Here is a 137641-nt window from a genome sequence, read left to right as displayed (position 1 = left end):
GGGGGAGAAGGAGAAAAAGAAGGAGCAGGAAGAGGAAGAGCAGGAGGAGGAAGAAGAAGAGCAGGACAAAGAGAAGGAGGAGGAAAAGGAAGGGGAGTGGGGGAAGGAGAGGAAGAAGGCGAAGGAGAAGGAGAAGAGGAAAAGAAAGAGAAGGAGGGGAGGGGGAAGAGGAAGGAGGAGGAGGAGGAGAAGGAAGGGGACTGGAAGGAGAGGATGATGTAGTAGGGGAAGACTGAGAAGGAGAAGATGAAGAAAACGTAGAAGGAGAGGGAGGGAAGGGGGCAGGGGGAGGAAGAAGAAGAAGAAGAAGAAAGAAGAAGAAGAAGAAGAAGAGCCAGCCGGGTGGGCGTAAGGTGCGAACAATCGCGGGGTGGAAGGCAGCGGGTGGAGTGGGGAGGGAAGGAGGGAGGGGGGGAGGGCAACGGTCCCGCCCTTCCCTTCCCTTCCCTTCCCTGGGACGGGGGGGGGAGAGGGAGGGCGATTTCCTGCGCAGGGAGGGAGGGAGGGAGGGAGGGAGACCGGCGCAACCGGGACAAAGCCAGGAGGGAGGGAGGGAGCGAGGGGGGAGGACAGGGAGGGAGGGGAAAGGGAGAGCGGGCCCTTTAAGGGGGCGGGGTGGGGAGGGGAGGGGAGGGGAGGGAGCCAGCGACACCGGCGGAGGCAGGAGCAGCAGCAGCAGCCTCGGGACAAAGGGGGGGAGGCTGGGGATCGGGACCATCCTCCCTCTTGCAAAGAAAGAAAGAAAGGAAGGAAGGAGAGAAAGGAAGAAAAGAGAAGAAAAGGGGGAGCTGGGGGGGATCTGCACGTGGGGGAGCGGAGCCGCGCCCTCCTCCAGAGCCGGCCGGGCTTTCCTCCTCTCCCCGGGCACGTGCGGCGGAACAAAAGCGGCTGCTCCGCTGGCGGATGGCGGCTCCGTGCAGCCCGGAGAGCGGCCCGCCGGGGGAGCGGCCCCGCGTCTACTTCCAGAGCCCGCCGGCGGGGAGCGGCCCGGGGGCGGCCGGCGGGGAGGCCGGCGAGGACGAGGAGGGCCCGGTGCGGCGCCAGGGACGCGTGACGGTGAAATACGACCGCAAGGAGCTGCGGAAGCGGCTGCACTTGGAGGAGTGGATCCTCGAACAGCTCACCGTCCTCTACGACTGCCAGGTGGGCGCCGGAGGGAAGGAAGGAAAAGAGGGAAGGAGAAAGAAAGAGGAAGGGAGGGAGAGAGAGAGAGAGAGAAGGAAGGAAGGAAAAGAGAGAGGGGAGGAGAAAGAAAGGGAAAGGAAGGAAGGAAAAGAGGGAAGGAGAAAGAAAGAGAGGGAAGGAAGGAAAAGAGAGAGAAGGAAGGAAGGAAAAGAGAGAGAAGGAAGGAAGGAAAGAGAAGGAAGGAAAAGAGAGGGAAGGGAGGAAGGAAGGAAGGAAAAGAGAAAGAGAGAAGGAAGGAAGGACGGAAAAGAAAGCGGGAAGGAGAAAGAAAGGGAAGGAAGGAAGGGAGAGGGAAGGAAGGAAAAGAGGGAAGGAGAAAGAAAGAGGAAGGGAGGGAGGAAGAGAGAGAGAGAGAAGGAAGGAAGGAAAAGAGAGAGGGGAGAGGAGAAAGAAAGGGAAAGGAAGGAAGGGAGCGGGAAGGAGAAAGGAAGAGAAAGGAAGGAAAGAAGAGAGGGAAGGAGAAAGAAAGAGGGAGGAAGGAAGGAAAAGAGAAAGAGAGAAGGAAGGAAGGAGGGAAAAGAGAGCGGGAAGGAGAAAGAAAGGGAAGGAAGGAAGGTGTGGATGAGAAAGGAAGGGAGAGGGAAGGAGAAAGAAAGAGAGGAAGGAAGAGAGGGAAAGAGAAAGAGGGAAGGTGTGGATGAGGAAGGAAGAGAGGGAGAGGGAAGGAAGGAAGATGTGGATGAGGAAGGAAGGAAGAGGGAAAGAGAAAGAGAAGGCGTGGATGAGGAAGGGAGGAAGGAAAAGAGGGAGACGGAAGGAGAAAGGGGAAGAAGGAAAAGAGAGAGAGCGGGAAGGTGTAGATGAGGAAGGAAGGAAGGAAAAGACAGGGAAGAAGAAAGAAGGAAGGAAGGTATAGATAAAGAAGGAAGGAAGGAAAAGAGAAGGAGAGGGAAGGAGAAAGAGGAAAAAGAGGGAAGGAAGGAAAAGAGAGAGAAGGAAGGTGTGGATGAGGAAGGAAGGAAGGAAAAGAGAGGAAGAGGGAAGGAGAAAGAGAGGGAAGGAAGGAAGGGGTGGGTGAGAAAGGAAGGAAGGAAAAGACCCTTCCCCAATCTAGGGTTTGCCAGCAAAGGGGGTGACTCAGAACTGGGCAGTCAGAGGAAGGAAGAAGGGCTGCCCCCCCCGCCCAGTTTTCCAGAGGTGAAGCCCCTATCACAGTCCACATCCTAAGGGAGCCCCTGACCTTTCCTCCCTTAAACTTCCTCCTTTAAGTATTCCCCCACCACCCCGTAAGGTGGGGCCAGCGGGCGCCCCCTTGACCCAGAGCCCAGCAAAGGGGGCATCTATGTCTGGCTATCTGCGGGGGAGGGGCTTCTCTGGAGCTCCGAAGGGTCCCGCAGGAGCTGGAAGCGGGCAATGAAACCGGTTGTGTCCCAATCCCAACTTGGGGTCTTGATGCTGGCTTCCTGGGGGGTTCGCACTGGTCCCCCTAAAAGAACCTGGAACCCCCCCCCAAAAAAGAGAACCTGGAAATATCCTGCCTCCCCCCCCCCCACTCCAAATCGGCTTGTTTTAAGCCAGGGATCTCTTCCCCATTGTGGTCACCCACCCACCCACTCTTCCCTGACCCAGAATCCTGGTGACCTCAGATCTGATGGGAAGGGGCAGCTCCCCCCTCCTACCGCCACCCACCAACCCTACTGAATGAGAACTGGGAATTCTGGGAGCTGTAGTCCCTGCATATGCGGAGGAGGCTTTCTCGGGTTGCTAAACCGGGTTAACCCAACCCTCCCACTGGTTGATTCCCACAGTGGATCGCCTCAAGGGCAGGAATCTCCCCATTCCTGAAAAGATAACTCAAGGGGGAAGGTCGTTTAAGGTCACTGGCATCCCAAGCCCTTCTGGGTGGCGTGGAAAAAAAAACTTTCGCGCGGGGTCTCGAACGTCGGAATAGGCTCTTTAAAAAAAACACAATTCCAGTTGTATAAAGTGTCACAAGTTGGGTTGAAGAGGGGGAGTGGGAGGGAGGGATGCCCCTAACTTTGCCCAACCTGGCAGCTGGCACGTGCCCCCCCCCTTCCCCTGAAATCCTGCAGCCTTCTGGGTGGCGTGGAAAAAACTTCTGCGCGGGGTCTCGAACGTCGGAATAGGACATTTAAAAAAAACACAACTCCGGTTGTATAAAGTGTCACGAGTTGGGTTGAAGGGGGGGGGGGAAAGAGAGGGATGCCCCTGACTTTGCCCAACCTGGCAGCTGGCACGTGCCCCCCCCCCTCTCCTGAAATCCTGCAGCCTTTCTCTTCAGGGGGAGGGGGTTGTCACGAGATTGGACAGGAGTTGGGTTTTTCTCCCATCTTGGCAACTTGGCACCCAGCTGGGCAGATCCCAAGATGGTATCCGTCTGTTCTCTCTCCCCCCCACTCCCCCCCCCCCAAGCAGCCTTCGAACCCGGCTTTCTCAATGTGGATGACAATAGCAGGATCGGCTTTCACGGCCTGCGGTCTTGTCTCGCGGGCACTTTGGCGACTGCTAAATGCCATCTGCTAACTAACCAGCTTCGGCGTGGTTTTTTTGGGAGAGTTGCGGGGAGGGGGGGGGGGAAAGGACCGAGAGAGGTCGGTGGGATGGGTGCAACCTAAGCGAGGAGCAAGTTAAGAGATGTGCTAGATTTTCCAGTTATGCAACTTCTGGTGGCAGGCTGTTCCGCTGGTTAATTATTCTCAATTGTTAGGAAATTTCTCTTTGAATTCCAGGTTGCTTCTCTCTCCTTGGGTGGTTTCCATCTGTTGCTTCTCGTCCTGCCTTCAGGGGCTTTGGAGAACAGTTTGATTCCCCACCCCTCTTCTTTGGGGCAGCCTCTCAAATATTGGAAGAGTGCCATCATGTCCCACTTGGTCCTTCTCTTCATTAAATTAATCTCTGCAACGATTCATGTTTTAGCCTCCAGGCCCCCTTAATCCTCTTCGTGGCTCTTCTCTGCATTTATTTATTTATTTTTTTTAATATCGTGGCAACCGAAACTGGGTGTGATATTCCGTGCGTGGCCTTGGCAAGGCGTTATAAAAGCGGTATTAACACTCCACGTGATCTTGATTCCATCCAACCTGCGTTCGGCCTTTTTTTGGGGGGCGGCAAACTCTTAGTTGAACATTAGCTTAAAAGAAGCCATAAAGGGCAACCTTGAAAAGGGGAGGCCAGGCCCAGTTTGGAAAAAAAAAAGCAATTTTGCACCCATGCAGGCTGCTCCCGAGTTTAATCTCACTTTTTTTTTCCCCTCCTTGTTTTTAACCAAGGTTGCATGTGTGAATGGGGGGAAAACAAAAATTACGGAAGAGGTGTTGTGTGGGTGGGTGGGTGGGTGGGTGGGTGGGCGAAGGCCGTTTCCCAAGGCGTGCAGAAGAGAGCGAAGTGTTTTAAGGTACAGGTAGTCCTCGACTTTACAACGTAGATTTAGCGACTGTTCGAAGTTACGACGGCACTGGGGAAAAAAAGCGACTTGGGATCGTGTTTTTCCCACACTTAACGACCGTTTCGGCATTCCCAGGGTCACGGGATCAAAAATTAAGACACTTGGCAATAGTTTCACACTTACGACCGCTGCGGCATTCCCAGGGTCACGGGATCAAAATTCAGACACTTGGCAGCAGTTTCACACTTACGACCGTTGTGGCATTCCCAGGGTCACGGGATCAAAAATTCAGCCGCTTGGCAGCGGTTTCACACTTACGACCGCTGCGGCATTCCCAGGGTCACGGGATCAAAAATTAAGACACTTGGCAACGGTTTCACACTTACGACCGCTGCGGCATTCCCAGAGTCACGGGATCAAAATTCAGACGCTTGGCAACGGTTTCACACTTATGACCGCTGCGGCATCCCCGGGGTCACAGGATCAAAAATTCAGCCGCTTGGCAGCGGTTTCACACTTATGACCGCTGCGGCATTCCCAGGGTCACGGGATCAAAAATTAAGACACTTGGCAACGGTTTCACACTTACGACCGCTGCGGCATTCCCAGGGTCACGGGATCAAAATTCAGACGCTTGGCAACGGTTTCACACTTATGACCGCTGCGGCATCCCCGGGGTCACAGGATCAAAAATTCAGCCGCTTGGCAACCGACTCATATTTATGATGGTTGCGGTCACGGGATCCCTGTTTTGTGACCTTCTGACGAGCAACGTCAAGGGGGTGGGGAAGCCGGATTCACTTAACAACCGTATGACTGACACAACAGCCGCAGCGATTCCCTTAACGACGACGGCAAGAAAGGTCGTAAAACGGGGCAAAACCCGCTGGACCAGCGTTTCACTCAGTGATGGAAATTTTGGGCTGTAAAGATCGTAAGTCGAGGACTACGCTGCGCCTATTTTAAAGACGGGGATAGGAGATCGGGCCTGCCTATGTTGGCGGGCAAACGAGCGATCTTTTGGGAAGGCTTTCAAAGAGAAGGGGGGGGGGGAAAAATAACCCAATATGAAGGTGAAAGCTTCTGTGCAATGAGGACAGGTATTAAAAAGCAATTTAACCATCAAAAAAGAAAGTTAACGGCCTAGCCTGGCTCTTGGAAAGACGATGTCCTTTTAAAGATCTATTTTTAATCAATCGGCCTGATTAATTTATAGGGTTAATGCTGGGTCTTAAGTGCAGGATCGGTGTCTTCTATAGGGGGGTGGAGAGGACAAGTTTCCATTATCCTTTTAACTGAGGATGATGGGAAATGTTCCCCTAAGTCACCTTCCTCTTAGGGAAAAGGGGTTTCTCAGCTTTTTAAGTTGGATGGACTTCAACTCCCAGAATTCCCCCCAGCTGGAGGAATTCTGGGAGTTGAAGTCCACAAGTCTTAAAGCTGCCAAGTTTGAAGAGCCCTCTCTTAGCTCCAAGCAACCTGTCCAGCAACCAGCATTCCTTAACTTTTAAGCCGGGTGGACTTCAACTCCCAGAATTCCCCCAGCTGGGAAGGGGGAGTTCTGGGAGTTGAAGTCCACCCGGCTTAAAAATTGAGAAACCAGCAGAGCTGGCTGGAGAATTCTGGGAGTTGAAGTCCACAAAGCTGCCAAGTTTGAAGACCTCTGAGCTAAGATGTTAAGAGGCCGGGTTTAAAAATAGGATTTGCCCTGCGTGCTTCCCTGCAAGGAGAGAGCTAGCTTATCAATAAAAAATTAAACCCTTTTCCACGAACTTCCGGGAAGGTTTAGAAATGGGCACAGAATTGATTCCATTTGGCACTTTCAATGGATCCTATTTCTGAAGAGATGGAAGGGAGGGAGGGAAGCTAGCAAGTTGGCAGAGATTTAACCCTAAAAATGGGTCTCCCTCTGATTGGGGGGGGGGCCAAGAATGAAAGTAACTTGCTCCTTCCTTCCTTCTTTTTCCTGACCTTCCTTTTCTCTTCCTTCCTTCCCTTCCTTCTCTCCAACTTTCCTTTCTGTTGTCCGTCTTTTCCTCCCTCTCTCCAATTTTCTTTCCTTCCTTCCTTCCAATTCTCTTTCCTTCCTTTCCTTGTTTTCACCCCTTCCTCCAAACTTCCCCCCTCTCTCCAATTTTCTTTCTTTCCTCTCCCATCACACCAATTTTTCCTTCCTGCCTTTCTCTTTTCCTTCCTTCCCTCCAATTCTTTCCTTCCTTTCCTTGTTTTCACCCCTTCCTCCAAACTTCCTCCCTCCCTCCAATTTTCCTTCCTTTCCTTTTCTCCTTTCTCCCTTTCCTTCCTTTTCTCTTTTCCTTCCTTCCCTTTCTCTTTTCCTCCTCTCCTCTTTTTTTTTCTCTTTCTCCCTTTCCTTCCTTTTCTCTCTGCCTTTCCTCCTTTCCTTTCCTTTCCTCTCTTCCTCCCTCCCATGGGATCTTTTGCAGGGCATCCCAACGGGACTCAAATAACGACTGGGCTCTTCTGCCAACGGGAAGATGCAGAGAATGATCCTCTATGCAAAATCCTCCAGTCTTTCTTGGGGGGAGGCGGGGTGGATTGACCCTGTACCCCTTCCTCAACAAGGGAAAAGTTTAAATTGCAAGGGGGAAGATTCTCCCAAGGTGCCAGACTCCAAAGTACAAACAGCAGCTGAAGTTTTCCTAGCTCAGCCCGGGATGGGAATCTGATTTTTGATCCAATGGCTTGGACCGCACATCTTTTGAATCTGGGCGATATTTTCCCACCGGCCAATATACGCCCTCCTGGTCTGTTTCCCCCCCCCTCCCCAATCTCTCCCAATTTATGGATCCCAGCAAGAGGAATAACTTGTAAAAACTTGGCCTTTCCCCCTCTAATCCTTTTTTCTTTGTAGGAAGAAGAAATCCCCGAATTAGAAATAGATGTGGATGAACTTTTGGATATGGAGAGCGACGAATCGCGGAGCGCCAGGGTGAAGGTAAAAAAAAAACAAGGAAGAAGAGAAAAGTGTCTCATTTGCACACGCAGCGGGGGTGGGGCACAGGTTATGGGGGGGGGGGGAAGGCTTGAGAAAGGATGTGCGTCCGTGTCTCGTTGCCTCTACACAACAGTTACAAAAAGGCCTTGTAAGGTGCACGTCTCATTGTAAGGTGCACGTCTCAGCCGCCCTGAGTCTCCGGAGAAAGGCGGCATATAAATTGAACTAATAAATAAATTGCGTCTACGCAAAAGTTACTTGAAGGGTGTGCAACATGTGCCTCGTCTACACACACACACACGTTTCAAGAGGGGCTTGAGAGAAAGTGTGCACGTACGTCTCATTGTGCGCACACAACAAGTTGCAAGAGGATCTTGGGAGAAGGTGTGCTTTTGTGCCTCATTCTCTCTACACAAAAGTTACAAGAAGGGCCTCGTGGTGGGGTGCGCGCGCACGAGTGTGTTTTGTTGTCACTAACACCAGGGCCGTAACACAAAAGGCCCAAACTTCTGGGTGGGGTCCTTGTAAGCAAACAGCCCAAAAGCAAGACGTAAGCCCCAGCTGGGATGTGCAACCTTAACCAAAAACAGTCGTTAATCCAAATAAAGAGAGATTTTAAAGAAATCACAACAAGGTTTGGCCAGAGATCAAAGATCTCTGCAAGCTTTTAAAATAAGCATGGAGTTTCTCTGGATTTTAATTTAATTTAATTTTATTTCTGTTGCAGGAACTTCTGGTTGATTGCTACAAGCCCACAGAGGTATGTCTTTATTTATTATTATTTTTTAAAAAAATAATATTTTTTTCTACAGCCAGCTTATTGGCAGTGGCCAGTTTCTCTTCCCCGTTTTCTCCCCCCCCCCCTTCTTAAAACTCTCCAGGGAGGATGCTAGTCCTTACTAGCTCTTACCCAGCAGCTGCAAAACAGCTGCTGCCTCCGTCTCTGTGGGTCTTGCCCCCACGCCCCCAGCACCTGTTAGAGGAGGAGGATTGGGGGGGGGTGTCGTCCCACCCCCACTTCCTTTTCTGGCCCCTTCTCCCAAGCTTGGTCTCCTGAAGCAGAGAAGGGTGGGGAGAATGGAACAGGTTCTAGGGAAAGCAGGAACAGCTTTCACTATGGTGCAAAAAAAGACACACAAACACCGCAATGAGCGAGAAGTAGGGGCCTGGTGGCTCAGCAGACTGAAAGCATTGTGATTTAACACCAGCTGCCTGCAATTACTGTAAGTTCGAATCTCACCAGGCTCAAGGTCGACTCAGCCTTCCATCCTTTCTAAGGTAGGTTAAATGAGGACCCAGATTGTGGGGGCAATAAGCTGACTTTGTATAAAATATACAAAAGTATGAAGGCTATTGCTTAACGCACTGTAAGCCACCCTGAGTCTCCGGAGAAGGGCGGCATATAAATCAATTTTTAAAAAAATAAAAAAAAATTAATCTGGCTGATGCCAGATGTGGGTTTCCCAGCGTTTTTAAGAGGGGTGGACTTCAACTCCCAGAATTCCCCCGCCAGCAACTGGAATGCAAGTCCACCCGTCTTTTAAAGCCTGCTGGGAGTTGAAGTCCGCCCATTTTAAAGCATGAGGAATTCTGGGATCTGAAGTCTAGACATCTTAAAACACGGTGCCTGGGGAATTCTGGGAGTTGAAGTCCATCCATCTTAAAGCCTGGGGGTTAGGGAATTTGGGAAGTCAAAGTCTACCCATCTTAAAAGCATGCTAGCTGGGGAATTCTGGGAGTTGAAGTCCACCCATCTTAAAGCATGAGGAATTCTGGGACCTGAAGTCCACCCATCATAAATCATGTCATCTTAAAACATGGTACCTGGGGAATTCTGGGAGTTGAAGTCCATCCATCTTAAAGCCTGCTGGTTAGGGAATTCTGGGAGAATGTCCACCCATCTTCAAGCATGCTGGCTGGGGAATTCTGGGAGTTGAGAGTCCACCCTTCTCAAAGTTGCCAGGATTGACAAACCCTGCTACGGACACTTCCCAGGGAAGTAAAGTTTTACTCTTAAGTTTTTTCTTTTCCTTTCCATTTCCAGGTTTTCGTAGCCGACTTGCTAGACAAGATCCGAGGGATGCAAAAACTAAGCACCCCGCAAAAGAAGTGACCTCCTGATTGTGAGCGGCTGTCCTGCGTGGCCCCGGCCATTCGTGGCCCGTTGTGTCGCTGAAATGTTGGCAGTGCTGGGGTTTCAGGGAATGGGGGGGTGGGGGGGGCGGCTTTCACAGGGCTGGGGAGAATCCATTAGTTTCCCCTCCCCTCAAGAACCACCACGAAAGAGGGAAGATTGGGGGGGATGCTCTGATAATCAGAATAATTTGATCGCCTTTTAGCAATATCTCTCCGCAGCTGCCTCCCCCCTCCGTCCCACCCCAAAATCTGTCCTGGCTCCACATCAGTGTGTCTTGTGTGTGCAAAGAGAAAGGGGGGGGGCATTTGTTCTCAAAGAAGGGGGTGGAGAGCAGAAAGTGTAGGATCTTAAAACAAGATTCGGACGGGGTGGAGGGGAGTATCTGGATTTGGGGAGGGCTGTTTTTTTGTTTTTTTTAATTATTGTGTTTTTATATAAATTTAATAAAGATGCTTTGAGAAGAGGCAGCCTGGTTTCTGCAATGGGGGGTGGGGGTGGGGAGAGAAGGGTGTGGATCAGTGGTGAAATCCTACCGGTTCGCACCAATTCGGGCGAACCTGTAGTGATAAAAGCTACCAGTTCGGGCGAATCTGTAGTGATAAAAGCTACCAGTTCGGGCGAACTTGTAGTGATAAAAGTACCAGTTCGAGCGAACCTGTAGTTATAAAAGCTACCAGTTCGAGCGAACCTGTAGTGATAAAAGCTACCAGTTCGGGCGAACCTGTAGTGATAAAAGCTCCTGTTTCATCTGAACCGGTATTTCCAACAAATACCGACCGGTATTTCAGCTGAGCTTTCTAGCAAATCTAAATCGCGCGTCACAGCTGTCCCCCCCCACCGGCTGTTCTACTTACCTTGTTAAGCGTCCTTTTTCCATGCAAAGCATGCATGTGTCCCACACTGCACATGCGTGTGCGCAGAGCATTTGCCGCACATGCGTGGGCAGCGAAGCGGTGGCAAACCACAGAGGATTTCACCAGTGGTGCGGATGAGAAAGTTTGTGGGGGGGGGGAGACGCACACAGAGGTCTCCCTCAACTTCACCGAAAACGTGTTATTTATTTTTTTTAAAAGCACTTTTAATCCTCTGTTTAGCGACCGTTTCAAGTTTAGAAGTCCACGAGTCTTTAAAAAAAAAAAAAAGTCACTACAGTTGGACGACACTGCTTTTGCACAATTGTCGACTGCGGTCTGCCTTTCGCAGACACGAGGAGGAGACTCAGAAGGCCGATGGGTGTTGGGTTAAGGACATCTGGCAGAAAATCCTGCTGTAGGAATACATGGCAAGTTTGCGTGGTTTTTCTGCCGCAAAATATATTTTTCTCGCTGGGGATTATTACGGGGGAAAGACCCGAGGATAGCTAGCTATTCCAGGGATCGCAGTTTAGCCACACTTCTCCCCCCTTTTAAGCAACCCTGGCTGGCTGTTTTTGCCTTGCAGAATAGGAGTGGGAAGGGACCTCGGAGGACTTTTAGTCCAACCCCCTGCTCAGGCAGGACACCCTGTACCATTCAGTCCAATCTCTTCTTATAAATCTCAGCTTCTTGGATCACTAGGGAGGTGTGGGGGAGGGGGGCAGGAGAAGAGGACCTCTGGTTAGCCCACCCTCCGCCCCCCCCCCCCCAACAAAAAAGGCACTTCCTTCCAAGCCGCTTCTAATTAGAGATGGGGGGGGTGGAGAAACAGAGACAGACGGCAGCAGCCGGCAGGCCCCTAGCGAGACGCCTTTGCCTCGATTGTCCCAACGGAGTTGTAAGACAACGTTGCCTGCCTTCCTTTCTCTCTCTCTTCTCTCTTCCCCCCCACCCAGCCTCGGTGGTAGCGGTTGAACTCAGCAAGGAAGGAATGCATTGCAGGGCCTGGAGCTAATCCCAGCATCGTCGTGTTTCCGGCCTTAAATCACCACCGGCCGAGCAAAATGCCTAATGCCTAAATACTTGATGCCTCCCCTCCCTCTCTCTCTCTCTCTCTCTCTCTCTCCCCCCCAGATCTGCTAGCTCGTCCACGTGGCGAACCGAGGAAGCAAGCCGGCTTTGGTGGGGGGGGGGGGAAAGGCCACTCCTGGAATAATTGTAATTTGGTCATCACGTTCTAGAGCAGATGTTGGGACGTCTGGAAAGAGTGCAGAGAAGAGCAACTAAGATGATATGGGGGGAGAAGGCTAGAAGCTAAAACATACGATGAACGGTTTGCAGGAATTGGGTCTGGTATACTGCTTGAGCAGGGGGCTGGACTAGAAGACCTCCAAGGCCCCTTCCAGCTGTCATTCTACTATTCCTTCCTTTCCTTTCCTTTCCCTTCCTTTCTTCTATCTTCCTTTCCTTCTCCTTTCTCTTCCTTTCCTTTCTTTTCCTTTCTTCTATCTTCCTTTCCTCTTTTCCTTTCTTCTATCTTCCTTTCCTTTCTTCTATCTTCCTTTCCCTTCCTTTCTTCTATCTTCCTTTCCTTTCTTCTATCTTCCTTTCCTTTCTTTTCTTCTATCTTCCTTTCCTCTTTTCCTTTCTTCTATCTTCCTTTCCCTTCCTTTCTTCTATCTTCCTTTCCTTTCTTCTATCTTCCTTTCCTTTCTTTTCTTCTATCTTCCTTTCCTTTCTTCTATCTTCCTTTCCTTTCTTCTATCTTCCTTTCCTTTCTTTTCTTCTATCTTCCTTTCCTCTTTTTCTTTCTTCTATCTTCCTTTCCTTTCTTCTATCTTCCTTTCTTTTCTTCTATCTTCCTTTTCCTTTCCTTTCCTTTCCTTTCCTTTCCTTTCCTTTCCTTTCCTCCTTTCCTTTTCCTTTTCCTTTCTTTCCTTCCTTCCTTCTCCATCACTGGAGGTTTTTAAGAAGAGACCGGACAGCCACTTGTCTGAAATGGTATACTGCTTGAGCAGGGGGCTGGACTAGAAGACCTCCAAGGCCCCTTCCAGCTGTCATTCTACTATTCCTTTCCTTTCCCTTCCTTTCTTCTATCTTCCTTTCCTTCTCCTTTCTCTTCCTTTCCTTTCTTTTCCTTTCTTCTATCTTCCTTTCCTTTCTTCTATCTTCCTTTCCTTTCTTCTATCTTCCTTTCCTTTCTTTTCTTCTATCTTCCTTTCCTCTTTTCCTTTCTTCTATCTTCCTTTCCTTTCTTTTCTTCTATCTTCCTTTTCCTTTCCTTTCCTTTCCTTTCCTTTCCTTTCCTTTCCTTTCCTTTCCTTTCCTCCTTTCCTTTTCCTTTTCCTTTCTTTCCTTCCTTCCTTCTCCATCACTGGAGGTTTTTAAGAAGAGACTGTACAGCCACTTGTCTGAAATGGTATACTGCTTGAGCAGGGGGCTGGACTAGAAGACCTCCAAGGCCCCTTCCCGCTCTTGTTATTCTGAAATACTGGGAATGTCCGCCAACAGGCTGGATAACCAAAGACTGAAGGATGGGAGGCCCAGAAGAGGTCCAGAGGCTGTTCCCGACGAGAAGAACCTTGTCTCCCGATTTGAAAGGAGCCGAGCACAAGCATATAGAGGAAGTCCTCAATTTACAATTTATTTAGCGACTGTAACAACGGCGCTGAAAAAGGTGATTTGCAGCCTTGGCCTCGCGCTTACGACCATCGCGGCCTCAAAAATTCGGATGTTTGGCACGCCTTTGCAATCTTCCCAGCCGGCTTCGGATGAGCAAAGTCGATGTGGAGAGCTGGCTTCACATTTAACGACCGTGTGACTCGCTCAACTCTAGTGATTTGCTTAATTGGGGGCAAAAAAGCGGTCGTTAAATCAGGCGCGACTCACTTAACCACAGCCCGTCTTCGCCAGTCGTTGTAAGCCGAGGACTACAGCTCTGCAAGACTCCCGAATTGATGACGCGCACCCAACCGCGGTCGTTAAGGGAGAAAGCCACAATCCCCCACCGCGTGTTTTTATTTAAAAAAAAAAAAAAAAAAAAAAGCAGCATAAGCGATGATTTTGAACCGTTCCCACTTAACATCGTGGAGTGGAGAAAATCGCTATTGTGCACCCAATTCCAATACGAAAACCTTCCGGAGGGACCCCACCTCCCCTTCCAGAAACACAAAACATACGGGGTTTGTTTTAACCACGAATGTCTGGGACGGGACGGTTTGCTGCGCGTCTTAAAAAGACAATGCTGGCAAAAATCCAGCACTTTTCGCACTCCCCGCCGGCCGCTCGGCAGCGCAAACCCATCCTGTTACCTCACTTTCTCGCCAGTTCCCTGCGGCAGGAACTTCCGTTCCTTTATTTATGGAGTCCCTGCTGTCCTTAAACAAACCTAAGGGGTTTTTTGTTTTTTTTTCCTCCTGCGGTGGGAGAAACGGGCCTTTTACTTTTCGGGGGGGGGGGGTTTGCAAACGCTTAGCAGGTGGTTTTGGGGGTATTCTCTGGACAGAGTCCCAGAATTCTATGGGGCAGCAAGGGAGAATTCTAGGATGCCTCTCCTCCGTCTAGGATGCATAGGGTTTAAGGCAGTCTTTCTCAATTTTGGCAGCTTGAGGATGGGGTGGGGGGGGGACTTCCATAATTCCCCAGCTAGCACGCTATGGGTTAATGGTGCAATGTGGGGTAAGTTTTACTCACAGCCAACTAGAGGGCCGGAGCAAGCCTTTTCTGAAGTCTTCACCAGTCTTGGATTTGAACCTCAAGCAACGTCCGAGAGGGATGGACTTTTTCAACTCCCAGAATTCCCAAGCCAGAATTCTGGAAATAGAAATCCATGCATTTTAAAGCAGGCTGGCTGGGGATTCTGGGAGTTGAAGTCCACCTCTCTTCAAGCATGCTAGCTGGGGAATTCTAGGAATTGGAGTCCACTCCTCTTAAAGCAGACTGGCTGGGGGATTCTGGGAGTTGAAGTCCACCCCTCTTAAAGCAGACTGGCTGGGGGATTCTGGGAGTTGAAGTCCACCCATCTTAAAGCAGGCTGGCTGGGGATTCTGGGAGTGGAAGTCCACCCATCTTAAAGCAGGCTGGCTGGGGATTCTGGGAGTGGAAGTCCACCCATCTTAAAGCAGGCTGGCTGGGGATTCTGGGAGTGGAAGTCCACCCATCTTAAAGCAGGCTGGCTGGGGATTCTGGGAGTGGAAGTCCACCTCTCTTCAAGCATGCTAGCTGGGGAATTCTAGGAATTGGAGTCCACTCCTCTTAAAGCAGACTGGCTGGGGGATTCTGGGAGTTGAAGTCCACCCCTCTTAAAGCAGACTGGCTGGGGGATTCTGGGAGTTGAAGTCCACCCATCTTAAAGCAGGCTGGCTGGGGATTCTGGGAGTGGAAGTCCACCCATCTTAAAGCAGGCTGGCTGGGGATTCTGGGAGTGGAAGTCCACCCATCTTAAAGCAGGCTGGCTGGGGATTCTGGGAGTGGAAGTCCACCCATCTTAAAGCAGGCTGGCTGGGGATTCTGGGAGTGGAAGTCCACCCATCTTAAAGCAGGCTGGCTGGGGATTCTGGGAGTGGAAGTCCACCCATCTTAAAGCAGGCTGGCTGGGGATTCTGGGAGTGGAAGTCCACCCATCTTAAAGCAGGCTGGCTGGGGATTCTGGGAGTTGAAGCCCACGCATCTTAAAGCAGGCTGGCTGGGGATTCTGGGAGTGGAAGTCCACCCATCTTAAAGCAGGCTGGCTGGGGATTCTGGGAGTGGAAGTCCATCCATCTTAAAGCAGGCTGGCTGGGGATTCTGGGAGTTGAAGTCCACCCATCTTAAAGCAGGTTGGCTGGGGATTCTGGGAGTTGAAGTCCACCCATCTTAAAGCAGGCTGGCCGGGGATTCTGGGAGTTGAAGTCCACCCATCTTAAAGCAGGCTGGCCGGGGGATTCTGGAGGTTGAAATCCACCCATCTCGAAGTTGCCAAGGTTGAAAAATAGTGGTCCTGACTGTTGGAACAGGCAGCCATTCCCGCTCAACTTAGGACCACGACTCAAAACCCATTCAGGCCTTTCTAACCCCTCCCTCCTACCCCTCCCCTTTTTTCCCCCTTCCTCCTTGTTTTTAAAATGCCCCAGGATGCTGGCAACCTTTTGAACACAAGGCAATGCTGTCTCCTGGACAATTTAACCCACCTCCCCCTCCAAGCTGAGCCTCTGACTAGCTTTAAAGGACTCGAGAGGGCAGGAGATCAGCCTGGCGAGCTGACTCTTCACGGAGGACTCTTGGGAGGCGAGTGCCAAAAATAGGATCCGTCCCCTCATCCCGTCCTCGGCTGGCCCACCCGCCCGCCCACGGACGACTTCCTTCCCGCCCCCCTTTCGCATTCATGGCGCAAAATCTGGTCTGTGCTTTTTTTTATTTATTTGGCCCATCGAGGAGCGACAAACCCTTTTCCCAGATCCTTCTCCGGCCTGTCCGTCCGTTTTTCCCGCGTGCGCGCCCCAACCCCGCGAGCCCCTCCTCCTTGGCAGAGACGCGCAGCTATAGTTCTTGGCGACGCTCAATCTTCAGCAGTTCGACTTCAAAGATGAGCGTGGCGCCGCCTGGGAACAGCGTGGGGAAAAAAAAATAAAAGAAGGGAAAGAGATTGAAGAATGGAGGGATGGAAGGGGTGGGAAGAAGTGAAATGTGGTAGTTTTTTTTCTTAATCCTCGCGGCTGGATAGGAATGAAGCCAAATCCATAAAAATGGAAAGATATTTTAATTCCCACCATGGACAAATGGCTGCAAAAGTTGATGGGAGTTAGCAGATAGGCTTTGATGAAAAGAACGCCAATTAATTTTGTTTCTAACGTGTTTTCCCGAAAATAAGCCCTTCCCCCCAAAAATAAGCCCTCCCCGAAAAGATTTAACCGCATGCATAGCCGGTGCCCGCCATTTCCTCTGGTTAGGGTTAATCCACCCCACCCGCTTCTGTGCACGAGCAAACCGGTAGCAAACTAAATTGAAACCCACGACTGCTCGCAGGGTTGTTGTTACGGGGGGAAAAAAAGGAGGAGGAAGATGTGTTGGAAATGTTCGCTGCCTTATTTGTAAAAATAATGAAGGCGAGATGCAAATAAATAATGAATAAATAAAACAAAGAAATAAAATACCTGGGATTTTGGGCGGCGCTCCCCGATCTCCGTAACCTGCGAGATAAGACCACAGAAGCCAAATCAGCCGGATATCAAATGATGCAAGGAAACACCTCTACTCAAGCTCCGGAAAAGTTACCGTATTTTTCGGAGTATAAGACGCACCGCAGTATAAGACGCACCTACCTCTTTTGGTGCGGGAAAGAAGAAAAAGAAATCTCCCTCTGCTTCTGAGCAACTTTGCCTTGTTTCAGCAAACAGCCTGCTTTACTTTCAGTTTCGTTTTCAGCATAGCTTGATTAGCACAAGGGGGAAAAAAAATCTGCTCCAGCAATTTACCTCTTTGCAGCAAGCAGCAGAGCCCTGCGCAAAACAGCTGAGAGTCAGGAGGCCGATCCCATCAACTTGTGCTAATTAGGCTGTGCTGAAGCTGAAAGGAGCTGTTTTTCCCTTGCTGTTTGCTTGCAAAGAGGTAAACTCCTGCGAGGCAGAGGCCAAAGGGTGGGGGCCAGTGGGCGGGCAGGGCTACATTTGGTGTTTAAGATGAACCTAAATTTTCATGCCCTTTTAGTGGGGAAAAAGGTGCGTCTTATACTCCGAAAAATGCGGTAAACGTTACAATATGCAGAGGGATAACGAACCAATGCCAGGGCATAGGTGCCACCTGAGTTTAGGAGAATGGGGACCACCCAGTGTTATTCCTGTACTGGTTTCAGCTCTCATTCCTTACCGAGCTCTGATGGGATGACTAACTTCCTTTTCTCGCCTTCGCACATCCTGAAACGGCAAAAGAAGGCATTGTCAGCGTTTACAAATCCCGAGGACTAGAATTTTAAGTCTCCACTCTTTTTAAACTCTGCCCTTCTAAACCCAGGCGGTCCAAACAATGAATTGTTTTTTAAAAAAACCACGTGAAGGCTACCAATGACTTCATTAAAAATAAATCACCTGGACGAAACAACACAGCCCCGCCTATTGTTCCCGCCTCGCTGCCGAAGATGCCTCTGATATTGCGGAGAAGGACCAAGGAACGGAATGCTCTGCACTTTATGGAAATATGCAAGCTAAAAGCTACCTCCTCAAGAGCCCCAGGAGGAAATGCGCAGGGCAAGCCCAATTAGTCTTGGAGAAACACAGCCAAAAGTTCTAGAATGGGATAGGATAAAATATATGATGCATATAAATATACTAAATATATACTCCTTGGTGGTCTCTGCCCTTGGTGGTTTTTTTTTTTTTTTTTTTTGTCAGACGTTTCGTGACCCAATTAGGTAACATCATCCATGCTAAAAGGGGCATTTGCAGCAAACCTCACATTCCCTTCTAGCACTGATGATGTTAACTAGTTGGGTCACGAAACGTCTGCAAGAAAACCACCCGGCTGAGAGAGCACCATGGACCCCTCATGTCTACCCTGAGCTACAAATAATTCCCTTCCATTCATAAAAGATTCGATTCTGCTCGCCCGTCATGGGCGCCCCCCCAAAAAAATCCATTCGAACCCCCTGTTCCTCGGAAGCTGGCTTTTTACCCGAGCAAGCCTTGTTCCCAGCCTTTGATGACTTGTCCGGTGCCCAAGGAGAAGATGAAGGGCTGATCGCGAGTTAAGCTGCTGTCAAACTCCGTCCCGTCTTCCAGTTTTCCCTGGGAAGGCGCAAAAGAGGAAAATTAAACGGATGGCGAGTGAATCTGACCGACAAGTTGGTTTCTTTTCAAATGGAAAATGAATTATTTGCTCGGAGATCTCGCTCTTTCCTGCTTCAAACCAGCGGCGGGTTTCATATTATGCTACTGCCAGTTCGCTGCGCACACGCTCGCTTCCCGCCTGCCTTCTGCGCACGGGCTCTGCTCGCTCGCGCAATTTTCCGTGCATGCACCCGGCCACAAAAATGTGCCTAAAAAGATGGCATAGAGCCAGGGCGAATGGGCGGGAACGGGCCCACCCACGATTTCCGCAACCGGTTCGGGCGAACCGATCCGAACCGGCTGAATTCCACCTCTGCTTCAAACCCTACAGCGAACTTAAAAGCTGAATCCACAGTTTTATGTGTCTTGTGTGTGTAAACTAGCTGTAGGACGTTGGCATAAGAATATTGTAAGAAAGCAAAACAGAAAGCTCAGAACTAGAGACCTAAATGACAGACGATCCTTGACTCATGACCCCCCCAGACTGAAGCTGGAATTTGCAAGGAAGTTGGGAAGAGGGGCGTGCCCCGGTTTGGCCACCGTTATTAAGCGAATCATGGCAGCTTTTAAGTGAGTCATTAAGGGAACCTGGCTTCCCCCACGAACTTTGCTTGTCGGAAGCCGGCTGGGAAGGCTGCAAATGGTGGATCACGTGACCCCCTACCCCCCCCCCCCGGGGATGCTGCCACCGTTGTAACTGCAGTCAAAAGTCACTTTTTTTCCCCCCAGTCCTGTTGGAACTTTGGTTGCTAAATGAATGGCTGCGAGTCGAGGACTAACCTAGGCCTCAAAAGCTGGGAGGGTTTGTTTTTTTCCAGCTGTAATAAAACAGCAGGAGACTGGCCTTTATGCCATCTCCGCTTCTTCTATATATTCATCTAAATCTCATGTTAAAGGTCATTTACGGTAACTATTATCCCTGGTGCCTTAAGGAAACTTAAGAATTTTTTTTTTCTCTGCCAGAAGATGAATTTCCTACAGGGCCCCAAATCTTTGTGAAATAGGGCAATGGGGTATATTTCATTTATTTATACGATCAATCAATAAACGGCCCTATTTTGTTGGGTGACTGCACCGCGATTACAAGAATGAGCAAAACATCCTTTTCATTGCATGCTGTGGCCACGTCACTATTCTGGTTTTTCCTGCTCCCAAAATCAGTTGTCAGTGGAAATTCTCAGTCATCCAGGTGAAGGTGTTTTTTTCAACAGGCAACTGGAATTTCGTGTTTTTCTTTGAAGACGTTTTGCTTCTCGTCCAAGAAGCTTCTTTAGTTCAATTATCTATATCTATATATCTATAGATATAGGTAAAGGGAGGTAAAGGTAAAGGGAGCCTTTACCTTGATAGATAGAGATAGATATCTATCTCTATTTATCAAGGTAAAGGCTCCTAGAATAGAATAGAATAGAATAGAATAGAATAGAATAGAATAGAATAGAATAGAATAGAATAGAATAGAATAGAATAGAATAGAATAGAATAGAACAGAACAGAACAGAATAATAACAGAGTTGGAAGGGACCTTGGAGGTCTTCTAGTTGAACCCCCTGTTTAGGCAGGAAACTCTACACCCCTTCAGACAAATATGCCTTGGTAGCACAGTGGTCTAAAGCACCCTGTTATTAACACAGCTGTCTGCAATTACTGCTGGTTCGAATCTCACCAGGCTCAAGGTTGACTCAGCCTTCCATCCTTTCTAAGGTAGGTTAAATGAGGACCCAGTTTGTGGGGGCAATAAGCTGACTTTGTATGAATATACAAAAGTATGAAGGCTATTGCTTAACGCATTGTAAGCCGCCCTGAGTCTCCGGAGAAGGGCGGCATATAAATCAAATTTAAAAAAAAAATGGTTATCCAACATCTTCTTAAAAACTTCCAGTGTTGGAGCATTCACAACTTCTGGTGGCAGGCTGTTCCACTCATTATTCTCACTGTCAGAAAATTTCTCCTTAGTTCTAAGATTCTTCTCTCCTTGGTTAGTTTCCACCCATTGCTTCTTCTCCTGCCCTCAGGGGCTTTGGAGAATAGCTTGACTCCCTCTTCTTTGGGGCAGCCCCTGAGATATTGGAAGGCTGCTATCATGTCCCCCCTAGTCCTTCTTCTCATCAGACTAGACATACCCAGTTCCTGCAACCGTTCTTCGTATGTTTTAGCCTCTGGTCCCCTAATATACATTCCCTTTATCGTATTTTTCTGGTATTATGCCTAACAAAAAGAACTCTGGCTTAAAATCTATATGCTGTCTTAACATTTTTTTCTAACCACAGATGCATTTTTGCCCATTGCCGTTTTTTTTTTTTTTTTTTTTTTTTTGCTTTTGGGCATGTGCACCACAGGTGATGGTATGTGCCCGGTTTTTTATTCAATTCTGAAGAACTGAACTACAGAGGTTTCTTGGGTGAGAAGCGAAACATCTTGGAGGAAAAACAAAGTTCAGTTGCCTCTTGAAAAAACTCCTTGGGGATAACCATGACCTGGATGACTGAGAATTTCCACTGACAGCTGATTTGGGAGCATGAAAGGAAAAATCGGGCGGGGGTGGAGAAAGGTGTGTCCAGAAGCCGAAGGTTTTATAGCACCTGAGTTCAAGGGGAAACTCTGAGAATGAAGAATCAGGTTTTGGCCACATCATTCTTTGTAACTTAGCGAGGGAGCCCACAAATTACACAGGAGTTTTCCACGGTCAGCAATTCATGCTCTGCTTAAAAGTTGCCATCGCCGAGCGTTGAAACAGGCGTTTGCGTGAGTCAGCGAGGGTGTGTGTAGCTGAAAGGCAGCTGAGGTGTTCAGTGCTCCGGGAGGTTGAGTCAGAATCAGGGCGGCAATAAAAGCCAATTTTCAAGTCGCTTCAGCCTCTAGGGAAGTGCCTAGTCAACTCTCCACAACCAGACTATTTCACAATTGGCCGGCCACCATATTCACACTGTCACACAAGCCCCTTGTTGAATCAAGCCATCCAGAATTACCCCAATGGACAGGGAAGGAAGGAAGGAAGGAAGGAAGGAAGGAAGGAAGGAAGGAAGGAAGGAAGGAAGGAAGGAAGGAAGGAAGGAAGGAAATAAATAAGAGGGAGGGAGGGAAGGAAGGAGGGGAGGGAAGGAAGATAGGAAGGAAGGAAGAAAGGAAGGAGGGAGGGAAGGAAGGAAGGAAAGAAAGGAGGAGGGAGGGAAGGAAGAAAGGAAAGAAAAAGATAGGAAGGAGGGAGAGAGGGAGGAAAGATAGAAAGAAAGAAAAAAGAAAGAAAGAAAGAAAGAAAGAGAAAGAAAGAAAGAGAAAGAGGGAAGGAGGGAAGAAAGGAAAGAAAGAAAAAGAGAAAGAGAAAGAAGGAGGGAGGGAGGGAGGGAGGGAGGGAGGGAGGGAAGGAAGGAAGGAAGGAAGGAAGGAAGGAAGGAAGGAAGGAAAGAAAGAAAGAAAGAAAGAAAGAAAGAAAGAAAGAAAGAAAGTCAGTCAGTCACTACAGTATTTTGTTTGTGGAGGGGGGGGGATCCCAGGACAATGAGACCGTCATAAATATGAGTCAGTTGCCAAGCAGCTGAATTTTCATCACGTGACCCTGGGGATATTGCAACAGGCATTAAGTGTGAAAAACGGTCTTAAGTCACTTTTTTCCCGTCTTGTAACTTCACCTTATCTGGTCCTCAAGCCAATAGGAACTGCTCACCCCAGGAGAAAACAAATTTTAAGAGGGGTGGACTTCCACTCCCAGAATTCCTCAGCCAGCACGCTTTGATGGGTGGACTTCAGCTCCCAGAATTCCTCAGCCAGCATGCTTTAAGGTGGATGGACTTCAATTCCCAGAATCCCCCATCCAGCATGCCTTAAGACGGGTGGACTTCAACTCTCAGAATCCCCCAGCCAGCCTGCTTGTTAAGTTGAAGTCCACATCTCTTAAAAGTTGCCAAATTTGAAAAACACTAAGTAAAACTCGTCCCATTACAGTGAAAGGCGATGCATCGTACGCACATACCTGGCTGGGGTGTCTATTTTGGCTATTGTTTACAAGGGTTTTTAAAACTTTGCTTTGGTTTCTAATACTCCTTCCCAACACGGTTTTGTCTCCTTCCGCCTCCCATTCCTAAATTCAGAAAGCTGTTAACTCTCTTCCACGTCGGCTTGGCCACACTCACCGTGTAATGCATGTGGAGCACGTCGCCTTTGCGGGATTTGATGGGACAGTTGTCCACTCGCTTTTTGACTCCAATCTGCAGCTTCCGTTTACCTTCCGTGCTCAGCCCAGGTGAGCAAAGCGCCCACAGGGCTAAGGCCAGCAGCGCCGTCCCCAGGTTCGTCTGCATCGCTGGAGCCCCTGCGGAGGAGACCCAGGCGGGTTAGCGGAGCGGCGCGCTCGGAAAATCACGACACGATTACGAGCGTGGCTGGTACGGCATGCAGCGAGAGGCGCCTCCGTAGGACGGGAAGAGCGTGAAACTGAGCCGTCTAGAAAAACCCGTCCTGGGAAACGGGGGAGTGTGGTTGTCCTTGGGGTTCTGAGTTTGGTAGCTTTCTCGCAGACGTTTCACGACCCAGCTGAGTAACATCGTCAGTACTGGAATAGAGTGGGTTTGGGTAGTGTGGAGGAGGAGGAGGAGAGGATGAAGGAGAAAATGGAAGAGGAGGATGAAGGAGGGATGTGGGGTCATGTTTAATTTAGTTTAGGTTTTAGTTTTAGTTTTAGTTTAATTTAGTTTAGTTTGTCATTGCACCTCGTACAACGAAATTCTTGTAGACATTTCAATGCCCAACTAGGGAATTTCATCAATGCTAGAGGGATGAGGTGCTTGCATGATGATGATGATGGAGGAGGAGGAGGAGGAGGAGGAGGAGGAGACGACTGGGAGGTCCTTGGTGTTCTCTGAGGTTGGTTGTTTTCTAAGTATCTCATGACCCAACTAGGGAATATCATCAATGCTAGAGGGATGAGGTGTTTGTATTATGATAGAGGAGGAGGAGGAGGAGGAGGAGGAGGAGGAGGAGGAGGAGGAGGAAACGACGATTGGGAGGTCCTTGGTGTTCTCTAAATTTGGTTGTTTTCTAAATATCTCATGACCCAACTAGGGAATAACATCAATGCTAGAGGGATGAGGTATTTGCATGATGGAGGAGGAGGAGGAGGAGGAGGGTTAGGATAATATCATCAGTGCTAGAAGGGGAGTAAGGTTTGCTCTCTGTTTATATACAGTGATCGCCTTATCAATGTTGAACTTTGAAGCAGTAAACAAGGAACTACCAGCTCAGACAGGGTAAACAACAGCGCGATCGAGGACATCCCCACTAACGCTAGCAGGCCAAGCCGTTATTATATAAACATATATAATATATAAACTGATAATGTTACCTAACTGAGTCATGAAACACCTGGGGAAAACACCTTTCGATCGACAAGCTCAGCCGCTTAGCCGCTGAGCCACCACGTCCCTTACGAGCTAGTCTTAGGCCAGCGTTTTTCAACCTTAAGATAGGTGGACTTCAACTCCCAGAATTCCCCAGCCAGGGGGAATTCTGGGAGTTGAAGTCCACCTATCTTAAAAGTTGCTAAGGTTGCAAAACGCTTAAGATAGGAGATTCATATTGGCGGCTGAAGCTTTTCTCCACCGTACCCATCAATGCCTCTTGTCGTTCATGCAGATTTTTAGCGCTCGAGGTGTGTTTGGAGTTGCATGCTCACCCCGACTTCAAACCTGGCATGCACCAGCAAGCAGCATCCCCCCCCCCCCACTTCTCCAGAGCCTCCGGACTTACCCGTGTGGCTAGTGGCGAGTCGGGCACTGCTCCCTCCCTGGCGCCACCGCCACCGTCCAGAGTCTTTCAAGGGTTTGCCACCCCAGAAGTTGGCACAGTTGTCTCTTGGCTCTGGCCACTCACCCCTTCCTGAAAGGATCTCCTCCCTACTTCTCTCTCTAACCCCCTTGGTTGCTTTCAGAAAAAAGGGGACTTCAATTCCCAGAATTCTTCAGCACAGATGGATGGACGGCTGGGGAATTCTGGGAATTGGAAGTCCCTTGAAACCTGTCAAGATTGAAGAAAAAAAAAAAAAAAAAAACGCTGCTCCGTTTCTCCCGAAAGGAGCCTAGTTTGTCCTCCCCACATGCCTCCCGGTCTGCAGTACAGGTAGTCCTCGACTTACAACGGTTCGTTTAGCGACCGACGTTACAACGGCACTGGGGGGGTGGGGGAGAAAAAAAAATGACTTCATGACCGTTTTTTTCACACTTTACGACCACGGCAGCATCCCCAGGGTTTACGGGATCGAAATTTCAGACACTTGACAACTGACTCATATTTATGACGGTTACAAATGTCCCGGGGGATGGTGGGAGTGGGGGTGGGGTCACGTGATCCCCTTTTTTGGCGACCTTCCGACAAAGCAAAGTCCCCGGGGAAGCGAGAGTCACTGAACGACCATGTTACTCACTTAACAACGGTTTAAACGAGAAACGGACCATGAAAAGCTCACTGAACGAACGTCTCACTTCGCGACGTAAAAAATCGGGGGCTCGGCTGAGGTCGTACGTCGAGGACTAACCTGTATCTCCCACCCACATCCCCACCCACCCACATCCCACCCCTGTTTCCCCCAGTCGGCTTCCCCACATGCTTCTTAGGAGACCCCGTACCCTCCCTCGCCTTCCCCCCCTTTCCTCGGACCCTCCTTCTGGAAGGTCCAAATGTTGGCTTCGTTCACCGCTTCCTCCTCGCTACAATTGGTCACCTTGGCCCAAACCCACATGATGCCGGTGCCCGAGGGGTTCCTCACTTTGTGGACCCAAACGTCCCCGGACCCCCCTCCTCCGGGCGGGGCCGGCTTCTCCCGGGGGATCCACACCTGGTTAAGCTCCGCTGCCCCGCTCTTCCGGGGGACGGCCCCTTCTTTCAGCCAAGGCAGCCCCCCCATCGTCCTCTCGGGGGCCCTGCCCGGTTTACGGGGGACCCAGACTTGCCCCGAACTCTCCGTGGGGTCCCGGGGCCACTCTTTTTGGAGCCAGCCCCCCGAGTCCCGTTTGGCCCCCGCGTGGCCCGGGAGACCCCCCGAGAGGCTGCGGCTGACCCCCAGGGCCAAGAGCCCCATGCTGTCCTCCAAGCGGTCCCGGGGGTCCCTGGACCCCAAATCCCAAGCTCTGTGGCTGTGCAAGCGGGGGGCCCCCCCCTTTTCTGGGCTGCACCCCTTCTTTGGGGGCCCCGCAGCCTTCGCAAAGGCCCCCCGGCCAAGAGGCCCTTTTGTCCTGCCCTGCTTTGCTCTGGCTGCCAGGGGCCACAGAGGCCGCCCCCCAAAGGGCTGGGCGGGCCCCCCACCTCCCAGGGGCCCCCCTGAGGTCCCCTGCCTTGGCCTGGAGGTCCTCCCCGGCCGTCCTAGAGCGGCCCTCCCCGCCCCCAGAGGCCCCGCCCCCAGGGGCCCAAGACACTTGGGTCCCCACGTCCCTCAGCTCCGACCTCTTGGGGTCCAAGCGCCTCCCGGGCTCTTCCCCTTGGGGGTCCCCCTCTTCTCCTCCCCCTCCGCCCTCCTTCGGCTGGCCCTTAAACCGCTGCCCGCCGCCCGGCTCCAGGCTCTTCGGCGCCCCGCGCCCGGGCCCCCCCCTTTCCTCAGGACCCCCCATGTCTCTCTCTCTCTCCCCACCCACCCCCACCACTCTCACCTCTCCTTGCCTCAACGGATACCACCCACCCCCTCCTGCGCATGCGCCTTCCTCCGCCCCGCCCCGCCCCTTCCCCCGGCGCTTCCGGAAGAAGCGGAAGAAGCCGACGCGGGAGCCGCCATGTTTACTTTTTTTCCCCCCCTCCTCCTTCTTCCCTCACCTGCGTCACGTGACCTCGCGGCCTTTCGGAAACAGCCGCATTTGAATTCAATTCAATTCAATTCAGTTGAGGGGTTGAGGTTTTTTTTTAAATCTGGGCGGAGCTTAGAATATGTGTGTGTCTGTATACACACACACACACACACATATACATATACATACATATACTTATACATATACATATACATATACACATATACATATACATACATATACACATACATATATATACATACATATACATATACATATACATATACATATACATATATACATACACATACATATATATACATACATACACATACACATACATATAAACATACATACACATATACATATATACACATACGTATACATACATATACATATACACATATACACATACATACATATACATATATACATATACATACATATACATATATATATATACATATACATATATATATATATACATTACATATATATATATATATATATATATATATATATACATATATACATACATATACACACACATATATACATATATATACTCACACACATATACACACATATATTAGGGATATATCCACAATTACACGGGAAGAAACCCGAAATATTAACTATACACACATACATACCCGTGAAAACTTACATAAACATATATATATATATATATATATATATATATATATATATATATATATATATATATATATATATATATAATTTAGTTCAAAAGCTTGGAGGGCTGGGCCCTTTCACGTGACGAGGCGTGACGTCACTTCCTTCCCCACGCTAGAGGCAACTTATATGATGCAAGTAACAAGAATCAGAATAAGTGTTGGGAGGGACTTTGGAGGTCTTCTAGTCCAACCCCACGCTCAAACTGGAGAACCTATACCATGTCCAATCTCTTCTTAAAAGCCTCCAGTGATGGAGCACCCACAACTTCTGGTGGCAAGTCGTTCCACTGGTTAATTGTCCCGTTAGGAAGTTTCTCCTCAATTCCAGGTTGCTTCTCTCCTTGATTAGTTTCCGTCCTTTGCTCCTTGTCCTGCCTTTGGGTGCTTTGGAGAACAACTTGACCCCCTCTTCTTCGTGGCAGCCCCTCAAATATTGGAGGACCTCTCTCCCCTGGTCCTTCTCTTCACTAGACTAGCCATGCCCAGTTCCTGCAACCCTTCTTCATATTATTTTAGCCTCCAGATTTTAGCAACTGGGGAAAAAATGAGGCTCTATCTCAAACGTCTGTTTGAACAGAAAACACATCCAGTAGCAGGGAGTTCCTCAGCTTAAATTGGGCAGAATATGAGTGAGGCAAACCTGGCCCTCTGGTAAATTTAACCCCAGCTTCAAAAGAGCTTTGTAGAAAGAGAGTTGACAGGGCCCTCCCCTCTGTTTCCCCTGTCCGAGAGACACTAGGGCCTTTCTAAATATTGACTTATCAAAGGTTAAAGCAGTTTTCCCCCCCCCTGAAAAAGCCACGGGGGGGATACACGGCTGTGTCCTTGGGCTTCCTGGTTTGGGAAGGAGTCCAATCTAGCTCGTAATTCCAGTAACTCCCTCCAGATCAGAAAATATCCCCAGCTCCTTGGGCTGAAAGATAGACTGCCTCTGAATAGGGAGGTGGAACGGACGAATCTGTCAGTATGGGTAGCCTTCGACTTAGTTCACTTAGTCAATGGGGAAGCCGGATTTACTTAACAACCGGGGTTACTAACTTATCACTTAACAAGTGATTGTTGGCAAGAAAGCTCGTCTGTCATCTGCACCTCTATCACTGTCCGGTTTGGCTCTGCAACCCAACAAGACAGACACAGACTTCGGAGGATCATTAGAACTGCAGAAAAAACAATGGCTACCAACCTGCCTTCCATGGAGGACCTGTATACTGCTCAAAAAGAGGGCTGGGAAAATATCGACAGACCCCTCACATCCTGGACATCAACTGTTTCAACTCCTACCCTCAAAACGACGCTATAGAGCACTGCACAACAGAACAACTAGGCACAAGGAGAGTTTTTTCCCCAAACGCCCTCACTCTGCTAAACAGATAATTCCCTCAACACTGTCAAACTATTCACTAAGTCTGCATTACTATTAATCTTCTCTTCCTTCCTAGTATCTGATCTCTTCCAACTTGTATGACTGTAACCTTGATGCTTGTATCTTTCAATTTATATTGTTTTTATTTGTTTCCTGGTACGATTTGATAGCTTATTAGTAACCTTGACTATCACTAATGCACCAAGACGAATTCCTTGTGTGTCCAATCACACTTGGCCAATAAAGAATTCTATTCTATTCTATTCTATTCTATTCTATTCTATTCTATTCTATTCTATTCTATTCTATTCAGTGTTGTATCTTTATTCTCAATCAATGTATTTTATTCTCCTTATGTACACTGAGAGCATATACACCAAAGACGAATTCCTTGTGCGTCCAATCACGCTTGGCCAATAAATAATTCTATTCTATTCTATTCTATTCTATTCTATTCTATTCTATTCTATTCTATTCTATTAAGTGTTGTATCTTTTTATTCTCAATGTATTTTATTCTCCTTATGTACACTGAGAGCATATACACCAAAGACGAATTCCTTGTGCGTCCAATCACGCTTGGCCAATAAAGAATTCTATTCTATTCTATTCTATTCTATTCTATTCTATTCTATTCTATTCTATTCTATTCTATTCTATTCAAGTGTTGTATCTTTTTATTCTCAATGTATTTTATTCTCCTTATGTACACTGAGAGCATATACACCAAAGACGAATTCCTTGTGTGTCCAATCACACTTGGCCAATAAAGAATTCTATTCTATTCTATTCTAATCAGTTTTTTTGGGGGGGGGGGTGTTTTGTATGTCACCCAAGCCCCAAAGAATCTGTTGTCCGCACAGGCGTGTCGTTAGGCAGAATCGCACTTTCAGACAAACACACAGAGAGGGAAAAACGGGTCGTCGTGTAAGCATCGTACGACGAAAAGCCACAAATAATGACAGACACTGAATGGATGTAAGACGGCAAGCCATGATTCGTCCAAGAAGCCACAAAGGGATGGGTTACTTTATACATGGGAGGTCTTCTGCTTTCATTTAGGAACCATTCAAAGTTACAACAGCACTGAAAAAAAGTTGGTTTATGGTCACCGGTCCTCGCATTATGACCATCGCAATATCCCCACGGTCACATGATTAAAATTCAAGTGCTTGTTTGACGACCGGTGTGTACTTACAATGACGGTAGCATCCCGGAGTACACCTGCTCGCCATTTGAGACCTTCCCAACAAGCAAAGTCAATGGCTGAGGGGTGGGTGGGAGGAGCTGGATTCATTTAACGACCATGTGATCCACTTAACGACCGCAGTAACTCGCTTAACCACGGTGGCGAAAAGGCCATCAAGTAAAGTGCGCCTCCCTTAACAACGGAAATTCTGATGCCAATTGTGCCAACACCTCCCAAAGTTAAACCTGGACCCAATTTTCTGCCCCCACCCAGCCAAACTAGTGAGCATGTAAAGATTCACTCCTAGCCGATCGACAGTCAATGCTCCGTTGGGCTCGCTTCTCGCCTAGGTTTAGTCTGCAATGTGGGTTTTACTCTTCTCCGCGTGATTCGTCCTCGGTGCTTTGCACATCTGGAAGGAGTAAAAAAGAAACAAAGCATGTTTTGATCGACTGGCTGGCTCCTATTTTGCTTCAAGGGGTTTTTGCAGGAAGAAAGAGGAGCTTCAGGGGTGCTCTCTCTCCTTCCCCAAAGAGGCACATTCAAACCCAACAAGCACCTGAATAACAAACCATGTTTGCAATGAAAACATGTATTTGCAATCGTCCGGTCTGGCCAAATTTTTCTGCTTAAAGGTCTATAGATATAGTTTTCTCTGAAAAAGGAAGTTTTTTTTTTCTCTCTTGAGTCTCGAATCATGAAAATAAAAGCTTCCTTTTTATAGCCCCAAAGAGGTTCTGGGGTGAATTAGAACTGCAGAAAAAACCACAGCTACCAACCTACCTTCTATTGAGGACTTGTATACTGCAGGAGTCAAAAAGAGGGCTGGGAAAATATCTACAGACCCCTCGCATCCTGGACATCAACTGTTTCAACTCCTACCCTCAAAACGACGCTATAGAGCACTGCACAACAGAACAACTAGACACAAGGACAGTTTTTTCCCGAACGCCATCACTCTGCTCAACAAATAATTCCCTCAACACTATCAAACTATTCACGAAGTCTGCATTACTATTAATCTTCTCATCGTTCCTAACACCCATCTCCTCCCACTTATGACTGTAACCTTGTTGCTGGTATCCTTAAGATTTATATTGACTGTTTCCCTATGACTATCATTAGGTGTTGTACCTTATGATTCTGGACGAATTTCTTTTATGTATACTGAGAGCGTATGCACCAAAGACAAATTCCTTGGGTGTCCAATCACACTTGGCCAATAAAGAATTCTATTCTATTGTGCAGCATCCTTAACCCGGTTATGAATTTGTTATTTTTTTAAAAAAATTGTTTCTTTTTCTCTATTTGCCGGACTTGCACCTTGTGTAAACTAAGTGCCATACTACGTATCCCAGAATCCTTTAGGACACTAATGTTTCTACAAAGGAAGTCCTTATTCATTAATGATTATTAGCCGCTTAGTGCCGTGAGGGCGAACTTATAGCACGCGTGCCACGCGTGGCATGTGGAGCCATATCGGTGGGCATGCGAACTCAGCTCTGGAGCGCATGCGCGCACTGGCCAGCCGATTTTTGGGTCGTTTGGGACCACCGGAAGTCGGGAAACAGGCTGTTTCCGGCCTCCAGAGGGCCTTGGGGTGGGGGGGAAGCTGTTTACGCCCTCCCCAGGCTCCTAGAAAGGGCCTGGAGCCTGGGGAGAGCGAAAAATGGGCCTTCTGGTCCCACCGGAAGTCGACAAGTGGGCTGTTTCCAGCCTCCGGAGGGCCTCTGGAGGGGTGGGGAAAGCTTCTGGAGCCTGGGGAGGGCGAAAAAACGGGCCTACTGGGCCCACTGTGCCATCGTGTGCCAAAATCAGGGAGAGAAAGCAACTGCAGAGAGAGGGCAAGAGATATAAAAGAGAAGATGATTTCACCTGCATGTCCTCTCGCTGAATTTCATCCCACGCCTCTCACAATGTCCAGATCGGTGGCGACACACACATTTGCACGTCTGTGGATCTGGGTGCTTTTTCCTGTCGCGACACGGTGCACAGGACTGACTAGATTAGAAGGAGAAGGAAACTACAGATGAAGCCCCTCAAATGTATTCAGGTACCAATGGGATCACAATTTGTTGTCATTGTTAACCCAAGAAGGACTGTATGTTTTTGCAAAGAAATTGGCCAAACCTAACTGTTCTGGAACTACCTCCAAGGTCTACCCACCAGGACTCATTCTGTATGTTGTGGAAATCAGGTTTATGGGGTCTGTTGGAAGGGAAGGGAAAGGGAAAAGGAGGGAGAGGGGATGGAGGGGAGGGAGGGAGGGAGGGGGAAAAGAGGGGAAGGAAGGGGGGAAGGAAGGGGGAAAGGAAGGAAGGAAGGAAGGAAGGAAGGAAGGAAGGAAGGAAGGAAGGAAGGGCTAGAAAAGAGAAGGAAGGAAGGAAGAAGAAAGAAGAAAAACTGGAGGGAGGGGGAAAGGGAAGGAAAAGAGAAGGAAAGGAAGGAAAATTGAAGAGAAAGGAAGGCAGAAAAGAGAAGGAAGGAAGGAAGGAAGGAAGGAAGGAAGGAAGGAAGGAAGGAAGGAAGGAAGGAAAATTGGAGGGAGGGAGAAAGGAAGGGAAAAGAGAGAAGGAAAGGAAGGAAGGGAGGGAGGGAGGAAGGAAGGGAGATTGGAGGGAGGGAGAAAGGGAAGGAAAAAAGAAGGAAAGGAAGGAAAATTTAAGAGAAAGGAAGGCAGAAAAGAGAAGGAAAGAAGGAAGGAAGGAAGGATGGAAGGAAGGAAGGAAAATTGGAGAGAGAATTGGGAAAGAGGAAGGAAGGAAGGAAGGAAGGAAGGAAGGAAGGAAGGAAGGAAGGAAGGAAGGAAGGAAGGAAGGAAAATTGGAGAGAGAATTGGAAAGGAAGGATGGAAGGAAGGAAGGAAAATTGGAGAGAGAATTGGGAAAGAGAGGAAGGAAGGAAGGAAGGAAGGAAGGAAGGAAGGAAGGAAGGAAGGAAGGAAGGAAAATTAGAGAGAGAATTGGGAAGGAAGGAAGGAAGGAAGGAAGGAAGGAAGGAAGGAAGGAAGGAAGGAAGGAAGGAAAATTGGAGAGAGAATTGGGAAAGAGAGGAAGGAAGGAAGGAAGGAAGGAAGGAAGGAAGGAATCTTTTACCTAATTGAATTAGATCTGAAAAGCATCGTTCTCGATCTGAAAAATACAAGACAACAACAACAAGATTTAGCGACCTGACTGCTGAAGGGAATATATATTCCTAGATTTAGGCGACCCATGCACAAACATTTATCATCGCTATCGATTTAAAACCCCATTTCCTCTCTTAAGAAAATCTCAGCCTCCCTCCTTCCGAAAGAAGTTAAACCTTCAGCCTCCTCCTCTTCCTCCTCCACCCAGATTTGCAATGGACCATTTCAAAATAAACTACAACATCCCCAAAAATTTTCGGCTGGGCAGAATTATGACAGCTACCAAGGATATGTGTAATAGGAAGGAGAGACGTGACTAATCTTCCAGTATATGAGCAGAATAATAAATAAACTCCAGGAGCGCCTGAATTTTTAACAACCCTCCTGGACCAACGGGCTAAGTTGTGCTGAATTTCTAAGCACACATCCTGAACTTAATCCTTTCCTTTTAAATGCCCGAAGCAATCGCTTCTTTTATAATGTAAATCCCAAACATTGTTGAGGATTTGAAAGGAGGCCTTTTGACATTTTTCATGGATTCCCCCTGGCTTACTTACATCAGAAGCCCATTCCTTGCTGTCCCCGGCAGACAAAACACTTTTAAAACGTTTTCTTTTATGAAGGCCACCATATAACAGGAAGAGCGTTCAAGCAGGCTTCTGCCCATTAATTCTGTAAGGATTCAGAATAATCCCCTTTTGCTGTTTTTAAAAGGGAGGCGATGGCTCGGCGGCTAAGACGCTGAGCTTGTCGATCGAAAGGGTCGGCAGCTCAGCGGTTCGAATCCCAGCACCGCGGAACGGGGTGAGCTCCCGTGACTTGTCCCAGCTTCTGCCAACCTAGCAGTTCGAAAGCAGGTAAAAAGAAATGCAAGTAGAAAAATAGGGACCCCCTTTGGTGGGAAGGGAACAGCGTTCCGTGCGCCTTTGGCGTTGAGTCATGCTGGCCACATGACCACGGAGACGTCTTCGGACAGCACTGGCTCTTCGGCTTTGAAACGGAGATGAGCACCGCCCCCTAGAGCCCTCAAAACGACGCTATAGGGCACTGCACACCAGAATAACTAGACACAAGGACAGTTTTTTCCGAATGCCATCACTCTGCTAAACAAATAATTCCCTCAACACTGTCAGACTATTCACACAGTCTGCATTACTATTACTATTAATCTTCCCATCGTTCCTATCCTCCCACTTATAACTGTATGACTGTAACTTGTTGCTGGTATCCTTACGATTTATATTGATATTGTTTCCTAGTATGACTTAATTGCTTATTTGTACCCTATCATTAAATGTTGTACCTTATGATTCTTGACAAATGTGTCTTGTCTTTTTATGTACACTGAGAGCGTATGCACCAAAGACAAATTCCTCGTGTGTCCAATCACACTTGGCCAACAAAGAATTCTATTCTATTCTATTCTATTCTATTCTATTCTATTCTATTCTATTCTATTATTCTATTCTATTCTATTCTTACTCTGCTTTACTCTACTCTACTCTACTCTTATTCTATTCTATTCTATTCTATTCTATTCTATTCTATTCTATTCTATTCTATTCTATTCTATTCTATTCTTACTCTACTCTACTTCTATTCTATTCTATTCTATTCTATTCTTCTATTCTATTCTATTCTATTCTATTCTATTCTATTCTATTCTATTCTATTCTATTGTATTCTATTCTATTCTATTCTATTCTTACCCTACTCTACTCTACTCTACTCTACTCTACTCTACTCTACTCTACTCCACTCCTATTCTATTCTGTTCTATTCTATTCTATTCTATTCTATTCTATTCACAAATGTTTCCCTTAACAACATAAATGTTGGGCTCAATTGCAGTTATAAGTCGAGGGCTACCTGTATTCTAAAGCCTTACCTGCAGGTGCATTCCAGGTGCTCTTCAAAGGTCAGCTGGGTTATATATCTGTTTGGAAAAAGACTAGCCATTACCTAGAAAACAGGAAGAGGAAGATCTTCACTCTATGCATCCAGGACTCAGTGCTAAATCCAAATATTGTTTGTTATCTCCAGTTGGAAATTGAAGTAGAATTTCAATTTCAATTCAGCGTATATTTCTGGCTGTTTTTTAACATCCCTAGGCATACAATGAACGGTTGCAGGAACTGGGCCTGGCTAGTCTAATGAAGAGAAGGACCAGGGGAGACAGGAGAGCAGTCTTCCAATATTTGAGGGGCTGCCCCAGAGAGGAGGAAGGGGGTCCAGCTATTCTCCAAAGCACCCAAAGGCCACACAAGGAACAATGGATGGAAACTGACCAAGGAGAGATTCAACCTGGAAATAAGGAGGAATTTTCTGACAATGAGAACAATCAACCCATGGAAGAGAAGATGCCTTCAGAAGTTGTGGGAGTTTCATCCCTGGAAGCTTTCAAGAAGAGACTGGACTGCCATCTGTCAGGAATGGTGTAGGGTCTCCTGCTTGGCAAGGGGCTGGACTAGATGACCCACAAGGTCCCTTCCAACTCTGTTCATCTGTAAACTCAGTCAATTTGTGTAACCTTTATGTAAATGGTATGTGTTAATGACCTTGAAATAATTATGCTAAGGGAACGGTCCGATTTAGAGACAGCTGAGCCCTCGGCTATATCCAAGTAATCCTTGACTTACAACAGTTTGTTTAGTGACCCTTCGAAGTGACGTGAAAAAAATGTGACTTCCTTGCGACGTTTGTCACACTTAACGACCATTGCAACAGCAGCCCCATGGGCATTGGGGTCCAAATTCAGACGCTTGGAAACCGATTCAAAAGTCACTTTACAACCGTCTCGCTTAGCAGCAGGAACTCCGTTGTGGGCCGTAAAGCAAGGACTACCCGTAGGCAAAATCAAGAATTCTCCTCTCACCAAGAGTGAGAGTAGAAGTCGTGAAAATCAGCAGCCAAGCTTGGAAGAAAATCAGAAGCCCAAACCCTTGGAGAAGTCGGGGGAAAATAAACGGTGCGTTGCAATTTTCTCACGCTAAGCCCGAGTGAGCAGGAATTCGAATCCGGAGCTGACTTTCTTCTTCCGACCTTCCTGGGTGCCCCCCCCCCACATCTGCCCTCCCCTTCCCCACCCCCCCATACCTCCAAGATGACTTCCCGGGAACGGTTGGGCACGCAATCCAAGGAGTCGTCCGAACAGCAGCCGGTACAGCGCCTGAGGGCCACGCAGGATGGGATCATGATGTGATTGTCCAGAGACGGATGTTCTGCCGTGACGGACACCATCATCTCCTTGGGCTGACAGACGCTGCGGTTGTAGACCTCCAAAAAATGGATCACTGCCAGGTGAGAGACACATCCGGGCTTTTAGCTGTCATCAGAGAAGGGCTGGCCCTACGGTTAGGTTCCAATCCTTCCTTCCTTCCTTCCTTCCTTCCTTCCTTCCTTCCTTCCTTCCTTCCTTCCTTCCTTCCTTCCTTTCCTCCCTCCCTCCTTCTTCCATTCCGTCTATCTGTCTATCTATCTATTATTTTTCTCTTCTCTTCTCTTCTCTTCTCTTCTCTTCTCTTCTCTTCTCTTCTCTTCTCTTCTCTCTCTCTCATCTATCTATCTACCGGTACCTATCTACCTATCTATTCTCTCTCTTATCTGTCTCCATCTATCATCTATCTCTTTCTATTTCTCTGTCTGTCTGTCTCTCTAACTATATCTATTATCTATATATCTATATATCTATCTATCCATCTATCTATCTATCTATCTATCTATGACCTGCCTACCTACCTACCTATTCTCTCTCTTATCCGTCTCTATCTATCATCTATCTTTTTCTGTCTGTCTATCTACCTATCAAACTACCTACCTACCTACCTATCTATCATCTCTCTCTCTACCTACCTATTATCTCTCTTATCTGCCTCTATCTATCATCTATTATCTATCTCTATTTGTGTCTCTGTCTGTCTGTCTATATCTATTATCTCTACCTACCTACCTACCTATTATCTCTCTATCTTTGTCTCTACCTACCTACCTCTCTCTTCTACCTATCTATCTATCTATCTACCTATCTATCTATCTATCTATCTATCCATCCATCCATCCATCCATCCATCCATCCATCCATCCATCCATCCATCCATCCCACCCACCCACCCACCTATCTATCTATCTATCGATCTATCGATCTATCGATCGATCTATCGATCGATCGATCGATCTATCTATCATCTATCCATCCATCCCACCCACCCATCTATCATCTATCTATCTATCTATCTATCTATCTATCTATCTATCTATCTATCATCTGCCTATCAATCATCTATTTTCTATCACCTGTCAACTATCAATCATCTCTTTATCAATCATTTATTTGTCAGTCTAAGTGTATTTATCTATCTCTATCTATCTATCTATCTATCTATCTATCTATCTATCTATCTATCTAATCTATCTAAGCAATCTACATTATCTATTCTATCGTTTATCTGTCATCCATCCATCCATCCATCCATCCATCCATCCATCCATCCATCTATCTTCCATCATGCCAATCTCTATGGTTGCCCAATTCACCCATAGGTGATTCAGGACAGTTTACAACATGAACAGTCCACACCACAGAACCCCATAAAACCCCACCCCATTTATTTCACCCACCCTACATTAGAGCAGGCATAAACACGGATGCACCCACCCCCCTCCCACTCCCTACCCAAAACATTCCCAGTTTTCAGCGTCTTTTAAGAGAGGGTTTGCTGCTACAATTTCTGCCTGTGGGGTTGAAGACGTTGGGCGTGTGAGCTAAACAAACCCATTGAAAACACTGGAGGGAGGCAAGTTTAATGGGTGGGAGGGGGGGCACCTCTTCTTCACACACCCCCAATCCCATCCTTACCTTCTGTAGTGGGCAGCATCTTCTCAAATTCAACCCCCTTCCTCTCAGAGGGGGGCATTGTCTGCCAATAGAAGAATGTGGGGGGGAAAAAACATCAGGATTTATTTCAATTGACCCAAACTGAGAATTGTAAGCGTGTTTTGGGTGGGCATCATTCAGCCAACAAAGGCTTCCTGGGAGGTGGATTTAGGGCAGGGGTCAGCAACCTGCAACTCTGGAGCTGCATGTGGCTCTTTCACCCCTCTGCTGTCACTCCCTGTCACTCAAAATATGCATCACAACCGCCAATGTACGACACCCGCCGGCACGCAATTTATTGAGCTTTTCAATCCCCGGTAGGCCAACCATCAATAAATCCAAGAAAATAAAAGTTTCAGAAGAAAACAGAATGTTTAATTCGACCAATATGCTAGTTTTGTGGCCACTCAGGAAAGTGGGAATGGGAAGGTTTTTGTGGCTCCCGCTGTTTTCTTTTCTGTGGGAAACGGGTCCAAATGGCTCTTTTGAGTGTTTAAGGTTGCAGACTTTGGGGGTCCCTTGGCCCCTGCCTCATTCTGTCTTTTGATGCTTTCAAAGCACACCCCAAAGGGCCCCCTATTCTGATTGAAAACCAACAAGACCAATGCAAAGGAATCGCGCCTCCCTCCTCATCCTCGCCCGCGCTTTCTCCAGGACGTCCTGAGGGGTGAAGGATGCCAGGAGCCACCGATTCAAGAGCGGAGAGATATTTGGCATCGGAAGAAGCTGCTCGGGGCATCCTCACCGGCATCTCTGCCAAAGGGGAGGAATTACGGCCATTGCACCCTGACCGACCCCCAAGGAAGCTGATCCAGCTGTGGGCAGCTGTGCCAGGGCTTGGCACCTTTGCCCAAACCTCTCTCGATCCCGGCACGCAATTTATGGAAAAAGTTAAGACGGGGAATACTACGCGGCTGCCCTCAAGACTGGGTCGAAACCCATCTCCCACGAGGTAGCTCTTCTTGCTGCCCCCTGCCCGGCTCCCCGATGCCCAATCTCATCCCCGGCACCGACCCCGGCATTTCGCACCGCCACCTACCGTCGGCGAGCAGGTTGGCAGCTGCCAAGCTGCCATCGTGAGAAGACAGAGGAACCCACGCAGCGTTTTCATGGCCAAGGGGACAAGGCAGGGAAGGGTAGCGGGGGCTTCGAAAAGTTTTTGCCCCCTCCCCTTCGCCCTGCGAGGGAGCAAGCTGGCTTCAGTCCAAGGCCAGGCTCGCTGCCAGGCAGCCTGAAAGAGAGGCAGCTTGCAATTCTCCTGCAATTCAAAATAATGCAGATTTTTGTTTTGTTGAAATGCCCAGGAAGCTGATATTTCAAGGGCACAGGAGACGAAGGAGCTGCCGTTGATTCTGGTTTTCCTCTTCCTCTTTCAAAGCCATGCCCTCCCCAGGTGAGGCAGCCACAGGTGCCAGGCGAAAGGCAGAGGCCCGCAGGTGCGCCAGGCTGCTGCTGACCTCCGGGCCGTCCAGACAGGGCAGCTGGGATGCTGGCCACCAGCCGCCCAGAAAGGAGGAGATTGGGAGCTGCTGGCCGAGCGGGCAGGCAGGGTGGCCGAGAGAGGGCGGTTCATGTGACTGCAGAGTGCCAGGCCTGGGGAGGGGAGGTGGGGAGGGAGGGAGAGGAGACGGGCAGCCGGCCAGAAATTCGGAGGGGAGGACTTTTGGTCCCCAAGGGAAGAAGGACGAAGGGTGGTGGATTGGCTGTTTTTATTTAGTCAGCGCTAGCCTTCAATTGTTATTTTGAGCAAATAACTCCAGGCAGGGAAGGTATCCAGCGTGCCTTCCTCTTCCGCGCGACAACCCTGCGAAGTGGGATGGTTGGAGAGAGAGAAAGGGATCGGCGCAGTCAGCCTGCCGGCTTCGGTGCCTGAGGGGGAAACTAGAACTCCGCGTCACCTGGCGAGTGGTCCAAAGTCACCCAGATGGCTCTCAGGCCTAAGATGGGACTAGAATTCACTGATTCCTGGTGATCGGCCCAAAGTCACCCAGCTGCCTCTCAGGCCTAAGATGGGACTAGAATTCATTGACTCCTGGTGATCGGCCCAAAGTCACCCAGCTGCCTCTCAGGCCTAAGATGGGATTAGAATTCATTGACTCCTGGTGATCGGCCCAAAGTCACCCAGCTGCCTCTCAGGCCTAAGATGGGACTAGAATTCACTGACTCCTGGTGATCGGCCCAAAGTCACCCAGCTGCCTCTCAGGCCTAAAATGGGACTAGAATTCACTGACTCCTGGTGATCGGCCCAAAGTCACCCAGCTGCCTCTCAGGCCTAAGATGGGACTAGAATTCACTGACTCCTGATGATCGGCCCAAAGTCACCCAGCTGCCTCTCAGGCCTAAGATGGGACTAGAATTCACTGACTCCTGGTGATCGGCCCAAAGTCACCCAGCTGCCTCTCAGGCCTAAGATGGGACTAGAATTCACTGACTCCTGGTGATCGGCCCAAAGACACCCAGCTGCCTCTCAGGCCTAAGATGGGACTAGAATTCACTGACTCCTGGTGATCGGCCCAAAGTCACCCAGCTGCCTCTCAGGCCTAAGATGGGACTAGAATTCACTGACTCCTGGTGATCGGCCCAAAGACACCCAGCTGCCTCTCAGGCCTAAGGCGGGACTAGAATTCACTGACTCCTGGTGATCGGCCCAAAGTCACCCAGCTGCCTCTCAGGCCTAAGATGGGACTAGAATTCACTGACTCCTGGTGATCGGCCCAAAGTCACCCAGCTGCCTCTCAGGCCTAAGATGGGACTAGAATTCACTGACTCCTGGTGATCGGCCCAAAGTCACCCAGCTGCCTCTCAGGCCTAAGATGGGACTAGAATTCACTGACTCCTGGTGATCGGCCCAAAGTCACCCAGCTGCCTCTCAGGCCTAAGATGGGACTAGAATTCACTGACTCCTGGTGATTGGCCCAAAGTCACCAAGCCGGCTTCTCCCCCAATCGGCTTCCATGCATAAGGCAGAACTAGAACTCCCCGTTTCCTGGTGATTGGCACAAATTCCCCCAATTGGCTTTCATGCGAAAGGAATGCTAGAACTCACTGTCTCCTGGCAATTGGCGCAGTCACCCAGCTGGCTTTCATATCTAAGGCGGGACTAGAACTCACCGTCTCCTGGTGATTGGCCCTATGTCACTCAGCCAGTTCTCATGGCTAAGGTGGAAATAGAACTCACCGTCTGGATTTGTGAGTGTCTTTAGGCATGTACAGAGTGCTTTTTCCATCCCACTGAGATTGTTATTGGCTGGCCCACAGCTCTAAAAAAAAGTGATTTCTTTCAGATCCAGCGGTGACCCCATTTCAGCCACTGATTTAATTGGGTTTGTTCCACTGAAACGGAGCAAATTTTATTTTAACTGGGTTTTTAAATTCAAGATCATCGGTTATTTGTCGCTTTCATGGGGCGTTTTATTCCATGCTGGTAAACCGATCGGAGTCGCCTTGGGTGAGATGGGTGGCATATAAATTGGATAAATAAATAAAATCTGAAAAATATATATCTTTTTTTTAGCTCTAGCACAGGAAACAAATCAAACCGTCTTGCCAACTCTTCATGGATGACCCTGTGGCATTTAAGCGACGTCTTCCAATCAGGTAAAGCCAGTGTGTCCGTCAAGCTGAACATTTCGGGGATGCCCGCACCAAGAAAGCTAGCAGCGCAGGGTTCGAGTTTCCTTGCGGGCTAGCTTTCTAAGATGCGAGGAAGGCGAAAAGGTGAACCCAGGGATCAACATTTTGAGAAGGGCTGTTTAATATCCGCTGACGTAGGAGTAGTCGGTGTGCAAACGCACGAAACCAGAACGAATCAAGGCGCACGTCGGCTTGCATGACACAACTCTCGTAGCTGTGGCATCGAATTCGAATCTGCCCCGGGGCTCTTTTTGTCCTTCCTCTGTGCTCCTGGCTTCCCAGCACTCTTTATTCCCCATCTACCCACCTCGATTAAACTCGATTAAAGTTGAAGTGATCTTCAGCGAAAGAAGCCCTTGGTGCGGAGTTCGCCAGGGGAACTCACCGCCACTGGATGTAGATGCAATCGCTCCTTTCGGATGGGACTTCGGAATGGGAAGAGCCGGATTTTGGAAGGAAAAGGCTAGCGGAGGGAACCGGGGGTGGGAGGGGAGGCTGTGCAAGGGACCCCGCGTGAAGGCTGTCATCTTTTGATCGCTTCCCCATGATGGGAAAAATAAAAAAAGATTGGGTTTAATAAGAATTGGATATTCTCCAGGGCCGTTCCCCCCCCCCCACTAATTTGGCAGTTGTGTGTTTTGTAGAAGAATTTCTGCTGACCTCCTTTTGTGTGTTCGCACCATGACAAACCCATCCCTTTTTTTTTTTTTTTTTTGCACCCTTGAGATTAAAACAGTATTTCACACTTACATCTCTCCACAATTGTGGTGCTGGCAGAAAACAAGACGGAAGGAACAATCGTGCCTCTGTAGGAAAAAGAGCCCAGGCTCTTTGTGTGTGTGTATTTTTGTGTGTTTTCATCCCACAGGTAGTCCATGATTTACGGCCATCATTGGGATTGGGACTTATATCGGCCCATTAAGAGCCTTGGTGGCGCAGCAGACTAAGTTGTTAAAGTGCTTTCAAGTAACACCAGCTGCCTGCAATTACTGCGAGTTCAAATCTCACCAGGCTCATGGTTGACTCAGCCTTCCATCCTTCCGAGGTAGGTAAAATGAGGACCCGGATTGTGGGGGCAATAAGCTGACTTTGTATAAAAAAAAGAACACCGCTTGGGGGGGCCCCAAAAGCCCTACTAAGCAGGTATATACAAAAGTATGAAGGCTGTTGCTTAACGCATTGTAAGCCGCCCTGAGTCTCCGGAGAAGGGCGGCATATAAATCGAACCAATAAATAAATAAATAAATAAAATGAGCCGCGCCCGATTTTTTTCCATCTTTCTGGGCCTGTGCTTGCAAAGTCTCAACCTCTTTTTTGTAACGTGGTGACCAAAACTGGTTGCAAGTGTTCCAGGTAGGGGGTCTTACTAGGGTTTTATAAAGCGGTACTAATACTTCAAGTGATCTTGATTCTATGCCTGTTTTTTTTTTTTTTTTTAATTTGATTTATATGCCGCCCTTCTCCGGAGACTCAGGGCGGCTTACAATGTGCTCAGCAATAGCCTTCATACTTTTTTATATTTATACAAATTCAGCTTATTGCCCCCACAAACTGGGTCTTCATTTTACCTACCTTAGAAAGGATGGAAGGCTGAGTCGACCTTGAGCCTGGCGAGATTTGAACTTGCAGTAATTGCAGGCAGCTGATGTTTATTGTATTGGATTGTATTAGCTGTTTTTCAGAGTTAAGAAGGAACATTTGCAAGTAATTTTCCTCCCCGATCCGTCCCCATCGTCTTCCTCAGCTTTGAATCTGGAGGACAGAAGGAAGAGTGTCTGAATCAGGATGCCGGGGTGTGTGTGTGTGTCCCATTTGGGCCTGTGGGTGGAGATTCTGCCCCTCCCACTGTTGTGGCCCACCAGCGGTCAGCGGAGCTGGCAGGAGATTCGGACAGTGAGGAGGTTGGGGAGGAACGTGGGCCAGTCCTGGAGTCTGGGGAAGGCTCTGCGTCGGAGGCAGAGAGGGGGCCAGGGCCGTCTGACAGTTGTCAGCTGCCTTCAGAGTCGGACATCAGTGGGGCAGAGGAACAGCTGGAGCCTGTTCCCAGTTGTGCACAAGCGCAGAGCTGCCAGGAGAAGGGAACAGCTAAAGAACAAGGGTCGACTCAGGAGTAAAGCCACAGGTGGACGGTGAATGGCCCCTCCCAGAGGGAATAAAAGAGGAGTGAAAGGGGAGGGGAGTTTGCAGGAGGCAATTAGTTCACCTAATTGGTTCCTGATTCTCCGAGACTCCTTGCCAAGTTTTGAAGATATCGGCCTGGCAGCTCTCCAAGCCAGATAAAGGTCTGTGACTGAAAATTCTCCCTTGAAAGACTTTGCTGGGTGTGAATGAGAAGAATTCACAGTCACTTCATAAAAAGGGTGTTTTTTTTGTCGGGACAAGGAGTCTGCTTCCTGCTCTTCTTGGGAAGCTTAGGTCAGAATGCCCACCCACTCCCCAAATCCCCTTCCCTGCTCTCGATCCAAATCCTGAGCGGACGAGACGCAGGACTTCCTTGGAAAATGAGGATCAAAGAGAGGAAGTGTAGTGAAGGGCTTCTATTGACAAGAATTAGGGGAGCAAGAGAAAGGGGTCCGAAGGGGGAGACGCTGAGGGTCTCGGCCAGCAGGCTGGAAAAGGGCCAGCTGCAACCGGATTACTTGGCAGTTGCGACGGGAGGAACCGCATCCTTTATGGAGTCCAAGATTTCCGAGTGTGGTTTAGAGGAGGTCGGGTCTTTCTCCAGAATTGGGGTGCCCTTCTGTCGTAGACGGTCTTCGTGCCTGGCTCTGTGGGGCAGAGGGGAAAGGAGGGTCAGAAACATTCCTCAAGGGCTCCCACTCGGTGGTCAAGAGCTGATGGCTTCTGGCGGGGCTGGCCTACAAGTCCCAGAATTCTCTGCCAGCGCGGCTGATGGAGGGTGGGGGTGGGTGGGATGATCAGCGCCCCTAGAGAGGCCCCTCCCCTGCAGGACCTCAGTCAAAGGTGCCCCCAATGAGGATGTAGTAGTCGGAAATCTGTCTATTGATTACGATGGGTTCAAATGCTGATATGGGTTTGTAACCAATGCAGAGGGGGCAGGGGAAGGGAAGGGAAGGGAAGGGAAGGGAAGGGAAGGGAAGGGAAGGGAAGGGAAGGGAAGGGAAGGAAGGAAGGAGGATGGAAGGAAGGAAGGAGATAAAGGGAAAGGAAGGAAGGAAGGAAGGAAGGAAGGAAGGAAGGAAGGAAGGAAGGAAGGAAGGAAGGAAGGCTGAGTCAACCTTGAGCCGATCAGGATCGAACTTCTGGCAGTGGGCAGAGTCAACCTGCAATGCTGCATTCTAACCACTGGGAGGGAAGGAAGGAAGGAAGGAAGGAAGGAAGGAAGGAAGGAAGGAAGGAAGGAAGGAAAAAACATGGAAAGGAAAGGAAAAGGTAAAAGAAAATGGAATTGAAGTGCCATCCTTTGCAACTGCAACAATTTTCTCAGCCCATGAAATCCATCTTTGTTTGTCTTGGTTAATTTTGGGGGGGGATTTTTTAATTGTTTGCATAAAATAAAAATTGAAAAATAGATAGATAGATAGATAGATAGATAGATAGATAGATAGATAGATAGAAAGATAGATAGATAGATAGAGATAGATAGATAGATAGAAAGATAGATAGATAGATAGAGATAGATAGATAGATAGATAGATAGATAGATAGATAGATAGATAGATAGATAGAAAGAAAGAAAGAAAGAAAGATAGATAGATAGATAGATAGATAGATAGATAGATAGATAGATAGATAGATAGATAGATATACCTGGCTTGCTCCTTTGCCTTAATAAGGGCCTGAGTGATCATGCGGTCCTTCTCGTCCATGAAGCTTGTGTGAAGTTTTGCGACCTGCCTGCACGAAAAATGGAAGACGTTCAGACTTCAGAGGGCAACACGAAACTGGAGAGACGGGGATATACAGCAGGGAGAAAGGCAGAATTCTCACCTTTGGGAATTTGAGACAGAGGGAGAGAGAGAGAGAGAGAGAGAGAATCTCCTGCTTTCCCTCCATCACCCATTGGAGAGCCATTTCTCTGAAACGGTGTAGGGTCTCCTGCTCAAGCAGGGTATTGGACTAGAAGACCTCCAGGGTCCCTTCCAGCTCTGTCCTTTCCTTCCTTCCTTCCTTCCTTCCTTCCTTCCTTCCTTCCTTCCTTCCTTCCTTCCTTCCTTCCCTCCCTCCCTCCCCCCTCCTTCCCTCCCTCTTCCCTCTTCCCTCCCTCCCTTCCTTCCTTCCCTCCTCCCTCCCTCCCTTTCTTTTCCTTCCCTTTCTTCTTAAAGGTTTTTAAGAAGAGATTGGACAGCCACTTGTCTGAAATGGCAGTGGTGAGTTACCCCCGGTTCAGACCGGTTCGCAAGAACCGGTAGTAAAACCGGCAGGAGGCCCCGCCCACTGCCCCGGATGTCGTCATCAGCAATCTGCGCATGCAGATCCCCAAAAATGCATCCCCCCAAAAAATGGCCTGAAAATGGCCTGAAAACAACTTGGAAAACAGCCTGAAAAGGGCCCCAAAGTGGACTGAAAACTGCCTGAAAATGGTCCAATAAACATCCTGAAAACATCCTGAAAATGGCCCCAAAAATGGCCTGAAAACAGTCCAGAAAAAAATGGCGCCAAAAATGGCCTGAAAACTGCCTGAAAATGGCCCAATAAACATCCTGAAAACATCCTGAAAATGGCCCCAAAAACGGCCTGAAAACAGTCCAGAAAAAAATGGCGCCAAAAATAGCCTGAAAACTGCCTGAAAATGGCCCCAAAAATGGCTGAAAACAGCCTGGAAAACAGCCTGAAAATGCCCCCAAAATGGCCTGAAAACAGCCCAGAAAACAGCTTGAAAACAGCCTGAAAATGGCCCCCAAAATGGCCTGAAAACAGTCCAGAAAAAAATGGCGCCAAACATGGCCTGAAAACGGCCCCAAAAATGGCCTGAAAACAGCCCAGAAAATGGCCTGAAAACAGCCTGGAAAACAGCCTGAAAATGGTCCCAAAAATGGCCTGAAAACTGCCTGAAAATGGCCCAATAAACAGCCTGAAAACAGCCTGAAAATGGCCCCCAAAACGGCCTGAAAACAGTCCAGAAAAAAATGGCGCCAAAAATAGCCTGAAAACTGCCTGAAAATGGCCCCAAAAAATGGCTGAAAACAGCCTGGAAAACAGCCTGAAAATGCCCCCAAAATGGCCTGAAAACAGCCCAGAAAACAGCTTGAAAACAGCCTGAAAATGGCCCCAAAAATGGCCTGAAAACAGTCCAGAAAAAAACGGCCCCAAAAATGGCCTGAAAACGGCCCCAAAAATGGCCTGAAAACAGCCTGGAAAACAGCCTGAAAATGGTCCCAAAAATGGCCTGAAAACAGCCTGAAAATGGCCCCCAAAACGGCCTGAAAACAGCCCCCAAAATGGCCTGGGTTTTGGCCATCTTCCGTCGCTCCAGCATCTGCGAAGACCAGCTGTCAGGCGCGCCAGAAACCAGAAAAGCAGTTGGCGACAGCGCGTGTGCCCACAGAGAGGGCTCTGCGTTGCCACCGCTGGCACACGTGCCATAGGTTTGCCATCACGGGGGTAGCGTCTCCTACTTGAGTAGTGGGTTGGGCTTGAAGACCTCTAAGGTCCCTTCCGACTCTGGGTTTTTTTTTTATTATTATTATTATTCTTTCCAGAGAAGGAGATGCTTTCTCCACCCTCCTTTCTGCTCTGGGCTCAGTGTTCTCTTATCAGATGGTTGTCCAGGCTACAATGTCTTCCTTCTTCCGTCTCCCAAGGTCATTCACACAAGTTAAGGCCAACAAAGGGATGCCGGATGCCAACAGATGGAAAAAGCCGGCTTGAGCGAGCACCGATTGCTGGTGTCAGGCAGACATTCACCCAGCTGTTGGGGGTGAGATTTACCATCATTTGCAATTTTCTTTTTCCAGCAGGGGGGAGGGGGGGGCATGTCGATGGGGCCGGTCTCCCCATCGTGCTGCTCACTGGCGTGCAAGATTTGATTCCATATGTTTCTTCCCAGCTCCCTTTTAAGCACTCATCGCTAGTTCAGGCTTAAGTGGAGTGTTTAATTGCCCGAGATTTGATTAGAGGCCGTTCCTGATTAATCTTTCCCTGGTCACAGCTGGCTAATGAGGCGAAGGATTAGAATAAAGAACCAGACGACGGGTAGAGATGGGTTGGCAAGCTGCCGTGCCCGGGGAGGAGGTTGGGCGGGGGCGGTCGGAGGAGAAGATGCTGGGTGGAACAAATGTTGACGGAGCCTATGAGATCTTCACGGGCCTTTAAAACAAGCGGATCTGTATCCTCAAAGCCATTTTCGTCCTAGATCGAGAAATCCCCAACCCTGGCAGTTTGAAGAGCTGTGGACTTCAACTCCCAGAATTCCCCAGCCAGCGTGTCACCTGTCGCCTTAATAATTCAGGGTAGGGGTGACCAACCTTGGCAGCTTTAAGACCTGTGGACTTTTAGTTGGAAGGGGCCTTGTAGGTCATCCAATCCAACCCCCCACTGAAGCAGGAGATCCCACACCATTTCTGATGGTCTCTTCTTGACAGCTTCCAGTGATGAAGCTCCCACAACTTCCGACAGCAACAAGGAAGGAAGGAAGGAAGGAAGGAAGGAAGGAAGGAAGGAAGGAAGGAAGGAAGGAAGGAAGGAAGGAAGGAAACAAAAAGGAAGGAAGGAAGGAAGGAACAAAACAAAAAGGAAGGAAGGAAGGAAGGAAGGAAGGAAGGAAGGAAGGAAGGAAGGAAGGAAACAAAAAGGAAGGAAGGAAGGAAGGAAGGAAGGAAGGAAGGAAGGAAGGAAGGAAGGAAACAAGGAAGGAAGGAAGGGAAAGAAGGAAACAAGAAGGAAGGAAGGAAAGAAGGAAACAAAAAGGAAGGAAGGAAGGAAGGAAGGAAGGAAACAAGAAGGAAGGAAGGAAGGGAATGAAGGAAGGAAACAAGAAGGAAGGAAGGAAACAAGAAGGAAGGAAGGAAACAAAAAGGAAGGAAGGAAGGAAGGAAACAAAAAGGAAGGAAGGAAGGAAACAAAAAGGAAGGAAGGAAGGAATGAAGGGAAGGAAGGAAGGAAGAAAGAAGGAAAGAAGGAAACAAGAAGGAAGGAAGGAAGGAAGGAAGGAAGGAAGGAAGGAAGGAAGGAAGGAAGGAAGGAAGGAAAGAAAAATAGCAATAGCACTTAGACTTATATACTGCTTCACAGTGCTTTACTGCCCTCTCTAAGCGGTTTACAGAGTCAGCCTCCTGCTCCCCAACAATCTGGGTCCTCATTTTACCGATCTCAGGAGGATGGAAGGTCTGAGTCAATCTTGAGCCGGTCAGGATTGAACTCCTGGCTGTGGGCAGTGAGTTCGGCTACAAAGAACCATACCTGTATGATACGAAGTGAACCAAGAGGCTTCCAGACATGATCAGCAAACAGTACATTACGATCCTCAGGTTGCGTTGGTTCCTCCTCCTGAACTCATGGTCTGCATACCACCCTGGTGGCGTTTTGTGGAATTCCTGCCAATACGCATCGTCCCAATATGGATCCCAACCTGGGTTTCTAGGGGGGGAAGGAAGAGGGAAAAGAATATCATGGATGAGAAGAAGGGGAGGGGGAAAAGGACCTGGAGGTCACGGGTAGGAGGTAGACACCCCCCCAAAAAAAAATATTTTAAAAATACTTTTTTTTTTAACCCCAATACAGGTAAGTCCTCGACTTAAGACCCACAAGCGAGTCCAAAATCGCTCTTGCTAAGCGAGACGCTGGTTGAGTTTTGCCCCATTTTATGACCTTCCTTGCCACGGTGGTTAAATGGATCGATGCAGTTGTTTGGAGTAGGTGACAGGCAGGGGTGGGCTTCAAAAATTTTAGCAAGGGGTTCTCTGCCCGGTTGCTGGGTGGGTGTGGTCATGGTGGGCGTGGCCTAGTCGGCCTCCTGCACCACGGTAGCAGGGGGGGGGCATTTTTGCCCTCCCTGGGCTCCGGAGGCTGACTCTATTCTTTCCTTCTTAATTCTGTTCTATTCTTTCCTTCTTAATTCTATTCTTTCCTTCTTAATTTTATTCTGTTTCTATTCTATGTCTATTCTATTTCTATTATCTCATTCTTATCTATTCTATCCTATCATTCTTAATTCTATTCTATTCTGTATTCTATTTCTATTGTCTCATTAATTCTATTCTATTCTATTCTATTCTATTCTTCTATTCTATTCTCTCTTCTCTTCTCTTTTCTTCTCTTCCATTTCATTCTATTCTACTCTATTATTCTATTCTATTCTATTCTATTCTATTCTATTCTATTCTATTCTATTCTATTCTATTCTATTCTATTCTATTCTATTCTACTCTACTCTACTCTACTCTATTTCTATTTCTATTCCATTCCATTCTACTTTATTATTCTCTTCTCTCTTCTCTTCTCTTCTCTTCTCTTCTCTTCTCTTCTCTTCTCTTCTCCTCTCCTCTCCTCTCCTCTCCTCTCCTCTTCCCTTCCCTTCCCTTCCCCTCTTCTCTTCTCTCCTCTCCTCTCCTCTCCGCTCCTCTCCTCTCCTCTCCTCTCCTCTCCTCTCCTCTCCTCTCCTTTTCATTTTACATATGAATGAGCCTTTAACCTCTATCCACTATCAAGTCCCTTTTTTTTCCAGGGCTGTTGTTGCAACTTCGAAGGGCCACTAAACGAATGGTTGTAAGTCCGAGACTCCCTGCCCTGCACTTACTACCTGCGTTTACTTACCGTCCCGTTTCTTGAAAGTGACCGGAATTAAAAGGGTCTTCAGACGAATGCCTGCGGGAACTTTGATGCTCCCGGGACTTCTGGTTCCTTGGCTGGCGATGGATGTGAAGATCGCCGAAGGGGTCTCGGGTCTTCTGAATGGTTTGCTGGGCATCGTAAACCCGGCGGCTTTTCTCTTTGCTCAAGGTGTTGTAGGCTTCGTTCAGCTTGACGAATTGGCTGTGCAGCTCGGGGTTAGTGGGGTTGCTGTCAGGATGGAGCTGCAAATGGAGAAAAAAAAAAGGGGGGGGGGAATCCTAAAACCATAGGTCTCTCCACCTAATGTCAGCACTCCAAGTAATGCACCCCATGGAAAGCAGAGCTCCGAGGCAGACGGATTCCTCAAAAAGCAGTTTATTGGATCATCAGTCACATTGTCCAATCGAGGTGCTGCGCCGGTTGCTTGGTTACTTTGCTCCTCCTCTCCTCAGCCACTTGTGGGAATGACCTTGGTTCCCACAAGAAAAACTTTTTGCTTTGACTGCAAAACCCCAGCTAACTAATATTTCCCCCCACCCCTCCCTGTCCCCTCTTCTGCCTTGTAGCGACCCTGAAGCCACAAAGACGGCCTCAGCCAGGTCTGCTTCAGGGTTGACAGCTTGGCAATGGGAAGATGGGTGGAACTTCAACTCCCAGAATTTGTCCAGGATGGTATATAAGGACTCTTGCTTGAGCGAAGGGTTGGATTAGAAGACCATGGGGGTGGGGGGAGAGGGGGGTGGCTGCAATGACCGGTCGTTAAGTGTGAAAAACAATTGTAAGTCCCCTTTTTAGTGCCGCGATAATTCGTCAGTGTGAAAAAAACGGTCACTAAATGGACTGCTGTAAGTCGAGGACTACCTGAAAGAAGAGATTGGGCCATCGAGAATGTGAGCTGCAATGGGGGAGGAGGGGGAGGGCTTATTCTTATACAATTTGGGGATATTTTTTTTTTTTTAAAAAAACCCTCTTATTTTATACTTTATAAACGTGCTTCATTTTGGACGAACGGATTGCGAAGCTTGGCTGAGTTTGCAGTAACGGCTGAATGGACTCGTTCGATTCCGGAGGGAGCTCTATTTACTTTTTAAAAGACTGGAACCCTTTGTAGATGCTTTTGCCAAGGATCGATAAACGCGAACGGCTGATTAAGGGATTCATTGATTAAAGGGGTCGGTTGATAGGAAGAAAGCAACTGTGACACGCAGCATGGGAGGGTAGAAACAGCAATGGAGAAGATTGCAAGTTGCTTTTTAGATATTTTTTTATGTTGTTTTTCTTATTCTTTACTGGTTTTTTTAACCCTTTTATAGTTTTTTTCTCTTTTGTTATTTCTTCTACGTTTCTGTAGTTTTAAAGTTAAGGTACCAAGCTAGAAAAAGGGAGACCGGGAATTCTAGTCCCCGGCAGAGATACGAAAGCCTGATAGGTGACTTTGCGTCAATCACCAGGAGATAGTGAGTTCTAGTCCTGCCTTAGGCATGAAAGCCGATTGGGAGAATTTGCACCAATCACCAGGAGACTGTGAGTTCTAGTCTTGCCTTAGGCATGAAAGTCAGCTGGGTGAATTTGCGTCAATCAGCAGGAGACGGAGAATTCTAGTCCTGCCTTAGGCATGAAAGCCGATTGGGAGAATTTGCACCAATCACCAGGAGACTGTGAGTTCTAGTCCCGCCCTAGACATAAAAGCCAGCTGGATGACTTTGCGTCAATCACCAGGAGATAGTGAGTTCTAGTCCTGCCTTAGTCATGAAAGCCGATTGGGAGAATTTTCACCAATCATCAGGAGACTGTGAGTTCTAGTCTTGCCTTAGGCATGAAAGTCAGCTGGGTGAATTTGCGTCAATCAGCAGGAGACGGGGAATTCTAGTCCTGCCTTAGGCATGAAAGCCGATTGGGAGAATTTGCACCAATCACCAGGAGATTGTGAGTTCTAGTCCCGCCCTAGACATAAAAGCCAGCTGGATGACTTTGCGTCAATCACCAGGAGATGGGGAGTTCTAATCCTGCATTAGGCATGAAAGTCGATTGGGAGAATTTGCACCAATCACCAGGAGACTGTGAGTTCTAGTCCCATCTTAGATATGAAAGCCAGCTGGGTGACATTGGCCAGTTCCTCTCTCTCTCAACCCAACCAGCCTCACAAGGTTGTTGTCGCTGGGAAAAGAGGAGGAGACGGGTGTGCTTGGATATGTTCACTGCCTTAAGTTATTTGAAGAAATACTATACAAGGTAAACGAACCATAGAGGTGCACTGACAGAACCTGTTAAACTAAACAAGTGAAAATGGAATCAACTTAATGCGCTTAATATGATCCCAGCAATGTGGTGAGTTTATGATTCAGTCTACTGTGCAAAAAGCACAATTGTGCGAAGCCAGGCGTTCTGCCGGGCTTGTCATTCAGCGTTCCTGTGCCAAGCGTGTTTTGTGAACCCAGCAGCTGTGGCGAGTTTGCGATGCGGTGTATATTGTGGAAGCGGAGAAAAAAAAGAGGATAAAACAGACAAAACCGTCCTTTGTGTCGTACGCAGACGCTAACACTGTGAGCTTGTTTCCCTGAGCTGTGCTATTGCATTGAGGCAGTGTGAAACTCACGGAACAGCCCCGTCGATTGTGCAATAGTTTTTAGCTCGTCCTTCCCCAGTGCCAACATTGTGCCTGACCCGAGAGAGAAATAATTCAGAATACGGGCAAGAGAGGGGACCTGAGGGGAACTAACTGTGGGCCTCTCCTTGATACTCTGGAATTAAAAATCAAATCGGAGAAGTGTGGAAGAGGAAGAGGAGAAGAGGAGAAGGAGGAGGATGGGAGGAGGAGGTGAGAAGAGAAGATGGAGAAGAGGAGAGGAGAAGGAGGAGGATTGGAGGAGGAAGCGAGAAGAGAAGATGGAGAAGAAGAGGAGGAGGAGGAGAGGAGAAAGAGAAGTATGGGTGGAGGAGGTGAGAAGAGATGATGCAGAAGAATAGGAGGAGGAGAGGAGAAGGTGAAGGATGGGAGGAGGAGGTGAGAAGAGAAGATGGAGGAGGAGGAGGAGAGGAGAAAGAGAAGGATGGGAGGAGGAGGCGAGACGATGGAGAAGAAGAGGAGAAGAGGAGGAAGATGGGAGGAGGAGGAGAAGAGGAGGAAGATGGGAGGAGGAGGAGGCGAGAAGAGGAGGAGGAGGAGGAGAGGAGGAAGAGAACAGAAAAAGAAGAGGAGAAGAGAAGACGAGGAGGAGAAGGGGAAGAAGAAGGGAAGAGGAAAAGAAGACATATTTACAAAGTGACTGGAGAAGTTTCATCACCAACCGTCTGATCCAGTTTATTGCCTAAGAAACGATGCTTGATGAACTCAAAATCTTTCTCCAAAGGGGCCAAAAGAGAGATTTGAGTGGGCAGACCTCCAAGGATGGGGATGGGTGGGTGGGTGGGTGGGAGGGCAAGGAAGCAGGGGAGAAGCTAGCTAAAGGCTGCCAACCCTTCTCGGGGAAGGCCTGGTGGCCCTTGGAGACCAGTGAATAAGCACCAAGAAATAGTGGCAAAGGTTTTGCTAGAAGAGATTCAACAAAAGGCCACAAGGAGCAAAAGCGGTTTATTCCGCCAAGCAACACCCATTGGTGCAGAGGTCAGCTTATTTTTTATTATTATTAAATTGATAAGCCAGCTATCTCACCCTTCGGGAGACGCTAAGCACCTTAGGTAAAGGTAAAGGTTCCCCTTGCATATACGTGCTAGCCGTTCCTGACTCTAGGGGGCGGTGCTCATCTCCGTTTCAAAGCCGAAGAGCCAGCGCTGTCCGAAGACGTCTCCATGGTCATGGTCGTGGCTGGCATGACTCAACGCCAAAGGCGCACAGAACGCTGTTCCCTTCCCACCAAAGGTGGTCCCTATTTTTCTACTTGCATTTTTTTTACCTGCTTTCGAATGGCTAGGTTGGCAGAAGTTGGGACAAGTCACAGGAGCTCACTCCGTTACGCGGCACAAGGGACTCGAACCGCTGAACGGCCGACCCTTTTGATCGACAAGCTCAGCGTCTTTGCCGCTGAGCCACCGCGTCCCCTTAGGCACCTTACCACAAGGTAAAAAAAAAAAAACAACTATATAAAACAAAATATTAAGATAGTAAACCGTAGTATAAGATAAGAAATTTTGAGAGAGAACAGTGAGAACAATTCATTCAAGAGATTGGCGTTTGTCCCGAATAGTATAGGGTTTCCTGCTTAAGGGGGTTGGACTAGAAGACCTCCAAGGTCCCTTCCAGCTGTATTCTGATTGATTGATCTGATGGATGAATTGACAGGGATACAGTGGAACTGCTTGCCTCTAGAAATTGTGGATGCTCCATCACTGGAGGTTTTCAAGAAGAGGCTGGACAACCATTGGACCGAAGTTGTATAAGGGCTTCTGCTTGAACAGAGGGTTGGACTAGAAGATCTCTAAGGTCCCTTCCAGCTGTGCTGTATGTTCAAACCAATCAATGCCTACAAGCCCAGATAGATCTTCCTCTAGGGAAGTCCACGGGGGTATTTGTGGTCCAAGGCTGCCCTCTTCAGGAAAAAGCCAAAAATTTGCAAACTGGCTTACACAGACTAGCTTTAACTAGGTTTTAAACTAGTTTAACAACCTTTCGAGTTCTAGCCGACGGCCCCTTGTTTTAGCCATGGCTGTCAAATCTGAGCTTTTGAAAGAACCCGAGAAGGTTTGAGGGACACATTTTTTAAAAAAATTTGATTTATATGCCGCCCTTCTCCAGAGACTCAGGTCGGCTTACAATGCGTTAAGCAATAGCCTTCATCCTTTTTGTATAGTTATACAAAGTGAGCTTATTGCCCCCACAATCTGGGTCCTCAATTTACCTACCTTAGAAAGGATGGAAGGCTGAGTCAAACCTTGAGCCTGGCGAGATTCGAACCTGCAGTAATTGCAGGCAGCTGGTCTTAATAACAGGGTGCTTTAGACCACTGTACTACCAAGGCATTTGACTCTGCATCGTAAGCTTTGTGGTTTCATCTGACATTTTCAACACAGAAGGAAAGCAGAAAGTGGGAAAAATGCTGATCAGCTTTCACACCCGTGCCCGGATATTTTGACACCATTATGGCCATAAATCAAGGACTACCTTATACAAGCTTCTGTTAATCTGGTCCTTTGGCCTTTAACTGGCTTCAAAACTAGGTAAAAAGATAAAGGTTCCCCTCACACATATGTGCTAGTCGTTCCCAACTCTAGGGGGCGGTGCTCATCTCTGTTTCAAAGCGGGAGAGCCAGTGCTGTCCGAAGACGTCTCCGTGGTCATGTGGCCACGTGACTCAACGCCAAAGGCGCACGGAAAATGCTGTTCCCTTCCCACCAAAGGTGGTCCCTATTTTTCTACTTGCATTTTTTACCTGCTTTCGAACTGCTAGGTTGGCAGAAGCTGGGACGAGTCACGGGAGCTCACCCCGTTACGCGGCACTCGGGATTTAAACCGCTGAACTGACAGCCTTTCGATCGACAAGCTCAGCGTCTTAGCCGCCGAGCCACCGCGTCCCTTCAAAACTATCTTGTATTTATTAATTCATGTATTATGAAATTTGGCTTTCCGCTAACTCCCATCAAATGGGCCCGGGATTATTTTTAAAACACCAATTTGATCAATACTGTCCCCAATTTAAACCCATCAAGCCAACCAACGCACGACAATAAAACCGTATAGAATCTTATCCCATGGGCATCATGCATAAATAATATCGAGTCCTTTTAAAAGGTTGCTCAACTTTCCTTTGAAAGCAGCCGGAGAGGCAAAAAAAAAAAAAAAAAATGTACGTTGTGCATTGTGTAAAGTCTGCTTTTGAGACCGCCTTAAATAGGCAACTGGTCACAACCAAAACTTATCCCAGTGTTTCAAAGGAGGGCCCTCTTCCTTCCCTGCCCTCACCGCACCCCAGAATGGAAGCTTACCTGTTTTGATTTCTTAAAAAAGGCTTGCTTGATCTCCTTTGAAGTAGCATCCTGTTTGATCCCCAGAACTTCGTAGTGGCTAATATGCCTAGCTGAAGACCTAGAAAAACGACACGGTTACTCTGCTGAAGATGACCTTGTAGAAACATTAGAGAAGGTCAATCTGGGCTTATTTCAAACAGGGTTTGAACCAAAATCAATTGTGATGTTGAAAAGTCTAGGAAGGTGGGGCCTTTACCTATTGTTGTATGGCTGTGGTATTATTATTATTATTATTATTATTATTATTATTATTATTATTATTATTATTATTATTATCCTTTACTACCCTCTCTTATTGGTATTATTACTATAACTGATTATTACTACTTGCTATTTTGCATGTACACTCAGAGCTTGGTGCACCGGAGACAAATTCCTTGTGTCTCTTTGGCAGTTCGATTCTCACCAGGCTCAAGGCTGACTCAGCTTTCCATCCTTCCGAGGTGGGTAAAATGAGGAGCCGGATTGTTGGGGGCAAGAGGCTGACTCTGTAAACCGCTTTGAGAGTCCTGTAAAGCACCGTGAAGCGGTATATAAGTCTAAATGCTATTGCTATTGCTAGTCCCTCTGACTTGAACATACAATCTTAACACTGAAATGGTTTTAAGTGTGAGAACTGGTTGTAAAAGTCACTTTTTTCCAGTACCGTTTTAACTTCAAACAATCATTACGCCGTGCTGCCACAGTGGTTAGAATGCACTATTGCAGGCTAACTCTGCCCACTGCCAGCGGTTCAATCCTGACCGGCTGAAGGTTGACTCAGCCTTCCGTCCTGTAAGTAAAATGAGGACCCAGATTGTTGGAGGCAAAAGGCTGAATCTGTAAACTGTTTAGAGAGGGCTGTAAAGGACTGTGAAGCGATATATAAGTGCTATTAAATGAGAGGTTTGTAAGTCGAGAACTACCTATATAGAAAAGATTTACAGATCAGTACTTACACCTCTTACAAGTACATTGTTTTTATTACTAGATTTTTATCACACATACACATACACACATATATAAATCATGTTTCCCTGAAAAGAAGACCCTGTCTTATATTTTTTGAATCCCAAAATAAGCGCTTGGCTTTATTTTCAGGGAGGTCTTATTATTTGGGGGCGCATGGAGCAAGACGGGGCTTCTCTTGCCGTCTTACCTGATTTCCAGCTCTGTCTCCCTAATCAGAGGAAATGGAGGGGACTGGCTGCACATGTAGTTAAATATTTTCGGGGAGGGCTTATTTTAAGGGGAGGGCTTATTTGGCGGGGCTTATTTTCGGGGAGGGCTTATTATCCGGGGAGGTCTTATTTTCCGGAAAACACAGTGTGTGTATCTATATCTATATCTATATCTATCTATAATTTATATTTCGCTGATAAAGAAATAAAGGGAGACTAGTATAGATCAATTTCAAGCTATTTAGCTCTCATCAGTTAGCAATACCCTTACTTGGATTCGAACTTGGGCTGCCTGTATGTTAGGCAGTTGTATTAACCTCTGAGCCACAAGTTTTCCTCCCTTCATCATCTTGAGCCAAGGGAGAGATTAAGTGTTTTTCTATCGAGACACCAGCATGTGGGAGGGAGCATACTGCATCTCTTTCGCCTTTCAATCCAGGAGCCTTCAAGCAGTCACATTCACGACAAGCCATTTTATACCAAATTTATACTTTATAAAGGTAGACTTGTATAGATCTATTTCAAGCTATTTAGCTCTCATCAGCTAGCCATACCCTTACTTGAATGCGACTGCTTGAGGGCTCCTGAATTGGAGCTGAAAGGCGAAAGGGATGCAATATGCTCCCTCCCACATGCTGGGGTAGACAGGTGTCTCGATAGAAAAACACTTTATATATATGTGTGTGTGTGTATGATAAGATAAAAATCTAGTAATAAAACTAATGTGTACTTGTAATAAGTGTAAGTGCTGATCTGTAAACCTCTTTTTGTAATCTCCACTTGTAATCAGTCTCATGTTACTGGCATCTGCGTAACCAACCTCTTCACTGCCTTTCCCCCACTTCCCCTCAATTTAAACCCATCAGTTGAGCCACTTCACTACCTCTGACGAAGTAGTTTACCAAAGCTTATACCTTTCAATATAATTTGTGTGTCGGAGAAGGTGCTTCCCCTCTTCCCACTCCAGAGTCTTATCAGTTCAAAGTGCCTGAATTCATTGCAAGAAAAAGACTCACCAGGAGTAGATTGCGGAAGTAAAAGCCCGATGTCGGGAATTTTGACAACGTTGGCAACAGCGACAAAGGAAACACAGATTAGTCAAGGCCATTTCTTGAAACCCCTTCTCCTGTTCTCATCCTGTCAAATGGAATGAGGAAAGACAGAGGGAGTCATTACAATGTAAGCAACTGGTCAAAGTTTATATATTTACAGTGCTTGTGGTTTTTGAGGGGGGTGGGACTACTCAAAGGTAGTCCTCGCAATTGCAAAGGAGCCCCAATTTTCTGTCAACTAAGCGAGACGGTCGATAAGCTTTGCCCCATTTTATGGCTTTCCTTGCTACAGCTATTGCCATTATTAAGTTGTTAAGTGAATCTTTGCTTGCAGAAGGTCGCAAAAGGGGGATGGCGTGATTCCGGGACACTGCAGCCGTCATAAGTGTGAGTCAGTTGCTTAGCATCCGGATTTTGATCAAGTGACCATGGGGGATGCTGCGACGGTCGTAAAGTGTGAAAAACGGTTGTAGAGCATGGAAAACGGTTGTAAAGTGTGAAAAATGGTTGTAAAGTGTGAAAAATGGTCATAAAGTGTGTGAAAAACGGTTGTAGAGTGAAAAATAGTCGTAAAGAGTGAAAAACGGTCATAAAGTGTGAAAAACGGTCGTAAAGTGTGAAAAAACGGTTATAGGTCATTTTTTTTTGGTGTTGTGACTTTGCACGGTCACTAAATGAATGGCTGTAAATCAAGGACTACCTCTAAAAAGGATACAAACAAGGACCCAGCTAAAGGAAGAAAGGCTCAAATTGCAAATTTTCTTAGCCATCAAAGCAAAATCAAGGGCACAATTTGCCCCCTTTGCAATTTGCCTTGCATTAAAGATGGATGAGTTTTTAGAGGACGAACTGAGTGACCTTTTTTTGACGGCAATAAACCTAGAGCCAATAAATAATTGGGATGGCAGTAAGCCGGGGGACTACAACTCCCATCGCTCGCCTGAAACAGCCGAGCCAAGAATCCTCCTTAAATGGGATATAAAAACATTAAGGGTTAACCATCGGAGGGGTGGAACCTTAAGAAGCCTGGCTGCTATTTCCGGGGGGGAAGAAATTATAGGAAGGACCCTTGCGGCAGAAAGCCACCTTGGGAACCCGGAAGTGCAGCGGAAGGAACGTTCCAAAACAATCCGAAGAGAAAACCGGAGAAACGGGTCAAGGGACTTTTTGATATCCGCTCGTCCTTTAAAAAAACAAAAACAAACAAACCCCAAACTGCAGCCATTCCCAACTGCCGGAGCAAACGCGGGAAGGTGACTGAGGTGGAGAGGGGGGCAGAAAAGAGGGACGGGCAATGACGGGGAGGGGGGAAACACGGCGGTTACCATAGAAACTCACCAACGGGTGCGTCGACTTCGGCGGCCATTTTGTTCTCCCTGCCGCGAGCCCCGAAGGGAGGGAGAGAGGGAAGGAGCGACATCCGGGTACTCTCGAAGGGTTCCCGCTCTTGCCTCCAAAGGGGCTGCGCCTACAAGTCCCAGAATTCCTTGCTGAAAATGCTGGGGGGAGGGGGGCGTAGATGTATCAGGTTGGGATGGAGGGATTATTATTATTATTATTATTATTATTATTATTATTATTATTATTATTATTATTATTATTATTATTATTATTATCTTTTTCTGAAGTTCTGATTAGGACCTTAGATACCAAAAAACAGGTGTATGTTTCCCTCATGGTTTGGTGTAAAGGTGGAGTTATGCACCCAAACAAATCATACAGGGTGTTCAATGAAAAGCTAGGCTGGTTTTTTTTTTTTTCTCGACCTTAGCAAGAATTCCCAGAATGCCCCAGCTGGCATGCTTTAAAAGGTGTGGACTACAACTCCCAGAATTCCCCAGCTGGCATGCTTTACGGGTTGTGGTACTATAAGTCCCAGAATTCCCCAGTTAGTGTGCTTTAAGGTGTGGACTACAACTCCCAGAATTCCCCAGCTGGCATGCTTTAAAAGGTGTGGACTACAAGTCCTAGGATTCCCCAGCAGGCATGCTTTACTGGTTGTGGACTATAAATCCCAGAATTCCCCAGTTAGTGTGCTTTAAGAGGTGTGGACTGTAACTCCCAGAATTCCCCAGCTGGCATGCTTTAAAAGGTGGAGTCTACAAGTCCCAGAATTCCCCAGTTAATGTGCTTTAAGAGATGTGGGCTTCAACTCCCAGAATTCCCCAGCCAGAAGTCCACACATCTGAAAGGTTGAGAAATACCTAAAGCAGGTCAAAAATTTTAAAATGTAGGTTATGTTTAAGTGAAACAGCCCAGCAATGTTCTGAGACGTGGTGGTCTTGGGACCCCTTTACATTCTTAAAAATGATGGAGCCCCTCCCAAAGAGCTTACATTTATATATACATATCAGTTCAGTTGATCAGTTTTTGCTGAGACATTTAAAAATATTTATTTATTTGACTTCATGGAACCCCTGAAAAGGTCTTGGGGTCACCTTGAGAATTACTGCATTAGACCATGTCAAGTTTTATACGTGCCTATATATCCACAAACCTATTTGTATGCATATAAATTGTATTTCAGGTGAAAGGTAGACCAAGTCTAGTTTAATATACAACCACATTCACACACATATTTTATATATTTTGATGTAATAGGCAAAAAACCTAAACAATGTCACATTTATGCACAATACACACACACAGTTGGTGAAATGCTAAACGATGAGATTTTACAGATGCACGCAAACATACCCATTTTAGACGAAAGATCAAATTTACACACACACACAACGTATGCTAGATTTAGATTGTCAGGTATTTTATATGTTTATCTATGGAGGGGTATATATTTGTGTGTGCCCGTGTACATGCTTAGCTCCTTTTCTTGCCTGCTTACAGATCCAAAAAGCCTGCGTGATTTTCGAAGATTGGGGGGCCAAGCGACAATGGGCAGCCGGGGGTCTATCAAATGCACAATTGTCCCCTTCCTCCAGACACTGAGCGGGGTCTCCCTTTTTAACAACAGCCAAAGATGCCCGAAGCCAAGTCCCGACTCGACTTGAATAGAGCCCCAGTGAATGAATCTTCGCTTTATGCAAAAGGGGTTTCCCCCACCCCCCCCCACACACAAAAAAACTAAATTGAAAGATGCCAATTCGAAAGGTTGAAAGGCAAGGAAACAGCTGGCTGTGGGATCTCTTGCCAGGCGTGTGGGTCTTGATTTGAGAAAGCTATTACAGATGCTTTTGTAAAGTTGCTGGGCAAAAGGGCTCATATTTGCTCAGCTGTGAAATATATGGGAAGGGTGCCAGCAGCCTTCCAGTGAAAATGTGCCAGGGACCCCAACCAACAAAACACACTTTTGTCATAGGTGCGACAGTGACGTCTATTTTTCACTGAATGGACTTTCTATTTTATTTTATTTCATTTTTGAATGGGTTGTGGTGGTGAGGGGGTTTCCTCTTACAAAGGGCCTAGTCAGGACAGTTTAGGAAAACTGGTGTCAAAAGGGAAGTATGTTGTTGCCAAAGAGAAATGCCAATTTTTTTCCATGGTATGAAAGAGAGGCAAAAGATTAAAAAAAACGCGGCGGAAATTAATGCTTCATGCTCCAGGCTCCAAGCTGAGAATGGCCTTAGATCAGGGGTTACCAACTTTTGCAGGATTTTGAACCCCTGGAAATGAGAAATCAGTTTGTTTAAAAAAAACAAAAAACCCCCCCACAAAATTACTTTATTGGCATCAGGATTGGTCAAGAAATAACCACGCTATTGACTTTTAAGGATTCCATTTTAATCCATATAACACAGGAGTTCTCAAATGTTTTGGTCTTCCAATGATCCATAGTGGCTTTGCGCAGGTAACGTGAGGAATGGACTTTAGGAGCCTTGCCAATTTTTTAAAGCAGAATTAAATCCTGCTTCGGTTTTATCTGGCTGAGTTCACAGCTGGTTTAAAGAGATAAAACAGAGAGCAAAAACAGAAGGTGTTTTCACCAGCTCTCGCCCTTTGCCTGTGCAAACCCAATTCAGTTTGTTTTTTAAATTTATTGTAACCCAATAAAGGAGAATATTTGTAGCTCAGGGTTGAAATGAGGACCCCTTGGTATTCGCTGAGCTTGGTTGTTTTCTTGCATAACCCATACTTGGTAATATCATCTGTGCTAGAAGGAGCATCTGGAGCAAACCCCTCTCCCTTCTAGCACTGATGATGTAACCTAGTTGGGTAACAAAACGTCTTCAAGAAAACCACCAAGCTCAGAGAGCACCAAGAACCCCTCAAATTGTTACCCCTCTCCAAGTTGACCTTTACGTCTGTCTGTCTTGTTTGTCTGTCTGACAACCCTTCCATAGCATCTGATTTTGACATTTTGTATGAAAAGTCGCACTCTTAAATCAGGGCTGTTTCTGTTAAGTCATAGGACTTTGGTGAATGCCCAGCCGTGCCAACCTTTGGAGCTGATCCGTTGTGGACTCATCCTGCAAATGGTCATATAAAGAACTGATAATTGAAGATACAAAGCTTTCTCTGATTGTTTTTGCAAGACGGATACGCCACAACGTGAGGATTTTCCTAATACTTAATAATTCATTATACATAGTATCTGGGTTGAGCATAGATAGTAAGTCAAAATCCCCAATCTTGTTGTGGCCCGCCAGCAGTTAGCAGAGCTGACAGCAGATTCGGACAGTGAGGAGGTTGGGGAGGAACCTTCCTTCCTTCCCTCCTTCCTTCCTTCCTTCCTTCCTTCCTTCCTTCCTTCCTTCCTTCCTTCCTCCTTCCTTCCTTCCTTCCTTCCTTCCTTCCTCCTTCCTTCCTTCCTTCCTTCCTTCCTTCCTTCCTCCTTCCTTCCTTCCTTCCTACCTTCCTTCCTTCCTTCCTTTTTTCCTTCCTTCCTTCCTCCTTCCTTCCTTCCTTCCTTCTTTCCTCCTTCCTTCCTTCCTTCCTTCCTTCCTCCTTCCTTCCTTCCTTCCTTCCTTCCTCCTTCCTTCCTTCCTTCCTACCTTCCTTCCTTCCTTCCTTCCTTTTTTCCTTCCTTCCTCCTTCCTTCCTGCCTTCCTTCCTTCCTTCCTTCCTTCCTACCTTCCTTCCTTCCTTCCTTCCTTCCTTCCTTCCTCCTTCCTTCCTTCCTTCCTTCCTTCCTCCTTCCTTCCTCCTTCCTTCCTTCCTTCCTTCCTTCCTTTTTTCCTTCCTTCCTCCTTCCTTCCTTCCTTCCTTCCTTCCTTCCTTCCTTCCTTCCTTCCTTTTTTCCTTTCTTCCTTCCCAGTGGGGAGCAAGAGGCTGACTCTGTAAACCGCTTAGAGAGGGCTGCAAAGCACTGTGAAGCGGTATAGAAGTCTAAGTGCTATTGCTATTTAAAAACAAAACCACAAAAATAAGCAGGAGAAACAAGAGATGATAGAAGTTGGTCTCTTTTTGCTTCCTCCAGTTCATATAAGCCCCCGCCCTCAAATCTTCCCACCGAGATTAACATGAATTAGTGCCCATTACAAATCAGATTATACACCTCCCGTGTTCACGTGTGTGGAAATCGCTCTTGAATGGGGCTATTGCCAGAGAGGCATATCAGGTGTTTGGTACCCCCTGGAGAAAAAAAACAACCCACGTGCATTTTCACACCTAAAAAATAGTCATAATCCCCTCTTAACTCCTGCATTTTAGGATTCCTGGCATTCGTTGCTAGGCCGACTCAATTTTAAGACCTCTTAATCTTGGAAGTCGTCCTCTTGAATCAGCAATGCAAGGGGGGAATTTAAGAAAAGTGATATTTAGATATTTAGTGCTTCTTGCAATTCTGGGAGTTGACATCCCTGCATCTTAAAGCTGTCAAGATTGAAAAAACACTGCTCTGTTTCTTCCGAAGGAGCCTAGTTTTCCCTTCCCGTCCCTTCCCGGTTTGCAGTAGAGGTAGTTCTCGACTTACAACGGTTCATTCAGCGACCGTTGGAAGTTACAACTGTATTTCTGACTTTAATAACTAGAGTGATTCACATAGCTGCTGTGGCAAGGAAAAAAGTGACTTACGACCATTTTTCACCCTTATGACCGTCGTGGCATTTGATCTGAATCAAAATTCAGATGCTGGGCAACCGGTTCATACTTACGACGGTTGCGTGCAATCCCCTTTCGCGACCTTCTAACCAGCAAAGTCAGCGGGGGGAGCCAGATTCACTTAAACAACTTAACAACCGAAGTGATTCATTTCACAAATGTGTCAAGACAGGTCGTAAAACGGGGCAAAAACCCACTTCACAAATGTCTCGCTTAGCCGCAGAGGTTTTGGGCGCCGATTGAGGTCATACGTCAAGGACTACCTATCATGACAAAAGGGGGGAAAAAAAGGAGAGGAATATTTATAGTATCATACAGAGCATAGAAAGGGAAAAAATATTTCATATTTCACATTATTTCATATGCGCTGCAATTAATAAAGCAGGACGAAAATTCCTCTAGGATTTTGCTGCAAAGAATCCCTTTCTTAATTGCTTTGGACATTTTCACCCGTCTTCTTTTTAGCAGCGTGGGACCTTCCCGGTTCAAATCCCAAATGTTTTTTTTTTATTTTAAATTTTATTTTTTAAACAAACATAAGAAACATCAATCCATCATCAGTCCCAAATACAGGGGGTGTGTCGGTTGGTTACAAATCTTTTGTGCATCTTCACCATATTCATAGCTTTATTATTTATCTAACTTCTCATGTTTTCAATCTAATACATATCTATACATTATTATTCTTATTAATCATTTATATTAACCATAACTTGTTTCTTCCCACATTTCATACAAATTATTTTCCTATTTAAATTAATTTTATATTGTAACATTCATTTCATCATCCTAGACCAGTCCAATAATAATGCATCTTTATATTATATTTTATATAAATGTTTTCAGCACCTTTTCTACGCTCTCTTTAAATGGTGACCTAACGTTGTCTTCCCCAGCTGTCTGGCTTCCGACTGCAGGTAGTCCTGGTTTTACGACGCTTCATTTAGTGACTGTTCAAAGTCACAACGGCGCTGAAAAATGGGACTTACGACCGTTTTTCGCCCTTAAGACCGTCGCAGCATCCCCATGCTCAAAATGGAGACCTCTGGCAGCTGATTCACATTTATGACGGCTGCAGAGCCCCTTTTGCGGCCTCACTCTGTTGCTAAGTGAGACATTGGTTAAGACATTGGACATTTTTTTCTTATCACGGTTGTTAAGTGAATCACAGCAGGGGTTACGCTTACGGTTGTTAAGCGAGTCTGCTTCTGCATTGCCCTTTGCTTAGGGACACTGCAACGGTCATAAATATGAGTCAGTTGCCAAGCATCTTTTTTTTAAAAAAAAAAATACCTAAATTTTGATCATGTGACCATGGGATTGCCGCCAACGGTCGTTAAGTGTGAAAAACGATCAAGTCGCTTTTTTCAGTGCCGTCACAACTTCGAACGGTCACTAAATGAACCTGTTGTAAATCGAGGACTACGGTTGCAGCTACGATGACGCCGGACTGTATTTTTGGGGGGGGAATGAGCATTTATTTTTTAAAAAAGATTTTAAATGTTTTTAAAAAATCTCGGGGGGTGGGGGGAAACATTAAAAAAGGATGAGTTATTCCACCAGCAATTCTTCAGCAGCAAAGCTGCAGTGAGGCGGATTTCTTTCCTCCCTCTGCAGAAAATGATTGCGATTAAACCGCAACGATGGCATTCTGGGTTTGTCGGAGCAGCGAAGGGGCCCCTCTTTCGCGCCGTAATTAAATTGAGGTTTTATAATCTCATCCATCTCCGCTCGAGGGCTTGACGTCCTGTCTGGATTTACAGCCTCTGCCATCGGGTCCAAAAAAGCTTAATATCAGACAGGGCGAGCGGAGGTGGTAGACGGAATGAAGAATTAGCATGAAGCCTCTGGTTTATTTATTTATTTATTTATTTATTTATTTATTTATTTATTTATTTATTTATTTATTTATCCTCCCTGTCAAATGTTCCTGCTATTTTCCCTCCTTCCCAAAAATTGTCTTTTTTTTTTTTCTTCTCACGTTCCAGCTGAGCGTTGCCAACTTCTTTCCAGCTCTACAGCTCATCCTTTAAACTGCAGATATACCCAGCCCTAACCTTGGTAAAATAAAAAAATAAGATTATTCTGTTGCGATTCAGCTGTCAGATTTTCAAATCCTTGCTCCGCTGAAGACTTTGCGTCTAACACAGGGGTCTGCAATCTTAAACACTCAAAAGAGCCATTTGCACCCGTTTCCCACAGAAAAGAAAACACCGGGAGCTACAAAACCCTTCCCATGCCTGACTATTTCTCGAGCGGCCACAAAACGAGCAAATGTAGTTGAATTAAACATTCTGTTTTCTTCTGAAACTTCTCTTTTCTTGGATTTATCCATAGTTGGCCTACCGGGGGTTGAAAAGCTCAATAAATTGCGTGTCGGCAGGTATTGCACATTGGCAGTTGATGCATATTTTAAGTGACAGGGAGCCACAGCAGAGGGGTGAAAGAGCCACATGCAGCTCCAGAGCTGCAGGTTGCTGACCCCTGATCTAACACAACTGATATAGAAGTCCTCCCTTGTTCTTTTATGTCTCTCCACCCCAATCGGAGAGAAGCAGACCGAGGTTTAATTTTTTTTTTGAACAGTCAGCAGCCCTGATCTAAATGTCTCCCTCTCCTAAACCTCTTCTTTGTGTTTTTCTTCTTCACATCAAAACCCATCCATGTGGCCCTTTCGGGATGCACTCCGAACACAATGCGCTCTGGCCAGCCGTGACGATGACTGCAATTTAACCGTGGATAGTTTGACAGGATGGGTATCCTCATGAGCAAAAGATGGAGTCTGCGTGCTTCAAACAAGGAGGCTAAATTCACGCTTGTTTGGGTAGCACATTTGCACGCTTGTTCGGGAGGAGCATATTTTATTTATTTTATTTTATTTTTATTTTATTTTATTGAATATTTGCACACCCACGGCTGCTAGGCTGATCTAGGGGGGGGAAAACCCATGAATAAAAGCAGTCAGGGTTGATCTCCTCTAGGACTGACCGGTTGGATGGCCTTGCAGTCCAAGGGACTCGCGGGAGTCTTCTCCAGCACCAAAGTTCAAAGGCCTCCATTCTTTGGCCTTCTCAGCCTTCCTTATGGCCCAACTTTCACAGCCATCCATTGCAACTGGGAAAACCATCGCCTTGACTAGACGCACTTTTGTTGGCAGGGTGATGTCTCTGCTTTTTAGCATGCTGTCTAGATTTGCCATAGCTTTCCTCCCCAGGAGCAAGCCTCTCTTGATTTCTTGGCTGCAGTCCCCATCTGCGGCGATCTCAGAGCCTCCGATACTCTTTGTAGTAATTCCATTACAAATTTGTAGTTTTGGGAAGCTGAAGAGCGATAAGCTGAAGTGTCTGGCTGGGGAATTCTGGGAGTTGAAGTCCACAGTTTTTAAAGTTGCTAAGTTTGAAAAAACGTTGCTGTAGATACATATTGGGAAACTGGACGTTTTCACCTTTCTCTTTTTTTCAGGTGAACCAAGCAGACAGAGGATGGACCCAGATATCTCCTTACTGTTCAAGTGCCCGGCTTTTGGGGGTATCCCTGAGTCTCACGTCCGAGTAGAACTTTCCCCCCTCTACGACCGGAACTCGCTGCCTGCAGATCAGGTCCAAATCGACAGCGTCTGGGCATCCCGTTGCCGGCAGAACCCGTGGCTTTTCGACGGGGCCAAATTTCGCCTCCACTCAGTCAAGCTGGACGGGAGCATTTTGACTTTCCACCTGGGGCTTACCAGCTATAAGGACTTCGTGGGTACCAACTTGGCAGAGACAGCCAGGCAGCTCCGGGAACAGGGGCACAAGGATTTTGGGAACAGCCAAGCCTATCTCGCCGAACCCCTGGGTGTGGGCGCCATGCTGCACACAGCAGACGACAATTTTGTCTTCCTGCGACGCAGCCTGTGTGTGGGAGAAGCCCCAGGAAAGATCGACGTTCCTGGAGGACACCCGGAGCCTCAGGTGGGTGTCTTTAATCCGGTTTGGGGCAGTGGAGGGAATTCCACCAATCTTATAAATACAGGCAGATAGTCCTTGAATTACAACCACCATGGAGGCCAGAATTTTGGTCGTCAGTCGTCGTAACTGAGGCACCACGTGGCCTGATTAAATTTGACAACCCTTTTTTTTAATGATATAAAGCAAGTCAGGATGGTCGTTCAGGGGATCATGTCATTGTTAAGCAAACCACCTGGTCGTTAAACGAATCCAGCATACCCAATGGACTTTTTTTCTGCTGGAAAACAGCAGAAAAGTCATGAATTATGACCGCAGGATACCATAAATGTTGCCAAGTGTGTGACATGGGATCACATGACTGCGGGGTGCTGTGCATGCGCAGGAATCATAACTTAGACGACAGGTGATAACATAACTTTTTTAAAGTCCATCATAACTCAGAATGGTTCTTAAGCGACCAGTCGTAAGTCAAGAACTCCCTGTATTATACATCTGCCGACGACCACAATTGAGCCCAAAATTTCCATTGTTAAGGGAGACATGGGTTAGACGGGTTTTACCCCATTTTACGACCTTTCTTGCCACAGTTGTTAAGCGAATCACTGCAGTTGATAAATGAATAACCCGGTTGTTAAGTGAATCTGGCTTCCCCATTGTCTTTGCTTGTCAGAAGGTCGCAAAAGCTGATCTCATGACTCATACAGTCATAGGTATGAGCCATTTGCCAAGCCTCTGATCATGGGGATGCTGCAAAGGTCGTAAGTGTGGGAAAACGGTCCTTTTTTCAGTGCCCTTGTAACTTTGAAAGGTCGCTAAATGAACTGTTGTAAGTCGAGGACTCCCTGTGTCTCCTTACCCCCTATTAAGATACATTGGGGTGTAATTCTTTTGGAAAATTACAGAAGCTCTGCGTGACCTTCTCTCCAATTTATTGACATGGCTGATGGATCCTGTTTGTAGCTCTTACTGCTCCTCTTGAGTAGGCCTACGTCAAGAGTTAATAGTTGTAAGCTGCTGAGAAGTTGTAAGCTGAGGCAACCGGAAGCTGATGCAATGAAATGAGGCAGCAGGGTTACTGCCACTTTAAGAAGCTGGGTAAGAAGCTACCTATATAAGGGAAGCCATTAGAGGGCATTTCCCTCTCCTCATGTATTATCTACTCTTGTTCTCTCGTCGTGTGTCAGTAGCTGTAAAGGTATTTAACCACGTATAAGTTTGTAAATATTTAACTCTAGTTAAAACCACTCTTATTTATCTAAATAACAGTGTTGTGCTGTGTGCTGTGTTTTGCTCCTGGGTTTATCTCATAATACTAGTTAAGCTGCCTAAACTCTGACAGCCTATTTGCCACTACTGCCTTTTCTTTGCAGGCTGTGTTAGGCAACGACGCTTCGGTGGGATCCTTGATTCGACATCAGGATCTCCCGGGGGATCTGGTGGTCAGGGAACTGTTCTCTTCTGTGCTTCGAGAGATCCAGGATGAGGTGAGAGCAGAGGTGGTATTCAGCCGGTTCGCACCGAACCCGTAGCGGCAATCGCAGGTGGGCTTGGCCACCCGCCCTAGCTCCAAGTCGTGCTATTTAGGCACATTTTCGAGGCCGGGTGCATGCGTGGACGGCGCGTGAGCGAGCAATGGGCTGCTTCCTGAATCACCTTTTTACCTGTTTCCAGGTGAACCTTCAGCCAGCCACTCTCAGCAGGCCCGTTTTGCTTGGCATCGTTCGGAATGAAACCACGGCGGGCCGGTGCAGCGCCGAATTCTACGTCAGGTAACCCTTGAGGAAGCCGGGAATTGCAGCAGGCAGTCCTCGACTTACAACCGCAACGGAGCCCCAGATTTCCATCACTAAATGAGACGTTTGTTAAGCGGGTTTTGCCCCACGTTACGACCTTTCTTGCCACCGTTGTTAAGGGAATCACCGCGGTTGTTAAGTTAGTCAAGTGAATCTGGCTTCTCGGTTGACACTGCTCGTCAGAAGGTCGTAAAACTCAGTTACATGACCCTGGCTGGGACTTAGAAACTTAGAATAACTTTATTGTCACTTTGAATGTACACTAATCGACATGTATTAAAATTAAATTTCATCGCATGCAGCTCTCAAAGGGTCTCCACCTCTAATATACACTACATAAACATGACAAAATAAACAAATAAATACAAAATTATGTATATATCCTCATATTTTATATTGGAGCCGAGTGTTTACTGGCCAGATGCCTTTCCTGTCACCAGGGCGGAGTTTTGTTCAGCAGATAATATTCTCATTGTGCCCAGAGAGAAAATTATCTGCCTCTACCTAGGATCGAACTCACAGCCTCCGGATTGTGAGGCCAGAGCTCCACCTCTAGGCCACCGCACCACTCATCTACATAACACGACACGGAGAAACAACACAGTCTCGTTCCGATGTACACACGTGTACGTGGCGAGAGAAGCAAATCTGTCATGACACGGCAGCCGTCATAAATACGAGTCAGCTGCTTGTTCATCCGGCCCGTTTTCAAACCTTGGGAGGCCGTCTCCGTCACAACTTGAGCTCTCCTCCTTTGCCGACGGTTGTCCTCTCCATTTTGCCCTTCAGGTGCAGCCTGACATCGGAGGAAGTGAAGCGGCGTTATGCTCTGGGAGGACCAGAAGCTCAAGAGTCCGTCAGCGTCACCTTTCTCAGCCGAGAGGTACGTTTTAAACCGCTGGAGGGCCTGGCCCAAATCACCCAGGCGGCTTTCATGCCTAAGGCAGGACTAGAACTCACCGTCTCCTGGTGATTGGCTCAAAGTCACCCAGCCGGCTTTCATGCCTAAAGGTGGGACTAGAACTCACCGTCTCCTGGTGATTGGCTCAAAGTCACCCAGCTGGCTTTCATGCCTAAAGGTGGGACTAGAACTCACCGTCTCCTGGTGATTGGCTCAAAGTCACCCAGCTGGCTCTCATGCCTAAGGCAGGACTAGAACTCACCGTCTCCTGGTGATTGGCTCAAAGTCACCCAGCTGGCTCTCATGCCTAGGGCGGGACTAGAACTCACCGTCTCCTGCTGCCTCAAATCACTAGACCAAGCCTGCTGACTTGATAGCCCCTGAGCCTCTCGCGCTCTTGGAGATGCACTAGAGTTGATTACGGCTTCATTATTCTGCCTTGAAAAGAGGTGGACCTACCTAAAGGGTAAACTTCAGCCAACCTCACCCCATCGAAACCTCTGCCCACGACAACCATCCTTGCCCTGTTGGACTTCATCCCGCTTCGGCATCTCTCTTAGTCATTCTCTCTCTCTCTCTCTCCCTTTCTTTCTCTCCCTCCCTCTCTCTCTCTCTCTTTCTCACTCCTTTCCCCCTCCCTCTCTCCCTCTCCCTCCCTTTCTCTCTCCCCGTCCCTCTCTTTCTCTCTCTCAATCTCTCTCCCTTCTCCCTCTCTCATTCTTTCTCCCTCTCTCTCCCTCTTTCTCTTTCTCTCTCTCCCCTCCCTCCCTCTCTTTCTCTCCCTCCCTCTCTCTCTTTCTCCTCCCTCTCTCTCTTTCTCCCTCCTTTCCCCCTCCCTCTCTATCTCCCTCTCTTTCTCTCCCTGCCTCTCTATCTCCCTCACTTTCTCTCCCTCCCTTTCTCTCTCCCCGTCCCTCTCTTTCTCTCTCTCAATCTCTCTCCCTTCTCCCTCTCTCCCCTCTCCCTCTCTCATTCTCTCTCTCTCTCTACCCTCCCCCTCTCTTTCTCTCCCTCCCCCTCTCCCTCCCCCTCTCTCATTCTCCCTCTCTCTCCCTCCCTCTCTCTTTCTCTCTCCCTCTCTTTCTCTCTCTCCCCCTCTCCCTCCCCCCTCTCCCTCCCCCTCTCTCATTCTCCCTCTCTCCCCCTCCCTCTCTCTCTCTCCCTCTCTTTCTCTCTCCCCGTCCCTCTCTTTCGCTCTCTCAATCTCTCTCCCCTCTCCCTCTCCCTCTCTCATTCTTTCTCCCTCTCTTTCCCTCTCTCTCTTTCTCTCTCCCCTCCCTCCCTCTTTCTCTCCCTCCCTCTTTCTCTCCCTCTCTCTTTCTCCCTCCTTTCCCGCTCCCTCTCTCTCTCGCTCTCTTTCTCTCCCTCCCTCTCCCACTTTCCCTCTCTTTCTCTCTCCCTGTCCCTCTCTTTCTCTCTCTCAATCTCTCTCCCCTCTCCCTCTCTCATTCTCTCTCCCTTCCCTCCCTCTCTTTCTCTCCCTCTCTCCCTTTCCCTCTCTCTCCCCCTCCCCCTCTCTCTTTCTCACTCCTCTCCCCCTCCCTCTCTCTCCCCCTTTCTCTCTCTCCATCCCTCTCTTTCTCCCCTCCCTCCCCCTCTCTTTCTCTCCCTCTCTTTCTCTCTCCCCCTCTCCCTCCCCCCTCTCATTCTCCCTCTCTTTCCCTCTCTCTCCCTCCCTCCCTCTCTCTCTCCCTCTCTCTTTCTCTCTCTCCCCCTCTCCCTCCCCCCTCTCATTCTCCCTCTCTTTCCCTCTCTCTCCCTCCCTCTCTCCCTCATTCTCTCTCTCTCCCTCTCTGTGCAGGATGTCCTGTCGATGGAGCAGCGGGGCGAGTGGTGGAGTGAACTGTGCCCATCAGCCAAAGGGGCCGTGAAGCTTTACACAGAGGTCCTGGGAGCGCATCAGTAAAAGCCCACCAACAGACACTCTCTCTCTCTCTCTCTCAAGGACTGCTCAGAACCTCTTTCCCAAAACATCAAATGCCACAAATTCAGTGGTTCCTGCTTTTCAACGTAGGAGGGCCGTTATGCCAAGACTCACACACACACACCCCCTCTCTCTTGAGAAAACAAAGTGGCAAGGACTTCCGGCTCCTAGAACTGTGCCTTTGGGGCTCCCTTTTTCAATAAAGGCAACAAAAAAAGAAGGATTCTCATTTCAGGTACAATTTCAGATATTAGGATAATGGGCGTGGCGCAGCGTGGTGGGTGTGGCTTGGTGGGCGTGGCAGGGGAAGGATACTGTAAAATCTCCATTCCCTCCCCAATCCAGGGGAAGGTTTACTGCAAAATCCCCATTTCCTCCCAATCAGCTGGGACTCGGGAGGCAGACAATAGATGGGGTCGGGGGCCGGTCAGAATTTTTACTGGTTCTCCGAACTACTCAAAATTTCCGCTGCCGGTTCTCCAGAACTGGGTCAGAACCTGCTGAAAAACCCACCTCTGGTGTGCAGCGACCATGTGCCAACCCCCTGAGTTGGCAAAATTTCCCGCCGGTGATGGACAAGCGGCGATGTCTGGATTGACAAAAACAACGTCTTAGGGAAAACGTCTGGCTGCTGCGGCGGGTGCGAATTACGACAAGGCAGGATTAAGACGACAGGCATGAAATGCTTCCTCTGTCCCTCGGCCCACTTGAGGCGCTCTAAATATTCTGACTGTTTCGGACCGAAGAACCAGGAAACCAGAGGAACGGAGTTGGTGGGGACATCAGCACTTCAGAGGATTTAGCAGATCCCCCTCGCCTAGTCCTGATTATCTGGATTACTGGCAGCTTGGAGGCAATTAAGGAACTACTATCTGGGTGTCCTCCCAATCCATCAACATCTTATCCACGGCCTGAGCAGCTTAGTGTCTGAGCTATGACCCATGTTGCTCAGCTGACGTATTTGTTTAACAGATTTCTGCTTTACTAGGTTAGAGAGGCAGGAAAGATCCTTACTGTGCTTACATCATGCTTAACTGGGTCAGTGGGAGACCAGGATTTGGGGGTCCAAGGGACACCAAACTGGGTTTGATTTACTCATATAATCAATCCCGAGTTACGTTTTGGCTGAAAAGAGATCCGGTCCTGCTAGATTTCAACTAATTCTCCCTATACCCAATACAGGGAGTTCTCGACTTACAATCATTCACCTACCTTAAAAGCAAGCTTCTTGAGGAATTCTGGGAGTTGAAGTCCACCCATCGTAAAGCATGTTGGCCAGGGAATCTTAGGAGTTGAGGTCCACCCATCTTAAAACATGCTGGCTGGGGGATTCTGGGCATTGAAGTCCACCCATCGTAAAGAATGCTGACTGGGGAATTCTGGGAGTTGAAGTCTACTCCTCTTAAAGCATGCTGGCTGGGGGATTCTGGGACTTGAGGTCCAGCAGTGTTAAAGCAGCTAAGCTGGGGAGTTCTGAGAGTTGAAATCCACCCATCGTAAAGAATGTTGACTGGGGAATTCTGGGAGTTGAAGTTCACCCCTCTTAAAGCATGCTGGATGGGGAATTCTGGGAGTTGAAGTCCAACATGTTAAAACATGCTGACTGGGGAATTCTGGGACTTGAGGTCCAGCAGTGTTAAAGCATGCTGGCTGGGGAATTCTGGGAGTTGAAGTCTACCCATGCTGACTAGGGAGTTCTGGGAACTGAAGTCCACCCACCTTAAAACTGCGAAGGTTGAGAAACCTTGTGCTACCCTGGGGGAAAAAAACTATTTGACTGGGTTAGTGGCTGATGCTCTTGGCTTCTTTTGCAAAGGGCACATTTTTTTATTCCCTGCAGCCTTGTTGACTAGCGTGACTCACACAGGTCCTGCATGCCTCACACTGCATCTTTTGGGTGGAATGTCAAATTTGTGAGAGGGGTCACCTTAGATTGCTTAGGACAACTGCAACCCACCCGGCTTGTCCAAAGGGACCAACGACCCCATTAAAAAATGGCCATCTTAAATCTATCTATCTATCTATATATCATACTTCAGTTTCTATCCGAATGTTCTTCTGCTGAGTAATTATTTTGAAACGCATCCTTTGTATCGCTTCATCATTGTCTGCTCTAAATACCGACAAACTGATTTGTCGTTCCAAAGTCTTTCCCCGTCCAGGCGCTGAAAACAAGAATGCAAAAAAAGCGAAAATCCCAGGAGGAGAAAAAATAAAAAAAAACTTTCCTTGGTGGGAAAGACTGGCGAGATGAAATCAAAAGACAAGACATTTGAAGGAACCCAAAAAAAGACAGAAATGGCAATTTTCGTTCATTGTTCCCATTTCAGCTGCCGCCTTGTGTGTGTGGTGTGTGTGGATTGGGGATACGGTGGTCTCTGGGAGTTTGGATAGTAGGTTTTTTTAAAAAAATCCCTGTTATATTCAGCTGTTTTTGTCCTTGAAATGACTTTTCCGGAGATTGGGAGGCAAGACACGTAGCTTTTAACCATACTAAGAAGGAGCAAAAGGAGGGCAAGAGTGACATCCAGTGGCTATCTGGGCGTAAGACTTCATTAAAAAAAAAAATAGTAGCCTAAAATATAGATGGTCCTCGGCTTACGACGGTTCATTTAGTGACCGTTCGGAGTTTTTCCAGCCGGACTGGAAAAAGTGACTCGTGGTCGTTTTTCAGACGATCGTTTTTTTGTTTTTTTTTAATTTGATTTATATGCCGCCCTTCTCCGGAGACTCAGGGCGGCTTACAATGCGCTAAGCAATAGCCTTCATCCTTTTGTATATTTATACAAAGTCAGCTTATTGCCCCCACAAACTGGGTCCTCAATTTACCTACCTTAGAAAGGATGGAAGGCTGAGTCAACCTTGAGCCTTGGCGAGATTCGAACCTGCAGTAATTGCAGGCAGCTGGTCTTAATAACAGGGTGCTTTAGACCACTGTACTACCAAGGCTCGTTGCAGCATTCGGTGCCACAGACCTGTGGTCAAAATTTGAATGTCACAGTAACAGAGTCGGAAAGGACCTTGGAGGTCTGCTCAGGTTAACCATTTCAGATAAATGGTTATCCAGTCTCTTCTTGAAAGCCTCCAATGTTGCAGCAGCCGCAACTTCCAGTGGCAAGCCGTTCCACTGATTAATTGTTCTCACTGTCAGGAAATTCCTCCTTATTTCTAGGTTGAATCTCTCCTTGTTCAGTTTCCATCCATTCTTCCTTGTCTGGCCTTCGGGTGCTTTTGAAAATAGCCTGACCACCTTCCTCCTCTCTGGGGCAGCCCCTCAAATATTGGAAGATGCTCTCCTGTCTCCCCTGATCCTCCTCTTCACTAGACCAGCCAGGCCCAGTTCCTGCAACCGTTCATCGTATGTTTTAGTCTCTAGGTCTTTGATCGTTTTAGATAGATTCAGATTAACCGAGTTGGAAGGGACCTTATAGGTCATCTAGTCCAACCCCCTGCCCAAAGACTGCTCTCATGTCTCCCCTGGTCCTTCTCTTCACTAGACCAGCCATGCTCAGTTTCTGCAACTGTTCATCGTATGCTTTGCTCAGTGGACGGTTGTAAGTCAGGGACTGCCTATGTTTCTGAAGGCTCAGAATTCGGCTCCCTTTCATGCAGCATTTCCAAGCCTGCTGGTCGGAATCCCCCCCCTGAATCCCCCCTTGGGAATGACAAGCACAGTAAGCCAACATAGCTGGAGAACATCTGGACGGCAGACTTAGTGAGAAGGACACAAGCAGCTATGGAGGAAATAAAAACTACAACTCCCAGAAGCCCATGCAGCCCTGGCAGATCAGCTGACTCCCAGTTTTGTTTTTTTTTCCTCTCCATTTATGGGGCATTGGAGAGGTTTTAAGCTGTTGGCACCAAACGAGCACAGCACCCCCCTCCCCTTCTTCCGGAAAGCGAGACCAGGACGAAGTCACAAAGGGCATGGTCTAGAAATTAAACACCCCCCCCTCATCATCAGGGAGAGAAAATAATAATAATAATTATTATTATTATTGCAGGGTCTACCCAGGAGGATTTTGCAGGCGTAAAAACTCATGGCTGCATCAGGATCAAACGTTGGCGAGGAAGTTTTGCAAAACTCTGGAAGAAGAGAGCGAAAGCGAAGAAGCCGGAGAAGATCCAGAGATCAGGTCAGCGAAATCCCCCTCCGATTCCTCCTTCCTTCCTTCCTTCCTTCCTTCCTTCCTTCCTTCCTTCCTTCCTTCCTTCCTTCCTTCCTTCCTTCCTCATCTAAGGAAGACTCTTATTTGGGGTTGGACTAGATGACCTACAAGGTCCCTTCCAACTCCACGAAAGATTTGTGTTGCAAACTTGCTCGCCAGTTTTACCTTGCAAGTCTTTCCGCTTAACGACCGCCAACGGAGCCCTGCATTTCTGTTGTTTAAGTGAGACTTTGGTTAAGTGAGTTTTTGCCCTCATTTTGCGACCTTTCTTGCCACGGGGTGTGGGTGTTAAGTGAATCTCTAAGCAAGTAATCCGGTTGTTAAGTGAATCCGGCTTCCTCCCCTGTTGGTCGCAAAAAGGGGGATCATGTGACCTTGGGACACACACAGCAACGGTCATAAGTGTGAGCCGGTTGCCCAGCGGTTGATCAAGGGACCATGCGGATGCTGCAATGGTCGTAAGTGTGAAAAACAGTCATAACTCACTTTTTTCCATGGTCGTAAGTGTGAAAAACAGTCATTAAGTCATTTTTCTCAATGGTCGTAAGTGTGAAAAATAGTCATAAGTCAATTTCTTCAATGGTCGTAAGTGTGGAAAACAGTCATAAGTCACTTTTTTCCATGGTCGTAAGTGTGGAAAACAGTCACAGGTCCCTTTTTTCAGCACCACTGTAACTTTGAATGGTCCCTAAATGAACCGTTGTAAGCTGAGGACTACCTATACATTCTGGTGTTTTGCTCATGGGAACGTGGGGAATGCCGCAACGTTTGTTAAGTGTGAGGACCAGTCGTAAGTCCCTTCTTTCAGGGCGTATTGTAATTTGGAATCGTCACTAAGTGAACGGTCCTTAACCGAGGACTATCTGCGAAAAGCATCTTGCAGCTCAGGTCTTCTCCTCCTCCTCCTCTTTCATCCCATTCTCCAGGATCTTTTGCCATTTTCCGTTCCTTCTCACCGTCCTGAGTTTCTCTCCAAATTTTCCATTCCAGGATCCAGATGTTCGCCTCTCCAAAGCTCTCTCCTATGCTCTGCGCCACGGAGCCGAAAATCTGGGCCTCCACATGTCGTCTGGTGAGTGTTTGCTGACGCTGCCCCTGTTAGTGGCCGGCGCATAAAATATTGCCCTTTTCTCCTCCTCCTCTTCATTCTCCTGCTCCTCCCTCTCCTCCTTCCGCCTCCTCCTCCCTCTCCTCCTCCTCCTCTTCCTTCTTCCTCCCCTCCTTCTGCCTCCTCCTCCTCCCTCTCCTCTGCCTCTTCTTCCTTCTTCCTCCTCTTCTTCCTCTTCCTTTCCCTCCTCCTCCTCTCTCCTCCTCCTCCTCTTCTTCTCCTTTCTCCTCCTCCTCTTCTTCATTCTCCTGCTCCTCTCTCTCCTCCTTCCGCCTCCTCCTCCCTCTCCTCCTCCTCTTCCTTCTTCCTCCTCCTCCTCTTCTTTTTCTTCCTCCTCCTCTTCTTCTCCTCCTTTCTCCTCTTCTTCATTCTCCTGCTCCTCTCTCTCCTCCTTCCGCCTCCTCCTCCCTCTCCTCCTCCTCCTCTTCCTTCTTCCTCCCCTCCTTCTGCCTCCTCCTCCTCCTCCCTCTCCTCCGCCTCCTCTTCTTCTCCTCCTTTCTCCTCTTCTTCATTCTCCTGCTCCTCTCTCTCCTCCTTCCGCCTCCTCCTCCCTCTCCTCCTCCTCCTCTTCCTTCTTCCTCCTCCTCCTCCTCTTCTTTTTCTTCCTCTTCCTCCCTCTCCTCCTATTCCTCCTCCTTCTTCCTCCCCTCCTTCCTCCTCCTCCCTCTCCTCCTCCTCTTCTTCTTCCTTCTTCCTCCTCCTCCTCTTCTTCTTCCTCTTCCTCCTCCTCCTCCTCCCTCTCCTCCTCCTCCTCTTCTTCTCCTCCTTTCTCCTCTTCTTCATTCTCCTGCTCCTCTCTCTCCTCCTTCCGCCTCCTCCTCCCTCTCCTCCTCCTCCTCTTCCTTCTTCCTCCTCCTCCTCCTCTTCTTTTTCTTCCTCTTCCTCCCTCTCCTCCTATTCCTCCTCCTTCTTCCTCCCCTCCTTCCGCCTCCTCCTCCTCCTCCCTCTCCTCCTCCTCTTCTTCTTCCTTCTTCCTCCTCCTCCTCTTCTTCTTCCTCTTCCTCCTCCTCCTCCTCCCTCTCCTCCTCCTCCTCTTCTTCTCCTCCTTTCTCCTCTTCTTCATTCTCCTGCTCCTCTCTCTCCTCCTTCCGCCTCCTCCTCCCTCTCCTCCTCCTCCTCTTCCTTCTTCCTCCCCTCCTTCTGCCTCCTCCTCCTCCTCCCTCTCCTCCGCCTCTTCTTCCTTCTTCCTCCTCCTCTTCTTCCTCTTCCTTTCCCTCCTCCTCCTCTCTCCTCCTCCTCCTCTTCTTCTCCTTTCTCCTCCTCCTCTTCTTCATTCTCCTGCTCCTCTCTCTCCTCCTCCCGCCTCCTCCTCCCTCTCCTCCTCCTCCTCTTCCTTCTTCCTCCTCCTCCTCCTCTTCTTTTTCTTCCTCTTCCTCCCTCTCCTCCTCTTCCTCCTCCTTCTTCTTCTTCCTCCCCTCCTTCCGCCTCCTCCTCCTCCTCCCTCTCCTCTTCTTCTTCCTTCTTCCTCCTCCTCCTCTTCTTCTTCCTCTTCCTCCTCCTCCTCCCTCTCCTCCTCCTCCTCTTCTTCTCCTCCTTTCTCCTCTTCTTCATTCTCCTGCTCCTCTCGCCTCCTTCCGCCTCCTCCTCCCTCTCCTCCTCCTCCTCTTCCTTCTTCCTCCTCCTCCTCCTCTTTTCTTCCTCTTCCTCCCTCTCCTCCTGCTTTTCTTCTTCTTCTTCCTCCCCTCCTTCCGTCTCCACCTCCTCCCTCTCCTCCTCCTCTTCTTCTTCCTCTTCCTCCTCCTCCTCTTCTTCTTCCTCTTCCTCCTCCTCCTCCCTCTCCTCCTCTTCTTCTTCTCCTTTCTCCTCCTCCTCCCTCTCCTCCTCTTCTTCTTCTCCTTTCTCCTCCTCCTCTTCTTCTCCTTTCTCCTCCTCCTCTTCTTCATCCTCCTGCTCCTCTCTCTCCTCCTTCCGCCTCCTCCTCCCTCTCCTCCTCCTCCTCTTCCTTCTTCCTCCTCCTCCTCTTCTTCTTCCTCTTCCTCCCACTCCTCCTCCTCTTCTTCTTCCTCCCCTCCTTCTGCCTCCTCCTCCTCCTCCCTCTCCTCCGCCTCCTCTTCTTCTTCCTTCTTCCTCCTCCTCTTCTTCTTCCTCTTCCTCCTCCTCCTCCCTCCTCCTCTTCTTCTTCTCCTTTCTCCTCCTCCTCTTCTTCATTCTCCTGCTCCTCTCTCTCCTCCTTCCGCCTCCTCCTCCCTCTCCTCCTCCTCCTCTTCCTTCTTCCTCCTCCTCCTCCTCTTCTTTTTCTTCCTCTTCCTCCCTCTCCTCCTCCTCCTCTTTTTTCTTCCTCTTCCTCCCTCTCCTCCTCCTCCTCGTCTTCTTCTTCTTCCTCCCCTCCTTCCGCCTCCTCCTCCTCCCTCTCCTCCTCTTCTTCCTTCTCCTCTTCCTCCCCCCCTGCAAACCCCACTCTCTTCTCACACCAATGATGTTAACCTATGAAATATCTGCAAGAAAATCACCCAGCTCAGAGAACATCAAGCTTAGCTGCTTCCCCCCACTTCCCCACCCTCATCCCAAGGAAGAAGGAAAAATCAAGCTTTGTGATTCATGCCGTGTTGTAACATGGCTTGTTTGGGGTGTTTTGTGTGTGTGGAGTCCTTGGTGCTCTCTGAATCTGGTTTTTTTCTTGGCAGACATTTCATTTACCCAGCTAGGGAACTTCATCAGCGTTAACGGTGTGTTGTGCGCAGATCTAGGCATCGTAATGCGTACATTCGGAATTCTGGCTTTGGGTCCTGGCGATTGTGGCTTTAGCCAAATGTGGCTTAGCCTACTCGAAGTCTTCTTTTCCTTTCGTTCCTGAATCTTAAGACGGCTTTGTCGACACGGGGGAGATTCTTCGCTTGCCCCAATTTAAGGCCTGGTCTGAGGAGGACATGAAGCGTGTCGTGGAGACCAATGAAAAACAGCGATTTGCTCTCTGCCGACATCCGTCCAGCGGACACCTCCAGATCCGTGCGAATCAAGGGCACTCGCTACAGGTAAGGAGTTCAGAGAATCTAATCCAGGGGTGGGCTGCTGGGGGTTCGCAAGGGTTTGGGAGAACCTGTAGTTAAGATTCTGTGCAGTTCGGAGAACCCCCAAATCCCACTCCTGGCTGGCCCTGCTCACCCAGCCCCGCCCAGGAGTCCCCACGCAGCCCGTTTTGGATGCAGGTAAGTGCAGGGTACACGCAGAGGCTCAGGGAGGGCGAAAAACGGGCCTACCGGAAGTTCGGAAGTTCCGAACTACTCAGGTCCGCCTGCCGCCCCGACCCCCCCCACCCCACTTTTAAAGCAAAGAAAACGTAGGAAAAGAGAGCGATTTCATTTCAGCCAAGTCCTTGACGGTAATTCTTGTCCTTTCAGGTTCCTGAGCTGGAATTAACTCCGCTGCAAACCCTACAGGACTTCCCAGAGACTGTGGCTCACGGCACACTTCTGCGCCACTGGCCAGCCATTCGTCAGCGTGGCCTGTCCCGGATGGGGAGGACACACATCCATTTAGCGCCTGGATTGCCAGGGGAGGGGGCCGTCCTAAGTGGTGAGTGCTCCACTTTGAGAAAGGGGTGGGGTGGGGTAGGGGGGCAAGGTTTCCTTGTGTTCGGTGGCATCGGAATCCTTGTCTAGTGGGAGTTTCAGAGAGCCCCTCCTTCCCAGTCGGTTTTAATCGCGGTTAGGCAGTAACCATCCAGGATTTTGGATTTATCGGAAAGACGCTCGGTACCAAGCGAAAGATTGCGCAGTAGGTAGAATGTGGTAGAATATCAGGCTGGCTCTGCCCACCGCTAGGAGTTCGATCCTGACTGGCTGAAGGTTGACTCAGCCTTCCGTCCTTCCAAGGTGGGTAAAATGAGGACCCAGATTGTTGGGGGCAAGAGGCTGACTCTGTAAGCCGCTTAGAGAGGGCTGTGAAGCACTGTGAAGCAGTATATAAGTCTAAGTGCTATTGCTCTTCCTTCCTTCCTTCCTTCCTTCCTTCCTTCCTTCCTTCCTTCCTTCCTTCCTTCCTTCCTTCCTTCCCAGTGATTAGAATGCAGTATTGCAGGCTAACTCTGCTCACTGCCAGCAGTTCAATCCTGACCAGCTCAAGGTCGGGCCAAATTGTTTAATTCCTTTCTAAATTGTTTTTATATTTTGTATTTGATGTTTTTTACTTCTGGCTGTTCACCGCCCTGAGTCCTTTGGGAGAAGGGCGGTATATAAATTTAAATATTAAATTAAATTAAATTAAATTAAATTAAATTAAATTAAATTAAATTAAATTAAATTAAATTAAATTAAATAATTAAATTAAATTAAATTAAATTAAATTAAATTAAATTAAATTAAATTAAATAATTAAATTAAATTAAATTAAATTAAATTAAATTAAATTAAATTAAATTAAATTAAATAATTAAATTAAATTAAATTAAATTAAATTAAATTAAATTAAATTAAATTAAATTAAATTAATTAAATTAAATTAAATTAAATTAAATTAAATTAAATTAAATTAAATTAAAGGTTGACTCAGCCTTCCATCCTTCTGAAGTCGGTAAAATGAGGACCCAGATTGGTGGGGGCAAGGAGGCTGATTCTGTAAACTGCTTAGAGAGGGCTGGAAAGCATTGTAAAGCCCTGGCCAAAAAAATAATATGAGAAAACATCTCAGAAAAGACCCTCCTTAGGGAGGGAGGGAGACACTCCTTCAGACTTGCAAGGTCCTGTTACTATACCTAGAATCAAGATCACTTGAAGTGTTCATACCGCTTTATAAGGCCTTGGTAAGGCCACACTTGGAATACGGCATCCAGTTTTGGTCGCCATGATGTAAAAAAGATGTGGAGACTCTAGAAAGAGTGCAGAGAAGAGCAACGAAGATGATGAGGGAACTGGAGACTAAAACATATGAAGAACGGTTGCAGGAACTGTTTTATGAAGAGAAGGACTAGGAGTGACTTGATAGCAGTCTTCCAATATCTCAGGGGCTGCCCCAAAGAAGAGGGAGTCAAGCTATTCTCCAAAGCACCTGAAGGCTGGACAAGAAGCAATGGGTGGAAACTAACCAAGGAGAGAAGCAACTTAGAACTAAGGAGGAATTTCCTGACAGTGAGCACAATTAATCAGTGGAACAGCCTGCCACCAGAAGTTGTGAATGCTCCAACACTGGAAGTTTTTAAGAAGAGGTTGGAGAACCATTTGTCTGAAGTGGTGTAGGGTTTCCTGCCTAAGCAGGGGGTTGGACTAGAAGACCTCCAAGGTCCCTTCCAACTCTCTTTATTCTAAATAATACCTGTTACAATAAAAGTAATCCAGATTTAAGTAGCATGGGGTTTCTTAGTCTGCTCTACCTCGTAGGTCTGACACTGAATTCGGGCGTAGCATGGTATGTACAATCCTAACTTGAGATAAAGCCTTAATGCATTCAAGTACAGCCTCTTCTTTCTCTTCCCAGGAATGAGGAACAGTTCTGAAGTGGCCATAATCATTGATATTCCCAAGGCGCTGGCAGGTGAGTGAAGACCAACCTTGTGGAGTAGAAGACAGGTGAAGAAGTAAATCTTGAATTTAACAGGTTGACGGCTCGCCTACAGTGAGTGCTCCCATCACTGGAGGCTTTTAAGGAGAGATCGGACAATCATTTGTCTGAAATGATATTGTTGTGACTCCGACTCCCGAGCCTGTACCCATGGAGGAAGAGGACTCAGAAGGTGAGGGGGAGGAACTGACAAGGCCTCCCTCTCCAGGACCCTCCTCTCTGGCAATGCCTCGGGTTCCATCCGAAGGCCAGGGGGAACAGCCTGGGATGTGCCAGGAGGAAGGCATATCGGAGCACCAATTGATAGGGAGCGAGGATGATGAATCCTGGCTTGATCCCAGGCAGCGTCAGAGGGAGAAGGAAGCAAAGGAAGAGGCGTGGGAGGGCCAGGGATTGAGCTGAGTCACTGAGCCACGCCCCACAAGGGATAAAAGGGAGCGCGATTGCTCGGCAGGCTTTGTGACGGACAAAGTTTAAACTCTAAAGAGTCACATTGTGACTCCTGCACTTCGGCTCAGATATATTTTGGACTAAACTCTTGTGGATAATTTGTCGCTCTGGAAACGGGCTGCAGATAAGGCCTCTCCTGCTTTTTTGGGAGTACTAATTGGACTGGGTAGGCATTTTACAGTTAGCTGCCAGAACTCTCGTCTGCCAGGAATTCTGGTCTGTTTATACAATAAATTATTGGCAGACGTCTTTGATATTGCATTTGTCTGTGTGAGGACGGGGGACAGAACAGATATAGGGCCGTGATGGCGAACCTATAGCACAGGTGGCACGCGGAGCCATATCTGTCGGCACGCGACCATTGCCCTAGTTCAGCTCCAGCACGGATGTGCGCACCGGCCACCTGATTTTCGAACCTTCTGAGCCCACCAGAAGTCAGGAAAAAGGCTGTTTCTGGCCTCCGGAGAGCCTCCAGGGAGGGAGGGGGAGGCCATTTTCGCCCTCCCCAGGCTCCAAGAAAGTCTCTGGAGCCTGGGGAGAACGAAAAACAGGCCTACCGGGCCCACTGTGCCATCATGTGCCAAAAGTGGGGGGAGTGAGGGGGGAAGTCGTGCGTGCACGCGCAGTGGGGGCGAGCACATTGAATTAGGGGTATGGGCACGCACGTGTGCAACCCCCCCACGACCCCGCCTTTGGCACGCAGCGGCAAAAAACGTTAGCCATCACTGGTGTAGGGTCTTCTGCTTGGCTGGACTAGAAGACCTCCAAGGGCCCTTCCAACTCCGTTACAATACTGTATTCTTTTCTGATGCTGAGGGTGGAATTTAAGGGTGGGTGGGAACCAGTTTCAAATCCTGGGGGAGAAGTCTCAACTTGTCTGCCGGTCTTTTAGAGACGAGGGAGGGAGGAAATGATGCGGGTTGACTCAGAGAATTCCTGCTTTCCCCGTAGATGGGATCTCTTTCTCCCGCTCGGCGAACGGCGTCATCCTAACCCCGGGCAACGCAGACGGGTTGTTGCTTCCCTGTTACTTCAGCAGAGCACTGCAGCTTCAACCTCGACGTAAGTCTGAAGCTTCTTCCGGGCTCTTAGGCCCGGTTCAGGCCTCGGGAATGTTCAAGGCACACGTGGACAAAACCAGAAGTGGAATTCACTTACCTTCGCTACAAATGTGAGGGCCTTCCGCATATGCACAGAGTGTGAAAAACGGGACGTGATGACGTCCGGGAGGGTGGGTGGAGTCTCCCACAGCTGCCACTACCGATTCGCCCGAACCGGATAGAACTGGCTGCATACCACCACTGGATAAAATCAGCAGTTTGAAGCCTGGGAGATTTTCAGTGTAGGCCGTAGAGAGGTTCAACAGATGCCACATGGAAACAGCTGGTCATATCTGGACTTTCCAGATGAGTTACAGGTAGTCCTCGACTTACAACTGCAATTCTGAGCCCAGAATTCCTGTCGCTAAGCGAGACTTTGGTGAAGCGAATTCCGCTCCGTTTTACGACCGAATTCATTAAGGAAATCGCGGCAGTTGTTCAATTAGTAAACACGGTTGCTCGGCGAAATCCGGCTTCCCCGTGGACTCAGGTCTCAAAAAAAGAGGATCACTTAACCCCGGACAGTACAGTACAACGGTCGTAAGTGTGAGTCAGTTTCGTCCGGTGACCATGGAGGGTGTGGTTGCAACGGTTGTAAGTGTGGAAAAAAACAGCCATCAGTCACTTTTTGTCAGTGTCATCATAACTTCAAATGGTCACTAAGTGAACTGTTTTATGTCAAGGACTGTATTATTCAAGGGAATGATAACACCTCTATCTGGGCTTTCTGCTCTTTTTCTCTTCCCAGGCAGCCTCCTGCCTCTTGAGTGACTGTTCTTGTCGTGGATCTCTTCCCTGCCATCATTTCATCCGAGAGACACGCCTTGATCACACGTGTGCGTTCGAACACGTAACTTAACCAGGAACTTTCACTATTTCAATTAGAACAGACATAATCTTTCTGGTTTTCTCTTCCCTGTGGAAAATATATCTCTAGTCCCATTTGGGTAGTCCTCGACTTAGGACCACGAGGGGGCCCCAAAATTCCTGTCGCTAAACGAGTTAAGTGACTTTTGCCCCGTTTTACAACCTTCCTTGCCACGGTTGTTCAGTGAGTCACTGCAGCTGTGAGAAGTCAGTAACACGGCTGTTCAGTGAATCGGGCGTCCCCCGTGGACTTTGCTGGTTAGAAGGTGATCCCATGGGACACAGCCACCGTCATAAATAGGAACCCGTGGCCAAGGATCCGAATTTTCGATCACGTTGACCATAGGGGTGCTGCAATGGGCGTAAGTATGTGAAAAAAACGGGTCGTCAGTCACTTTTTTTCAGTGTGGTAACTTTGAACGGTCGCTAAATGAACCGTTGTTGTTAAGTGAAAGAGTACCTAGCCAAGATGGGTAGATCAGTGGTGAAATCCAATTTTTTTTTATTACCGGTTCTGTGGGCGTGACTTGGTGGGTGTGGCAAGGGAAGGATACTGCAAAGTCCCCATTCCCTCCCCACTCCTGGGGGGAGGATACTGCAAAGTCCCCATTCCCTCCCCACTCCTGGGGGAAGGACACTGCAAAATCCCCATTCCCTCCCCACTCCTGGGGGAAGGATACTGCAAAATCTCCATTCCCTCCCCACTCCTGGGGGAAGGATACTGCAAAATCTCTATTCCCTCCCCACTCCTGGGGGAAGGATACTGCAAAATCCCCATTCCCTCCCCACTCCTGGGGGAAGGATACTGCAAAATCCCCATTCCCTCCCCACTCTGGGGGAAGGATACTGCAAAATCCCCATTCCCTCCCCACTCTGGGGCCAGCCAGAGGCAGTATTTGCCGGTTCTCCGAACTACTCAAAATTTCCGCTACCGGTTCTCCAGAACCTATCAGAACCTGCTGGATTTCACCCCAGGGGTAGATGTTCTGAATATAGATAGCCCTCCACTTACAAACGTTTGTTTAGCAAACGTCGAAAGTTACGACGGTGCTGTAAAACGTCCAGTCCTTGCACTTATAACCAGTCCTCACATTTACGACCATCACAACACCCCCCCCCCCCCATAGTCACGTCATCTCAATTAGGCGCTTTGGCAACCAGATTATTATTATTATTATTATTATTATTATTATTATTATTTATTATTATTAATTTTATTTATTTTATTTCTATAAAATAAAAAGCTTGCATTTGCAAATAGTTGTGGTGTCTTATAATCACATGATCACAATATGCGATCTTTTATAACAAGTTTTCAGCAACAAAAAAAAAAGGAAAAATCGGTCCGTACTTATGATGGTGCGTTCGCTTAATGACCGCCATAAAAACAGTCGTAAAATTGGCTCTGGCGTGGCTTCCAACTGCAACGACTTAGGACGGAAATTCTGGTCCCAATTGTGGTCGTACGTCGAGGACTACCTGTAGCTGTGGGGGAACGGGGGACATAAAACAGCCTCCTCCCAATTCTAGGCCATTCGGAGAAAGAATAATCACATGGGGAAGGAAGCGTTTTCGTGAAAAATCCTCTTTATAACCCCCTCGAAGACGATAACACAAAAGCACTCAACACAATTCACTTATTTCCCCCCCCCCCCGCCGCACACCGTACAAAAATAACAAAAAGTACCTGAATCCCAATTTGCGTTGGGTAAATTCCTGAGTTTCTCGGAGGAGGAAAGAGTAAAATATTGTCAATATTCTTGGCAAGATATTTGAATATTTGACATAGTAAAAATTCTCTTTAACTCTGCTGTTTAGTCCTGGTTGCGAGCTCGCTCTGAAAATACTAAAACAAAAGAAAAAAAATAACAACACACAGCCATCATTAATGTAACTTTCGAGTCCTTTGGGAAACGTTTTTCTTCTCTGGGGAAAGTTCTCACTCCATCATTTTCATAATTGCTCTCCAAGTCTTTATGGATGCCTGGACTCCAATAAGGGCCTTCACGTCCCCCGTAGAATGTAGACAGCACATTCAGGAAGTCAGCTGCTCCTTGGAGGAAGGAAGGCCTTGGTGTTGTGGCCCGCCAGCGGCCAGCGGAACTGGTGGCAAACTCAGACAGTGAGGAGGTTGGGGAGGAACGTGGGCCAGTCCTGAAGTCTGGGGAAGGCTCTGCGTCGGAGGCAGAGAGGGGGCCAGGGCCGTCTGACAGTTGTCAGCTGCCTTTGGAGTCGGACATCAGTGGGGCAAAGAAACAGCTGGAGTCTGTTCCCAATGTGATCTGCCAGGAGAAGGGAACAGCTAAAGAACAAGGGTCGACTCAGGAGTAAAGCCACAGGTGGACGATGAATGGCCCCTCCCATAGGGAATAAAAGAGGAGCGAAAGGGGAGTGGAGTTTGCAGGAGGCAATTAGTCCGCTTAATTGGTTCGTGACTCTCTGAGAGTCCTTGCCAAGTTTTGAAGATATCGGCCTGGCAGCTCTCCAAGCCAGATGAGGTCTGTGAGTGTAAATTCTCCCTTGAAAGATTTTGCTGGATGTGAATGAGAGGAATTCACAGTCACTTAATAAAAAGGGTTTTGGGTTTTTTTTGTCGGGACAAGGAGTCTGCTTCGTGCTCTTGGGGGAAGCCTAGTCAGAACACTTGGTAGGAGAAACATCAGAGGGCTTCATGGCCCCCCGTCAACTTGTGGAAGAGCTCTTCGTTCAGCGTCTGGCTTCGGTCAGCTGTCCGAGTGGACAGGAAAATGTAACCCCCGATGTATTCGTGGACCGTCTTGCAGCCGGCGGAGATGCAGCTGAAAGCGACGTTGATGTGCTCGTCGAATTCGATGGCCACCTGAGGAAAAGCAACAGAGGAAGGTGGGTTTTTTCCAAACAGTTGGCGTCAGGCGTAAAAGACCAGAAGGTGCAATCAAACCGCTTTATTGCTAAGAGCCTGTGCGCAGGAATCTTCTCAATTTTAACAATCGGCATTTGCTTGGAAGTAAGTAAGGCGACTTAAGGCTCTTGAGTAAGGCCATAGTTTTCCAAGTTGCAGTGGATGGCTGTGAAAGTTGGACCATAAGGAAGGCACCGAGTGCCTTTGGCACTGAGTGCCAAAAAGGTCACATGGAAACATCTCACATTTGCGCTCGTCGGGGCCATGCTCCGGAAAAGCCAAACTTCCGGGTTCTAGCTCGCATGTGCGCCCGACAATGCAGCTGGTGCTCGAGTCAGACAATGAGGAGGCTGGAGAAGATGTGGTGCCAGAGGCGGGGATTCAGCTAGGGCCTTCAGAACCTCTTGAAGCTCCCATAAGTGAAGAGGACAAAGAGAAGGAGCCTCTTCTCGATGTACGGGCACGCAGAGCTGCCAAAAGGCAGGAGTGGCTCCTCAGGAGGAGGTCTCCTCGAGAGTAAAGCTTGGGGTTACTCCCTTAGCCTATTTAAGGAGGAACGCCAACTGAAACAATTTGCAGGGAACAACTTCGTTCACATACTTTTGTGTCTTGTCTTGTTTATCTTATCAGCTTCCTGCAAATTGCTTCTGGGCATTCTGCCAACCACAGTAAGCTTTCAATTATTATTCTTTGAATTCTTGGCGGCTGTTAATGCAATTAATTAACAGCCGTTGTTGTAAAAGACTGGGTTATTCAGTAAACTAAGGTTTGAACGGAATTTGTGTCTGCTGCGTTCTTTGGGGTCCGTCGCTGGGGCAGAACAAATGGTCAGTAAACAAACTCGTAAGTCAAAGACTACCGTAGTCCCTGAATATCAGCCATTGTTTCTGGGACAAGCCACACGAACAGAGTTCAAATCCTCCCTTCCTTCAGCGTGGACTCACCTGGCGAATGTCCCAATTGACGTTCCACTGACGCATGTTGCTGTACCGCCACGTCTTCACCACGTCCCCGACGGCGAGGTCAATCCGGATCAGGCGGTTGTTGGCGATCCCCAAGATTTCGTCTTTCCTGCTGCCTTTGAACCTGCGTGCGAAACCCAGGAGCCCACTTCCCATCAGGAGACGCTTTCTGGTTCAAAAGCTAAAACTGGGCTTAGCTTCTGTGTGGGTTTTGTTTTTCTCTAAAGCCACCAAGAGCCAAACCTCTGGCCTTACTTAAGCTACAAGGCACCAAACATCTGGGCCGTGTTATCTTTAAGGATAAAATCAATGCTCGGACCGAGCCACCGGGAACCTTGGTCAAACAGGCAAATGGCACTCAGGGATGGATGGATTTTCCAAGAAAAATGGTTGCCCCAAGGTGTAAGGTAAAGGTAAATGTTCCCCTCACACCTATGTGCTAGTTGTTCCTGACTCTAGGGGGCGGTGCTCATCCCCGTTTCAAAGCCGAAGAGCCAGACCTCTGCTGATGGCCTGTCTGTCTCCCATTCCTTTTCCCCAAACTCTGACACTGCTCAAAGGGCCACACCCACCTTCTCGGGAACAGAATGCAGGGGAAAGAAATGGAGCCGTTTCCTTACCTGACCACGAAGTACGAGATGCCGAAGTCAGGGAGGGACTGCCAGGCTTGGATGAATTTCATCTTGGCTTCCGTCAGGGAGTGCTGAGAGACATTCTGATAGGCCTCGAGGATGCGGGGAGTTAACTGCAAACATTTGCAAACAAAAGAAAGATCAGAGAGAAATAGATGGAAGGCGTCGAGTCCCTCTTTCTACCTGCACTCTATGGAATCTTCCATAACAACAGAAAAATGCACTGGAATAAAGAAGGGGGGGGGAAAATACACATATATGGAAATGTATTGTGTGCTCGAGGTCAACTCGCAAAGCATTCCTGGCTGCTCTCAAGTTGCCATAGGCAAGAGGGATGGGAAAACAAACTTGCAGCTACAGCGAAGCAGCACGGCAACCAAAAAACAAAAGCACATTCCAGACATATCTCTGTCAAGGCTGTCTCCTGGGGTTACCTACAGCGACTGGAGGGGAGTGATCTCTACAACCCGGGAAATTGTTCTGTTGGTGAATGTGACTGATGACATACCCTGTGGGGGGGGGACAGGGTCATGATTGGGGCGTAAATTATGTGGGGTCAGAGTTGGCTTCACTTGGACATGAAATTCCTAATGAATAACTGGATTTCTTGTAGCCCTCAACTTATGACCAGAATTTCCGTTGCTATTACAAGCCTCCAAAGGAGAGTTGGCCACATTCTGATTTATCTGATATCATGAATGGGATGTAAAGTGAGGAGGAAGAGGAGAAGGAAGCGACAATGGTCACGATAAGGACGACTTCAACTTGGATTTCTCTTCAATTCTATTTACCACTCCGAGAACTGGTTGGCTCCAACTGCCCTGTTCATTTCCCATGATCCTGACGCAGCCTCCCTCCAGGGCATTGTGGGAAATTACAACGGCCGCCTGGAGGACGAACGATACCTGCTTAGGTTTGAACTTCTTCTGGTAGCGAGGAGACACCAGCCATTGCGTCCCTTCCGTCTCTGCTGTGAGGGACATTTCCGGATTGGTCTTCTGCAACTTCAGGAAGGAGAGAATGTTCTCCTTCTCGGCTTGGTAGGACGCGTCCGCCATGGTCTTCCCTTTCGCTGCCAAACGGCAGCCGGCCATCCAACTAGCGTATTGCTGCTCCTGGTTAAGGACAAGGGAGAGAAAGGTCCTTCAACCATTCCTACAGCCTTTATAAATACAAGCTCTCCAGCTGCATGGTCTCCACCCATGGTGGTTCTACTATAGTTGAAGTCCCGAAGCTCCGGCTTCTGAGATACTTTCAGTTAGATCTTTTATTTGAGGTCCAACGTGGAACCAAGGTTGGGCCCAGCAGTCCACCCAAGGTCCTTGCCCAACTCTCATTCCAAACTTGGCTTCCTTCCTTCCTTCCCTCCCTCCCGTCTTTGTCTCACTTACATCCGAACATCTCAGGTGTATTTCGCTCATTCCATCAGGAGAAGGGACCAGTAACTTGATGCAGAATTTCTGGCCAGAGATGTTGACATCTGGCACCACTTCACAGCCTGGGTGAAAGAGAGAGAGAGAGAGAGTAGAACTCTTCAGGCGCAATAAAACTGTTTTGAACACGACATAGCCTGTGGTCCCACCAGCCCCAATTTTTTAAGTGATCTGAGTCCGGTTTGAAATGCTCCCGGTTTGGACCGGATTGCCTGATCTGGTAGCGATGGCGGCGGGTGGTTCGGAGAATCGGTAGCAAAAATCCCTGCGCCCCTACCCCCATGCCCAACTGAACTGCGCGATCACCAGAGGCTTTTTTTTTTTTTACTTTTAAAAGCTTTTTTTCTACAACCTCTTTGGCCGAAAAAATGCTTTTAAAAGTAAAAAAAAAAGCCTCTGACGATCAGGCAACTCAGCTGGGATCGTCAGGGGCTTTTAAAAGCATTTTTTTCTACAACCTCTTGGGCCGAAGAGGTTGTAAAAAAAAATGCTTTTAAAAGCCTCTGATGATCCCAGCTGAGTTGCCTGATCGTCAGAGGCTTTTCAAAGCATTTTTTCGGCTGAAGAGGTTGTAGAAAAAAATGATTTTAAAAGTAAAATAAAGCCTCTGACGATCAGGCAACTCAGCTGGGATCATCAGAGGCTTTTAAAAGCATTTTTTTTACAATCTCTTCGGCCCAAGAGGTTGTAGAAAAAAATGCTTTTAAAAGCCCCTGACGATCCCAGCTGAGTTGCCTGATCGACAGAGGCTTTTCAAAGCATTAGAAAAAAATGCTTTTAAAAGTTAAAAAAAAAAAAGTTGGCTACGCCCACCCAGTCACATTATACCCTCCCCCCACCAAGCCACCCCCACAGAACCGGTAGTAACAAATTTTACATTTCACCACTGGTCCGAACTCCTTAAAGTTTCTGCTACCGGAATACCACCTCTGATCTTGGGTCTCATTTTCCATGGTTGTCCATGGCATCTTGACTGGAATTGAGAAGCTTATTTGGACACCTTCGTTTAGAAATGATCCGCTCTGGGAACATGGTCTAACTCTGGCTGAGGACCAACAGGTTCTTCTCCAGATCCTTTTCAGCCAACGAACTACAGGTTGCAACCGAGACCATTGCGATGCGAGTAGCCATTGGATTCCGCCATCTTTTCCTTGATATGATGATCGACTCACCTTTCAGGTTGAGCTGTTGGACAGGTTCTCCCAACGCCTCTTCTGGGCTCTTGTAATACGAGATGGTCGTTTCTTTGAAAGTCACCCAATACTGCTTATAACCTTTCAGAGTCAGCTTGCGGGGCCTGGGAGGAATAAAGAGAGGTGAACAAAAATAGCTGGAGAATCACAGAGTTGTGGAGTTGAAGGCATCTCCAAGGATCATCTACCCCAATTCTTTGGCATGCAGGAAAAACCAGTTCAACCATCCTCCAGAAGTGGATGTCCAAACTTTTCTTATAACTTTTGGAAACAGAGATTCCAAAACTACTATAAGCAGTGTTTCTCAACCTTGGCAAACTTTAGGACGTATGGATTTCGACTCCCAGAATTGCCCACGCTGGCATGCCAGCTGGGGAATTCTGGGTATTGAAGTCCACACATCTTCAGAAGTTTTAAGAAAAACAACCATCCTCTTCCTCCATCCTAGCTTTCTCTGTACAGTTCAGAGCACTGCTCTACATCCCCAATCTTATGTTGGGTGAGGAGGATGGGTGTGTTAATACAACACCTTACTGTTGTGGTGTTCGCCAGCAGCCTGCAGAGCTGGCAGTGGAGTCGGACAGCGATGAGGCTGAGGAAGAACACGGACCAGTCCTGGAGGCTGGGGAAGGCCCGGATGAGGACTCTGCGTCAGAGGCATAGATGGGGCCGGGGCCATCGGGGAGTGATGTGTGGACTCTGGAGCCTCCAGAGGCTGACCGCAGAGAGGCAGAGGAACAGGAGGAGCCTGTTCCTATTGCACGCATGAGAAGAGCTGCCAGAAGGCAGGAGCAGCTAAAGCAGAGAGGACGACTCGGGAGTAAGGCCAAGAGATGATTGGCCCCTCCCAGAAGGCTTAAAAGACCAGCAACGGCTCTTGGGCTCTTTGTCGGAAAACAACGTTGATAGTCTTGCTGCACTTATCTCTTGTCGGCGTCTTCTGCTTTTTGAACTTTTGCCAAGAGAAGCCTTTGGCAGTTTGCCTAATTCTACCAAGGTTGGTGATTAGACTGAAGAATTTGTGTTATGAAGAGTTTGTTATAATTTAGTTTGGACTACGCTGAGAATGAGTTAATTCTCAGCTGCTCTAATAAAGTCTGTTTTGGAACTGTTTGCGTCGATTACTACCTACTTGTGCTTGGGTCACAACACTTACAATGACGCGTGCTTGGGAGAACCTCTGCTTTTGCTCAGTTCTTTAAGACCGGCTGCGAACAACCAGCGTGGCATTAAAAAGAAAACTAGCCAGGTAAATTTAAAAGGACTAACCTGAAGATTCGGAGGTGATCCTTCAGCTCTGGGATGGCTGTCAGACTGTCCTAAAGAGGAGGCCAGAGGGAAAGAGACAAAAAAAAAGATTATTGTATTTCTGGGCTACTTTAAAGCAGTGTTTCCCCAACCTTAAACAATTTTAAGATCCGTGGACTTCAACTCCCAGAATCCCCCAAATAAGCCATGATTCTTGATTAGGGTTTGACTAATCCTGGATTGTTGCAACAATTATATGTTAGATTAGGTAAAGGTAAAGGTTCCCCTCGCACATAGGTGCTAGTTATTCCTGACTCTAGGGGGTGGTGTTCATCTCCGTTTCAAAGCCGAAGAGCCAGCGCTGTCCGAAGACGTCTCCGTGGTCATGTGGCCGGCATGACTCAACGCCAAAGGCGCACGGAACGCTGTTCCCTTCCCACCAAAGGTGGTCCCTGTTTTTCTACTTGCATTTTTTACCTGCTTTCGAACTGCTAGGTTGGCAGAAGCTGGGACAAGTCACGGGAGGTCACCCCGTTATGCGGCTCTCGGGATTCGAACCGCTGAACTGCCGGCCTTTCGATCGACAAGCTCAGCGTCTTAGCCGCTGAGCCACCGCATCCCTTTTATACTTTAGATTGGGGTGGACAAACTATAGTCCCTTTACGACCTGGGGACTTCAACTCCCAGAATTTATATTATATTTATTTACATTTACATATTATATGTATTATTAATATATACATTTATACCTTATCTAATCTAGTTATATACACTTTCTTTGTTTTTCTATATGTTTGTGCTATGAAGATGGGAGATCTCAAAATAGACAAATAAAATACAAGTAGTCCTTGACTTACAACCATTCGTTTAGTGACTGTTCCAAGTTACAACGGCCCTGAAGAAAGGGACTTAGGACCATTTTTCACACTTACGACCGTTGCAGCATCTCCATGGTCACTTGATCAAAATTCAAACGTTTGGCCACCGACTCATATTTATGACGGTTGCAGTGTATCGGGGAGTCGCATGATCCCGTTTTGCGACCTTCTGACAAGCAAAGTCAGTGTGGAAGCCAGATTCGCTTCACAACCATGTTAATAGCTGCAGGGACTCACTTAATAACTGTGGCAAGGAAGGTTGTAAAATGGGGCAAAACTCACTTAGCAACTGTCTCACTTAGCGAGGGAAAGTTTGGGCTCAGTTGTGGTTGCATTGCTGAGGGCTTCCTGTAAAATCTTGGTCCTTACCAAAACATTCGGAGTTGGGGCTGACCCTTCCAGTTTGACCTCCAAGTTAGCCAAAGCTTTGTCTAAATCATCCAGGCCGGATTCGCTGGACTGCTCCACAGGGGTGGCGTTCAAGGACAGCTGGTTGATGTGATACTAGGACAGAGCACAGATGATGCTTAGGCCCATTGCAGATTTTCCAGCCCTAAGGCATGGGATAATTATTATTAAACGGCACTGTCAACTCGCAAAGCATCCCTGGCCTGCTCTCGAGTTGCCATACGCAAGAGGGATGGGAAACCGACGAAGCAGCATGGCAGCCAAAAAAACAGAAGCACATTCCAGACATATCTCTCTCAAGGCTGTCTCCCAGGGTTACCCACAGCAGCCAGAGGGGAGCGATCTCTACAACCCACAAAATTGCTCTGTTGGCTAATGTGATTGATGACACACCCTGGGGAGAGCGGAGGGGGGGGAAACAGGGTCATGATTCAGGCGTAAATTACGTGGGGTCAAAGTTGGCTTCGCTTGGAACCTGCCGACATGAAGCTCCTATAAATAACTGGATTTCTTTTGAAGCTTGGCTCGAGGCTCTTGATTTAATTAGGGCACATTTTTGGGGGTGGGGGTGGGGGGGGTTTCTGTATTACTTGTAAGGCAGCGAAGACGATCATCTCTTCCTCTGTGCAATCGGTCTCTTCCAGCAGTACCGACCAGCGGGCTTGTTCGTACATCTGGTTGATCCGGACAACGTCGTACTGCAAGGAAGGGAGGAAGCTTGGTGAGACAAAGCAGCAATTTAAGCTTTAAGGGGGGGTTGGACTAGATGACCTCCAAGGTCCCTTCCCACTTTGTTACTGTTACTGTTCACCTCTGTTGCAGATGCCAGCAAATCAGAAGCTTGTCTTCCTCTCAAGGGAGCACCCTGAACTCTAGGACAGAAGTACGTATTAAGTACGTATTAAAATTACGGTAGGGGTAGGAGAGAGTATTTGTAGCTTAAGTGTTGAATCGTGGGGTCCTTGGTGCATTCTGAGCTTGGTGATTTTCTTGAAGACGTTTCGTTACCAAACTAGGTAAAATCATCAGTGCTAGAATGGGTATTGTGGAGAGGAGGAGGAGAAGAAGGACTGCAAGGTCCTTGGTGCTCTCAAGTGTTTTATTATCAACATCATCAGTGCTAGAAGGGAATGGGGATTGTGGAGTGGAAGAGAAAGAGAATGTTCTGTCCCCCTTCCTCACACAGGCAAACATAATACCAAGCACGCCTGCCAATATTTTATTAGGTAAACAGATTAGAATTCTTGGCAGGCCAAGGTTTTGGCAGCAAACTGCCGAATGCCTGCCAAGACCGTTTTCACTCCCATAAAGCAGAAGAGGACTTATCTTCAGTCCGTTCCAGGAGCAACAAATTATCCACGAGACAAAGAGTTTAGTCAATGTTCAGTCCAAAATATATCCAAGCCGAATTTCAGAGATCACGATGTGACTTTCAGGGTTTAACTTTGTCCGTCACAAAGCCTGAAGAGCAATCCCACCCACTTTTATTCCTGGTGGGGCGTGGCTCAGTGACTCAGCTCAATCTCTGGCCCTCCCACGCCTCTTCTGTTGCTGCGCATGCCTCTCCCTCTGACGCTGCCTGGGATCAAGCCAGGATTCATCATCCTCGCTCCCTATCAATGGGTGCTCCGATATGCCTTCCTCCTGGCACATCCCAGGCTGTTCCTCCTGGCCTTCGGAGGGAACCTGAGGCATTGCCAGAAAGGAGGGTCCTGGAGAGGGAGGCCTTGTCAGTTCCTCCCCATCACCTTCTGAGTCCTCTTCCTCTGTTAGGACAGGCTCGGGAGTCGGGATCACAACAGAGAAGGAGGAGGACTGTAGGACCCTTAGAGCTTGGTTGTTTTCTTGAAGACGTTGCATTACCAAGCTAAGTAACATCATCAATGCTAGTAGGGAGTACGGTGGGGAAAGGAGGAGGAGGAGGAGGACGACGACTGCGTGGTACCTGGTGGTCTCTGACTTTGGTTGTTTTCTTACAGAGATTTCATTATCAAACTAGGCAGGGGTGAAATCCAGCAGGTTCTGACGAACCGGTAGCGGAAATTTTGAGTAGTTTGGAGAACCGGCAAATATCATCTCTGGCTAGTCCCAGAGTGAGGTGGGAGTGGATATTTTGCAATATCCTTGCCCCAGGAGCGGGGAGGGAATGGGGATTTAGCAGTATCCTTTCCCTGCCACACCCACCAAGCCACGCCCACCGAACCGGTAGTAAAAAAAATTTGAATTTCACCACTGAAACTGGGTAATATTATCAGTGCTACTAGGCAGAATCTCACAACCAAGAATCAAACAATACCCCAAGGAAGCAACTACCAACTTACTCAGACAAAGAAACTTAACAGTAAACAGCAGCCCAAATCCAGGAATCCCAAAAAGTCCATTTCACACCAAAACTGTCAGGACCAGCCACATATATAAAAACAGAGACCGTGAAGTCCAGGCCTTAAAAAAGAGAACTATAATCTTCTTTTCCAAACACAGCCTCGTTTTAATTTTTTTTTACATTTCACGCAAACGGAAGGGAAACCCGCTTCCCACGTGGGCAGGAAATAAAAACCATTTGCAGTTCCGTAAAGCAGCTTCGGGAGTTGTTCGTATTACTTCAACACCGTTGAAGCCCCGTGCTTTCTGTTCTCTTTCGAAAAGATGTTTGCGCTAAATATATATATATATATATATATTTCCCCCCCCCCCCCACTTTGAGACGTGCCTCATGCCCTTCCCTGGCAACCGAGAGAGAAATGTTGACAAAAATCACACCTTAATTTGACTGTGGGAAATAATCTAGAAACGGGCAGGAAATTTTGAAAGCGCTGTTTTTAAAGTAAGCCGCACCCCCACCCACACACCAAGTTGCCACACAGGTGGGCCTTTCCCTTTCGGCAATGCAGAAGTCCAGAACAAAACGTAAGGAACATATTTTATATGCTTTCCTGCCTTCTAGCCATGAGGACTAGAAACTTTGGCTTGCAAAGTATCCCCTTGTGCTTGTCTGATCCGTGACTTGAGTGGGGATTGTTTGATCCCGAATGGTTGTAACAACGATCAGTAGTGGAATTCAGATTTTTTTTTTTTTTACTATTGGTTCTGTGGGCGTGGCTTGGTGGGCATGGAGGGGAAGGATACTGCAAAATCTCCATTCCCACCCCACTCCTGTGGGAAGGATATTGCAAAATCTCCATTCCCAGCCCACTCTAGGGGAAGGATACTGCAAAATCTCCATTCCCTCCCTACTCCAGGGGAAGGATACTGCAAAAATCTCCATTCCCACCCCACTCCTGTGGGAAGGATATTGCAAAATCTCCATTCCCAGCCCACTCTAGGGGAAGGATACTGCAAAATCTCCATTCCCTCCCTACTCCAGGGGAAGGATACTGCAAAAATCTCCATTCCCACCCCACTCCAGGGGAAGGATACTGCAAAATCCCCATTCCCACCCCACTCTAGGGGAAGGATACTGCAAAATCTCCATTCCCACCCCACTCCTGTGGGAAGAATACTGCAAAATCTCCATTCCCACCCCACTCTAGGGGAAGGATACTGCAAAATCTCCATTCCCACCCCACTCCTGTGGGAAGGATATTGCAAAATCTCCATTCCCACCCCACTCCTGTGGGAAGGATACTGCAAAATCTCCATCCCCCCCCCCCACTCCAGGGGAAGGATACTGCAAAATCTCCATTCTTTCCCCATTCCTCGGCGAAGGATACTGCAAAATCCCCATTCCCACCCCATTCCAGGGGAGAATACTGCAAAATCCCCATTCCCTCCCCACTCCTGGGGGGAGGATATTGCAAAATCTCCATTCCCACCTAACTTTGGGTCCAGCCAGAGGTGGTATTTGACGGTTCTCCGAACTACTCAAAATTTCCGCTACGGGTTCTCCAGAACCTGCTGGATTTTACCCCTGACAACAATTATACCTTCGATCAGGGGAGGGCAACGATGACCCCCTTTACGACCATGCTGGCTCAGGAATTCAGGGAGTTGAAGTCCACAAGTCGTAAAGGAGCCACAGTTGCCCACCTCTGCCTTAAATAAAAGCAGAAAGTGGAGGAATATACATTTGAAGTTCCCTAAAATAAGTAAAAAAAAAACAAAAAAACCCATATTATGCGCCTGAAGATGTTCACCTTTGGCTCCAGATCAAAAAAGCTGTAATACTTAAAGCGCAGCCATAAACACTCCTGTTCTTTTACTTCTTGTTGTAGCAAAGTGCGGGACGAATCCAGCCATCTACAAAAAAAAAGAGGAGGAAAAATGAAGAATTGGCTAATGTAAGTCCAGGCAGTTCTTGATTTACGATCACAGTTGAGCTCGACATTTCCGTGGGAGGAGATGGGTGATAGGAACGATGAGAAGATTAATAGTAGTGCAGACTTAGTGACTAGTTTGACAGTGTTGAGGGAATTATTTGTTTAGCAGAGTGATGGCGTTCGGGAAAAAACTGTCCTTGTGTTTAGTTGTGCAGTGGATGGAAACTAATTAAGGAGAGAAGAAACTTAGAACTAAGGAGGAATTTCCTGACAGTGAGAACAATTAATCAGTGGAACAGCCTGCCACCAGAAGTTGTAAATGCTCCAATACTGGAAGTTTTTAAGAAGAGATTGGATAACCCTTTGTCTGAAGTGGTATATAGAGTTTCCTGCCTAAGCAGGGGGTTGGACTAGAAGACCTCCAAGGTCCCTTCCAACTCTGTTATTCTATTCTATTCTTACCTGCTGTTGATCTTGGTCTTTTCCACAAGGGATCCCGGCCGGTGCATTCGGACAATCTGCTCGGGGGTCAGGCTAGTCTGGCTGACCGACAGCATCCGATAGCAGGCCTCGGTTTCAGCACTGTCTGAGAAGTGAGCAGGCATCCCACGGAAAGTCTGTTGCTCTGCGCCTGGAATGACGAGGGGATTGAGAGAGAGAGAGAGAGAGAGAGAGAGAGAGAGAGAGAGAGAGAGAGAGAGAGAGAGAGAGAGAGAGAGAGAGAGAGAGAGAAAGGGAGAAAGGGTTAGGTATCAATGTCCATCCCCAGTTAATCCTTGGTTCAAGCAAATATAAGCAGTCCTCGACTTACGACAGTTCATTTAGTGGATTGTTCAAAGTTACAACCGCACTGGAAAAAAGTGACTTGTGACTCTTTTTCCCTCACTTATGACCATTGTAATCGCGGGATCAAAATTCGGATGCTTCAGACGCACTGCAGGGGTTAAGTTAGTACAGCTAGTCCTCAACTTATGGCCGCAAATGCGCCCAACATTTACATTGTTTAAGTGAGAAATCCGTTAAGTGAGTTTGGCCCCATTTTTAAGATTTTTTCCCACCACCTTTGTTAAGGGAAGTTCTGCAGTTCTTCAATCAGTCACACGGTTGTTAAGTGAATCTGGCATCCCCATTGACCCAGAAGGTCCTAAAAAGGGATCACGTAACTCTGGGACACTGCAACCATCATAAATGTGAGTCTGTTGTCAAGCATCCAAATATAAATCCCGTGACCATATGCTACAGTGTGAAAAAGTCCTTTTTTTCAGTGCCGTCGTAACTCCAAATGGTCACTAAATGAACTGTTGTAAGTCGAGGACTACCTATAACACAGTTGTTAAATGAATCTGCTTTCCCTATTGACTTTGTTCATCAAAAGGTCGCAAAAGGGGACACCACAACCATCATCAATGGCCAAGCATTTCAATTTTGATCTCTTGGCCATGGGGGATGCTGCAATGGTCCTAAGTGTGAAAAAACGGTCCTAAGTCACTGTTGTCACTTGGAACGGTCACTAAATGAATGTCGCAAGCCGAGGACTGCCTCTATATGTGTGCACACGCAAAGTTGTGACGCCCTCACTTGCTGGCAGCCGGACGCTGGTGAGGTCATAACTCCGAGCCGTGGTCTCCTCTTTCTCCTTCTGCTTCCGTTTGTCCTTCTCTTCGGGTGCCCGCAGCAAGGACAGCTCTTCTGGGTGACGGATGGCTACAATGGGAAGTTAGCAAGAAGTTAGGCCCCCCCCTCAAAAACCCCCTCAGATCTGTTCCCAGACCCCAAACTAATCATGGTTGGAGACAGGCAGGGTTCGAATGTGAAGGGAAATGGCTGGTTTATCTGTTTCCTAATCCGGGGTCTCCAACCTTGGCAACTTCAAGCCTGGCGGACTTCAACTCCCAGAATTCCCCAGGCAACTTTAAGCCCGGCGGACTTCCACTCCCAGAATTCCCCAGCCAATTTTAAGCCCAGCGGACATCAACTCCCAGAATTCCCCAGGCAACTTTAAGCCCGGCGGACTTCCACTCTCAGAATTCTCCAGCCAACTTTAAGCCCGGCAGACGTCAACTCCCAGAATTCCCCAGCCAACTTTAAGCCAAGCGGACGTCAACTCCCAGAATTCCCCAGCCAAATTTAAGCCCGGCGGACTTCACCTCCCAGAATTCCCCAGGCAACTTTAAGCCCGGCGGACATCAACTCCCAGAATTCCCCAGGCAACTTTAAGCCCGGCGGACATCAACTCCCAGAATTCCCCAGCCAAATTTAAGCCCGGCGGACTTCACCTCCCAGAATTCCCCAGGCAACTTTAAGCCCGGTGGACATCAACTCCCAGAATTCCCCAGGCAACTTTAAGCCCGGCGGACTTCAACTCCCAGAATTCCCCAGGCAACTTTAAGCCCGGCGGACTTCAACTCCCAGCCAGAGGTGGTATTTGCCGGTTCTCCGAACTACTCAAAATTTCCACTACCGGTTCTCCAGAACCTGTCAGAACCTGCTGGATTTCACCCCAGTTAAAAGATACTACTACTACTACTACTACTAAGTAATAGTGTAAAGTCCCTTTTTATGGTCTGGGGTTGCTTTAAACCACTTGCTAAGCCATAGGTTGTAATTGGGCAGCTGCGATTCCCATCTCTACCCGATGCCTTCCTTTCAGTGCCAACCCCGAAGCTTTGGACGATGTTTCCCTACTCACCGAGTAGCCTGCAAAGATCGCACACGGTGCGGAAGACGGGCTGGGCAAAATTGGCTCTGACTCGGACGCTACAACGGTTGGGCAGGAAAAGCAGCACCGGTTTATGCTGGGGAGTAAAGTGCAGTTTGGCGTCGGCCAGGATCCCATATTTATCCAGGCTCCAGTTCGTCTTCAAGAGCCAAATTTTCTTCTGCTCCCACCACAAGGCGTGATCCGACCAATCCTTCTGGAGTTCTGGAGAACGGAGACAGAAAAGAAAATCCATTAGATTGGGAAAGCAACAGGGAGCAAGTCAAGGAAGGGGTTTGATCAGTAAGTAAAGGTAAAGGTTCCCCTCGCACCTATGTGCTAGTCATTCCCAACTCTAGGGGGCAGTGCTCATCTCCGTTTCAAAGCCGAGGAGCCAGCGCTGTCCAAAGACGTCTCCGTGGTCATGTGGCCGGCATGATTCAACGCCAAAGGCGCACAGAACACTGTTCCCTTCCCACCAAAGGTGGTCCCTATTTTTCTACTTGCTTTTTTACCTGCTTTCGAACTGCTAGGTTGGCAGAAGCTGGGACAAGTCACGGGAGCTCACCCTGTTACGTGGCACTAGGGATTTGAACCTCTGAACTGCCGATCGACAAGCTGGGACAAGTAATCCTGCTTCCCTTTCGCCTCTCAGCTCCAATCCAGGAGCCTTCAAGCAGTTGCATTCACGACAAACCATTTTATACCCAATTTATATTTGCTGACAAAGAAATAAAGGGAAGCTAGTATAGATCTATTTCAAGCTCTTTAGTTCGAATTCGAACTTGTAAGGCTATGGCTAGCTGATGAGAGCTAAAGAGCTTGAAATAGATCTATACTAGTCTCCCTTTATTTCTTTGTCAGCAAATATAAATTGGGTATAAAATGGTTTGTCGGGAATGTGACTGCTTGAGGGCTCCTGGGTTGGAGTTGAAAGGGCAGGATGCTGCCTCCCATATTGGGGTAGACCAGGTGCTTCAATAGAAACACACACACACACACACACACACACACACACACACACACACACACACACATTTCTCTTTAGCCAGGTTCTTCCTATGTAAACCAAGATTTTTTAAAAAGAAATACACATAAAGGCCTACGAAAAGAAAAGAACATACACACACATATATATTTGTTTGTTTTCTTCAAATACAGGGAAGAAACTGATGAGGGTGTGGCTAACTGATGAGGACTAATTAGTCCGAAATAGATCTATATTAGTCTCCCAAAAGGCAGTAAACTGCTTATTTGCGTCTGATAAAGCTTCGAACTAGTGAATGGGATTTCACTGAGCTATGGCTGCATTTTGAAAATCTTGGTTTACGTAGGAAAATACCTGGCTGAGGAGAAATACATACATATATACATATACATATACATATACATATACATATACATATACATATACATATACATATACATACACATACATACATACATACATACATACATACATACATACATACATATATATATATATATATATATATATATATATATATACATATATATATATACACAGAGCATAGTGATTTCCGAGTCAGATTTCCCAGCTTTGTGCCTTCCCAGTAGGCGAGAACTCCCAAGATTGTCCGTTCACCCAGTTATTAGCTGAAGACGATGAGGGAGAAATATTTTTTTTCTCTCTCTTCGCGAGAGAGGAACAAGTAACCTGCAAGAGTTTGTCCTGTTGGGTTTCCCCCCCCCTCTTTCCGTTCAAAGACTGTTAAAATAGATGCCCAAAATTAAGGAACTGCTGGAAATAATTTACTTCCGGGCCTGGTTATCGTTTTCCAGGGTGTAAATGAATAGTATCTGCCCCTGTGGTTTCAGGACAATATTTTCCATGGCTTATCTGGAGAATGCAGGGGTCCCTTAAGGAGGAAAGGAGAGGGAGACCACAATCCTCAAGCTGAGTCACAGCCCTCCCCCCCCCCCCGGCGCAGTCCTCCATTTTCCTTTCCTTCCGTGCTTTTGTGGATGTTTTAGCTAGGAGGAAAATTTGAGGGTTTTGCAGGATTTCCCTTGAGGTGGGCTTCTTTCAGTCAATGGGAAAACCCTACGGTATAACATAGGCAGACCTCGCCTAACGACTGTTCAAAGTTACGACAGACACCCCTCCTCCCCCCCCCTTACGATCCAGTTGCCAAGCGCCCAAATTTGGTTCACATAATTGGGGAATTGCTGCAGTTGTTGGAAATTGCAAGGAACAGTCGTAAAGTCAGTGCTGTGGTAACTCCAAACGGTCATTAAACAGACGATGGGTAAGTTGAGGATTATATGTATGTACACTGTTTGCTTAATTTTGAGGGGTCCCTGGTGCTCTCTCTGAACTTGGATGTTTTTTCTTGCAGACATTTCTTGACCCAACAGGGTAACATCATCAGTGCTAGAAGGAAGTGGGGGTTTGCTACAAATCATCCTTCTAGCACTGATGATGTTACCTAGTTGGGTCAAGAAACTTCTGCAGGAAAACCACCAAGCTCAGAGACCATTAAGGACCCCACAGTTGTCGACTTCTTCCTCCCCTCCTCCTCCTCCTCTTCCTCCTCCCCCCCTTTTCCTTCTCCACAATCCCCACTTCCTTCTAGGACTGATGATGTTACTTAGTTGGGTTAAGAAACGTTTGCAGGAAAACTACCAAGCTCAGAGAGTCGTCACCATCCTCCTTCCCCCGTCTAGCACTTTTCAACCCTGAGTTGCAAATATTCTCCTTTATTGGTACTTACTCAATTTGTCTGCAATCTGTAACATGATGCCTCCTATATGCAGGCTCCCGGACACTCGGAGTGTGATGGGCTCCGCCTCAGGTCCCAGGTCCTCCACGAAGACCCTGAGTTCCCAGGAGTCATCAATATACTCTCCGCTCGCTGTTTTTATGCCAGCCATGGTGATCCTTAATGGAGAGAAGAATGACGGATGAAGAGGTAATGGGGGAAAAAACCAGATCTCTGATGCGTCAGCCTGAAGCAGTCTTTCCCAATCTCTGCTGCTTTACGGTATGTGGACTTCAACTCCCAGAATTCCAGCATGTTGGCTGTGGAATTCTGGGAATGGAATTCTACTCACCTTATAGCAGGCTGGATGGGGAATTCTGGGAGTTAAAAGTCCACCATCTTAAAGCAGGCTGGCTGGGGAATTCTGGGGGTTGAAGTCCACCCATCTTAAAGCAAGCCGGCTGGGGAATTCTGGGAGTTGAAGTCCATCCATCTTAAAGCAGGCTGGCTGGGGAATTCTGGGGGTTGAAGTCCACCCATCTTAAAGCAAGCCGGCTGGGGAATTCTGGGAGTTGAAGTCCATCCATCTTAAACCATGCCGGCTGGGGAATTCTGGGAGTTGAAATCCACCCATCTTAAAGCCTGCTGACTGGGGAATTCTGGGGATTGAAATCCACCCATCTTAAAGCAAGCCAGCTAGGGAATTCTGGGAGTTGAAGTCCACCCATCTTAAAGTTACCAAGATTGAGAAACACTGGCCTAGTGGCCCAGGTATCTAATTCAGCTCCAGGGGGAAAAAAAGAGTCCATAAATTCCCTCCTCCGCTAAATTCCTGCGTTGCACAAACCAGAAGGGTCTGTAGCCAACTTAAAGGAAATGCGGGATCCTTGGTGCTCTCTGAGCTTTTGTATTTTTCCTGCAAGGCGCTTCATGAACAAAACTAGGTAAAATCATCAGCAAACCACTCCTCCCTTCTAGCACTGGTTGCGTTACCTAGTTTGGTAATGAAATGTCTTCAAGAAAAACCCCCAAGCTCAGAGAGCACCAAGGAGCCCTCATTTCAAAAATAATAGTGTTGGAAGGGACCTCAGAGGTCTTCTAGTCCAACCCCCTTCAAGCAGGAGACCCTACGCCATTTCAGACAGAACGGCGGTGTCCAATCTCTTCTTAAAAACCTCCAGTGTTTTCAACCAGGAGCTAAGAAACAATCCATCAGTTAAAGCAAATGAACAAACAGCTACCTTGTTTCCCCGAAAATAAGACCAGGTCTTATATTAATTTATGCTCCAAAAGACGCATTAGGGCTTATTTTCTGGTTAGGTCTTATTTTTTTGGGGGGGGGAACTACGGTACTAAATGCATCCATCTGGCTGACAATCTTAACTGGGGCTTATTTTGGGGCTTATATTACGAGCATCCTGAAAAATCATGCTAGGTGGCTCAGTGGCTAAGACACTGAGCTTGTCGATCAGAAAGGTCGGCCATTCGGTGGTTCGAATCCCTAGTGTGTAAGGAGGGGGTTGGACTAGATGACCTCCAAGGTCCCTTCTGACTCTATTACTGTTACTGATTTTCCAGTTGGGTCCTTTTTTCCGGTGGAACGGGGTAGCAAGAGTATCCTCCCAACACATAGCATCCTAATACAGCTTCTCCAGGTAGGGCTTCACTCAAAATACCCCAGATCCGAAAGCTAACCCAGCAGCTCATCCTGTTGGCACCTCCAGACCGCTACACCGCCAGTCCCTGCCGTGTGAAAACAATGCCAAACCTCTCTGCCAAGCTTGCCTTGGGAGATTCCCTCCTGTGGGCAATTTAAAAAAATGTTTTTAAGGCTGACTCAAGGTTGACTCAGCCTTCCATCCTTTCTAAGGTAGGTGAAATGAGGAGCCAGACTATGGGGGCAATAAGCTGACTTTGTATAAATATGCAAAAGGATGAAGGCTATTGCTTAACGCATTGTAAGCCGCCCTGAGTCTCCGGAGAAGGGCGGCATATAAATTAAAGCAAAAAAAATAATAATGGCCAAATCTTTTGTCTTGATTTGGGAACCTGCCACAGGTTCCCGCTGGAATCCATCTGGATTACCCCAAAGTGTCAAACCTCTGTGATGAATGGCGATTCGGGGGCTTGTTGGGTTTTTAACCGATGGACCGAGCATTGTTTTCTCCCATCAAGGAGTTAAAATCCAGGAAAGCGTCTTGCGGGAAGTGACTCAGAAGTCTGCATTCTGTATTAGTCACTTGTATGTGGCTTAGGTGTGCCTTTGACTAAATACACCCACTTCGCTTTGTGTACCTACTACATACCTCCCCCCTCATCTACTTCAAGACAGACTTTCCGCTCCCTGAGATTATGTACAATTATGGCCCACCGAACAGGAGCCCCGCGCATCGTAGAAAATGTTCATTGAGTTCGCAAGATGGCTGCCACGGCGAATTATATTTGCTAAAGGTCTAAAAAGGTCCTTTAGTGTTTTGAGCATCTTCCTTGCTCAGTAACCCTCCCGAGGCTTCTGAAGTTTGGAAAGCAGTACTAATACATCTTTATAGTTTATTTCACATAATTCTACAATTCTTGTACTGTGAAGATCTCTACCATATTTCATTTCCATATTTTTTTATCCAACCATTGATAAAATAGGTCCCATATCTTTTAGTATTGTTTATCTTCTTGTTCTCTAATTTCAAATGTCAATTTGCTCATTTCAGCACATTCCATTATTTTCTTAATAACTTCATCCTGCATTGGGATTTTCTCATTTTTCCAATTTTTAGCAAACACAATTCTAGCCGCTGTTAATACATTGACAATCAGATATCTCAACTCTCTATTATATATTTCAGGTACAATCCCCAATAAAAAAATCTCTGGTTTAAAATCTATGTGTATTAGTATCAGGTAGATTTAGGAGGATGAAATGAATGTTATAATAAAAATTAACTCAAATCTTAGAATATTTTGAATAATAATGAGGGAAGAAATAAATGATTAATGAGGATAATAATATATAGATATATATTAGGTTGATGATATGAGAATTTAGGTAGACTGCAAATTGTAAGCTTTGAATTTGGTGAAGATGCACAAAATTCCATCAAAATTCCAGTGTAACCAACCGACACACTGTTTGCAATTGAAGATGGTTTTATGTATGTTTGTTTTTTAAAAAAAATAATTCAAAAAAAAAGTTTGGAAAGCAGCTCCCTTCCTTTTGCCAGCCCTCCCAAGATTGGGGCATCTGGAAGGTAAGGTGCTCCTGAAGATGGAGGCTCTGTTAGAAGGCAGCGGAGAGGATTTGGAAATAGAAGCATTGGTCCATCTGCGGGGCCTTCCTCCCCAAGGACCTTCAGAAAACAGGCAAGGATGGTGCGTAAGGCAGCAAGGAAATCCTTCTCTTTCTCTCTTGCCGATTTAAAAAAATCCAGAAATGTAGTGTGATAAATTTTCTCCCCGGCTGTTTTTGAGTTTGCAAGGAGCATCATATGTGGCACCCCACAAAGGAAGGTGTGCTAGAAAGGATGGTAGGATGGAAACCTAGTTTTCAAAAGAGAAACAAACTTTGGAAAGGAAAAAAAAAATGTAGAACTTACCTTCCCCACTTCGGTCTCCCCCCTGAAGTTTTTTCCAAGATCTCCCCAGCTGGATTTGAAAACACGTCCCTGGGGAAGCACCACCGCTGGCCTTTTGTTCTACCCCGCCTCTCCCTGCAGGTCTTTCCCCGATGAAGGGCGTCTTCTTTGCACCCCACCCCCCCCTTGCAACTTCCTCCCTGCTGCCTCGGAAAAAACGGTGACACACACAAAAGCAGTTTGCAGCCCCGGAGGCTTTGAGTAAAATCTTGCAAATTTTGCAAATCCAGCGCCGTTTACACACCTCCCGAGGCATCCCTGACGGGCGAAAGGAGGATTTATGCTTGCTATTTTCTGAGAAATGCCCAAGTTACCAAGAAATGCATTTTAAAATATATACAGTATATATGTATATTAAAAAAAAGAGACCGGGATGTGCGAATTCCAATGTTAGAAAAAGGAAATTCTGCTTTTTGAATATCATTTCCTGTGTTCTCTTTCCCGGCTTTCTCCTTCTGGGAGACAGGCCGTTCTCGACTTACGACCATTGGTGTAGCAACGGTTCGAAGTTGTGACGGCACTGAAAAAAAATACCACGGTCTTACGACCGGTTTCTTGCACTTAACCGTCACAGACGATCAAAATCCAGATGCTTGACCAACCGCTTCCTTTCGTGACCATTCAGTGACAACGGCACTGAAAAAAAGTGACTGAAGATAGTTTTTCACACTTAACAACCGTTGCAATGGTCCGCTTGGCAACGGGCTCATATTTATGACGGTTGCAGTGTCCGACCTGGGGCACAGGTGAGATTCACTTACCTTCCTTATCGGTTTGCAAATGTGAAATCTTCGCTCGCACGCCAGTGGTGGGTTGCTCCTGGTTCGATCCGGTTCTATAGAACCGGTAGTAAAACTGGCGGGAGGCTCCGCCCACCCATCATGATGTCATCACGGGTGATCTGCGCATGCGCAGAAGTGTGCGGGCGGGGTTCTGTTGCAAACCGGTAGTAAAGGTATGTAGAATCCACCCGTCAAACATGCCACCTGTATGCATGCATAGTCGCGCTTTACATCCGGCGGGTGGAGCCTACTGCAGTCGCCGCTACCAGTTTGCGCGAACCAGAGAGAACCGGCTGAATCCCACCACTGTCCTGGGATCACGTGATTCCCCCTTTGCAACCTTCCGACAAGCGAAGTCAATGGGGATGCCCCTTAACAACCAGGTTAACAAACTTAAAACAACTGCAGTGACTCACTTAACGGTGGCGAGAAAAGGTCGTAAAATGGGGGCAGAACTCACTTAACAAATGTCTCGCTTAGCCGCATCAATTTTGGGGCCATAAGTCGAGGACTTGCAACTGGTTATATCTGTCTACGATCTAGAAACCGGGTTTTTTTTAAAAAAAAAAATTTAAAAAAGAAGTTTTTCAGGATGCAAAAGCTTCAGAAAAGATCCCACTTCTGAACTTGTTCACACATTTCGGAGGAGGAGGGGAAAAAATAGCTCATGGCTTTCACATCTGATTGATGCGTCGTTTCACCTTCCGTCCTCAGCTTTTCTCGATGACTTTTTCATCTAGATAACGAACAACGGCGGAAACCTCTTATTCCCCCCCCCCTTTCTTTTTTTTCCCCTTTTTGCATGTAGCAAGAGGAAAAGACAACCCAGTTAAGCTTTGGATGTGCGATAGGATGCCGAGGTTTGAAAAAAACAAAAAAAATAATACACCACCACCAAGCTATCCTTAAAAGGGCCAGGAGCAGGGGTGAAATGCTCCCGGTTTGGACTGGATCGCCCGATCCGGTAATGATGGCGGCGGGTGATTCGGAGAACCGGTAGCAAACATCTGTGCCCCCCATGCCCAGCTGAGCCGCGCGCGATCATCAGGTTTTTTTTAAAGCATTTTTTCTACCCCCTCTTCGAAATGCTTTTAAAAGCTAAAAAATGTACATTTACAATATGTGCATCAGAAATAAAAACAGAAAACTTTTTTTAAAAAAAAAAAATACAAAACCATCATATATAAAAATGGGGGTTCTTTTTGTGGTACGGGTTCGTGGAAATTTTGATCCTTTTGCAATCCGTTTCAGGCGTCTGTCATGGGTCAGCTGGGCCCTACTTCTGTGTTGCAAGGGGGTGGGGTGGGGGTGGGGGTGCGCGTTCCCTCGCTCGACTTCCTTCTTTTCAAACCCAAAAACCAGTTTGCCCGTTTACAAGCTTAGCTCAGTCCTTTTGAGACGCTGGATTAAATATACATATGTATTCCCAATTTTACCTCTTATCTCTAGCGCTCTTATTTTTTTCCTTAAATTAAACCAAACCCTATTAGCTGGGACCCTCTATCCCTGTTACTTTTATAGCCTTTGAACTCATCTCTTTTTAACTTAGCCAGCATTGTTAGTTCAACCTTACCGAACGGAGGGGGGCAAAAGAAGGGTTTTGTTTGAGCCAACTTCTTCTCTTGACGAAGATCACGCATCGAGTTTTGGACATGTTTTCTTTGCTCCTTCCCGACGGGGGCTTACAAATCGTGGTTTAAAACAGTTTGGTTAAAAAAAAACTTGATAAACCCACCGGTTTGCCATAGCTACCGGTTTTATAATGTGAGTTAAGCAGGATCATTTTTTCCCCGCTTCCGTTTCCTCTTTTTTTTTGGGGGGGGGGGAGGAAAAGGGTCATACGGTTACTGCGTGATCGCTCGCTCGCTCGGCCACAGGATGGGTGGATCTGGCCCTCGCCTTCAACCCTCCCTGTCGCAACTGGGGTTTTCTTTAGCTGACTATGAGGGATGGGCAGAGAAGTGGTGCAAAAAAAAAAAAAAAAAAAAAAAGGATCCATAACTGCTTCTGATGGAAACGTGGGCAGGCGTGGAACACGTGGATTTTTGTGGGTCGAGATTGCCCCATTTGGGTTGTGTCTGTTGAGAGACGCCTGTCTCTTACCCTGGCCGCCTCGAGGGCAAGGAAAACAAATTCTTAAGAAGGGGGGAAAGCGATTGCAAAACTGAGCCAGTTTGATTGAGCGGTTAAAAAAGGCACCAGGTTGGAAACTGGGCGACAGTAAGTTCTAGTTCCGCGTTAGCTATGAAAGCCGGCTGGGTGACTTTGGGCCAATCGCCAGGCGACGGTGAGTTCTAGTCCCACCGTAGGCATAAAAGCCAGTGGGAGACTTTGGGCCAATCACCAGGAGACGGTGAATTCTAGTCCCGCCTTAGGCATGAAAACTGGTTGGGTGACTTTGGGCCAATCACCCGGAGACGGTGAGTTCTAGTCCTGCCTTAAGCATGAAAGCCAATTGGTTGGCCGTCACCCAGTTTAGCTCCACTGCGCATGCGCCTCCCGCCAGCCAGCTGGTTTTCAGGATGCGCAGGGGACGGGGCACATGCGGGAGACATGTGCACATGCACGGGGTGTGTGTGTATGTGGAGCGTGGGGCAGTGTGCGGTGTGAACCCCCCACAGCCCGTTTTTGGGCCCAGGAGGCTCCCAGGAGTGTCCACATGGCATGTTTTGGATGCCAGGTAAGTGCAGGGCCCGCGCAGAGCCTGGGGAGGATGAAAAACAGGCCTTCTGGAAGTCTGGAAACGGGTCTGTTTCCAGCCTCCGGAGGCCGGGGAGGCCATTTTTGCCCTCCAGAGGCTGGAGAAAAGTCTCTGGTGCCTGGGGAGGGCGAAAAACGGGCCTTCCTGAAGTCGCGCTTTTGGCACACGAAGAGAAAAAGGTTAGCCAGAAGTGGCCTATATTAAAATGGCAAGAAACTCAGCCGTTACAGAGGAATATAAAATGTGACGTCTTGCCACACAGATGTTGCCGGCTGCAATTCCACAGTAATGGAAGACCTTCCTTTTGCGAGTGTCAAGATTGCGCCAATCCGGAAAGCTGACGCAACGTTTTCCAGATTGCACAACTCCTCTGCCCCAAAAACTCTTTTTTAAAAAATCACCCTCTGACGAAGCCTTAGGCACTTTTAAAGATGATTAAAATCTTCCAGGGGTCAAGGACGACAGAAATACCGTATTTTTCGGACTATAAGACGCACTTTTTTGTCTCCCAAAAGGGGGTGAAAAAGTCTGTGCGTCTTATAGACTGAATATTGCCGAAGTCCCACCTACCCGCCAGCCATTTTTTGGCCTCCGCATGCCCTGTTTTCAGGCCTTTTTTCAACTTTTTTCGGCCTGTTTTTGGGCTTTTTTTCAGGTTTTTTTGGACTGTTTTCGAGGCTTTTTTTGGCCCATTTTCAAGGTTTTTGGTCTGTTTTTGAGGCTTTTTCGGCCTGTTTTTTTTTTTTTTTTTTTTTTTTTTTTTTTGCTTTTTGGGCCCATTTCTGGCCCTTTTTTCCAGAATAAACAGGCCAAAAAAAACCTCATAAACAGGCCGAAAAAAAGTCAAAAACAGGCCGAAAAAAGCCTTGAAAATGGGCCAAAAAAAGCCTTGAAAACGGGCCTAAAAAAGCCCCTAAAAAAGGGAGGTTGAAAACTTTTTGTTGTTGTTTTCCTCTTCTAAATTTAGGTGTGTCTTATAGTCTGAAAAATACAGTACTTCAGAATAACTGCACGGAATTATTGTCACAGAGAGCAGATGAGCAAAAAAAGAAGAGGGGGAAAAATATTAAAAAAAAAAAAAAAAAACCCAAAACCCAACGAATTAAATCGGCCCTGTAAAAAGGGCCGATTGCAGAATGCAAACTTTTGGTGCAGAATATCAGACGAGCAACAGTTGGAAACAAACAGCTGGTCTTTCAACAGGATTTTGATCGTTTAGACCATACGCAAAACTTTTCCTTTCTCAAGATGCTATTCAGGTAGTCCTCAACTTCCAACAATTTATTTAGTAACTGTTCAAAGCTACAACGGTATGGGGAAAAAGTGTGATTTGCGACCGTTTTTCAAACTTACGACCGCTGCAGCATCACGTGATCAAAATTTAGACGCTTACCAACTCATATCTATGACGGTGGTAGCGTCCCGGGGGTCACATTTTGCGACCTTCTGCGCCAAGCAAACTCGACGGGGAAGCTGGATTCCTTTAACAACCGGTGTGATTAACTGCAGGGGTTAATTGAACGATGGTGGCAGGGAAGGCCGTAAAATGGGGACCGAACTCAACTGCCTCGCTTAGTGACGGAAATGTTGGGCTCGGCTGCGGTCGTAAGTCGAGGACTACCTGTAACAAACCGGCCTGATCTCCCGTTAGCGTGGTTTGATTCATCTGCCGAATTGAAGGGGAGGAAAGTTTTGCTGAAAAGAGGCGACTCGGAAAAGATCTAATTTTGCTCCTTTTTTTTTAATTGGATGTGCAAAGGAGACCAAAGTTAACCACAGCCTCACAGCCGAACGAAAAACCAGGAAAAAAAAAAAAAGTGACGAGGCTCGTCGGGGCCACAGTTGCTGGCCGAGAGAATTGAAAACTGCAAGGGTGGGGGTGGAAGAGGGAAACCCCCCCTAAAATAAAAAAGGAGAGAGAAAATGGCAGCTCACAACAAGGGGGCTATAACCGAGAGACAGAGCAACAGGCCGGGACGATGGACGAAAAGGCCGATATTTTTTCGGTGCCGAAATAGGGTGGATGGTTGGTTTACGAGCACGCATGTGGGCAAGAGGCGGGACACGTGTCTCAAAGGTGTGAGTCTCTGCCTTTTGCTGAGAGAGAGAGATGGCCCCGAGAGTGGATCGATTTCATGGAGAAAGTCCATCAAGGCTGCCTATTTTTCTTTTGTTTTCAACCGGGGGAAAAGTTGCGGAGGATGGTCAGTATTATCACCGGATGGCGATCAGGCCAACATCCATCAGCTTCTGGATCTTCTGAGCAATGACGGGGTTTTTCAAGTGTCTGCAGGGAAAAGGAGAGAGAGGGAGGGAATGCGGTTAGGAAGATCCGTGAAGTTATTTTTCCCCCCACTGTTCTTTGCCAACATTTAGCAAATCTGGAAGGGCTTCAAAAACCCGAAATCTAGTTTAATCTAGTTTCTGGGTGTTATCATAAAAAGAGAAGCTTGCCTGGGGCACTAACATTGCAGCCCTGGTCAAAAGAGCCCAGCAGAGATTATACGACCTGAGACTTCTCACAAAACAACAACTGAATGAGAAACTGCTGGTGACCTTCTACCGCAGCACCATAGGGACTATTTTAACTTACTGCACCTGTTTATGGTTTGCCAATTGCACAGTGGCAGCTAGGACAGCGTTCCAGAGGGTCAACGTCATTGCCCAGAGGATCATGGGTTGCCCCCTCCCCTCTTTGGAAGAACTTTATAGTTCTCGCTGCCTTAAGAAAGTTCAAAACATCCTTAAAGATCCATCTCATCCTGGGCACCCCCTTTTTTTTTTTGAACTATTACCATCTGACAGACGGTACAGGGCAATAAAAACAAGGACAAATAGGCTGAAAAACAACTTCTATCCCAGGGCAGTAACTATATTGAATTCTACGGTCTAGTGTAGGGGTCTGCAACCTTAAATACTTAAAAGAGCTATTTGGACCCATTTCCCACAGAAAATAGCAGGAGCCACAAAACCTGGGTGGGTGTGGCCAACTCGATGTCACTCACTTCCATCAGTCACATGAAAACCCTCCCATTCCAGCCATGCCTACCCAGCCGGAATATATCTGAACAAAACTCCGCTCTGGTGACAGGAAGGGCATCCGGGCATTAAACACTCGGCTCTATTCAGACTCCATCCCCGCCAGGGATTACGGGGTCATTAAACGACTAAAAAAAAATATGTATACGCACCTTCCCAGCCCTATTGGCTTGGCCCTCTACAATAGGGGCCAAGGGAAAATGAATTACCCAGCCCTGCTCTAGCTACATTCCTTAGCAAGCAACTTGGTGAAGACCAAGGCTCAGGATCATCTTACGGATTTCCCCAGCCCTGACTCACTCGCTTAGTGCCTGTGGATCTTTCTGCATCTGTTCCAGGATCAGCCGCATGGCTGGATCGCTCATGATCTGCTGCACCTCGGGATCGGCCATTGCCCGGCGCTTCACGTCCTCGGGGTTGTCGTTGCGATTGTACTGGGACATCAGGCAGCGCTGGTAACCTTCGGCAGCTTCCTGTAAGAATTGCACCGGGGAGAAAAAAATGTTAAGAAGACAATCGTTGTGCAAGCACACAGCATTCCCCAATTATGGCCTTTCGTTCTTATTTCTTCCCGCAGTTTCAGCTTGTTGGGGCAATACGAGTCAGTTGCCAAGAATCCCAATTTTGATCATGGGGACCGCTGCAACGGTTCTAAATTGAGCCGTGGTGGGGCAGTGGTTAGAGTGCGGTACTGCAGGCTACTTCTTGCTGCCTGCCGGCTGCCTGCAATTTGCCAGTTCAAATCTCACCAGGCTCAAGGTTGACTTAGTCTCCCGTCCTTCCGAGGTGGGTAAAATGAGGACCCAGATTGTCGGGGGCAAGAGGCTGACTCTGTAAACCCCTTAGAGAGGGCTGTAAAACACTGTGAAGCTGTATATAAATCTAAGTGCTATTGCTATTGCCCTTCCTTCCTTCCTTCTTGGTTCCTTCCTTCTTTCCTTCCTTCCCTGTTAGAATGCAGTATTTCAGGCTGCCCATTGCCAGCAGTTCGATCCTGATTTGGCTTAACCTTGATTCAGCCTTCCACCCTTCCGAGGTCAGTAAAATGAGGACCCAGATTGTTGGGGGGGCAAGAGGCTGATTCTGTAAACCGCTCAGAGAGGGTTGTAAAAGCACCGTAAAGCGGTATATAAATCTTAAGTGCTACTGCTAAGTGTGAAACCAGGCCTAAGTCACTTTTTTCAGTGCCGAATGGTCACTAAATGAACTGTCGTAAGTCGAGGACGGTCTGCAAAGGCTTATCCTTTGGGACTAACAGAGGATAACCAGGCCACCCCTTGCCCCGCGTCCTCTGCCCTTCCCTTCCCCTGTCAGGGGTGTGTCTGGTCGAGTCCTCACCTTGCAGTTCGAGTCCAGCTCCAGCGCTTTCTGATAGACGTCCATCGCTTTGGTGTAATCTTTCATGGCTTCCAATGCCGCCGCTTTGCGCGTGTAGCCTTTGACTGCAAAAGCGAAGAGGAGCGGCCGTCACCTTCTGAAGGCTAGATAGCTTGACCAATGATTGAGTTTCAACTGCCAGAATTCTCTAGCCCGGCTTTGCTTTGCTTGTCATGGCTGACTGGGGAATTCTGGGAGTTGAAATCCCACCCATCGTCAAAAGGGCCAAAGCTTGAGAAACACCGCTTCTAGCTCAAAAGATTTTGCTTTCACCGCTCCCCACTTCATTCGAGAGCCTTTCTTAGCAGAGCGGTGCGGTGGCCTAGAGGTGGAACTCTCGCCTCACAATCAGGAGGCTGTAAGTTCGATCCTAGGTAGAGGCAGATATTTCTCTCTCTGGGCACAATGAGAATATTATCTGCTGAACAAAAACTCCACACTGGCAACAGGAAAGGCATCCGGCCATTCAAATGCTCTGCTAGCTCCATTCAGTTGCCCGGACTCCACCCCGCAAGGGATTATGGGATCATTAAAAGAAGATGTTGAATCTAGAACATTTAATCGAGTGGTGCGGTGGCCCAGAGGCGGAGCTCTCGCCTCACAATCAGGAGGCTGTGAGTTCGATCCTAGGTAGAGGCAGATATTTCTCTCTCTGGGCACGATGAGGATTTAACTGCTGAAGCAAATGCTTCTCAACCTTGGCCGAATTGGAGATGGGGTGAACTTCAACTCCCAGAATTCCCTAGCCATGCCCCATAGATACTTGGAGAGTCCAGAGATTCAAATCCATCTACTTACTGAACGCGGGTTCTAAACGGATGCATTCCTCGCAGTCCTGCAGAACGAAAAAGACGAATAATTAAGTACTGTCAGAATGACATTGAATTGTGTAATTATTATGGATGTATTTTTGTTATAGATGTATTTTAACTTATATATATATATATATATATAAATATAAAATCTGGGAAAATGGACTTCAGATTATAAACGGAAGGCATGGCAAGCGTTCCGTTTCAGATTTAAAAAGAGAAAAGAGACTTTTTAACATTTAAATGCCTTTTAACATCTTTTCAACAAGACCACACCTGGACTATTGCAACCAATTTTGGTCACATTACAAAAAAGATGTTGAGACTTTGGGGGGGGGGGAATCAGAGAAGAGCAACTAAGATGATCAAAGGCCTGGGGAATAAAACATAACTGCAGGATTTGGGTCTGGGTAATCTAAAGAAAAGAAGAATTAGGGGGTGACAGGATAGCAGTATTCCAGTATTTGAGAGGCTGCCACAAAGAAGAGGAGGGGTCAAATTATTCTACAAAGCCTCAGAAGGCAGGACAAGAAACAATGCTTGCAAACTAATCAAAGAAAGAAGCAATCTGGAATGAAGGAGAAACTTTCTAACATTGAGGACAATTAACCAGTGGAACAGCTCGCCACCAGAAGTTGTGGGCGCTCCATCACTGGACGTTTTTAAGAGGAGACTGGACAGTCACTTGTCTGACATAGTATAAGTTCTCCTGCTTGAGTAGGGGGCTGGACTAGAAGACCTCCAAGGTCTCTCGTAGCTCTATCTCCTGAGTCTTTTGGACATGCTGGCTTTCCGCACGCAGAGATTAGAAAAGAAACCAGAGGTCGCCACAGCTTCTCTACGGCTGAGATGCTCACCTTGAGCGCTAACTGGAACTCCAAGAGTTTGGTGTAGCAGGCTGCTCTGTTGCTGTACAGTTTGGCATCACTGGGGTTGCGTTTGATAGCTTCCGAATAGTGCTTCATGGCTTGTGGATAATCCCCTGTGGGAGAAAAGACCGTCACTGGGTGGACGGAGCCTCCAGATTCCAAGGAGGTATACAGTAGTGGTCAAAATTGTGGAAGCCTTTTGGGGAAAGTGTATTTTTGAGGTTTGATGGCTAATAACACCACTTTTTTTTTTCTTTGGAGTTTCAAGATAATCCTATTCCACTGCTGGAATGGCCTGGGAATAGCCCAGACCTTCACCCAATTGAAAATCTATGGAGCTGACGAAAGAAACTGTTTAGTCAGAAGCAACCCAGCAATCAAACCCAGTTAATAGAAGCCATCATTCCATCTTGGTTTCACATGAGAACAGCTAGAGAACTCAAAGACTTGGTTCACTACATGGGAAGACGTTGTCAGGCCCTAATTCATGCTAAAGGTGACCCAACGAAGTATTAACCGACATGGGAATCATTTTTGTACATCTCGTTTTTTTCTACAGTGATCATTTTTGTCTATCTTGTTTTTTTTCTACGTGTTTCGCTTTTCTCCTTTAGGCTGTAACGGCTATTCTAATAGCAAACCCTTCCTAAAAGCTATTGCATTACATTCTTGATTAAATCATCTTTCCATTGATATATAATTTTATGCTACTACTCAAAAAAAAAAAAAAAAAAAGTTTGGTTATTAGCTAGTTTTAGAAAATACACTTTTCCCAAAAGGTTTCCACAATTTTGGCTACTACTGTTATCTCTGAATAATGACTGCCGGGGGTGGGGAAGAGAGGTGGGTTTCAGCAGGTTCTGACCAGTTCTGGAGAACTGGTAGCGGAAATTTTGAGTAGTTCGGAGAACCGGTAAATACCACCTGTGACTGGCCCCGCCCCTATCTAGTCTCTGCCTCCCGAGTCCCAGCTAATCAGGAGGAAATGGGAATTTTTCAGTTTCCCCTGCCACGCCCACCAAGCCACATCCGTAGAACCGGTAGTAAAAAAATTTGAAAAATTTGAAATTTGAGCCCGATAGTACAGTGGACTAAAGCACTGTTACTAACATCTACTGCTTGCAATTACTGCAGGGTTCGAATCTTGCCAGGCTCAAGGTTGACTCAGCCTTCCATCCTTTCTAAGGTAGGTGAAATGAGGACCCAGATTGTAGGGGAAATAAACTGACTTTGTATAAATATACAAAAGTATGAAGGCTATTGCTTAACGCATTGTAAGCCGCCCTGAGTCTCCGGAGAAGGGCGGCATATAAATCAAATTTTTTTAAAAAAACCACCACCAGTGGGGAAATAATGTTGGGACTTTCTTACTGCGCCTGCCATCTTCCTTAAAGGAAGCAGATTGGAGAAATGAAGTGGATTCGGGGCGTAAATCAGCAAATGCTTTTTCTCTCCAGCAATTAATCCAATCATTCCACTGTTAGGAACTGCATCTTCCTCCAGCGACATGGAGGGAAGAATCCAATCTTTGCTGAATTTTGCCCGCTTCTGCAGAAGCCGCAAGTTTTAAGCTGCTGGCAAAGGAAGCCCGTGGCCGAATGTGGTGTTTTTCTCAAGTTTACCAACTTTCAAGCAGTGTGGACTTCAACTCCCAGAATTCCCCGGCTGGGCATGGGGAGTTGAAATCCACATAAGCTTAGAGGTTGCTGTGGTTGAGAAACACTGGCTATTAATGGGGCCCGTGTAGGGAGAGCTTTTCCTCCAGTTGGTGGCGGGGAGGGAAGAGACATAGATTTAAGTCCGGCAAGGTTTTTATCCTGCAAGCAACAACTAAACCAGGTGCAACCTCATCACCTTTCTGGAAACATTCGTTGCCTTTGTTCTTCTCTTCCAAAGCCAGCTCAGGATTGATGTATGCCTCCCGTTCTTGTTCTTTTAGGATTTTCTCAGCCTGGGGGAAGAGAAGGAAGTGTAAACGTTATCCATCCAGGAACAAGGTCCGGTACGAAGGAGCAACTGGACGGTGAGTTCTAGTCTTGCCTTAGGCGTGAAAAGATGGCTAGGTGACTTTGAGCCAGGAGATGGGGAGTTCTAGGCCATGGCTGGGTGGCTTAGGGCCAATCACCAGGAGACCGTGAGTTCTAGTCCCACCTTAGGCATGAAAGATGACTGGGTGACTTGGGGCCAATCACCGGGAAAGAGTGAGTTCTAGTTCTGCCTTAGGCATGAAAGATGACTGGGTGATTTGGGGCCAATCACTGGGAGATGGTGAGTTCTAGTCCTGCCTTAGGCATGAAAGATGGCTGGGTGATTTGGGGCCAATCACCGGGAGACAGTGAGTTCTAGTTCCAACCTAGGCACATTCTGGACCAGTTCCTCTCTCTCCGCCCGAACCCACTTCACAGGTTTGTTGCTATTGTGGAGAAAAGAGGAGGAGGAGGAGGAGGAGGAGAAAGGGGTATTAAGCCTGCTTGATGCCTTTATAAAAAATAATAAAGGTGGGATATATATTTAAATAAAAAGAGGAGCTGGAAGAGTGTAGAAACAGGAATAAATGCCTATCAAAACCACCAGAGCTACAGACAAGACTCTCGGAACTGCTTGCCTGCTGACACTTCTTCAGCACCTCTGGAGTCCGGTGTTCAGCTAGAGACTTGTTGTAAAACTGAATGGCTTCCTTGTACTTTTCTTCCTTGAAGTAGGAGTTCCCAATTCGGGCGTAAGCTCTAGACGCAACGACAATCACAACAACAACAACAACAACAAGTCATCATCCAGCTATGGGAGAAGTCCTTGGGCAAGCCAAAATGCTCGGCCCACCTGTTGAGTGACAGGCCTGGAAGGGACCAATTCCATCCTCAGGGCAATAATAGCAATAGCTACTATTGAGAAAACCATCCCAGGAATGTAGGCCACCTACTTGGCAATCTGTCGATAATCTTCCCTGTTCTCACGCCCCACCTCGATGGCTTGTTCGCACAGTTCTCGGCACTGGTTGTATTCCCCTTTTTCAAAATGCACGGCTGAAAGCCAAAGGGAGAATGAATGTAAACAAACACACAAGAGACACAAACACAAAAGGTGCGAGACTGGGAGAACTACGGGGGCCTTCCCCCACCCAATGAAGTTGGTCTCGTCTTCTCTCCGCTAGCTGGAGGCGGCGGATGGGCTTTGGAATCCGTCCCCCTGAACGGCCACGCAATAGCAACAAAACCTAAGTAACAAAACTTAACACCTCCTCGCACGCTTATCTTTCTTTTGGGTGAGGGGGGAAAAAAAAAATAAGGCTTGGTCGGTGATGGTACAGGTAGTCCTTGACTTACAGCTATTCGTTTAGTGACCGAAGTTACGAATGACACCGGAAGAAAAATTGACTTATGACCGTTTTTTTTAAACGTACGGCTGTTGCAGCCTCGCCGCGATCAAAATCTTGGAGGCTTGACAACTGATTCACGTTTACGTCCTGGGAGGGGTCACGTCACCCCCTCTGGCGACCTTCTGACGGGCAACGTCCACGGGGGAGCCAGATTCGCTTAACAACTGTGTGGACTAATTTAACAACGGCAGCGATTCACTTAACAAACGTCGTTAAAAACGGGGGCAAAACTCTCGAACGTTTTGCTCAGCAGCAGAAATTTGGGATTCAATCGTGGTTGTGAGTCGAGGACTACCTGCATTCCATCATGTCCACCCACGGGCGGGCCTGCCTGATGCCTAAAATTTGGCCGCACAGTGAGTGTTTTCTCCAGAGTATTCTGCAAACAATAGACCTACCTAGAAACAAGATAAAGCCAGTTTGTTCTATTTTAATAAATTCCTGGGTTCGTATTTCCTATTTCCAAGGTTTTCAACAGTTTAAAATGTGTGTTATGGAAACAGGGACGGCTACTATTTAATTGTGTAAGATTATCCCTCAAGGGACTCGGCAGAATTCTCCAGCTTCACCCTGTTGTGCTGTTTTAAACCTATAAGGTAAAGGTAAAGGTTCCCCTCGCACCTATGTGCTAATTGTTCCTGACTCTAGGGGGCGCTGCTCATCTCCGTTTCAAAGCCGAAGAGCCAGTGCTGTCCGAAGACGTCTCCGTGGGTCATGTGGCCGGCATGACTCAACGCCAAAGGCGCACGGAATGCTGTTCCCTTCCCACCAAAGGTGGTGCCTATTTTTCTACTTCCATTTTTTTACGGGCTTTCAAACTGCTAGGTTGGCAGAAGCTGGGACAAGTCACGGGAGCTCATCCCGTTACGCGGCACTCGGGATTCGAACCGCTGAACTGCCGGCCTTTCGATCGACAAGCTCAGCAGCCACTGAGCCACCGCGTCCCTGTTAAAACTATGTTTAAACTATGTCCTTGTTTAAACCAGTAGAAGAGAATATTTGTAGCCAAGGAACTGTGGAGTCCTCTGAATTGGTTTGTTTTCTTCCAGACGTTTCATGACCCAACTAGGGAACATCATCAGTGCTAGAAGGGAGGGGGAGTTTGCTGCTCTCTTTTTAAACCTGCGAGCTTGTTCCCACCTCTACCGCCCACCTCACCTGCTTGATTAGTAATATAAGTCATGTTGGTTGGATCCAAATTTTTTGCTTTGTTGTAATGTTCCAAAGCTTTTTCAAAGTCTTTCTTCTTATAGGCCTCGTTCCCCAATTCCTTCTCCTTCAGGGCCTGAAAAATCAGCAGATACAGCTTGATTAAGGAGATTTTAAGACTGGTTTGGCAGAAAATTCTACACAAATTGTTGGGCCTAGAAAGGAGTTATCAGCTTTCCTTGCTGGCCACCCACTATCTGAGAATCAGATTAGAGATACCTAAAAGCCTTCCTTTCTTCCCTTGATTTCTTCTTTCCTTCCCTTCCTCTCTAATTTTCATTTTGCTTCCTTCCTTCATCTCTAATTTTCTTCCTTTTACTTCTATCTTCCTTTCATCTTCCTTTCCTTCCTAATTTTCTTCCTTTTCTTTCTTCTATCCTTTCCTTTCCTTCCTAATTTTCTTCCTTTCCTTGCCCTTCTTTCATCTAATTTTCTTCCTTTCCTTTTCTTTCCCTCCGTCTCTAATTTTCTTCCTTTTCCTTCCCCTCATCTCTAATTTTCTTCCTTTCCTTTCCTCTATCTTCCTTTCCCTTCCTTCCTCTCTAATTTTCTTCCTTTCCTTTCTTCTATCTTCCTTTCCTTTATCTTCCTTTCCTTCCCTAATTTTTCTTTCCTTTCCTTTCCTTACTTTATTCAAATTTCTATACCGCCCTTCTCCTTTCGGACTCAGGGCGGTGAACAGCCAAAATAAAAACATCTATACAAAACATCACAGTTAAAAATAAAGTTAAAATAATTTATAAATTTGGCCCATAATTTAAAACTTGTCAATTAAAATCAATTATTAAAATTTTAAAACTAACCCTAAAATCAAGACAGACTCATCTCTAATTTTCTTCCTTTCCCTTCCTTCCTCTCTAATTTTCTTCCTTTCCTTTCTTCTATCTTCCTTTCCTTTATCTTCCTTTCCCTTCCTTCCTCTCTAATTTTCTTCCTTTCTTTTCCTTTCCTCTATCCTTTCTTTTCCTTTCCCCTATCTCCCTTCCTCTCTAATTTTCTTCCTTTTCTTCCCCTTTCCCTTCATTCCGTATGCTGCCAGTCTTGCCAGAGGCCGATACCTGCTTCTTGTTTTCGGGCAGGTCTTCCTCCATGGGTTCTGCCTTGGGCTCTTTCTTGGGGGGTGGAGGAGGTGGGGGAGACATGGCTTCGTCGTCATCATCAGCGCTGGCTAAGTCGACTCCAAGCAGCACCCCGAGCGTCGTCATAACCCGGGGGTCCTTCAGTTTCCTGTTACACAACAGGGAGACAAGCAAGGGCAAAGCCCAGCCTGAGCACTTCAGAGCACCTCCATGGTAGGCTGCTCCAGTGCAGGAAGCCAAGCTTTAACATGGTTTAAGAACCATTTTTATTTAGACTGGGCCACGGGGCTGCATAGTCTTGCCAATCGGATTTTGCTGCTCTCTCTCTCTCTCTCTCTCCTTTACGACCCGTGTGGATTAGGAAACTATAATTCTCAAAGATGTGCCTTTGCGGGAGGCGCAGTCCAAGGGGCTGCGTGAAAGCATGAAGGTGAATTAGAGTTAGTATTCAACGATTGCTAGATCAATAGAAGGACTTGCCTTCGGAAGTTGTCGGCGCTTCGTTACTGGAAGTTTTCAAGAAGAGGCTGATGGCGAACCGAAGGCACATGAACTGTTGCCCTAGCTCAGCTCCAGCATGCACACACGCACCACACAACTGATTTTCAGCTGCCCTGCCCACGTCGCACCACCCCTCCCAGGAGTCTCCATGTGGCCCGTTTTGGATGCCAGGTAAGTACAGGGCTCGCGCTGAGGCTCTAGGGAGGGCATTTTTGGCCTCCAGGGGGTTGAGAGAGGGAGTTTTCGCCCTCCCCAGGCTCCAAGAAAGCCTCTGGAGCCTGGGGAGGGTGAAAAAAGAGCCTACCAGGCTCACCAGAAGTCAGGAAATGGGCCATTTCCCGCCTCCAGAGGGGTGGGGGAAGCCGTTTTTTGCCCTCCGCAGGCTCCAGGAAAACCTCTGGAGCCTGGGGAGGGCAAAAAAAAACGGGCCCACTGGAAGTCTGGAAACGAGCTGTCTCTGGAGGCTTCAGGAAGGCCTGCTAGGCTCAATACGGGGTGCGCGGGGGGGTGTTGTGCGCACATGCACAGGGGGGCAGGGCATGGGGGGGGTCATTAAATTATGGGCGCTTTCGGCACCAGAGTTAAAAAAGGTTTGCCATCACCGGTATAGGGTGTCCTGCTCGAGCAGGGGGTTGAACTAGAAGATTTTCAAGTCCCTTCCAACACTTATTGTTATTTTATCTATCTTTCCTTCCTTCCTTCCCTCATTCCGTTTTCAAGAAGAGCTTGGACAACCCATTTCTCTGAAATGGGGTAGCGTTTCCTGCTCGAGCAGGGGGTTGGACTAGAAGACCTCCGAGGTCCCTTCCAACAGAGCTGTTATTCTGTTAATATCCTGAAGTTCCTGTACGGAACTCTAGATAAAAGTCCCAGGAGACGTTCTCTAAAGGAAGACCCTGAACGGTAGCAGACGGATTCCTGAGCTAGGAGACCTTCGGTTCCGATCGAGGAAGGTGCAACCTTGGCTGGGAGGGATCAGGCCCCCTTCTGCCCCCCTCTCCCCCCCCCCCGCAAAAACCCACCGAAGACACTCACGTTCCCAGTTCCGACGGTTTGTTGCGGAGTTGCTCTATCAGCTCTCTGTAACTCGGATCGCTGAGGAGGTTTCGGGTGCGGGGATCACTCTCCAGCTTCTGGTAGAGGTTGGGCATGTTGAAAGGATTCATGAGATTCCGTTCTGGAAGTGAGGGGGGGGGGAGAGAAAAGAGAAAGGAGTCAGGGTCTTTAGGGGGATTTCCTTGGAGGGGGTGGGTTGCCAAAGCCCTTTTCAACTTTAACGTCTCACCCATCTGACTCCCTATTTATGACGGCTGCAGTGTCCTGGGGTGGGTGGGATGCCCTTTGGCCCATCTTCTGACCATCAAAGTCAACGGGGGAAGCCACTTAGCAACTGTGTGACAGGTATGTCCTCGGCTTACAACGGTTCGTTTACGTCAGTATATTCGTGAACTGGAATAGGGCGTAGACACAGGGTCCGCCAATGAGGGCCGTTTGGTAACTGAAACGAAGTGCTTGTTGTATTGGGACCCCTAAGAGACAGCTTGGAGCTTTTCCCTCCTCTGTTTTGCCTCCTCCGTTTTGTGCTGCATTTGTACTTCCTATTTCTCTTCTTTACAATGTGGAAAAACCTACAGGGGTATTGTATGCCTTGTGTGTCGTTAATGTATATTTACTAAAATAACTCAGTCTTTTCCAAACAAAGGCTGTTAATAAACTTCCTTCACAGCCTACAAGAAACCAAAGATAAAGTAATCACAATCTTACTAAGGTTGGCAGAAAGCCCAGAAGCAATTTGCAGAGAATCCAGACGCGAAGGAGAATGAACTAAAGTTGTTCCCTACAAATTGCTTCAGTCGGCGTTCCTCCTTAAATAGGCTAAGGGAATGGCCAATTAGCCCCAAGCCTTACTCTCGAGGAGACCTCCTCTTGAGGAGCCACTCCTGCCTTTTGGCAGCTCTGCGCACCCGTGTATCGAGAAGAGGCTCCTCCTCTTCGTCCTCTTCACTTAAAGGAGCTTCTGGAGGTTCTGAAGGCCCTGGCTGAATCCCTGCCTCTGGCACCACATCTTCTCCAGCCTCCTCATTGTCTGACTCAGGTGCCAGCTGCACAGGCTGCTGGCGCAACACCACACCAGCCTCCTCACTGTCAGAATCAGCCACAATCTGCACAGGCCGCTGATGGGCCACAACCGAATGGCAGTATCCCTACGGTCACGCGATCAAAATTTAGAGGCTCGGCAATACTTAACGGCAGTTGCAGTGTCCTGGGATTCACGCGACCCCAATATTGGGACTTTCTGACAAGCAAAAGTCGGTAAGGAGCTAGGTTCTCTTAACAATCATGTGACTAACTTAAATGATGGCAGTGATTCCCTCAACGTTTGGCAAGAAAGGTTGTACAATGGGGCAAAACTCAACACTTAAGCTTCACGGAAACATTGGGCTCAAATGTGGATTGTAAATCGAGCGCTCCCTGTACCGGATCTTTCCATGACTATCTACCACATCATCATCGTTTTAATGACCCCATAATCCCTTGCGGGGTGGAGTCAGGGCAACTGAACGGAGCTGAGTGTTTTACTGGCCGGATGCCCTTCCTGTCGCCAGGGCGGAGTTTTGCTCAGCAGATATATATTCTCAGTGTGCCAAGAGGGAGAAATATCTGCCTCTACCTAGGATCGAAGTCACAGCCTCCGGATTGTGAGGCGAGAGGCTCCACCTCTAGGCCACCGCAGCACTCCCATGACTATCTACCACATATCTTGTTTTTTATTCAGTCCTTTACGTGGACCCCAGCCAGTTTTGGGGATCAATGATGTGTACCCCTCCTTCATCATGGAAAGGCTGCACAGCCCTCGGTTTGGCCTGCTTTTCTTTTTTTCGTTCATGTTTTTTATTTATTTTCCACTTTAAAAAATATGTTTCATCTCTCCTTAAGCAGTGTGTCGCCGGAGTACAAATATTTCTGCGCGACATCCTTCCACAAATTATAAACATTGAACGATTACACCTTGTGTAACTCTTCATTTCCTTCATAACGTATCTTCTAATAAAAATACAGTAACAACATTAAACATGGTTATTCTCCTCATACTCATGTTATCAATTGCCATTTTATTTTTATCTCTACCTCAATGTATTTTCTATTCTTCTTATTGTCTCCTTCCTTTATTTCCAATTTCCTTTCTTATTCTCTAACCATTGGTAAAATGCTTCCCATATCATATAACAATCAGTTTGTTCTTTCTCCTTAACTGTTAGTGTTAGTCTATTCATTTCTGCTCAAGAGACAGGTCCTATCTATTCCGGATTGCTGCAACAGAAATCTAACAATGTATTTTCTATTCTTCTTATTGTCTCCTTCCTTTATTTCCAATTTCCTTTCTTATTCTCTAACCATTGGTAAAATGCTTCCCATATCATATAACAATCAGTTTGTTCTTTCTCCTTAACTGTTAGTGTTAGTCTATTCATTTCTGCTCAAGAGACAGGTCCTATCTATTCCGGATTGCTGCAACAGAAATCTAACACTAGCCAAGTCAGGGAGACACCCTCTTCCTCTTCCTCCTCCTCCTCCCCCTCCCCTCACCTGCCAGCCTGGACTCCATATTTTGCAGGCCTTCCTTCAACTGGGCATTGTCCGGCTCGTGTTTCAGCCCTTCCGCGTACGTCTTCTTCGCTTCCTCAAAACGATTCAGGAATTCCAAGGCAGCTGCTTTTCGAGAGTAACCCTGCAAAGAGCACGAGAACAGATCAGACAAAGACGAAAGCTCGTCCGTAGAGAAACCAGACACCCTCCACACACACCCCCGGTCGTTAAACAAATCCACAGCTGTCGTGCATAACTGCAATTGTGTGTTAAGCATTCTTTAACCCCAAGGGGGCCTTTTTGGCCAGCATTGGAAATAAATGCTGGTTTACAGTAGTGGCCAAAATTGGGGAAACCTTTTGGGAAAAGTGTATTTTCTAAAACTAGCTAATAACAAAACTTTTTTGGGGGGGAGTAGTACCATAAAATTATATATCAGTGGAAAGATAATTTAATCAACAATGTAATGCAATAGCTTTTATGAAGGATTTGCTATTAGAATAGCAGTTACGGTATAAAGAAAAAAAGTGAAACATGTGGAAAAAACGAGATATACAAAAATGATCACCATAGAAAAAATGAGCTATGCAAAAATGATCCTCATGTCGGTTAATACTTCGTTGGGTAACCTTTAGCATGAATGACGGCCTTACAATGTCTTCCCATGGAGGGAACCAAGTCTTTGAGTTCTGCAGCTGTTCTAATATGAGTCAGTTGCCAAGCGTCCGAATTTTGATTATGTCACCAAGGGGATGTGGCAACGGTCGTAAGTGTGAAAAACGGTCGTAAGTCACTTTTCCCAAGGGCCCTTGTGACTTTGAGGATTGGTGTTAAGTCCAGGAGTTACCTGGACTCATCCTTTACAACGGCACCAAAGCGAAGAGGTTTCAAAAGCACCTGGCAACCCCTCTCGTCTCACCTTGCCCCATTCGGGCTTCAGCTCTATGGTCTTGCAAGCGTCTTCGAGGGCCTTGTGGTACTCCCCCTTTTTGGCGTAGGCAGCAGAGCGATTGCTGTAGAGCACATGGTTGGCAGAGTCCAGTTTGATGGCCTCGGAGTAGTGCTTGATGGCTTCGGCGGTGTTGCCGGAGCTGAGGGCCTTGTTACCTTTCTCCTTCAGTTCGTTCACCTGGAGAGAGAGAGAGAGAGAGAGAGAGAGAGAGAGAGAGAGAGAGAGAGAGAGAGAAAGTGAGATGTTAAACCTGGGAAAAAATAAAAAACAAAGAAGTCCAGTTGCCTTCTGAAAAAGCATCTTTGGGAGAACCATGGCCTGGATGACTGAGAATCTCTACAGACTTTTAGCTACACAATTTGGGGTGAACACCCTTTGAACGTGGTGGCTCGGTGGCTCAGACGCTGAGCTTGTCGATCGAAAGGGTCGGCAGTTTGGCGGTTCGAATCCCTAGCGCCGCGTATAATGGGGTGAGCTCCCGTGACTTCTCCCAGCTTCTGCCAACCTAGCAAGTTCGAAAGCAGGTAAAAAAATGCAAGTAGGAAAACAGGGACCACCTTTGGTGGGAAGGGAACAGCATTCCATGCGCCTTTGGCGTTGAGTCATGCCGGCCATATGACCACGGAGACGTCTTCGGACAGCGCTGGCTCTGCGGCTTTGAAACGGAGATGAGCAGCGCCCCTAGAGTCGGGAACGACTAGCACATATGTGCGAGGGGAACCTTTACCTTTACCTTACCCTTTGAACGGTGTGGGAGCAGGAATGGATTTCCAGAGGAAAAAATTGCAAACTACAGGAACTATTTGCACTACTCAGGTGACCCTGAGGATACAGATAAACCTCCAAGTGGCCTCAACGACCCTCTAAAAGGATGCAAAGGACCAGCTGTCTGCAAGGAAAATCAACCCTTCCATTCTCCGCCATGCAGTCAGAGCTGAAGAAGCTTCTTGGAGGAGAAGTGAAATGTCTTCAAAGAAAAAACAACAACAACAAAAATAAGAAAGTCCACTTGCCTCCTGAAAACCTGGATAATATAATTTCCCTAAAGTCTTAAGAATAATACAGATAGACCCCAACCTGCAACCCTATTTGGGACCGGAACTTCCGTGGCTAAGTGAAACAGTGCCCAATTTTGCCACCTCTTTTGCCACGGCTGTTAAGCGAATCACGTGGTCGCTAAGCTTTGCTCCTGGAATTAAAAAAAAAAAAAAACAGAAGAAAAAACTCTAGCCCTCCAGATGTTAAATTATTCCTCCTTTTACAGCTGGCTCTGCTGGATGGGCTGCTAGGCACTGGAATTCAACTCTTGCTTTGAGTAAACCACTGGGAGAACCGGTGTTGCCAAGTGGCACTGAGTCCTTCATTCTGGGAAGTCACTTGGGATCTTGGTACAGGTAGTCCTCGACTTACAACAGTTCATTTAGTGACCGAAGTTACAATGGTACTGGAAAAAGCTATTTATGATTATTTTCCACACTTATGAACATTGCATCATCATCATCTTCGTTTAACGACCCCATAATCCCTTGCAGGGTGGAGTCTGGGTAACTGAATGGAGCTAGCAGAGCGTTTTACTGGCCGGATGCCTTTCCTGTCACTAATGCAGAGCTTTGTTCAGCCGATATATTCTCATTGTACGCAGAGAGAGAAATACCTGCCTCTACCTAGGATCGAACTCACAGCCTCCTGATTGTGAGGCGGGAGCTCCACCTGTAGGCCACCGCACCGCTCCTACGACCGTTGCAACATCACGTGATCCAAATTCAGACGCTTGGCCACTGGTTCATATTTTACGACGGTTGCAGTCCTCCTGGGATCACACAATCCCCTCTTGCCACGTTCCGACCAGCGAAGTCCATGGGGGGAAAGCCAGATTCACTTAAAAACCTTGCAACCATCTTAACAACAGCAAAGATTTCCTTAAGAACTGTGGCAAGGAAGGTTGTAAAACGAGGCAAAATTCACTCTCTCGCTTAACAACAGAAAATTGAGGCTCAATTGTGGTCGTAAGCCGAGGACTACCGGTAATGGAAGAAAATCACATTCGGGGTATCTGTTATCTACCGTTTCCCCAAAAATAAGACATCCCCTGATAATAAGCCCAATTGGGCTTTTGAGCGCATGCGCTAAAATTTTATTTATTTATTTATTTATTTAAATTTTTAATTTATTTATTTATTATTATTTATTTATTTGTTTGTTTGTTTGTTTATTTATTGGTTTGATTTATATGGTGCCCTTCTCCGGAGACTCAGGGCGGCTTACAATGCGTTAAGCAATAGCCTTCATACTTTTGTATATACCTGCTTAGTAGGGCTTTCGCCCCCACCCCCCAAAGTGGTGTACTTTTTTTTATACAAAGTCAGCTTATTGCCCCCACAATCCGGGTCCTCATTTTACCTACCTCGGAAGGACGGAAGGCTGAGTCAACCTTGAGCCTGGTGAGATTTGAACTGGCAGTAATTGCAGGCAGCTGGTGCTAGTTAACAGCACTTTAGTCCGCTGCGCCACCAAGGCTCCCTCTCCCCCCAAAAAAGGAGCCCTCGCCGAAAATATTTAAACGCAGAGCTGGAAATCAGGTAAGATGGCAAGAGGAGCCCCATCTTGCTCCACGCACCCCAAAATAATAAGATCTCCCCGAAAATAAGGCCAAGCGCTTATTTCGGGGCACAACAAAAATATAAGACAGGGTCTTATTTTCGGGGTATGTGCAACAGTCACATTCACACGTTCTTCCCTCTAGGACAGTGTTTCTCAACCTTGGAAGCTTGAAGATGGGTGGACTTCAACTCCCAGAAACCCCCAGCCAGCACCGCTGGCTGGGGGATTCTGGGAGTTGAAGTCCACCCATCTTCAAGCTACCAAGGTTGAGAAACACTGCTCTAGGAAGATGGAAGGGCCAACCTGCATCCATCTATCAGTGTTTGTCCGTCACCTGTTCACGGACCCCGAAAGCGAGCATTGGCAGCTCCCGTGGGTCTGGAACCGTGACCCAAGTCCCAGGATAAGGTCCCTCCCGCACATTCTCACGTTCTCCCCAGAGGAAACAGCACACACCAGAGGTCGCTTCCTCTGAGTCACAGCTCCGTTCAGCTGGGGAACCAGCAGCTGAAATTACAGATGGCCAAGAATAACGATTCCTTTTGAGCCGTGACAAAATGTCACCGAGGAGGCAAGAATTCCGGGCGCTGCTTACCTCCGCGGTTTAGCAATGTGGGAAAACGAGTTTTTTGGGTTTTTTTTTAAAGGGCACGACAATACAAGCTTTTCAAAGATACCCATCGCCCTGGGATGGAGCAAGGAAGGAGGCGGGAACCAAAAAAAAAAAAAGCCCGAAGGCTCAAGCCATGTAGTTGGATCCCAGCCAGGTTGCTATGCTGTAAAAACCCTGACATAATCACACCCATCCGCCCCGGCTGCCTTACATTACAGGTTTGGTTTTTTTTGCCTTTTTCTACTCGGAAATCAGCTCTCGCTCCCGTTTTTGGCACCTTGATTTAAAAGGCCAATTGCTTCACCTCCCGGGCACCATTTTTCACAACCCAGGAAACAGTGCAATTAGGATGGCTGGCAGGAAAGTTTTAATTAGTGGCAGAAGTGGGGAGGGGGCACGGCTCCGAGTCGAGCCTGACCCCCAAAAGATGACGCTGTTTTGCAGGAGGCCAAACGTCCCAGGTCCACCTGTTTAGCCAAGCGAAGAGAGAGAGCAACCCGTTGTTTTCAATTACCTTGGTTCGCACACGGGTTATTTTATTTTATTTTTAATTTTTATTTATTTGATTTATATGCCGCCCTTCTCCGGAGACTCAGGGCGGCTTACAGTGCGTTAAGCAATAGCCTTCATACTTTTGTATATTTTATACAAAGTCATCTTATTGCCCCCACAAACTGGGTCCTCAATTTACCTACCTTAGTAAGGATGGAAGGCTGAGTCAACCTTGAGCCTGGCAAGATTCGAACTTACAGTAATTGCAGACAGCTGGTGTTAAATCACAATGCTTTTTAGTCTGCTGAGCCACCAGGCCCAGTGTAATAATACACTGTTTAATAATAGTTTAATAATAGTTTACCAAATAAACCACAACTGGCTTTATTTTGAGATAGCATCGAAACCTGACACTTAGTGCATCAGAAACCAGGATGCCGAGAGGATCGTGGCCTTAGTTTGATACCATTTAAAGGAGGATATTTGTAGCTCAGGGTTGAAATTAGAGGGTCCTTGTTTGTCTTGCAAACATTTTGTGACCCAACTAGGTAACATCATCAGTGCTAGTAGAAGGGAGTTTGCTCTTATTTTATAGTCTAGTGGCTTGCTGCCCTGTCGGTGTTGGTGGGGGGGAGGGTTCCTTGGTTGGGCTGTTTGATCCCAGAACGAGCCAACCGTACGGAGGCCAAGCAAAGAACCTCTTAAGGTTCCCCCAAATTCTGGCAGGGCAAGCCACTAGAACAGTGATGATTAACCTTTTCAGTGCCGTGCGCCCAAAGCATGCGTGCTAATGCATATGCGTGTACCCAAACCCCCAAAGTGCAATGAGAGCGCCCCTGCGCATGCATCCCGTGCATTCGTGCCCCCCCCATGCACGCGCCAATGCCCCATTTTGGGCCTGGAAAGCCTCCTGCACCCACCTGCCCCTCCGTGCATGTATCCCTGCATGTGCCCCGCCTCCCGCGCATGTGCGGCAGAGACCCGAAGACCAGCTGGCTGGTGGGAGGTGCGCATGAATGCGCAGTGGAGCTGGGCTAGGGAACAGCAGAGGCGGCTCTCTGCATGCCACCTGTGGCACGCGTGCCAGAGGTTCGCCATTACGGCACTAGAATATAAAATGAGAGCAAACCCCACTCCCTTCTAGCACTGATGATGTTACCTAGCTGGGCCATGAAACGTCTGCAAGAGGTTTGGTGGAGGCAAGGAGCCTTGGTGGAGCAGTGGACTAAAGTGCTGTTAAGTAGCGCTTAGCTGCCAGCTGCCTGCAATTACTGCGAGTTCGAATCTCACCAGGCGCAAGGTTGACTCAGCCTTCCATCCTTTCGAGGTAGGTAAAATGAGGACCCGGATTGTGGGGGGCAATAAGCTGACTTTGTATAAAAAAGAACACCGCTTACGGGGGGGCCGAAAGCCCTACTAAGCAGGTATATACAAAAATATGAAGGCTATTGCTTAACGCATTGTAAGCCGCCCTGAGTCTCTGGAGAAAGGCGGCATATAAATTGAACCAATCAATCAATCAATCAGTAAGTAAGTAAATAAATAAATAAATAAAATAAGTAAGTAAGTAAGTAAATAAATAAATAAATAAATAAGAAAACCACCAAGCTCAGAGAGCACCAAGGACCCCACAGTCGTCCTCTTCCTCATCTCCACAATCCCCATTACCTTCAGGCACTGATGGTGTTATCTAGTTGGGTTATAAAACGTCGGCAAGAAAACCACCAAGCTCAAACAGAGCCAAGGACCTCTCGTTTACGCCGCTGTAAAACCCAAACTGAGCTCATCTTAGCCAGATGTGCAAACCCAACACCTGCATGCACATCCCAAACGGCTGAAGAAGACACCCTGATTCGGGAAGGGTTTGATCGCAAGGTCTTCCTTCCATCGATGCCGATCGTGCTGCGACATGCAAAGTTAGGGCTGGCCCCTCTTTTTCTTCTCCTTCTTTGTAAACAGCTTCAAAGAGCCGAGAGGTTGCGCTAAGCTTCCAGTGCTTTGCTGGAGAGGCAGCATTTACATTCGAGGCGCCTTCCATGCCCAAACGGCACCCGCTCGTACAAGCCGCCTTTGCAGATCGGAGCCTGCTAAGGCCCACCCAGCCACAACGGACCAAGGTGGGAACTGTGGCAGGAAACGGCTTTGGATGGGATCAATGTCCTTTAAAAGCATCCCATTCCCGTGGGGGAAAAAAAATGGAAAGTCCCTGCAAGAAAGGCAGGATCCCAGACTAGAGAGCAGGATCCCTATAAATCTGAGCCAATTTGTCCACTTTGAGATGCCGTCAGCGCAGTAAACACCCTCCAAGCAGAATCAATTCACACACACACACAATTTGTCTTCATTCAGAACCCACAAGATCCATAGGTCAAAGGCCCCATCAATAAGGCAAATCACCTGTAAACACACTCTTAAAACTCAACCTGTTCTAGGACAGTTTCTCCAGCCAGCTATCTGAGGCTTGGGGCTGCCCTCGGTCTGAGAATAGCCCGGCTGGGGATGATGGGAGCTGTAGCCCAGTCTACAAAAGCATGGGAGGGGGACCGAGGCTGGCTCCCCTTGGACCTCACCCCAATATTGTGGTTGTCGAGCTCTTAAGAGCGGACAAGATAAAGCCACGAAAATCTCTAAGATTCAAAAGTGATTTATCTGTATTAACACAATCAATAGTTAATATTAATAACAGTTAATTATTATTAGTAAGTTCTCAACAACCATTAGTGTGGACAGCTGGGAAGCCAGCTGAACTGGGGATGATGGGTAAGGCCATTACTCGGAAGGAGGAGAGTGAGTCATGTAGGCTGGGGAAGATGGGTAAGGGCATGACTTTGAAGGAGCCGGGTGGGCCATGCAGGCTGGGGATGATGGGTAAGGCCATTACTCTGAAGGAGGGCAGTGGGCCATGCATGCTGGGGATGATGGGTAAGGCCATGACTTTGAAGGAGGGCAGTGGGCCATGCAGGTTGGGGCTGATGGGCAAGGCCATTGCTTTGAAGGAAGCAGGTGCGCCATGCAGGCTGGGGATGATGGGTAAAGCCATTCCTTTGAAGGAAGCAGGTGCGCCATGCAGGCTGGGGATGATGGGTAAGGGTATTACTTTGAAGGAGGTGGATGAGTCGTGTAGGCTGGGGATGATGGGTAAGGGCCATTCCTTTGAAGGAAGCAGGTGAGTCATGTAGGCTGGGGATGATGGGTAAAGCCATTACTCTGAAGGAAGCGGGTGGGCCATGCAGGCTGGGGATGATGGGTAAGGGTATTACTTTGAAGGAAGCAGGTGGACCACGCAGGCTGGGGATGATGGGTAAGGCCATGACTCTGCAGGAGGGCAGTGGGCCATGCAGGCTGGGTGGATGATGGGAACCCACCCCTTCCGAGAGCTGCACGTGGGGGGTGGGGGAAGGGCTGTCGGTTCCCTCCCCCTCCCTCCCTCCCTTCCCAAGATGCACTGCGAGCTCCCCCTTCCTTCCTTCCCTCCCCACGAGGCTGCCCCCCCCCAACACACACTCAGCCTCGGACTCCCCTCCTTTTTCCCTCCACCCCATGGAGCCCCCCCCACCCCCCCACTCCCCCCCTTCGACCCCGGAGACAAGCCCCCCTCCCCCCTTCAACGTGCATTTCCCAGAATCCTTTGCAGGAGTCACAGCACTCCCTCCCTCCCCTCCCACGAGCCCCCCCCCCCTCTCCCGCCCCCCCCCCCCACACACACCTTCTCCATGGCGCCGGGGAAATCTCAGTTCCGCCACCGCCGCCGCCTCCGATTCTCCGCCTCTCCTTCGGCTTTTTCCCGTCTGGCTCTCGGGCTCCTTCCTGCGCCCGCCTTTCCCCCCCCTCTCCCCCTTTTCCCCACCCCGCCTTCTGGAACCTGCTAGAATGCTCCCGCCCCGCCCCCGAGGCCCGATTGGCTCCCGCCTCCGCACGCCGCCCCGCCCCCTCCGGCTGGTTGGTGGGAGACTTAAAAAAAAAAAAAGAGGGGCGGACCTTCCCTCTCCAGCCTTTCTCCCGTCCCCCCGACCCCCTCTTGCGACGCGCGGATTGGTTCGCCGCCTCGGCCCGCCCTCAAAGTCATTGGCTACGCGCCTTTTGACAGGCTTGTGGAGAAAGGGAGGGGGCGGGGTTTTGGGGAAAAGTCCGCGCTGGCTTTCTATTGGGACGGGGTTCCTAACGTCATCAGAGCTCCTGACCAATAGCTAGATGCCTTGATTATTTTTTTTTTGTTTCCTTCCCCCCCCCCCCCCCGACTTCTCCTTCCCTTCGATGATTCTCATTGGCTTTTCGGATTTCTAGCCTGTCTCGCCGCTTTAAATGGCTTTTTAACGAGTGACGTCATTTCCGCTTTTTCCTTTTTAATTGGGAAAGCCGGAAGTGGGTTTTTTTTTTTTGCCCCTGTCCTCTAGTTTGGGAAGTTTTGATTTATTCCACTGTAGTCCTGACATTTTTTTTTCTCCGTGTTTTTATTTTTTTTGCCCCCGCCCCCAAGAAAGTGCTGTGTAAAACACTTTCTCTCCTTATAGTTTTTTTTTTCCAAATTTGCATGCATCTGGTAACAGTAACAGAGTTGGAAGGGACCTTGGAGGTCATCTAGTCCAACCCCCTTTCTCTCCTTACAGTCTTTTTTTTCAAATTGCATATGTAAATTTGCATACATCTGGTAACAGTAACAGAGTGGGAAGGGACCTTGGAGGTCATCTAGTCCAGCCCCCTGCTCACACAGGAGACGTGTACTAGGGATTCGAACCGCTGAACTGCCGACCTTTCTGATTGACAAACTCAGGGTCTTAGCCCCTGAGCCACCTAGCCAAGGTTGTATACGTGTAATATCACAAAATATGTAACAATTTCACCGATAGCTGCAACACGTAACTACAAAAAATCGAATGCTTTCCTGGTTTTTCCCAAAACGACTCTCCTCTAATGGGTGGGACTACAACTCCCATGCCCCCCAACTATTCTCCTACATTCTTGGATTATAGGAACTGAAGTCCACCCCTTTTGGACTTCTACTGCTTTGAGAACAATTTTTTTTTTTAAATGCAATTTTTGATTTTTGAAAAGGGAACTACCTGATTCCACATCATTTTATTTTGAGATGCTTTTGAGGGTGGTCGTTTTAAAAGAGCAGGTTGTACAAT

The 137641-nt window shown here is 47.5% G+C and overlaps 8 protein-coding genes across 14 annotated transcripts in view; 3 read left to right on the top strand and 5 right to left on the bottom strand.

The window, feature by feature from the left end:
* Positions 1-25954, bottom strand: part of FKBP2 (FKBP prolyl isomerase 2) — a 35781-nt gene extending 9827 nt beyond the window's left edge. For 2 of the 5 annotated variants that reach the window (XR_011600831.1, XM_070951210.1), the window contains exons 1-5: positions 25912-25954; positions 22408-22586; positions 18123-18235; positions 17322-17368; positions 16610-16645 (exon numbers count right to left, since the gene is read on the bottom strand). Coding sequence is in view for 4 of the 5 variants with exons in the window: in XM_070951210.1 (XP_070807311.1) it covers positions 16610-16645; positions 17322-17368; positions 18123-18235; positions 22408-22586; positions 25912-25954 (418 nt within the window). In the remaining variant the exon portion in view is untranslated. Of the gene's footprint in view, positions 1-13141; positions 13322-15853; positions 16058-16609; positions 16646-17321; positions 17369-18122; positions 18236-22407; positions 22587-24019; positions 24103-25911 lie in introns of those variants that run through there. The other 3 variants (XM_070951211.1, XM_070951209.1, XM_070951212.1) reach the window with 3 other exon arrangements.
* On the top strand, positions 764-10085 carry PPP1R14B (protein phosphatase 1 regulatory inhibitor subunit 14B). The gene is made up of 4 exons (XM_070950698.1): positions 764-1143; positions 7404-7487; positions 8215-8247; positions 9532-10085. Exons 1-4 carry the CDS (start codon positions 904-906, stop codon positions 9598-9600), a joined length of 426 nt encoding a protein of 141 aa, XP_070806799.1. The 5' UTR covers positions 764-903; the 3' UTR covers positions 9601-10085.
* A 3128-nt stretch (positions 25955-29082) lies between the features above and the next one.
* Positions 29083-38786, bottom strand: VEGFB (vascular endothelial growth factor B). The gene is made up of 7 exons (XM_070950645.1): positions 38332-38786; positions 37275-37335; positions 35516-35712; positions 34308-34381; positions 32388-32423; positions 31168-31293; positions 29083-29704 (listed from the first exon to the last, which is right to left on the bottom strand). Exons 1-7 carry the CDS (start codon positions 38401-38403, stop codon positions 29611-29613), a joined length of 660 nt encoding a protein of 219 aa, XP_070806746.1. The 5' UTR covers positions 38404-38786; the 3' UTR covers positions 29083-29610.
* A 4661-nt stretch (positions 38787-43447) lies between these two features.
* On the bottom strand, positions 43448-59254 carry DNAJC4 (DnaJ heat shock protein family (Hsp40) member C4). The gene is made up of 7 exons (XM_070950877.1): positions 59170-59254; positions 57796-57916; positions 55578-55677; positions 49641-49900; positions 48288-48464; positions 44697-44783; positions 43448-43693 (listed from the first exon to the last, which is right to left on the bottom strand). Exons 2-7 carry the CDS (start codon positions 57885-57887, stop codon positions 43561-43563), a joined length of 849 nt encoding a protein of 282 aa, XP_070806978.1. The 5' UTR covers positions 57888-57916; positions 59170-59254; the 3' UTR covers positions 43448-43560.
* NUDT22 (nudix hydrolase 22) lies at positions 58974-72542 on the top strand. 2 transcript variants are annotated; one of them, XM_070950875.1, is made up of 7 exons: positions 58974-59084; positions 62192-62337; positions 67291-67778; positions 69146-69259; positions 69447-69544; positions 70358-70451; positions 72415-72542. In XM_070950875.1, the coding sequence occupies exons 3-7, from the start codon at positions 67311-67313 to the stop codon at positions 72481-72483; spliced, it is 843 nt and encodes a 280-aa protein (XP_070806976.1). In that variant the 5' UTR covers positions 58974-59084; positions 62192-62337; positions 67291-67310; the 3' UTR covers positions 72484-72542. The 2 variants fall into 2 exon arrangements, with proteins under 2 accessions (XP_070806976.1, XP_070806975.1); XM_070950874.1 differs by having other exon boundaries at positions 72271-72501.
* Positions 72543-72563: 21 nt separating this feature from the next.
* TRPT1 (tRNA phosphotransferase 1) lies at positions 72564-86215 on the top strand. 2 transcript variants are annotated; one of them, XM_070950872.1, is made up of 8 exons: positions 72564-72628; positions 76398-76529; positions 77553-77634; positions 80473-80642; positions 81009-81183; positions 83080-83136; positions 84565-84675; positions 85466-86215. In XM_070950872.1, the coding sequence occupies exons 2-8, from the start codon at positions 76434-76436 to the stop codon at positions 85570-85572; spliced, it is 798 nt and encodes a 265-aa protein (XP_070806973.1). In that variant the 5' UTR covers positions 72564-72628; positions 76398-76433; the 3' UTR covers positions 85573-86215. The 2 variants fall into 2 exon arrangements, with proteins under 2 accessions (XP_070806973.1, XP_070806974.1); XM_070950873.1 differs by lacking the exon at positions 72564-72628 and having other exon boundaries at positions 76299-76529; positions 85462-85562.
* Positions 86216-87149: 934 nt separating this feature from the next.
* Positions 87150-108562, bottom strand: FERMT3 (FERM domain containing kindlin 3). Its single transcript, XM_070950870.1, has 15 exons — positions 108483-108562; positions 104905-105071; positions 102161-102394; positions 101050-101175; positions 99934-100102; positions 99349-99451; positions 95806-95913; positions 95177-95311; positions 93951-94000; positions 92661-92785; positions 91447-91553; positions 90961-91170; positions 90044-90168; positions 89406-89547; positions 87150-88419 (listed from the first exon to the last, which is right to left on the bottom strand). Exons 2-15 carry the CDS (start codon positions 105062-105064, stop codon positions 88240-88242), a joined length of 1974 nt encoding a protein of 657 aa, XP_070806971.1. The 5' UTR covers positions 105065-105071; positions 108483-108562; the 3' UTR covers positions 87150-88239.
* A 5164-nt stretch (positions 108563-113726) lies between these two features.
* Positions 113727-136337, bottom strand: STIP1 (stress induced phosphoprotein 1). The gene is made up of 14 exons (XM_070950871.1): positions 136219-136337; positions 128774-128983; positions 127855-127996; positions 125302-125443; positions 123745-123913; positions 122636-122762; positions 121022-121124; positions 120707-120827; positions 119956-120052; positions 118090-118214; positions 117219-117255; positions 116382-116485; positions 115344-115516; positions 113727-114291 (listed from the first exon to the last, which is right to left on the bottom strand). Exons 1-14 carry the CDS (start codon positions 136225-136227, stop codon positions 114219-114221), a joined length of 1632 nt encoding a protein of 543 aa, XP_070806972.1. The 5' UTR covers positions 136228-136337; the 3' UTR covers positions 113727-114218.
* Positions 136338-137641: the final 1304 nt, after the last annotated feature.

The sequence above is a fragment of the Pituophis catenifer genome, unplaced genomic scaffold (assembly GCF_029215685.1).
Source record: "Pituophis catenifer annectens isolate HBS135680 unplaced genomic scaffold, rPitCat1.0.hap2 SCAF_10, whole genome shotgun sequence".
Lineage (NCBI taxonomy): Eukaryota > Metazoa > Chordata > Lepidosauria > Squamata > Colubridae > Pituophis > Pituophis catenifer.
Note: the sequence above shows the minus strand (reverse complement) of the source record. Positions and strands in the feature narration are given on the sequence as shown.

Excerpts from the sequence above, each read along its gene's own strand:
- TRPT1 (XM_070950872.1), top strand. The coding sequence starts at position 76,434 with ATGGCTGCATCAGGATCAAACGTTGGCGAGGAAGTTTTGCAAAACTCT. Across the intron at positions 80,643-81,008 it reads ATCAAGGGCACTCGCTACAG|GTTCCTGAGCTGGAATTAAC; the intron begins GTAAGGAGTTCA and ends TTGTCCTTTCAG. Across the intron at positions 84,676-85,465 it reads ACTGCAGCTTCAACCTCGAC|CCTCCTGCCTCTTGAGTGAC; the intron begins GTAAGTCTGAAG and ends CTTCCCAGGCAG.
- VEGFB (XM_070950645.1), bottom strand. The coding sequence starts at position 38,403 with ATGAAAACGCTGCGTGGGTTCCTCTGTCTTCTCACGATGGCAGCTTGG. Across the intron at positions 37,336-38,331 it reads TGCCAACCTGCTCGCCGACG|ACAATGCCCCCCTCTGAGAG; the intron begins GTAGGTGGCGGT and ends TTCTATTGGCAG. Across the intron at positions 35,713-37,274 it reads GATGCTGCCCACTACAGAAG|TGATCCATTTTTTGGAGGTC; the intron begins GTAAGGATGGGA and ends CTCACCTGGCAG.
- NUDT22 (XM_070950874.1), top strand. The coding sequence starts at position 67,311 with ATGGACCCAGATATCTCCTTACTGTTCAAGTGCCCGGCTTTTGGGGGT. Across the intron at positions 67,779-69,145 it reads GAGGACACCCGGAGCCTCAG|GCTGTGTTAGGCAACGACGC; the intron begins GTGGGTGTCTTT and ends TTTTCTTTGCAG. Across the intron at positions 70,452-72,270 it reads TCACCTTTCTCAGCCGAGAG|GATGTCCTGTCGATGGAGCA; the intron begins GTACGTTTTAAA and ends CTCTCTGTGCAG.
- FERMT3 (XM_070950870.1), bottom strand. The coding sequence starts at position 105,064 with ATGGCTGGCATAAAAACAGCGAGCGGAGAGTATATTGATGACTCCTGG. Across the intron at positions 95,312-95,805 it reads TCGTCTTCGCTGCCTTACAA|TATCACATCAACCAGCTGTC; the intron begins GTAATACAGAAA and ends GCTCTGTCCTAG. Across the intron at positions 88,420-89,405 it reads TCAATTGGGACATTCGCCAG|GTGGCCATCGAATTCGACGA; the intron begins GTGAGTCCACGC and ends GCTTTTCCTCAG.
- STIP1 (XM_070950871.1), bottom strand. Across the intron at positions 125,444-127,854 it reads TATGGAGTCCAGGCTGGCAG|AACGGAATCTCATGAATCCT; the intron begins GTGAGGGGAGGG and ends CCTCACTTCCAG. Across the intron at positions 120,828-121,021 it reads GATTATCGACAGATTGCCAA|AGCTTACGCCCGAATTGGGA; the intron begins GTAGGTGGCCTA and ends CGTTGCGTCTAG.
- PPP1R14B (XM_070950698.1), top strand. The coding sequence starts at position 904 with ATGGCGGCTCCGTGCAGCCCGGAGAGCGGCCCGCCGGGGGAGCGGCCC. Across the intron at positions 1,144-7,403 it reads CCGTCCTCTACGACTGCCAG|GAAGAAGAAATCCCCGAATT; the intron begins GTGGGCGCCGGA and ends TTTTCTTTGTAG. Across the intron at positions 7,488-8,214 it reads CGCGGAGCGCCAGGGTGAAG|GAACTTCTGGTTGATTGCTA; the intron begins GTAAAAAAAAAA and ends TTTCTGTTGCAG.
- DNAJC4 (XM_070950877.1), bottom strand. The coding sequence starts at position 57,887 with ATGGCCTTGACTAATCTGTGTTTCCTTTGTCGCTGTTGCCAACGTTGT. Across the intron at positions 49,901-55,577 it reads TTTTTAAGAAATCAAAACAG|CTCCATCCTGACAGCAACCC; the intron begins GTAAGCTTCCAT and ends CTCCATTTGCAG. Across the intron at positions 48,465-49,640 it reads CACTTTCAAGAAACGGGACG|AAACCCAGGTTGGGATCCAT; the intron begins GTAAGTAAACGC and ends TTCCCCCCCTAG.